At 34.1% G+C, this 137,868-nt stretch overlaps 19 protein-coding genes, 1 long non-coding RNA gene, 2 other non-coding genes and 6 pseudogenes across 29 annotated transcripts in view; 20 read left to right on the top strand and 8 right to left on the bottom strand.

Moving 5' to 3' along the window:
* Positions 1-838: 838 nt before the first annotated feature.
* LOC123200855 (putative E3 ubiquitin-protein ligase LIN-1) lies at positions 839-8,183 on the top strand. Of its 2 annotated transcripts, XM_044616245.1 has the most exons (15): positions 839-1,512; positions 2,330-2,524; positions 2,617-2,702; positions 2,788-3,921; positions 4,031-4,175; positions 4,308-4,565; positions 4,693-4,999; positions 5,434-5,558; positions 5,646-5,762; positions 5,931-6,059; positions 6,137-6,259; positions 6,908-7,018; positions 7,128-7,274; positions 7,527-7,772; positions 7,958-8,183. In XM_044616245.1, the coding sequence occupies exons 2-15, from the start codon at positions 2,483-2,485 to the stop codon at positions 7,973-7,975; spliced, it is 2,988 nt and encodes a 995-aa protein (XP_044472180.1). In that variant the 5' UTR covers positions 839-1,512; positions 2,330-2,482; the 3' UTR covers positions 7,976-8,183. The 2 variants fall into 2 exon arrangements, with proteins under 2 accessions (XP_044472180.1, XP_044472181.1); XM_044616246.1 differs by lacking the exon at positions 2,617-2,702 and having other exon boundaries at positions 841-1,512.
* Positions 8,184-8,283: 100 nt separating this feature from the next.
* LOC123200857 (protein NRT1/ PTR FAMILY 1.1-like) lies at positions 8,284-10,920 on the top strand. The gene is made up of 4 exons (XM_044616247.1): positions 8,284-8,718; positions 8,789-9,006; positions 9,321-9,868; positions 9,952-10,920. The coding sequence occupies exons 1-4, from the start codon at positions 8,490-8,492 to the stop codon at positions 10,838-10,840; spliced, it is 1,884 nt and encodes a 627-aa protein (XP_044472182.1). The 5' UTR covers positions 8,284-8,489; the 3' UTR covers positions 10,841-10,920.
* A 1,300-nt stretch (positions 10,921-12,220) lies between these two features.
* On the top strand, positions 12,221-14,871 carry LOC123200410 (protein NRT1/ PTR FAMILY 1.1-like). Its single transcript, XM_044615573.1, has 4 exons — positions 12,221-12,403; positions 12,507-12,724; positions 12,806-13,356; positions 13,844-14,871. The coding sequence occupies exons 1-4, from the start codon at positions 12,316-12,318 to the stop codon at positions 14,766-14,768; spliced, it is 1,782 nt and encodes a 593-aa protein (XP_044471508.1). The 5' UTR covers positions 12,221-12,315; the 3' UTR covers positions 14,769-14,871.
* Positions 14,872-15,893: 1,022 nt separating this feature from the next.
* On the top strand, positions 15,894-16,968 carry LOC123200998 (peroxiredoxin-2-like). Its single transcript, XM_044616438.1, has 3 exons — positions 15,894-16,267; positions 16,357-16,436; positions 16,527-16,968. Exons 1-3 carry the CDS (start codon positions 16,113-16,115, stop codon positions 16,778-16,780), a joined length of 489 nt encoding a protein of 162 aa, XP_044472373.1. The 5' UTR covers positions 15,894-16,112; the 3' UTR covers positions 16,781-16,968.
* Positions 16,969-21,044: 4,076 nt separating this feature from the next.
* On the top strand, positions 21,045-23,523 carry LOC123200193 (rac-like GTP-binding protein ARAC7). 2 transcript variants are annotated; one of them, XM_044615339.1, is made up of 8 exons: positions 21,045-21,376; positions 21,577-21,664; positions 21,771-21,880; positions 22,197-22,260; positions 22,375-22,439; positions 22,519-22,584; positions 22,683-22,789; positions 23,227-23,523. In XM_044615339.1, exons 1-8 carry the CDS (start codon positions 21,278-21,280, stop codon positions 23,258-23,260), a joined length of 633 nt encoding a protein of 210 aa, XP_044471274.1. In that variant the 5' UTR covers positions 21,045-21,277; the 3' UTR covers positions 23,261-23,523. The 2 variants fall into 2 exon arrangements, with proteins under 2 accessions (XP_044471274.1, XP_044471273.1); XM_044615338.1 differs by having other exon boundaries at positions 21,054-21,376; positions 23,224-23,523.
* Positions 23,524-26,906: 3,383 nt separating this feature from the next.
* Positions 26,907-31,521, top strand: LOC123200618 (histone-lysine N-methyltransferase SETD1A). The gene is made up of 3 exons (XM_044615898.1): positions 26,907-27,213; positions 29,855-30,158; positions 30,678-31,521. The coding sequence occupies exons 1-3, from the start codon at positions 27,018-27,020 to the stop codon at positions 31,276-31,278; spliced, it is 1,101 nt and encodes a 366-aa protein (XP_044471833.1). The 5' UTR covers positions 26,907-27,017; the 3' UTR covers positions 31,279-31,521.
* A 1,978-nt stretch (positions 31,522-33,499) lies between these two features.
* Positions 33,500-39,358, top strand: LOC123200343 (protein tesmin/TSO1-like CXC 5). The gene is made up of 8 exons (XM_044615506.1): positions 33,500-34,165; positions 34,628-34,735; positions 35,720-35,897; positions 36,404-36,763; positions 36,992-37,092; positions 37,171-37,265; positions 37,826-38,245; positions 38,711-39,358. Exons 1-8 carry the CDS (start codon positions 33,918-33,920, stop codon positions 38,968-38,970), a joined length of 1,770 nt encoding a protein of 589 aa, XP_044471441.1. The 5' UTR covers positions 33,500-33,917; the 3' UTR covers positions 38,971-39,358.
* Positions 39,359-39,601: 243 nt separating this feature from the next.
* On the bottom strand, positions 39,602-47,324 carry LOC123200342 (peroxisomal fatty acid beta-oxidation multifunctional protein AIM1). The gene is made up of 18 exons (XM_044615505.1): positions 47,127-47,324; positions 46,947-47,018; positions 46,217-46,279; positions 46,031-46,087; positions 45,802-45,869; positions 45,614-45,695; positions 45,430-45,485; positions 44,521-44,823; positions 44,144-44,230; positions 43,254-43,428; positions 42,559-42,680; positions 42,138-42,301; positions 41,317-41,571; positions 40,816-40,937; positions 40,568-40,689; positions 40,245-40,393; positions 40,017-40,155; positions 39,602-39,807 (listed from the first exon to the last, which is right to left on the bottom strand). The coding sequence occupies exons 1-18, from the start codon at positions 47,218-47,220 to the stop codon at positions 39,763-39,765; spliced, it is 2,175 nt and encodes a 724-aa protein (XP_044471440.1). The 5' UTR covers positions 47,221-47,324; the 3' UTR covers positions 39,602-39,762.
* Positions 47,325-47,563: 239 nt separating this feature from the next.
* Positions 47,564-52,384, top strand: LOC123200864 (annotated as a pseudogene).
* Positions 52,385-52,890: 506 nt separating this feature from the next.
* LOC123200204 (rho guanine nucleotide exchange factor 8-like) lies at positions 52,891-55,496 on the bottom strand. Of its 2 annotated transcripts, none has more exons than XM_044615355.1 (7): positions 55,147-55,496; positions 54,941-55,057; positions 54,711-54,865; positions 54,547-54,621; positions 54,191-54,454; positions 53,792-54,112; positions 52,891-53,710 (listed from the first exon to the last, which is right to left on the bottom strand). In XM_044615355.1, the coding sequence occupies exons 1-7, from the start codon at positions 55,331-55,333 to the stop codon at positions 53,246-53,248; spliced, it is 1,584 nt and encodes a 527-aa protein (XP_044471290.1). In that variant the 5' UTR covers positions 55,334-55,496; the 3' UTR covers positions 52,891-53,245. The 2 variants fall into 2 exon arrangements, with proteins under 2 accessions (XP_044471290.1, XP_044471291.1); XM_044615356.1 differs by having other exon boundaries at positions 54,191-54,451.
* A 3,029-nt stretch (positions 55,497-58,525) lies between these two features.
* Positions 58,526-62,070, bottom strand: LOC123200205 (annotated as a pseudogene).
* A 5,994-nt stretch (positions 62,071-68,064) lies between these two features.
* On the top strand, positions 68,065-72,743 carry LOC123200863. Its single transcript, XM_044616251.1, has 5 exons — positions 68,065-68,377; positions 69,334-71,073; positions 71,249-71,392; positions 71,903-71,906; positions 71,960-72,743. Exons 2-5 carry the CDS (start codon positions 69,337-69,339, stop codon positions 72,604-72,606), a joined length of 2,532 nt encoding a protein of 843 aa, XP_044472186.1. The 5' UTR covers positions 68,065-68,377; positions 69,334-69,336; the 3' UTR covers positions 72,607-72,743.
* Positions 72,744-75,550: 2,807 nt separating this feature from the next.
* Positions 75,551-76,220, bottom strand: LOC123200213 (dynein light chain 1, cytoplasmic-like). The gene is made up of 2 exons (XM_044615366.1): positions 75,912-76,220; positions 75,551-75,835 (listed from the first exon to the last, which is right to left on the bottom strand). The coding sequence occupies exons 1-2, from the start codon at positions 76,047-76,049 to the stop codon at positions 75,692-75,694; spliced, it is 282 nt and encodes a 93-aa protein (XP_044471301.1). The 5' UTR covers positions 76,050-76,220; the 3' UTR covers positions 75,551-75,691.
* Positions 76,221-77,575: 1,355 nt separating this feature from the next.
* On the top strand, positions 77,576-84,882 carry LOC123200770 (protein LIKE COV 1-like). Of its 2 annotated transcripts, XM_044616140.1 has the most exons (8): positions 77,576-77,973; positions 78,595-78,647; positions 80,767-80,876; positions 81,311-81,478; positions 81,570-81,667; positions 82,223-82,349; positions 82,703-82,811; positions 84,052-84,882. In XM_044616140.1, the coding sequence occupies exons 1-7, from the start codon at positions 77,824-77,826 to the stop codon at positions 82,798-82,800; spliced, it is 804 nt and encodes a 267-aa protein (XP_044472075.1). In that variant the 5' UTR covers positions 77,576-77,823; the 3' UTR covers positions 82,801-82,811; positions 84,052-84,882. The 2 variants fall into 2 exon arrangements, with proteins under 2 accessions (XP_044472075.1, XP_044472074.1); XM_044616139.1 differs by lacking the exon at positions 84,052-84,882 and having other exon boundaries at positions 77,577-77,973; positions 82,703-83,080.
* LOC123201227 lies at positions 84,400-84,501 on the top strand. The gene has a single exon (XR_006498787.1). It is a non-coding gene; the product is annotated as a small nucleolar RNA Z43 (small nucleolar RNA).
* LOC123201226 lies at positions 84,799-84,887 on the top strand. The gene has a single exon (XR_006498786.1). It is a non-coding gene; the product is annotated as a small nucleolar RNA snR60/Z15/Z230/Z193/J17 (small nucleolar RNA).
* A 2,381-nt stretch (positions 84,888-87,268) lies between these two features.
* LOC123199964 lies at positions 87,269-88,914 on the top strand. The gene is made up of 3 exons (XM_044615024.1): positions 87,269-88,020; positions 88,109-88,294; positions 88,467-88,914. The coding sequence occupies exons 1-3, from the start codon at positions 87,568-87,570 to the stop codon at positions 88,743-88,745; spliced, it is 918 nt and encodes a 305-aa protein (XP_044470959.1). The 5' UTR covers positions 87,269-87,567; the 3' UTR covers positions 88,746-88,914.
* Positions 88,915-89,382: 468 nt separating this feature from the next.
* Positions 89,383-93,915, bottom strand: LOC123199962 (annotated as a pseudogene).
* On the bottom strand, positions 91,869-93,096 carry LOC123199963 (annotated as a pseudogene).
* Positions 93,916-94,595: 680 nt separating the features above from the next.
* Positions 94,596-101,970, top strand: LOC123199887 (protein Mpv17-like). 4 transcript variants are annotated; one of them, XM_044614914.1, is made up of 5 exons: positions 94,596-94,852; positions 100,622-100,713; positions 101,339-101,389; positions 101,468-101,576; positions 101,648-101,970. In XM_044614914.1, the coding sequence occupies exons 1-5, from the start codon at positions 94,703-94,705 to the stop codon at positions 101,735-101,737; spliced, it is 492 nt and encodes a 163-aa protein (XP_044470849.1). In that variant the 5' UTR covers positions 94,596-94,702; the 3' UTR covers positions 101,738-101,970. The 4 variants fall into 4 exon arrangements, with proteins under 4 accessions (XP_044470849.1, XP_044470847.1, XP_044470848.1 ...); XM_044614912.1 differs by having other exon boundaries at positions 94,600-94,852; positions 101,468-101,970; XM_044614913.1 differs by having other exon boundaries at positions 94,601-94,852; positions 101,339-101,576.
* An 890-nt stretch (positions 101,971-102,860) lies between these two features.
* On the top strand, positions 102,861-104,003 carry LOC123199888. The gene is made up of 2 exons (XR_006498458.1): positions 102,861-103,635; positions 103,730-104,003. It is a non-coding gene; the product is annotated as an uncharacterized LOC123199888 (long non-coding RNA).
* A 502-nt stretch (positions 104,004-104,505) lies between these two features.
* On the bottom strand, positions 104,506-107,392 carry LOC123200511 (ras-related protein Rab7). The gene is made up of 7 exons (XM_044615695.1): positions 107,207-107,392; positions 106,782-106,808; positions 106,498-106,597; positions 105,767-105,913; positions 105,600-105,680; positions 105,267-105,412; positions 104,506-104,807 (listed from the first exon to the last, which is right to left on the bottom strand). Exons 1-7 carry the CDS (start codon positions 107,260-107,262, stop codon positions 104,738-104,740), a joined length of 627 nt encoding a protein of 208 aa, XP_044471630.1. The 5' UTR covers positions 107,263-107,392; the 3' UTR covers positions 104,506-104,737.
* Positions 107,393-109,170: 1,778 nt separating this feature from the next.
* On the bottom strand, positions 109,171-113,800 carry LOC123200510 (proline-rich receptor-like protein kinase PERK1). Its single transcript, XM_044615694.1, has 8 exons — positions 113,142-113,800; positions 111,560-112,123; positions 111,191-111,277; positions 111,020-111,090; positions 110,764-110,840; positions 110,287-110,434; positions 109,961-110,122; positions 109,171-109,664 (listed from the first exon to the last, which is right to left on the bottom strand). Exons 1-8 carry the CDS (start codon positions 113,695-113,697, stop codon positions 109,362-109,364), a joined length of 1,968 nt encoding a protein of 655 aa, XP_044471629.1. The 5' UTR covers positions 113,698-113,800; the 3' UTR covers positions 109,171-109,361.
* A 3,187-nt stretch (positions 113,801-116,987) lies between these two features.
* LOC123200419 lies at positions 116,988-120,598 on the top strand (annotated as a pseudogene).
* Positions 120,599-120,950: 352 nt separating this feature from the next.
* Positions 120,951-124,139, top strand: LOC123200009 (annotated as a pseudogene).
* An 875-nt stretch (positions 124,140-125,014) lies between these two features.
* On the top strand, positions 125,015-127,166 carry LOC123200369 (polyol transporter 5-like). Its single transcript, XM_044615538.1, has 2 exons — positions 125,015-125,449; positions 125,543-127,166. The coding sequence occupies exons 1-2, from the start codon at positions 125,233-125,235 to the stop codon at positions 126,868-126,870; spliced, it is 1,545 nt and encodes a 514-aa protein (XP_044471473.1). The 5' UTR covers positions 125,015-125,232; the 3' UTR covers positions 126,871-127,166.
* A 538-nt stretch (positions 127,167-127,704) lies between these two features.
* LOC123200200 (polyol transporter 5-like) lies at positions 127,705-129,606 on the top strand. The gene is made up of 2 exons (XM_044615352.1): positions 127,705-128,038; positions 128,151-129,606. The coding sequence occupies exons 1-2, from the start codon at positions 127,921-127,923 to the stop codon at positions 129,476-129,478; spliced, it is 1,446 nt and encodes a 481-aa protein (XP_044471287.1). The 5' UTR covers positions 127,705-127,920; the 3' UTR covers positions 129,479-129,606.
* Positions 129,607-137,364: 7,758 nt separating this feature from the next.
* Positions 137,365-137,868, top strand: part of LOC123201099 (polyol transporter 5-like) — a 1,326-nt gene continuing 822 nt past the window's right edge. Inside the window, exon 1 of the mRNA XM_044616555.1 lies at positions 137,365-137,868. This exon is cut by the window's right edge and continues 822 nt beyond it. The gene's annotated coding sequence lies outside the window, so the exon portion shown is untranslated.

The raw sequence follows: 137,868 nt of genomic DNA, 5'->3' as shown, positions 1-137,868 counted from the left end.
TTTTTTATTTTATATAATTTTAATATTATAGTGCTCAATTAAAAATATAAAAAATATTCTTTTACTTTAAAAAATTTATAAAAAATTAAAAAAACTTAAAAAAAATACTTTAAATATGAAAAATATATATTTTATATGTTTTAAATTTAAAAACTTGAAATACTATATTTAAAATATGAATTAAATGAAGACACAAATCAAATCGCATTTTTATTAACTACGCTTTATAATTATTCTAGTTACGGGAATTTATGGAAAGAGCATGGCCTACCCAGATTTGACGGGGAACTCCGAGACAAATGCATCTGCTAAAAAGCGGGCCGAGGCTGCCGCCGGGCCATACATCTTTCCCCCGGCCCTGATGGATTCACATAACACCGAAAACAAAAAACAAACGGAGTGTAATTACCTTTTAAACCTACGCAGAAAAAAGAATTTTATCTGAAAAAATAAATTTAATTAGATGAGCAATACTATGTGTACCCAATTTTGGTACATAATTCATGTACATAATGATGTGTCATCATGTAATTAGGTGATTTTAAAACATGTGTCACCATATGATAAAAAAATATTCAATCATATGATGACATCTCATCTGTGTATACAAATTGTGTATTAAAATTGGGTACACATAATTTTATTGTAATTAAATTTCGCTTTTATGATTCCACCTGAAATTTTTTTAATTAAATTTAATAAAAATTATAAGTGAAGACTGAAGAATCAACTCGATAGGCTTAGCCTTATGAAAACGAATTTCTGTCTAACTACTTAAAAAAGCACCCAAACCGGAAGCTGAGGTCATTCTAGTAATTTCAAAGCCGTCGCGCTCGATTAACAGAAATCTGCACCGAACCACCACCGTCATCTCCAGATCCTAGCCCAACCTGACCTCCGCCACAACCTTTTTTAAACTCTACGCAGCAAAACCCCACCTAATTCTAACCAAAGCAAACTCAAACCTCTACACCTTGCCACTGAAACTCTTGAAAATGCCATCTCCACTATTAAGACCTTCTCTCTCCTTCTCGCCAAAAGCCTCCTCCTCTCTCATCCTGAAAGCCCCTTCTCCTCCTTTCTCTGGTCACTTATTTATCATCTCTGTGATTAATCCCACGGCGCATTCCTCAGTCTTCTCCAAAAGTTCAGGCTGAACGAGCAAAACTAATGTTTGGAGTTAGCACCTTTACTTTTCAAGGAGTTGTTTCTTGTCCATTTTCTTCCTTTTCTTCAATGCTTCAACGACCAAAGATCGAGTATTTTGTTATCTTTATCATTTCCGGAAGGTTATGATAGCGAGGATTATTCTGGAGGTAAAGATGTATTGGTGGTTTTTCCGTTAACTAAATTGTTGTCGAAAATGAATGGAGATTAAACTTCAGAGGTGAAAGAGCTAGAGAGAATTTATGAAGAGGTTTATGATATAGTCGTTTTGACAAATCTGAGAGCAATGAAGATGACATCGTCAAACTGAAGAAGGAACTCGGATGGACTAAGGGGCGCTATAATGTAATGCTTCAATCTGTAATTTTTTCTCCTCATTATATGCATTTTGTTTTCTGTTTTGAAAAAAAAAACCATAATTTTGAGCATGTCCTTTCAAATGAGGCCTTAGAATGAATTTTAAAATTTAAATAGTTGTTATCTGTCGTAAATGAAACTCCCCATTTACGGTAATTCTGATGTTTTTTCAGAATAGGGGCTAACTGTTTAAGGGTTCAACAAGACACTGCCCATTTGTATCTGTCTCTCCCTGATCTCCACAATATTCATTTTTCCCTCTTCACTGCATTAATTTGATGTTGTTTGAACCGTTCAAGCTTCTATTTTTATGATCGAAAACAATTATTTGAGCTAGTCTGCCTAACACTTTCTGAACTTTCTAACCTGCAGATCCCTTGACTTGGATTTTAGATCCAAAATATAGAAAAAAAGTACTAACAATAATGCAATAAAGAAAATTTATTTTAATTTATAAAACCAAAAATTGTTTGATTAGATTCTTACTGTAGTATGTTAGTGGGAAGGTCAAACTTTTGCTTTAATTACTCGTCAAACCAGGCGAACTTATAAATAATAATCAATTCCTTATGTGTGGATTTATATTATTCCAATTATTCAGGCTCCACTATGTTTCATAATTTTTTCATTTAATTGTTTTATCTCTAAAAGTCTTCATTCTTGAAATTTTGGAAACTTGTGATTATATTATATCATTATTATATTGTTATTTTATAATAGATCCATGACTTTTCTTGTCCAAGTTGTAGTTTCTGTATATTCGGTTTGACAATTCTAAGCTTAATGTATTTGTATCATCATCCAGCTACTATGGGCTGAAGAAGGAGAAAAGTCAGTTGAATTGTATACAGGCAGCAGCATATCCAAGTCTTCATCAATTTGCCCACAAAGCTCCCTCTAAGCATCCCAGAAGACCAGAATTTCAGAAAGTTGACAATTCTAAGCTCAATGTATTTCAATGGACAATCATTATTCTTCAGACTCTGAAACTGAAAATGAGGTAAGCGGTGGTAACTAGAAAACTATCTCCTCCAAGGGTTGATTTTTCTATGTAGTTAAATTCATTTGTAATGTCGTCTCTGTGTCATGTAGCACAAAAATATAAAAATGTCACCGTCTGAACCTAGAAATATCAGAACCAAGAAACAGAAGGAGCCCATTTTGGCTGATTCCAGTCAGTATGTCATCAATTTTGAAGATTGGCCAACATTGCTAAATTGGCTGCTTTATTATTTTTAACATTCGTATTCCTCTTGCTTTTAGTTCTCCAGATCATCCAATGGAAGATACTGATCACCCACCTGGCGATGGAAAACATACAGCTCCAAAGGACTTTGTTTGTCCCATAACCGGCCAAGTATTTGATGACCCAGTGACTCTGGAGACAGGCCAGACTTATGAACGCAAAGCAATCCAAGAGTGGATCAAGAGGGGGAACTCAACATGCCCCATAACACGCCAGAAGCTGCATAGTACTCAGCTCCCCAAAACAAACTATGTGCTCAAAAGGCTTATTGCAAGTTGGAAAGAAAACAACCTTGGTTCACACTTGAGTCAGTCTGAGAGCCCTCTCCTAGAATCTGAGCCAATGTCCAAGTCAATTCTGCCTTCAACTTCTCCAAACAGTGTCATCAGCCAAGCCACCATTGATGGGACAATTACTGCAATAAGACATGCAATTAACAACCTTTGTATGTCAGAAATTCTCAAAGAATCTGAAACGGCTGTCCTCCGAATCGAGCGGTTCTGGCAGGAAGCAGATATGGATCTGGATATTCAAACTATGCTTTCAAAACCTCCAGTTATCAATGGATTTGTGGAGATTCTTTTCAATTCTGTTAATCCTCGAGTACTCAAAGCAACTGTTTTTCTGTTATCTGAACTAGGTTCAAGAGATAAATCTGTGATCCAGATACTTACTAGAGTTGAATCTGATGTTGAGTGTATTGTGGCTCTTTTCAAGAAAGGTTTACTTGAGGCGGTCGTGCTGGTATATCTATTAAGACCTTCCACCATGACCTTGATTAAGATGGATATGATGGAAGCTCTCCTCAACGTGATTAAGAAGAAAGATGTGAAGCAAAAATCAGCTTCAGTGCTTTTGTTGGGACAGATTATTGGGAACAGTGAAGAGAGCATTGTATCTTCAATTGCCAATACAATTGTTTCTTCAAAGGTGTTCGAAAGCATTATTGGTAGCCTGGAAGCTGAGTGCGCCAAGGAGAGAATTGCAGCAGTTCGTATCTTATTGAGATGCATGCAGGAGGATGGGAACTGCAGAAACACCATTGCTGATAAAGCTGAGTTGGTTCCTGTTTTGGATAGCTTCATGGCTGGAAGTGATGTAGAAAGGTTCGAGATAGTTTCTTTTCTCTCTGAGTTAGTCAAGTTGAACAGGTATACTATCATTTCTGAATCTCTATATGCCCTGTAAGCTGCCAATTTTATGATTAGCATGTTGGCATTATGCCTGTCTGGGTTGATTTCAATGTTTGGTTTTCTCCAGGAGAACATTCAATGAGCAAATTCTCCACATTATTAAGGATAAAGGTACATTCAGTATGATGCACACCCTCCTCGTTTATTTACAGAGAGCCAAGGAAGACCAATGCCCTGTTGTTGCGGGTCTCCTTCTCCAACTAGATGTGCTGGTTCGGATTTCAATCTCTCTGTCTTGCTATTTGGATATTTATGACCCTACGACAAATAAGTAATTTTTGTGATTGTTATGGCTAATTCCTGGAAATGGCTTGCATGGTCAAATTCATGGTCTTGATCTGTAGGCTGAACCGAGAAAGATGAGTATATACCGTGAAGAGGCAATGGATACCCTCATTTCTTGCCTCAGAAATTACGACTGTCCTGCTGCTCAGGTAGCAGCTGCTGAGACAATCATGTTACTACCTGGGAGGTTCACTGGCTCTGGGAAGCCTCTTACACGGGCTATTCTTCTAATGCGTGCTGGGCTTGGGAGAAGTTACAGAAGTCTAATAAGAACAGCGCAGCTTGGCAGCTTTTCAAAAGAGATTGAAGTTTCTTTGGTATGTTTCTTTCAAAATGTTGAAAATTATTTTTGAATCATTACTATTATTTTTTTACTGCTGGTGTATGATTTTATAGATTTTCCATCCATTTATTATTTGTCACTGATATTTTCTCTCTTTGCAGGAAGAAGAGAAAGCTGCTGATGATTGGGAAAGAAAAATGGCTTTTGTTCTTGTAAGCCATGAGTTTGGTCTGGTGTTTGAGTCTTTAGCAGAAGGCTTAAAGAGCAATTTTGCAAAGTTAAGTTCAGCATGTTTTGAGTCAGCAACATGGCTCCTATACATGCTGAAACTTATGCCAGACACAGGGATCCAAGGAGCAGCCAGGGTCTGCTTACTCCAGCGCTTTGTATCAATATTCAAGTCTGCAAACGACACTGATGACAAAGCCCTTTCATTACTTGCTCTAAACAGCTTCATACATGACCCAGGTTGGTAGCCATCTTTGAAATAATTATAATTTTATATGTATCACTCACTGTGAAAAAAGAAAACATTAGAAAAATTCCTCAAGTCTTTTTAAGGGCAACATTTAATGTTAAGTTTTGCAATCATACTGTGGGTTGAATTTGGTGTCATTTGGATCTAATAATTTGATTTTCTAGTTGGCATTTGAAACATAAAGACAAATTGTGGGAGAGATATTGGATCTTACAGGAGAAAACAAAATAAGGACTTACCATCTTCATTTTTATTTACTGTGCAAATGCCATTCATAGTAGCATCTCCATGCTAGAGAATTATTTTTCCTGTTTTCTGTAGGGATACAGCATGCATATGGTCTGTAGACTACCTGCAATTGGTTTCTGTGTCTTCTTTCAGAATTAGTTGTTAGTATACTGAAACTTGATGTCGTAAATTTCAGAGGGGATGGTTCATCTGTCTCCCAATATGAAGGACATTATGAAAGGCCTGAGAGAGTTTCGGAAATGCTGTCCCTTGGCCTTAGAAATGATAGAACTTTTCTCCGAAGGGCATGAATCAAGTTCTGTAAGTTCAGTACAATGCTGTATATTATATATATCCCTATAAGATGAAGTATCTTAAATGCAGTTTTTTATCCTTCTTTGGTGGCAGGACTTCTGGAATCATAAAGAATTAGCTCAAGTAGATTCCAGTGAAAATGGAGAAGTGGTTTCCATAGTTTGCTTCAGAGACAAGATATTTTCTGGCCATTCAGATGGAACTATAAAGGTGGCTGTATCCATATCGAATTACAGAAGTCTTCAATATTTATTTAGTTTAATTGAAGCAATCTGAATTACAGAATTCTTCAAATTTTATTTAGTTTTATTGAAGCATTTAAGCATTAACAGACTAAACTTAAACTTGAGTCAAACATTTTATTCTCAAATTCTGTAGGTCTGGACAGGGAGAGGTAGCATTCTTCATCTCATCCAAGAAATCCGAGAACATACTAAGGCAGCTAGCTTAGCCGTTTTACAATCTGGGGAAAAACTATATAGTGGTTCACTTGATAAAACTGCACGGGTATGTTAAGATAATTCTTCCAATTATATCTACTAACTTTGCAGACTGAAGTAATTCTTACTTATTATGATGAGTAGGTTTGGTCCACTGGCAATGAAGAGATCCGTTGTGTACAAGTACAAGACACAAAGGATCAGGTTCAAAATCTAGTTGTTGCCAGTAGCATCTTTTGTTTCATTCCACAAGGAGCTGGTGTCAAGGTATGATCTAACACGATTTTGTAAGATTTATTTTGTATAAACTAAATAAAATAAATCAATCTTAATTCTTCAGGATCTACGTACATGTTATAAAATATTGAATTATACTTTAGGGTTATAAGAATACTTGAAACGTTATACAATTCAAATCCATAGAACCTTTGAGAATCACCTTATGATTAGTCTTTTACTTCAAAAACCTTCCTTATGACGACTTTCAAGGGATAAAGTTGTAGCGATTAGGTTTTGAAGCGGAGACCTAACCAATTTGTAAAAAAGATTCCTTGGGCCTTATCAAAGATCCAATAACTTAAAGGTCCATACTAAACTGTCCATCCAAATCATAACCTTTAAATTTATTAGACTTATCTTTATTGATTACTCAAACTTATTTGTAAATTGACATTAAACTATTCAATTATAAGGTTTTATTAAACCAAAATAATAATTAATGTCAGCCTACATCAAGAAATTTTTAACATTATTTTACAAGTTTTGGATAAAATTGACTTTATCTATCACGATTCATCTTTTCTATTATCTATAATATTTTCCCCACATCACATGCTCTCACCCTTTGAATTTTATAAGATCGATGAAGTTGGGTTTTTGTTTAACTGAAAACCACTCTTTTCGATTTTCTCTTAGGTTCACTCTTGGACTGGAGGATCCAAACTGTTGAATTCCAGAAAAAATGTCAAGTGTTTGACTCTTGTACAAGGAAAATTGTACTGTGGATGCCATGATAGTAGTATTCAGGTATGGGAATGAGGTTCTCTTCATTGTTATAGTATCACTGCATTCAACTTCTCGAAACTAACCCTTTCTCCAACTATTTAGATTCTAATGACCCTCTTTTGGTTTTCAGGAAATCGATTTGGCAACAGGAACAGTAGGTACCATTCAAATTGGTTTGAGAAAATTACTTGGAAAGGCAAATCCAATTCATGCATTGCAAGTTCACAATGGACTGATTTATGCGGCAAGCTCCGGCTTAGATGGGGCAGTTGTGAAGGTATAAATTTACCACCAAAAATGCTCTACCATTACCAATTTTTTCCCATTTTTTATATCATTATATAATTATGATTTAAATTCAACAAAAAATTTAGATATGCTGATGTAACTTTATGTTATTTATAACTAAAAAATTAACAGGTTCTATCAAACTAATTAAGACTGTCTTCAACTCATTTACTTCAAGTCATATATCCTGTTAGGAAATTTGATGAACTTACTAAAAGGGCTGAACTTTGGTTTTGCAAAGATTTGGAATGCTTCAAATTATGCCCTGGTTGGGTCACTGCCAACTACATGTGAAGTACGGGCAATGGCCGTAACCTCAGAACTAGTTTATTTGGGATGCAAAGGAGGAGCTGTAGAAATTTGGGATAGTAAGAAACAAACTAAAATAGAAACACTTCAAACTTCCACAAATAGCAGGGTTCAATGCATGGCTCTTGATGACAATGAAGAAGTTTTGGTGATTGGAACTTCGGATGGAAGGATTCAGGTAATTGATTTCTTTATCTCACCCTTCAACAAGGGACAAACTTTTTTATATATTTATTTTCCCTGATTCAACTATAAAAGAGTTGTGTTTATCTACATTATTGAAATTTTATTAAGGCCCTCCAGTTAACTTCCACAGCTTTTGTTTTAAAATTTAAAGATTAAGACCTGTCTTCTGGTTTGCAGGCATGGGGGCTGAGCTAGAAAACAAGGATGCTGTGAAATTTTTGATAAGAAGAACAGCTTTAAGTGGATTAAAGTGAACAGAATTCTTCGTATTGTGCAGATGATATTTTTTATTGTCAATTATTCTTTACAACATTTTATTAAAAAAGCTTCTTCAAGCATGCGCAGAAATGTAAATAGCAGATAAATATTTATCACATGCCAATTTGTCAAATCACATTTTGCACCCCATATTTTCACAAAACTATTAAATCACAGAAATCCAGTTAATGTTTTAGAAAGGCCCCGAAACTGGTACGGCACGTTTCAAAGGCCTTACAAAGTTTTTGAAAGGTCTCAAAATATGTTTCCAGGGAATATTTTGTGTTCGTTCGCGCTTTTGATGATCAACAATATATCTTTTCTACTTCTTGTTTGGACTATTGAAAGAGACAATTTAACTATGTATATTGTCCAAGAGGCATTTATATATTCAACAACAAATTAGAATGCTGCCACTTGATGGCTTAAACGCCAAAGGTGCCCACTTGGGATGACTTTTCTAGTCAAAATATCACTGCCGTGTAGTTGTTGTTCCCCAAAGTCTGAATTCAGAGGGAAGACTCAAAAGACATTGTACTTCTCTTCTCTCCATAAATATGTTGAAGATGTCAAGCTGATAGTTGCAGAAGTGAAAATGGAATCTTCACTAAAGGAAAACATGATTCAACAATCATCAAGGCCCAAAAAGGGTGGTTTTAGAACCATGCCCTTCATCATAGGTAAACATTTAAGTAATTTACTATACAATAACTTTGATTTCATTAATTTCCTTTGTTTTTGTTCAAACAGTGAACGAATCATTTGAGAAGGTTGCTGGTTACGGATTGATGCCAAATATGATCTTGTACTTGATGAGTGGTTATCATATAGCGACTGCAAATGGAGCTGCCATGCTGGCCATGTGGTCTGCTGCATCTAACGCCATGGCTATTGTGGGCGCTTTTCTTTCTGATTCATATATTGGCAGATTTTGGGCCATTCTTCTGGGTTCCTTCTCCAGTCTTCTTGTAAGTTCATAATAACATCCTTTCCTTTGATCAACATTTAGGACAAAACATTGGCTAAAACTGATGGATATACAATTATTTTTGAGTAATTAAAGGGATTGTATTCATTCTTGAAACACAACTTAGGATGCAGAGGAATATATAATGTATACATCTGGTCACTGAAATATATAAACTCTAAACCCTATCTAAACCATAAACCCTAGAGTATCAGAATATTAGTTGATAATTGGTGTCATCAACTTGAAAAGAGAAAACAGTGACTATTCCTTGTATGTACTTTTTAATGTTATTGCATTCATACTGTGTCACAGGGCATTGCTCTTCTATGGTTAACAGCCATGATCCCACAGTTGAAGCCTCCTCCCTGTACCCAGTTTAGCAGCAACTGTGAATCAGCAACGCCAGTGCAACTCTTGGTCTTACTAACCTCTTTTGGGCTCATATCGATTGGTGCTGGCTGCATCAGACCATGTTCCATGGCCTTTGGTGCTGATCAATTGGACAAGAAAGACCGTCCCAATAATGAGAGGCTAATACAGAGCTTCTTCAACTGGTACTATGCATCAATAGGTGTTTCAACAATTATGGCATTGACATTAATAATTTATATTCAAGATCAATTGGGTTGGAAAGTGGGTTTTGGTATTCCTGCACTTCTAATGGTGTTTTCAACTGTCATATTCTTGATGGGTTCTAATCTTTATATTAAAGTGAAGGTTGAGAAGAGCTTGTTTACTGGCTTTATTCAAGTGATTGTGGCTGCTTTTAGAAAAAGAAACCTTGATGTATCAGACAATAATCTAGAGTACTACCAGGGCCAAGGTACAAATATCTACATTACTCCAACCGAGAAATTAAGGTACCAAATACTTTAATTACTTTAATTATTTAAAAAAAATGAGAGAAGAAACAACTTTTTAGCTTGCTTTATTGCAAATGCAGGTGTCTTAACAAAGCTTGCCTGATGGAAAATTCTGAGGACTTAAAACCAGATAGAACAGCTTCAAATCCATGGAAACTCTGCAGCATAGACCAAGTAGAATCACTTAAAGCACTTCTAAGAATTATCCCTATGTGGTCCACTAGCATCATTGTTCTAGTTACTTTGAACCAAAATTCATTTGCTGCACTCCAAGCCAAGACTATGGATCGCCATGTCACTTCAAACTTCCAAATTCCAGCTGGATCATTCACAGTGTTTGCCGTAGTCACACTAACAATATGGGTTGCCACATATGACAGAGTAATTGTTCCAATTCTACAAAAATTCACAGGAAATCCATGCGGGTTCAGTCCAAAAATTCGAATGGGAAGTGGGTTGATACTTTCTGCAGTGGCTATGACAGTATCAGCAATGGTGGAGAGCATGAGGAGGAAAACTGCCATATATGAAGGGTTGGTTGATAAGCCTAACATTGTGATGCACATGTCTGCTGTGTGGCTAATACCACAATTTTGCTTGCTTGGGTTGGCTGAGGCTCTGAATGCAATTGGGCAGATAGAGTTTTATTACTCACAGCTTCCTAAGGCCATGTCTAGCATAGCCATAGCTCTTTATACACTCGGAATTGCTTTTGCCGATTTGTTTAATGGTGTTTTAGTGAAAATTGTTGATGGAGTTACAAAGCAAGATGGGAAAGAGAGCTGGCTGTCAAATAACCTGAATAAGGGTCACTTGGATTATTACTATTGGGTTATTACCATGCTATGTGTGGTTAATTTTGGCCTTTTTCTAGTCTGTTGTGGGGCATTTGGACCTTCCAGCGATTGGAAGAAAGTGCCCTCCAAAATAAGACTAGAAAGAAAAGAAGATACATCACCACTAATTTGATATGCTTGTACGTATTTTTTTTTTATAATTGTACTTAAGATACTTGAGATTGATTAATTTAACCTACAATTTTAATGTCCTTTTCATGCATTATACAATGTATTCAAGATCCCAACTTCATGTCTGTTTTATACTCATCCCCAATCTTAAGAACAGTAACATAAACAGTACTTGTAAACAATACTATGCCCATTTATGAATAGTATCATGCATATCTATGAATAATGTCTATAAACAGTACCCTCTAAGTTTGTATATGTGGACAATATTTATAAACAGGACAACGGCTATGTCCACCCACATCTATCAAGCAACTTTGTGAATAGTATCCATAAACAGTCTAATAAACAATCTTATAAACATTATCAAGTCTACCCTTCTATCCCACACATATCAGTTAACCCTAAAAAGTACTTATGTCAACAGTGTTGCTAAACAATATTCGTAAATCATGCTTATGAACAATACCTTAGTATAAAAGTGGATTAAAATTGTATAGCATGATTAAAAAAGTAAATTAATTAGAGCAATACTATGAATATTCATTTTGATTACACAAATAGGTATACGTTATAAATGTTATCACGTAATTAGGTGTTATAGTATCCTTAATTCAAAATCATTCAATCACTTGATGACACACATAAATGTATAATTATTTATGTACTCAAAGTGAGTATAAATAGTTTTAATGAATTAATTAATATCTTAAAAAAATTTTATTTTTACTTCTCATTCGCTGTTATAATGTAATTCTTCTTGTCATAGTAACCGAATTAATGCAATTAAATGTGCTTTCAAAGCTTACCCATATAAATGTGCTTCTAATTTATGCATGCCAACTCCAAATATGGACTACAAAATTCAAATAAGGAAAATAATCTAGCCTACTTGAGTATGTGATGTGTCTCAGCTGTGCTTCCATTTGTAGCCCAAAGACTTTATCTTTATAAATAGTAACAGATTTAATAGTAAATCATCCCCACCACTTACAAAAACTTTTACTTTGACAGTGGTTGCCAGCAGAAGAAATGAAGGATTTGTTACTGGTGGCCCTTTGAATGATACTGATAGAAGACTTTAAATCAGTAACCACAGAGAAATCAAATTGTACCTGCTTAGTCCACAAAAGGTATGCCTGTTGTTTCTTTTAGTGAAAACAGCAGTAATAAGCAAAGCAAATATACCAGTGTTGGCTGTTTATGGTAATCTCCAAAAACAACCCAACAAGAGAAGACCAATTCCATCTGAACTTTGCTTTTATGAGCTCAGAATTTACCCTTTATAAATATATATTCTAATTAGATGGACTTTTTTCTTGTTTAAAACGCCACTCTTTTTGTTTTAGCATGATAAAAGGCCGTCCCAACTGATAGGGGCTGAGGACAAAAACTTTATGTATGTATATTCTTATTCAAAAGGAGAGTCTCTCTATGTAAATACTTCTCCATCTCTAACTTGTTTATGCAGAAAACATGGAGATCTCCTATGATGAGAAACAGAATAAGAAAATTGCCAGTCAAAGCAGAAAGGGCGGCGCCAGGACGATGCCCTTTATAATAGGTGAGCTTTGGTGAATGATATTAACAGTAAGTTCATAAGGGAATATAATGATTTATGAGATGACAGATTTTAATTTATCTGTGTTAAAACATTAATATTGCAGCAAATGAAACGTTTGAGAAGGTAGCAAGTGTGGGGCTTCAAGCCAATATGATATTGTACTTGAAAACCAAATATCACATGTCAAGTGCAGCCGGAGCCACTGTAATATTCCTGTGGTCAGCCATATCAAATTTTATGCCCAGCATTGGAGCTTTCGTTTCTGATTCTTACTTGGGTCGATTTCGGATCATTGCATTGGGAACTCTCATCAGCCTTCTTGTAAGACTCTGATGAATCTGAAATAATGTTAAGTTATATGCTTGATTTATAAACAGTGTAAATTTTTTTTTTTCATTCCAGGGATTGATTGTCCTGTGGATAACAGCCATTGTTCCGGAGGCCACACCGCCTTTTTGCGACTCAACAGTAGAACAGTGTATATCTGCAACGCCGGCCCAGCTGATGCTTCTTTATTCTTCATTTGTTCTGATGGCCATCGGAGCTGGTGGCATTAGGCCATGCTCCTTGGCCTTTGGTGCTGACCAATTACACAATCCTAATAACCCCAACAATGAGAGGCTATTGCAGAGCTTTTTCAATTGGTATTATGCTTCAGTTGGGATCTCAATCATAATTTCAGTGACAATCATAGTTTATATTCAAGATAAAGCTGGCTGGATTGTGGGTTTTGGAGTTCCTGTTGGACTCATGTTCTTGTCCACTGTTCTCTTCTTATTGGGTTCTCCATTATATGTCAAAATTAAGGCGAACAAGAGCTTGTTCACCGGCTTTGTGCAAGTTATATCCGCAGCATGGAAGAACAGACACCTAGCGTTACCACCAAGGGATTCTGATGGATGGTACCACTACCAGAAAGGTTCAGCGTTTACTGTGCCTACAGAAAAATTAAGGTATAGTTCATCTATCACATCAAATTGAATGCATTAATTAAGCTTTGTTGTTACCCCCAATCTGTAGGCTACGATGCATGGAAACGCGCCCCATGGTGTGTTTTTGCGTATCTAAAACATCTTTGTTCACGAAATATTTTGAAACTGGTACAAAACATTTTAACAACTTTTCATAAATATAAAAAAATCAAACGCATTTCTTTTTCATAATTTTTAATCAATTAAAAATCGATTTTATATCCGCTCTTTCATAATTTTAAATCTTAACTCATTTATCTCCTCTCCTTTATGGAATCTAAAACTCTTTTCCTCTCTAACATGTTAAAACTTATCTATTTTTCACCTCCGGCTTCTTTAACTGTTAGCGAACATTTAAAAAATTGGTTTCATCAAATTTGATATAAATTGTTTATTTAATCATTGGTTGTGTTTCCGTGCTACATAATCTATAGGTATGGAATCTGCTTAATTTTATTTTATTTTTCAGGTTTCTAAACAAGGCTTGCATAATCAGAAACCCAGTGAAAGATATGGAGTACTCAAATCAAATTTCATGGAATGTTTGCACAGTGAAGCAAGTAGAGGAGCTGAAAGCAGTGATTAAAGTTTTGCCCATCTGGTCGACCGGCATTATAATCGGAGTGACCATCAGCCAGCAGTCGTTCCCAGTGCTCCAAGCTCTCACCATGGACAAGCACGTGTTCACTGAAAACATAGAATTCCCAGCAGGCTCATTCGGCGTTTTCGGAATCCTCACTTTAACATTATGGGTCGCCATCTACGACCGAATCTTAGTCCCTCTTCTAGCAAAGTTTACAAACCGAACAAAAGGACTTAGCAACAAAGAACGCATTGGCATCGGCCTAGCAATCTCCTGTTTAGCCATGGCAACCTCAGCCCTGGTGGAGAAGAAGCGGCGAGACACAGCAGTCAGAGAGGGCTTGGCGCATAAATTTGGCACAGTGAGCATGTCTGCATTCTGGCTAGTGCCACAGCACTGCCTGGTAGGCTTAGGAGAAGCTTTAAACGCAATTGGGCAAATAGAATTCTACTATTCTCAGTTTCCCAAGAGCATGTCGAGCATCGGAGTGGCTCTTTTGGCCCTCGGAATGGCAGTGGGAAATTTGGTTGGCACACTGATTATATCAGTCTTGGATAATGTGACAAAAAGAGGGGGAAATTTGAGCTGGGTTGCCACTAATCTCAACATGGCTCACTACGATTATTACTACTGGATTCTGTGTTTTTTGAGTGTGATTAATTTGATCTACTATTTAGTGTGTAGTTGGGCATATGGGTCTTGTGATGATATTCAGGATTGGGATGAAGATCAAGGGATGAAAGGAGAAGAATTATCCAGGCTTGATCTTAAGAGTTCTCCTCTTGTTTTCTATTCTGCTTCCAGTGTTTGATTATTTTAATCTTCAACTACTTGTTCTTGCTACAATAATCTACTTAATATCAGTGGATATTAAGTTTCCAATAAAATCTTCTGCCTTTGTTTCTACAGCATAATTAATTCCAGTTTTTGGAATAGATAATAATAAATAATGTTATAATATCCACGTTGTAATTAGGATTGAATTTAAATTGAACTGAGTTTAAGTTTGCTTAAGTTTAAACTCGGTTTGATCTATATAGAATCAAACTCTAACTCGAGTTTATCACATTTTAAGGGAGCCAAACTAGAGATTCAACCTCAAATAGAGTTATAAGTTTGATTTAATACTAAAACGACAATATTTTTATATATATTGGTCAAAACAATTTCGTTTTATATCAAAATTTTCATGTTTACGAGCTTAACTAGCAGAATGCCTCTAAAACTCAAGCTCAAACTAACTCAACTCAAATTCATTCCTAACTACAATAAACAATAATAATAATAATATAACATTAATTTGTATAATAATATAGATAATTAATTAGATTAACTAATTTAGAACAACTTAATCAGATTTTAACTGACACTCCATAGGAGTTTGGTTCGGAAATCCTAAATTGAATTTCTTAAAATTAATAAATTAATAATATATTTGAACTCGAATTCACGCTTTAAACATGTTTGGATTGTCAAGTTCATGAACCTAAAAAATTAGATATGAATTGACTAAACCAATACACATTAAAACAACGTTGTTTTAATATCAAACCGAGCTTAAAGTTTAATTCGAGCTCAAACATTTTTGAGATAAGTCACTCTCAAGCTTGGCTCAACTCCACTTAATTCGAATATAACCCTATTAACAAATAATATCATAAGAATCCGAAAGATATTATTAAAAAAATATAAAAGTTATATAGTTTTGTGGATCGGGTTAACCTGGGGGGTTTTCGGCTGTGCCATGAGTCTTACAATTTTGGCAAGCCGGCCAAACCCGCAAAACCTACATTGTAGCTGATCTTGGCCTAATACAACCCACAAACACAACGGGCCGAATGGAGGCCGACACTGCCGATTGCCGCCTCTAATCCAAACCTTTTGAACATGTTTTATTTCTATTCAATTGTATTTATTTTACATAAATAATCACTCACGGATGAAAGGCAACCAATTTGTTATGCCGGTCATGAACGTTTTTCTGTTGTTTCTCACCAACCATGTTATTATTTCAACTCAACCGGCGGTCAATTTAAAATTATCCAAAATTCGGCAGAACTCAGCTCCTCTGCTTTAAATATCCTCAACACTCTTCAACGTCTTCCACATCTCTCCGTTACCCAGCCTACCGACTCACACCTAGCCTTGATAGGAAATGGCTCCCATTGACGTTGGTGATACCTTACCGGACGGTACTCTGGCCTACTTCGACGACCAAAATGAGTTGCAACAAGTCTCCGTACACTCCCTCGCTGCCGGTAAAAAGGTGGTCCTTTTTGGTGTTCCTGGTGCTTTCACCCCTACTTGCAGGTAAAAGTTTTCCTCTGTCATCGGTTAAGTGGCCCATTTGTTGCCCGATTGAGATCCTCGTAGAAATATTTCATTTGTTTGTTTTGTAGCTTGAAGCATGTTCCTGGCTTCATTGAAAAAGCAGACGAGTTGAAATCCAAGGGCGTCGACGAAATTCTCTGCTTAAGTGGTACATTTTTTAACTGCAAATTTTAAGGCTGCAGATTTTACAAGTATGTCTTCATCATAAAGCTCTGTTTTTTTCTTTAAACTTTTGCAGTTAATGATCCATTTGTGATGAAGGCATGGGCGAAGACATATCCTGAGAACAAGGCGGTTAAGTTCCTTGCCGATGGATCGGCAAATTACACCCACGCTTTGGGTCTTGAGCTTGACCTTAGCGAGAAAGGACTGGGAACTCGTTCCAGGAGATTCGCACTTTTGGTGGATGACTTGAAGGTGAAGGCTGCAAATGTGGAATCTGGTGGAGAATTTACTGTCTCCAGTGCTGACGATATCATCAAGGCTCTTTAAAATTCTAATTATGTGTAAGAGTTACTGTACACAAGTAGCTTTTGAAGATGTCTGTCTGGAAAATCCGTTGCTTGAAATCTGTCATGCTTGTTGAACTAATGGATATGTTTCTCTTTTTTTCGCTTGAAGATGTGTGTCTGGAAAATCCATTGCTTGAGTTGAAACCCTAAATCCATTGTTTCTCTCTACTTACTGTGTCATTTTGTTGAACGATGAGAAACGTTTTTTTTTTTTTTTGTTATACCCAAACATCTATCTGTATTGGTTAAATAAGTAAATTCGATTTACACTGATCAGATCTATAATTACTGTATTAAATAAATAAAAATTTTATACGCAATCTTTTTTTTTTTGAGGTTTTAATTATTATAATAAATTTTTTGTTCGATTGAATTGTCAATTATATTGTAGAGGTGTAAATATTATTTCTTTTAAAATTTACTAAAAGTAAGTGAATATTTTTCCCCGATCTTGTTTCGAACATTATCATATTCATGTTTATATATTTGAAAATATATTAACCCCAATAATTTTTAATGTAGTATTTATATTCTTAATTTATTGTATTATATTCTGATTTTAAGAATGTAACTATTATTTTTTAAATAATTGATAGATATACAAAAATTTCAAAAATAATTTAAATTTTTTAAATTAAAAAACCTTTAAAAATTCATTGACACTTTAGATATTTTCAAAAAATATAATTTGCCCAAAATTTATGATTATACGTCGTTAACATATTAGTAAAATTTTTTATTACATTAAATTGAAATTAAAATAATTAGGTAGCAAAAAATTTAATAAAATTTTGGACATATAATATTTTTTAGTATAAGGATTTTTTTTATTTAAGTAATTTTATAAAAAAAATTAATAGATAAGACTTCTACTATTTCCCCGCTAAATTTATCGTTTTATATCAAATAATATAACATATACTTTTCTAAACTACTTTTTCGTTCACCATGAACCAATTTTAACTTTTAAAAAACACAATATTAATAATAAAAAAACTTAAATCGCAATTAAAAATGGAAAACACAAACTCTTCATTGTAAACCCCATAACAATTAAAAAAAAAAAAAGAGCTCTAAAATAAAAGAATTAATCACTTTATACTAACTTTAGAACTCATTTTCAATGAAATTTGATTAACAATTGAGTGATTTTGGTCGAAAATTCTTTAAGTTCATCGGGTGCTAAGTTTGAATATGGATAGCTTCTAACAAAACATCTTTTATATATAAAAGTTAATTTGTCTAACCTCATTTTACTAGTTATATCATATAATCCTTAAAATATTGATTAATATCATAAACAACCCCATAAATATGATTACTTAATTATTTACTCTAATATTTATGTTGTATGCCAAGCAGAAAACTTGCACGTTCTTCCTTTTGGGAAAGGAGGATTAGAAAAATCTCATTGGTTGCAGCTTTCTCTAGACCTCCTTGGAAAATGTTAAAAAAAAAAAGGCTTGAATGACAAGATCCCTCCATCACCCTAGAATAAAATGAAAGAGGCAATCTCATAATTCTTAGTCTATGAAGGTACGATGTTAAGTGTTCCATTTTTTTTTTACTGTGGCCAAACCTAAACCTGTGCCCTGGTCGGACCACCTGAATCCCTGGAGTGGATATGTTTAATTGAGCAAGTTTGTAGTCTTTGGCTATCATAGGGAAATGGTATTTTAAGGCAGATCAACCAATGTACCACATGAAAATATTTAAAATGAAATATTGCCGTCACATAATTTGAGAGCTTGGCCATGAAATCTTCCTAATCAACACTTGCGTTGATCCCTTTGCCGGCTACTGGCTGCAACAACATACGCTGCTTCATTAACGACAAATCAGAGATTTCTTCATCTTCGGACTCATATGCAGAGCAATTATTTTTTATCGTTATTATTAAGGTCATAATCAAGTTTGGGTTAAGACTAGGTCATACTTTATGGTGGAGGGTCGGCTGTGTTTGCATAAATTTAAGTACCTTAATGATTCATTTATTGTCATTTCTTAAAAGGCCAAAAGGCTTATCCCCACCCAAGATTTAGTGTATTATTAAGGTCAAATTTTTATCTATTAAATTTTAAAAATTTAAAATTTTATTTGTTTATTAAAATTTATTATTATTATTAGAGATAAAAAAATTATTTAATTATTTTGTTTAAAGAAAAAAATTGTTTCTTTTTTATCTTACTTCATAAAATTAATAATTTTTCTCTCAACTTAATTTTAAAAAATTAATTTTTCTCTCTCATCATTTAAGGTTTTCATATTTTATATTATCAGTCGTTCCCTTAAAATTTAAAAATATTATATTTATACTTAAAAAATATTTTTTCTTTTTGATCATCATTTTTTTTTCAACGTGTCATCAATCCTAACACTAACACTTTCTCTCATCTTTTAATGGTTTTTCCGTCTAAAAGTTATCCAAAATTTAGTCAAAATAGTTAGATTTATTACACAAAATCGATGCAATTTGTTACCTCCAACCCTAAGTGTGCGGAACATAGATATTCATTTTATTATTTAAATATTAGATAGCATAGTATAGCATATTTTGAATTTACTGTGGAGATGAAAAGTTTAAGCATGGTGGAGATGGTCCGCTGCACAGAGACGTGGGCAAGGATGGTGTCGAGAGATACTGAAAATCACGTGCATGAATAGAATGAAGACAACTGTTGAGAGTAATATATATATTTATTTATTGCTCTATTTAATATATGTAACGGTCATATTTAATGTATTCAAATTTAAAAAGCATTAATTAATTTGACCAAGTAACTTTCACACCATTTCTTCTTCTGCCTCTGCCTATGTCTATGTATATTTGGTTATTGCCTGTCTGTCTTGCTTTTGCTCCTTCTGCCCAAGCATTAAAAGAAGAGATAAATGTGATGGTAACCCTCTGTATCAATAAAACAAATTCAATCCAATTTACGAAAGGCTAAAAAGACTATTTTTCACTTAAGTTTTACTCTAATCTTAAAAATATGTTTATGATAGATAAAAAATTTAAATACATATTTATCATTAAATTACCATTAAATATAAAGATAAAACTTTTATTTAATAATAATATTAAAAAATATATAATTTTATCTCATTTTTCTTCTTAAATTTTAAAAATTGACATTTTATCTCATTCCCGAACTTTAAAAAGTGACTCTCCCCTCCAAATTCCTAAATTTTTTCTTTACCCTTTCCTTCGGACACCAACCACTGACGTGTTGCGTTGCTGGATGATGGAGTGTCATCCATTCTCTGGACAATGCTCTATAGTCCAAAGATCGCCCTCTGAACGACTTTGTCTTGTTCGTTTGTTGTTGGGTCGTTGTTCATCGGAAAAAAATTGTTAGATTTCCGGTTTGGTATTTTAGGGGGGAAAAGTAAATTTTTCAAAGCTTAATATAGATAAAATTATTAGTTTTTCAAATCAAAGGAAAAATAAGTTATAATTTTAATTATTTTAATATTACTAGTAAAATGATGATTTTACCTCTTAACCCTAATAAAAAATTTGCAAGTAAGAAAACCTAAGTTTTGAATTACATGTTATGATATAAAACTCTCTGTTGTTTGTCTCAGTGCCCTAAAACTAATGGATATTATGTAAAAATAACATTTTGACTACAATAATATGATAAAAATGTTTTATTTATGTATTATTTTTGTCTTATTTATATTTATATTGATTTTATGTCAAACAAATAATTTTGCGGTGGCTATCATATGCTAAGTTTAAAATCAAACATATGCAAGTTACATGTGCAAAAAGACATGATTCTAAAGTGATAGTCAAAATTTATAGTAGGCAAAACATATGAAGTTTGTTAAGTAGAGATCAAATATTTTTGTTTTTGTGTAAAAGAAATTGAATAATCCTAGGAGTAAGTAAAAAATGCAATGGTGCATAGGAGTAAAAACTGGAAGGTAGAAAATTTAAAGAGGAACATGGTGGCAGTTGAAAGAATGTTAAGTTAGGTTGAAGAAATCAACCATGACAATAAATAATGTCAATCAGAAAGCTGGAAATCAGGGAATGAAGGGGCCACAGCTCATAGACACCGTTTGTTAGAGGGCCCCAATTCCTGCATTTCAAAAAATATATATTTTTCTCTATATTTGAATCTTATTGAGAGGGATGGGAAAGTGTAGTGACGCCCTTTGACTGCAGACAAAGCCTCTCTCCTTTCTCTCTCTATTAATTGTTAATTTTCTTTTATTTTCATGTTTTATTGAAATTACAACAGGGAGGTTAATTTATTCATTTTTATATACCATCTTCCCTTCAACTTATTGTTGACACAGACATACAGACACTACTCTCTTTCTATCTTTCTTTCTTGCTCTTATTTTAGAAACATCTTTGTTCTCTTTAACACATCTTTTTGAGTTCTTTAAGATACTATTAGAGTGCTGGAGCTATAAAGCTACTACTGTTTTTAAGAAGTTGTTGTTGTTGTTGTTGTTTAAGAGGATGAGTGCATCGAAGTTCATTAAATGTGTTACAGTTGGAGATGGAGCTGTTGGCAAGACCTGTATGCTCATTTGTTACACCAGCAACAAATTCCCTACCGTATGTCTTTCATGACCCATCTGTCAAAACCCTTTTTTTAAATTAATGTTCATTTAGTAGTTCCATTCATGAAGAGATACTGTAAATGCTCATTCTGCTATTGGTTTAGAGTTGGTGAGCTTCTGACTTAGCTTTTTATTAGCACTAAACTGGGAGTCTTTCTCTCTCTGTCTCATGTATTTGTGCTTTGTTTCTTCCAGGATTATATTCCCACAGTGTTTGATAATTTCAGCGCCAATGTGGCTGTTGATGGGAGCATTGTTAATCTGGGGCTGTGGGATACTGCAGGTATCTGGGTTTATTGGAAGAATAATATGCTTCAAAATTTATTGTTTAAATTAGGGGTAGATAGTGCTTCTAGTCTGACTATTATCCTTTTTTTAATTAATTATAGGCCAGGAAGATTATAGCAGATTGAGGCCACTGAGTTACAGAGGTGCTGACATATTTGTGCTTGCTTTCTCATTAATTAGTAGGGCAAGCTATGAAAATGTTCTTAAGAAGGTAATAGTTCCAATTTTGAAGTCTTTTTTCCCTTTACATTTTTTGTTCTGCCTATTATGTTTCTCTTTTGTTAATGTTTTTATTTTATTTTTTCTGTAAATCATGTTTGAAAAAAGTTGGACATATTTATCTTAATTAAACCCTATATGTTTGTTTGCTTACACTTTTCTCTTGTACTTGCATGAATTTGTAGTTTCTATGGTTGAAGTTTGGTAATTTGAGTCAATTTCATTAAGAAGAAAGCTATTTTCAGAAGTGGCCTTTATAAAATTTCATTTATCTATTCCTGATACTATCCCTTTGATGTTTTTTCCAGTGGATGCCTGAACTTCGCCGATTTGCACCCAATGTTCCAATTGTTCTTGTTGGAACGAAGTTAGGTATGTAAAAGAACTTGTCAAATTAGCTCGAAATATGATGATGCTCATAGAAATAGGATTCCCCTGTAGAGAGTTTATGCTTACATCAAGCGCATTTGTTTTTGGCTGCAACAGATCTTCGCGAGGACAGAGGATATCTATCAGATCATATGGGATCTAACTTCATAACATCTTCTCAGGTATTTATTGTTTACTTTTTTATTATATAATTGTTTATATTGCAAGAAAGTAGCTCAATGAGCTTGTTCTTATAAATAGGGAGAGGAGCTTAGGAAACAAATTGGTGCTGCGGCATATATTGAGTGCAGCTCTAAGACACAGCAGGTAAGCAGAATGCTTTAGTGTCTTCTTAGAAGGATCTATTTCATGTTTCTTTTATTTGATTCACACAGCTTATGTGTTTTCATTTTGCTAATTTTCAGAATGTCAAAGCTATTTTTGACACTGCAATCAAGGTTGTTATTCAACCTCCAAGGAGGAAGGAGATGGCGAGAAAGAAAAGGCATAGACGGTCTGGCTGCTCAATTGTGTAAGTACTTCACCTTTTTCTCCTTAGTGTTCTTTCGTTTTCAAAATGTACTGCCACATAAGAAGGAGAATGAAGTGATAAACAGATGCAAGAAAAAAGTAAGTTGGGCTCCGAAAGGAGTTAAGGATCCCCCACATATGGCAGTAAGGCACCTAGAAAAGACCTTGATTAAAGTTTTTTCCACTAAATCATTGCAGACTGATGGTTAACTGTGATATCTAACATTATCCTTATCAGTAATCGCATGTGAGAATGAATTAGATCAGCTGCTTGAATTTAACACGTATTTGCATAGGCTTTGCTATATGCAAACCAGAATCTGAAGGTTATGTTTGTGGGCTTTTTCTCTTCATGAATTTTCTATATTGTGAAGAAAGTTCCTCTAAGGATTCCTTATTAATTTGTACACCGATGTTGATGCTTTTTGTTGACAGCAGGAGTATTGTCTGTGGAGGTTGTGCTGCTGCTTAAACAATGGTGATAGCGGGCTGCATAGTAATAAAGAACTTTCGACAAGGATGGGTGTTTCGCAGATTAAATATCTACTTTTGTGTGAAGTGTAGCAGCAGTGATATAGTAGTTTGAACTGATAAATAGTTTCTTTTTAAACCTTATAAACTGACATGGAGAAGAGTGGAGGGACTTGTTCATTCTCTCTCTGTTACCAAGTAATTGATCTTGTGGGTTTGGGGTTTCAGCTGATGTCTCCTTTCAAATAAATTTTCTTTAGCTAAGAGGAAAGGATCGTTGTATATGTATATTATCCTCCAATATGTCCACACAAGAGCTAGCTACATATTCATATTTCTCTTCTAGTTGGTGAGAATCCCACATTATTTTGGAGATAAGTTGGGTGCGGTTACGTAAATGTAAGGAAAAACTTCACCTCTTGAACTAGCTTATGGGGTAAGAGAGATCCAATAACACTCGTGAAGACCCAACTATTGGATTTTGGAGAAGAACAAGATACTCACCAAAGACTTATTCAAATGTCCAGAATTTACCATAAGCCCTTGGTTGTATCTTGGTCAATAACGGTAGTCAAAATAGAGTCTTCCAAATCCATCCTGTTCTATTTTACAATTGTTGCGATCAGCGTAGGCATGTCTACTAGAAGAAATATTATTTCAATATCGCGTTACATCTCTCGTTATAATTAAAAGTGGATTTAAATTGAGTTCGAAATCAGTTCAAGCGAACTTGAGTTTGAACTTGATAGTTCAATGTTTTCGAACTTAGACTTTAGAAATGTTCAGCTTATCAAGCCTATAAGGGTAGACAATTCAACACAAAACGACATTATTTTACTCAATATACAATAAAATAATGTCGTTTCAGTATTGAATCAAACTCAAAACTTGATTTGAGTTTGGTTTCTTTGAACTGAGTTGAGTTTGAATACCTTTAAAATGAGTTTAAGTTTGAAATCAAACTTTGTTTCCTACAAATTGAGCTAAGAATGAGTTCAGTTTGATTTAAATCTAATCCTAATTATAATAAATATATTTATTAATAAATTATTATCTTTGTTACATGCTCATATAAAACAATAATGTATTTTATATTGCGATCATTGTCTTTAAACCAATCTTTATTAGGTTGTTATTATTAAATCAAGTTCTACTAAAACTATATTTCTCACGGAAATTCTAAAATGACTCTTCATGGAACAAACCCAAGCCACTAATTAGTAATAACAACTACTTGGTGTCTAACGATCACGGTTAGCACGTTACACCCTTAATTGCTACTAACAAGCTCAAGATGTTGCCTTCTTCAGTCCCACCCGCTCAGCACGGAGTGGGCGCTGCCATAGATTGGACAGCGGAACACAGAGTTAGCCCACAAAATGCATAAAATTTTCATTTTTCTCAGGAAGTTGCTTACAGATAAGCCGTGCATGCATGTAAAGAAAACAAACTTAAGTCAGGGAAGTAATTTTGCCAAAGTTATTTGGTGACTGGCGCCGCAGAAATACTTTTCAAGTACAATTGTGAGATGGTGAATTGTTTTCACCATCATGCAGGTACAAGAATGTGCAATCTTTGCTGTCTGAAATCCCAAATCTACTCTTGAGAATCGACAAGTTTTGTACCTTGCACAAAAAGTAGATCCAATTTCAGCAGTAGCAGACAATGAGTCCTTGATGAAAGGGAAAACTGAAGTTGGATACGAATCTTCAATGTACCCCAGCTTTTCAGCTTTGTATGCAGTGTCAGGTCATCTTGGTAACCTGTACATTCAAATGGAGCCAATGTTTCTTTCACCGAATATTTGAAAATTTAGTTATACATGACCAAAATTTCAGTCAATTTACCGAGTACAACCACCGCCACCGCCAGTTGTTTCTGTCTCTCTCAAGATCCCTCGCAACCCCTTTTGTTCCTCCGCCAGCCATTGCACCATCAACAATGCAAATATTGTCGTTTTTCCACTCCATGTCTGCGTCAAACCCACAAAGTTTAATTCCTCTCGATGGTTCAGTGCTGAGTTGACAAGAAAAAATAATAATAATCAAAAACATTTCATGGGTTCAGAATCTCTAAGAAATTTAATCTACACATTCCAATTCCAGCTAGTCATGTTGGCTACTCTCAAGTTAAAGGTTAAGGATGGAAGGGCATTCCTATGTATCAAATTGCACATTTTTAAGGTACAACCTGATTAGATATAAATAGGACCGCACATTACTGATGCTATTATGGCGGTTGGATCCAACCAAATTACCCATAAAACTTGATAAGGGTAATACAATAAATAGTGTTGGGAGAATGTGCTAATTTAGCTTGATCTTTTTTCAATGAACAAAATTTGAGTGAGAATTTGGAGTTTAATAATTCAGTGTACGAAAACTTTATGTTTTTGCAAAAAAAATTAATTTACTAGAGAGCAAGAAAAACTGATTGGGTTAAATTTGAGAACTCAAACTCGGTTTGATTTATATAGATTTGAGCTCAAGTTGGAGTTTGAACTCACTTCAAAAGAGCTCAACTTGTTTCAAAAAAGTCAAATTTGAATTCAATTTGAGTTCAAGCTCATTGCAAACTTTGAGTTCAACTTATTATTAAAACAACGCTGTTTTAATGTATATTGATTAAAATGACATCGTTTTGTATCAAATTTTTATGTTCACTAGTTTGATGAGTTGAATACTCTTAAAACTCAAACATAGCTCAAAAATATTAAACTTTTAAGTTTAGACTCACTTAACTGAGTTCATTTTGAACTCGTTCTAGTTTAAACTAGAACTAAAATAAACTCAATTTGAATTTAACCCTGAAAACAGTCGTAATAAAACTAATAATTGGAGTAAATGCTTTTTAAAATAGGTCAAATGACTATTTATCACCCGAGGTTTGGTGCAAACTCAACTTTCTACCCGTTAATTATCAAAAATTTAAATACTTTACTTATCTATTAAATTTTACTATAACAGTTAGGGATAAAATTATTATTTAATAAATATATTTAAAAAAATAAAAAAATTATCACATTTCAACCCTCAGGTCTTTTGAAAAACATACATTTTCCCCTAGAAGATTTTTAGCACTCTGCAGACAACATTTTCCCTCTTTCCCGATGTCTCTCTTAGTTGCGCTTCATTTTCGACCATTATCGACCGATAAAATGAATTGCATCTTCATTTGGAGATGAACGATTCATCTTTATCAGTCGATGATAATCATAAATGAAATGCAATCGAAAAAGAGGCTCGAAGGGAGAGAGAACGTTGTCATCGTTATTTCAACTATCGACAATGATGGTTGAAAAAATCTTAAGGAGAAATGTTGATTTTTTAAACTTTAAGTATGAGAAAATTTATTAATTTTTAAACTTAAATAGGAGATATATAATAATTTTTTTTAAATATTTTAATAAATAACAATTTTATTTTTGATACTCATAGTAAAATTTATCATATAAATAAATATTTAAATTTTTGATAATTACAGATGAGCCATGGGTTAGCCTGAACCTTGGGTGGGAAATACTCATTTGCCCTTAAAATTTTTTTTTTCCTGAGGAACGGGTACGAGTTTGTCCATTTTACCGACATGTTGGACCTCACTTGAGAATCAGGAAATAAGTTGCCCTGTCCTAATTTGACACGTAAAAATGGTACATTGCTTTAGGGTTTTTGTTATCTGGCCGAGTCATTGCAATTGAAATCCCGTGTCGGCAACAGACACGCGTTCATCGGATTCACAGACAAAACAAAATCCAATAGATGGGTTCTAGAGACAAGGACCAAACAACGCCGTATCATCAACCGCTACTCAGTAGCCTAGTTGTACGTCCCTCCGTCAGCGACGGGGGCGGTGACGGTGGCGGTGGCCGCGGTGGTGGCAGCGATTACGAGCCTGGTGAAGTTCGCCGTGACCCGCCTCCAACTTATCGCTCCGATCGCTACCCTGATGAGCCTGGTTCGTTGCTCCTTAATTTTTTAAGTTTCGTTTGTTTTTCTTTTATTGGATTGGTTGAATCTCTTTCTCTTTTGAGGATCCAATTTCGCTATGGTGAATTTTCTGTTTCATTTCAAAATTCGATTTGAAAGCCTAGATCTGGTTCGCGTGTGTATGTTACTATGCTTCTTTTAAATTATAGATTTATACGGTTTTTTAGTCCTTTATCACATGCATCTAGCTTGGGAATGATCGGCAGACTTTGTCCTACTACTTGATGCATGGTTTTTGATAGTTATTATGTTGTTCAAGTTAGGATTTTAAAACAACAATAATTTGGTGAGTTCAGGTGCGTGCGTTTTGTATAATGAGAGAATGGCCTTCATAAAACTCAGGTTACAGCTTATTATAATTTTCTGGAGGAGTATGCCTTCTCCCCTTATTTACGTTTTGTTTAAACTGAACTTCTCTTTCATAGAATGATAAAAGGTGTCTGGTAGCGAGCACACCTGTTAGGCGGCATTTGGATGTTCTACAGATGCAGTTTTAGGTGCCCCCCTTAGTACGTATTATAGTAAGATTGAATAGTTTCTGTTATCACAAATCATGCTGGAATTTTGAAATGGTAGCATTTATGTGCTCTATTATATATTTGATCAGACACATTTCTGATTACTATTCTTCCCCCCAGCATGATATTTTCTATCGTTTCTAGAATATTGCGAGTAAGTTTGAAAGCATGACTTAGAATTGTATTTTCTTAATTTTTTGTGCTAGTGACCTACTTTTCCATGCCATGTGTTGCATATCGAGCATGTCGATCTACCACCAGTTATGGAGTGTCAAACTGTGAATAAATTTGGCTATTATGTGTTACAGCTTTGAATGTTGCCTGCAAGAACTTGGGTCTTGAGGAAGGCATCATGGTGTGAGTGCAGTCTTGGATCATGACCTGGGTGAAATTGATTTTTTTATTTTGGGTAATTTATTTTGGGCATTCCACCAATGGATTTTGTGCATTCTGTATGAATCTTGGATGCTGCAACACAAAAAATAAGTGCTTGTTCAGTTCATGACAAAGCTGTTATAATGTGGATTGGTTATGAATCCTGTGGGAATAATGACTATAACGTTGGTTTCAATTGATATGGAGTTTCCAATTTGGAAAGATGTAAATCACACTTTGGGAGTGATTTTCCCTTAAGGTGTACAATTGAGATGAGATTGTTGTATGGCGTGGTTCATTGAAGTGTCAGATTACCAATATTAGTGTGTTGGGGCATTAGTGTATTGGGGCCCACAAATATGATGGAAAATGCTCTGGGTTGCTGCTGGTTATGCTGTGAAGCCGACATTTCATCATGATTCGATGCTTTCTGCTGGTCTTCACATGTCATCAGTTCTTTAGTTTATGGAAACATGTAAGACTTCCTGGTGGTAATTTAAAATTTTTAGCTGTCCTCATGCAGATTTGTGGTTTGGGATTGTCCTTATGATAATTAATGGTTTAATTGGGCCAGTTACATTTTCTTTCCTTGTATCCATTAATGGTTAAAATAGGGTTGAGTTGGATTGCTCCATGGTAAGTATAATCAAACATGTTATTATGCCTTAAGTTGTTTTAAGTGTTTTCTGTATCTCAGCTGGTGAATTGATACAGAGAATTCCTGATGGTCTCTTAAACTATTGGTTGACCCTTTTTTTTGGGTAATCAGTTCTTTCAAGTTTTCAGTTATGTTGTAGAAGTGATTGTTAGTTCTCCTACAATAATGACAAATCAGTAGTCCTCTGGCTTCTTACAGTGCATGTTTTGAGCGATTGTACCCTTGGTTTTGATTGGAATTGTTTAAATTGTGTTGCTTCTGAGTTGTATTTTTTGGGTATTTGGTTTTAACAATGTGCTGGGGTGTTTCTGAGAACAAGTGAATGATTTGGTAGCTGGTTGTTTTTTGATATAATGCTGTTTTTGGTGGTTGCTTACCTGTATGGCTCATCCTGTTGGTTTTGCTGCTCATTGAAGGTTCGGTTTCAGTTGAAGGTTTTGGAATAAATTTGCACTGGGGTTTTGGTTTCGCTGTTGGTTGTTATTTTTAGGCTTATATCTGTCTTTTTATCCACTGTCATCGGTTGTGGACAAAGTTATCTTCATAATTACTAGCTCGTTTTGTGCTAAATATGGTTCCTCCACATTCTGGATTTGGGGTTATAAATCTGATACGTTTAGGTTAGACATGTTATATTAAGCTGATAACGGTTTACAAGATAGATGGATTTGGCTCTTTAATGTTGAAATGCTGGGCCTGTTTTGTTTTATGAGGACTGGGTGGTTATCATATGTGGTAAGTACAAGTAATCATCATTTGACTTGCCTATCCAGCAGTTATTTACTGGTACTGTGCACTATTTGTTAAAAGTAACAAAAGGCTCTAACGAAGTGATATTTTCACTCTTTTCCATGGGCATAATATCTTTTTTGTACTGTTATTAGAGAAGATGGTCTGAGTGGTGGTAACTGCAATTGCAAACTTTGTTGATTGGGTCATTTGACAGTTATCATGGATAGGTGATCTTCAGGCATCATAAATACAAATTTGCATCCATTATTTTTCTCTGCTCGGTTTGGGTTTGCTTATCTGTAGACTTTACCGCGGTTTTTTTCCAGGATATAGAACTCGTGCAGGTTCTGTTTCTCCTGTACGGCGTCGGGATGCAGATCATCGATATGGCTCTAATTTTGATCATTCTGGGGGTATGCTGCGCAGCCGCGAATTTGGCAGTGGAAAGGATCATGGTAGATATCGAGACCCTTCACCACCTTATTCTCGAGGAAGGGGTGCTGGCAGACCTTTTGGCAGAGGTTTTGATGGACCTGCACCTGGTCCTGGGCCTTTGAGAGGTGAAGGCATGAATCGAAATAATCCAAATGTGCGACCACGGGAAGGAGACTGGATTTGCCCTGATCCTGCGTAAGTCTGTGTTTACTTTTGGCCCTGGATTTCTTTTCAATTGACTAGTTTTTTTCTTCCCTTAATTTCTATGTACTCCTTTAGATTCCATAATTTCTTGTAATCTTGTCCCAAGCTCTGTTTGGTCTTTATTTGTTGTGTTTTATGAGAGAGGATGGTGTTATTTATGATTTATTTTAATTGGAGGGTTACATTGATTTTCACCTTGCTGGATCCTAGGTTTAAAGCTCCTCTTACTAATTGTTGGTACTTTCTGAGCCCTTTTACATTATTTGGAGAGAGTTTCTTCAATCATTATGATTGGAACAGAGTTAGAAATCTTTACCTTTTTGAGAACTTCGTGAGTTAAAGTTACATTGCTCTTTTTTACCCTTTTTTTCTCCCAACAGGAAATTTGACCTAATGCTGATATGGTATTTGGTTTCATCAAACCCCATTGGTAAATACTGTGACTGATGAGTTGCAAGCATCAAATCTTACATTCTTCTTCATTTTCTCATTATGTTTTCCATGTTGCAGATGCGGCAACCTGAACTTTGCCAGGCGAGAGTATTGTAACAATTGCAAGAGATTCCGCTATGCACCTGGTGGAAGTCCTAGAAGGGGTTATCCTGGCCCTCCACCACCACCTCCACCTCCTCCTAGGCGATTTCTTGCTCCACCTGTGGATATTTCCCCTGGCAATGGCTATAGGTCGCCTCCTCGTGGTTGGGGCAGGGATGGCCATGGTCCTAGAGAGTTTGGAGCTGGTGGACCACCACCTTCTCGGCATGAAGGCAGGTTTTCTGATCACATGCGGAGGGATCAACTTGATTTCCCAGATGATGGTTACCGAGGGAGGAACAAGCCAATGCTACCTATGGATTGGGGCCATAGAGACCGTGGAAGGGACAACTTCAACGAAAGGAAAAGGTACGATAGACGGGTACCCTCTCCCCCTCCAGTTGCACCAGTTCCTCCTCACCGTGGGCGATGGGGACGAGATGTGCGAGAGAGGAGCAGATCTCCAATTAGAGGTGCACCTCCACCAAAAGACTATCGTAGAGATATGTACATGGAACGAGGTCGAGATGATCATCGAAGAGGCGGAGGGCGTGACCGAATTGGAGATGCATATTAGCATGGATGTGAAAAAAAATTAGAGGCTAGAGGACAACTTAGGACTGAAGTGCTTTGTTTTTCATTACAAGTTTCCATGATAATATTGCGAGGCTTTAACAATTCAATACGATCAAAATTTCTTTCCATTATTGGACAAAATGTTGGCAGTTTTAGCATAAGGATAAAACCGCTTACACTGTAGATGCTGCGGCTTCACTCATTCCAGTTTTCAGTCTCAATCAAAATTGCATGTTCCTTATCATATTGCATAGAAACCATAATGTTGCACATACTAACCTTTTGTCGACTCAAGCTCTTTGTCAGACTTTTGCACAAATATAGGGAAAACGATTATGAAATTGTTCATCTTCATCTTCTATTATTTAAGATGTAGAGATTTACTTAAGTTTCAACGTAAACGAAGTTGTCATAGATGTAATATTTTAAACCTTTCAGTTTATATTTTTTTGGGTTAAGTTTTGTGAACATTTTTGCTGGTTAGAATCAATTAATGGTTAAATTGGACATGAAAATCAGATTTTCACCATGTGTGATTTGCTTCCACCGTCACATATGGTGGAAGCAGGTGAGAGTGGAGGGTTAAGGGAAATTTGCCATAGACATGAGTAATGGGTGGTGGGGTAAATTGATACGTTTAATGGCACCGGAAAGGGCCCGACGCCGTAAAATATTACACCCCCCTGACCCCCAACATAGCAATCATGCATAGTATAAAAATAGTATTATATATATAATTTGTATGTATAAATAATTATATATTATTATATGATTAAACAATTAAAAATTAAATATAAAATATTATTTAATTATATGATAATATGTTATTATTTATGTATAAAATTATACACATATTTTTATTATAGTGTAATATTAATAAGCCTTCCTATACGTTTTGCATAGTAAAAAATCACTAAGGTTCCATGCAATAAAATAGTGAAACCCCACGAACTGTGTATTGTAAAATGTCAATAAGACCCCACATGTCACACATATTCCTCCAATCACACGTGTTTAAGAAATGCAATTCTAATTTAGAAAATCAATTATCATTATATAAATAAAACTAAAAATTAATCATTTGTATAAATAGTTAGATGTAACAAACTTTCTTTCTTTATTTTATATTACAATGTTCAAATGTGAGTGAGAAAAGGAGAAAATGAGATTTTTAAAAGTTATATGAACCAATTCGGTTTTTGTTTTGTGACCAACATAGGGCTTTTAAAAGGTTGGCCTGAGGGATTTTTGTAATTAAATTTGAAATTTGGTCATATATATGTGTGTGTGTTTTATTGTGATTAAAAACAAAGCCAAAAGACTTATTCCCACCCAAGGTTTAGTGTATTTCCAAATGTATATTGGTAGGTTTAAAAAATCTAAACACCCCCCTATTGGTTGTTAAATTTAATCAAAACCATTAGTTATATAGTGCAAAATCATTATTTTATCACTAAACTCTAAAATCTTATAAGTTTATATCATTTTTCTTTCTTAGTTTAAAAAACTAACAACTTTTCCCCCATCCAAAAGTTTGAAAATTTTACTTTTCTCCTTAAAGTTTTTTCTTCTTTCTCTTGTGATCAAAGTCTATTTCTACCATCAGTTGACTTACCTTCTCACCATCTTCTTCTCTCGTAGATAACCTTTCACAATAATAGTTTTATTGGATGAAAATTAACTATTTTTGTCCGATAAAGAGATAGATGATTCATTGTCTTTGTTTTTTCAATTGAATGAAGAGAATTCATCTTTATTCGATCGATAGATCGACATCAAAAAATTTGTTCGATATCAATTTATCAATCAAATGAAGATAAATTTTTTTCGTCTCTTTATCGCATAATTTTATTCTTTATAACTAACTATTTTTGTTAAATTTAATAATTTATAAATAAGTATTGAAATTTTTGAAACTCTATGGGTTTAAAAGTTGTTAACCCTTGGGTGGGAATTATCTTTTGACCTAAAATCAAGGTCTCCCGTCCCAACACATTATCGATAAACTCTACTAGATTTCCCACTTTCTGTACACTTGAGACACTGTAGATTTCCCCTGTTAACGCGAATAACTTCGGTAAATCATTCATGTATTTCGACGGTCAGCAACTCACCACAGCACATTCCTATGAATTTCCACCGTATGATATTTTCTTTCAAAGATACACCGTCCGATTAAAAAAAGAAGCGAATCTCACCCTTCAATATACACAAAAATTGAAATTTCAAAACATCTCAGAAGAGAGGGAGGGGAGACAGAACAACAACTAATACCTTTAGCTCTTCTTGGTTCCTTCCTTTTCCTTTTTTCACAGCAATCACTGTACCGAATTCCATCTCTCTACAGTTTTTCCTCTACGGTGTCTCTCTTTCACTCCGTTTACGCGCATCGAGTTGCTCCCGATTTCATATATTTTTTGTTTTAAAGGAAATCATCGGTGGCAATACCGAGCTGAGCAGTTACATATTCTGTTTGTAATCTGATATCGAACAGGTGTCGAATTGGTTTTTGGATCTGAAATTTCGTTAATAAGTGTTGATTTTGTGAAATTTGTGGGTTGATTGGAGTGTGATTGTTGGATTGAGCTTCAAAAGATTGGTTCTTTTTAATAAATAAAAAGTGATTTTTTTGAAAATTTAATGGGGGAGGGTGAGGGAGGCGAATTCCCTCCAAAAAAAGTGCAATCGGATACGCAAGGCGGCGCCGGTGATTTTCCGACAAAGAAGCTCGCTAGACAGCTCGATTTCACCGCCGGTTTTGGAACTGTGGTTTTGCCTGAGCATCCACAGCCGCAAGCCGTGACGCCGATTACTCAACCGCAGCCGGAAACTGTTGCGCCACCTGTGCCACCTTCCACGCTTACCACTCAGCCAGCAGTGAGGGTTGTGTAAGTTTTGAAAATCTTTTATCAAAATTGGTTATTTGGAGTATGAGCTTTCTGATTATTTGTACTATCTGCTTCTTCTCAGTGTTATGTTGTGAGAGGTTAGGTTTGACTGCTCTCTTTCAGTTGTTACTTAGTTCATTCTACACTTTACAAATTTCTTCATTTATCCTCTCAATTTTTTGAGTTTCTTCTTTTTGGGTTATATTGAAATTGAATGGTAGATTTGAGTGAGGTTTGTACTGTTGAATTTACTTGTTGAATCTCAACTGATTTCCTCTATGGTTGGCGCTAGTTAATTTTAAAGAAGTTATCATTGCTTTTAATTTGTTAGCGAATATATATCACGAACCTAAAATTTCCAACGCAAAATTACTGTACAAATATGGAATTGTGGCAAAACTTTATATGGAAGTTTGAAGTACATGCATCAATTTTGTTTAACAGTACTTTTTCTTTCTCCAGAAGACCCGAATCCCCAAAATCAAGACCAAGACCCAATGTTGATGTCAAAGAGAGTACTCCAAAGAAGCAAAAGCAGTGTAACTGTAAACATTCACGTTGCTTGAAGTTGTGAGTATCTCACCTCTCAGTGCATTTTGTATATGAAGGAGCATCATTGATGGGTGTATATATATTTTATGGAAACTGCTTTTAAATTGCTACTCTTCCCCGTTTGATTTGGAGCTGTGGTCCAATTTTGCTTTTTGAGTCATTGGTTGACGTTGCTGTTTTGTCATGAATTTTTGGTGATCAAAGCAGGGTATTTGTTTGTCCCTTTTTTCTCCTCCTGTTCAAGACGTTAGATGTTTATGTGAAACTTTAGAGGTCCTTAAATGGAATAAATTAACTTATTAGGTAATGATTTATTTCCATGAAAACAAAAGTATAGTTTCTTACAGATTTACTGTTGAGGTACTAAAATGCACTTCTATTTTTCCCATCCTTCCCCATTTACCTGTCTGTGTGGTCTTGCGTATATGTGTTATTCAATATCCATTCATTTTGTCTCAAGTTATGGGTTTATTGAATCATATCAGATGATCAGGTGAGCATGAAATGTTCAGTTGGGGTGGAATGACTGTAAGTTTAGGAATCTTTTTGTGCTATTTCTTTTTAAACTCATTTCATAATATAGTTCTTTGAACCATTTTTTATGAAATGAAATATTAACGCCTTTTGAAAACATTTGAAGTATAATAATTCTTCTGAGGCTTGAGTTAGTTATTGGTTAGAGTTAGATCAGGAGAAATTGAGACCATTTTTGCTATTCAGCTCGAGGATTATATGTGTTTCTTGTATATTTCATTGACTTGTGTCCCTTGTTATATTTTCCATGTACTAGGTTTGTCCCATCAGTTTTGTTCTTTTCATGTGCAAGAATATTATTACTTACCAGAGGAAAAAAGATTATCTCATTGCTAACTTGTCTGTGTATTTGGTGTTTGTGTCTCCCTGCCAATGTCAATTGTCTAAGAACTGTCTGCAGAGAAATGGTTGCTTCCTATTTGATGCAATTTTGTTTACTGATATTTAGATAATATTTCTATGTAACAGGTACTGTGAGTGCTTTGCCTCTGGAATTTATTGTGATGGATGCAATTGTGTAAATTGTCATAATAATGTTGGAAATGAAGCTGCTAGGCGAGAAGCTGTTGATGCCACTTTAGAGCGTAATCCAAATGCATTCAGGCCAAAAATAGCTAGCAGCCCACATGGAACACAGGATAGTAGGGTATGTGAGCCAACTTTATGTACTAATTTTCTGTGAAATACTGTCTATTAATCTCATTTATGAAATGCTGAGATCACCTTGTAGTTTGTGTAATGTTGATTAAGCTTTAATTGCTTATTGTCTAAATTAGTTTAATCCAATGAAGTTGTCAAATTTTTTAGGCCTTTGTTTAACATGTTTAGGCATGATTGCTTTTTTTTTTTTTGTGGCACAGCCTAGCAGCTATACATAACACCCCTGAACTCTGTATCATTTGTACTTTAGTTCAAACTCAGAAAATCTTCATTGAAATAGTTTTGCTTAGTGAAAGGAGAAAAGGTGTATTATTATGTTCAAAAGTTATATTATTCTATTGAAGCAAATGTTTGCAAGTGCATTATTATTCTATATATAGATGGTTTGTATTTGTTTGGCTTGCGTTCAGCTTCATGCACCATTGCTATTAGCATGTGCACTATTTTCTTGCTGTTGTTGATAAATATAAGGACCTATTCAAATCATTATAGGAGGAAACAGGGGAAGTTTTAATGCTGGGAAAGCACAACAAGGGATGCCACTGCAAGAAATCAGGGTGTCTTAAAAAGTACTGTGAATGCTTTCAAGCTAACATTCTCTGCTCTGAAAACTGTAAATGTATGGACTGCAAGAACTTTGAAGGAAGTGAAGAGAGACAAGCTCTCTTTCATGGAGATCATTCCAACAACATGGTGTACATTCAGCAGGCAGCAAATGCTGCCATAACTGGGGCTATTGGTTCGTCTGGCTATGCATCTCCACCTGTAGCTAAAAAGAGAAAAGGCCAGGATCTCTTCTTTGAGTCAACAGCCAAGGATCTATCAATGCACAGGCTTGGACATTTTCAACAGGTAGCTTTTATATTGGCATATATTACTTAGTTTACTTGGACTGTTTTTGTAGAAAATTATCGAATGTTCCTATTGCTAAAATGTTGTGTACGGATCTCAAGTCTGTTAATGTCATTTTGTGCTGATTTGTGTTGCTTAAGATAGAATACTCATGGGTTTTTTTTCAGGCAGTGATTTCTAAGCTAATAATGGTAATATAAGCTGCATTTTCTCTTTTTTTACTTTTAGGCAAACCATATTCGAGCATCTGTGTCCTCAACCTTATCTTCTATTCCTGTCACCCGTGCTGGTAACACTGCAGCAATAGGCCCATCGAAAATTACATATAGGTATATCTATGTTTCTTTGGAACAAAGATATCTTTAACATGCTTGTTATCAAAGCTTATATGTATGTTATGGTTCAAGGTCTCTCTTAGCAGACATTATCCAACCACAGGATTTGAAGGAACTTTGCTCAGTTTTGGTGGTTGTATCAGAAGAAGGTGCAAAGGCACTTGAAGGTAATCTGTGCAAAACTCTTAAAAGTTATCATCTCACAGTTGTATTAAACTAATACATAATTAGATCTTTAATGCAACAAGGACAGTGCAATCTTATATTTGACCTGTTTTAAAATCTTTTGAATTTTAGACCTGTTTTGAAGGCATTTCTTTCCCTTGTCTGCACATAAAGCACATAAAAGAATTGTTCAGTTGATTTTTTTATTTGAACTCATTTTTCTTTGAGTAGCAGGTTGTTTGTTTCGTTTTTTTTTTTTTTTTCGGTGGCTATGTATATGATTTCTTGCTACGTGCTTGGAGGATTTAACCGGAGATGTAAAGGATTTTTGCTCCATTCTCATTGAGTCTGGGTATTGTAATTCAGTTTAGCAGGTTCTCTTGTCCCAGATCTGGCATGTTTTGGTCTATTGAAGGAATTAATGTTTTCCAATATCTACTCACATCTAAAATGTTGAACCGTTGACTCAGGATAATAGTCCTGCATGTGCATAAGTTTCTGTAGATACCTTTTGAATATATTTGTTAATAGACTTTTTTTTGTCAACTTTGAATTCTTCTAGACCAAAGAGATGCAACAGAAAAGCAGGCTGAAGATCAAACATCAACTCGCTTCGCTGCATCAACTCAAGACAGGATAAAAACCGAGAAAGATTCAGATGTTGGGAGAACTGTGACTGATGATTGTTCAAGTGCAAACCAGGCTGATAAAGTTGGCCCAGAAGATTCCAATTCAGATAGTGCTGATATGCTGAAGGGAAGGCCAATGTCTCCAGGAACTCTGGCATTAATGTGTGATGAACAAGATACAACATTCATGGGAGCCTCTTCTCCTAGTCGGCTAGCTGGACATGGCTGCAACTCATCTACACAGTTGTGTTATGGACAAGGCATAACTGAGGTTTATGCAGAGCAGGAAAGGATTGTTTTAATGAAGTTTCGTGATTGTCTTAATAGGCTTATCACCTTTGGCGAAATAAAAGGCAAGTTTCTCATTCTCCTTTCTCTCTTTTTTTTTTTTTCGTAAAAAAAATTATTCTCTCTTTTTTTTTTTCAAATTTTTGTGATTGCAAGGGCTGGCTGAAATTACACAATTGGTTTAAAAAAATCGCCCAGCACATTTTTTCTCTCCTGGTCAATTGTATGGTCTGGAACTTCTTGATTGTGGAGGTAGTGGAGTTGGTTAATTATAACTAGCATCGGAGTTTAGCATGGTCTAAATATTGTAAGTAGTACTTTGCACACAAATAATATGTACAAACTTGAGAACAAAGGATAACTTTTCATTATATGATTAGGTATTAATTTATTTTTAATTTAAAATCTCTTAATCACATAGTAATATTTTATCATTTTTGCCCAAGTTTAGGTACATTGTTTGTGCTTTCATGTTTTCTGACACTTTACTTGCAGGGAATTAACCGATGCCTTTCCATTATTCTTTACAGAAACAAAGTACTCATTAGCCAGAACTGATTTAGGGAATCAAAAAGATGCTCCGAGCAATGGCATACCAAATGGAAGAACAGAAACGGGGAATCATCAGGCATCTGTCAACAATGGTGTTCCAAAATCATTTGGTCCACCTACAGCCAAAACATCTCAGATGGTTACTACCAAAGTTGCCACCTCAAATCACGATTTACCGAGGATTGCAGTTCTTCCTGGAGATAATGATACTAAAACTAAGACAGAAAACAAGATGTAAAAAGGATACTAACACTGCAGATCGGCCAGAGGTATACACTCCATGTCTGTTATACTAAACCATTGTTCAATCCGGCCTCCTCAATGCAGTCCCCGAGAAAGCATCGGGCCTCATCGGGCCTCATTGTTGGAAGTTACCGTGATCTGATTTATTTCTTAAGTTATTAATATTATTTTCAAAATCAAAATTTTATCTTCCACCATTATTGGAATCTAACATGCAGATGAATGATATTTACAATATTACATACCGATGGCCATTATAGATTGTACTTGTAGATGCTAGGAAGTTACTTGATCCTCCATTTACCCTATTAAGGGGAACAAAGAGAAAGAACAATTTCCATAATTTTTCTTGGAATACGTAACTTAATTCCAGTCTGTTGCAATATTTTTGTTTTTATTTTTGGTAATTGGGGATCCACCCATATTGTTTGAAGTGTAAATTTAGAATACAATAATCAAATGTACTGAGTGGCAAGATTTGAACTCAAATTTTCTTTTTGAAAATTTTATTATTTCATTTATTTTTGTTAAGTTACGGGGTCTTTTTTTATTTTTCATGTTTATTGTCCAATTTTTTTACAAGGAGACGGATATCTTTAACAAGATAGTTGCTACAAAGATAAGGATGCCAAACAAACTACTCAAACTGATTCAACGATGCCACAATTCTACAGTACGAAAAATAGAATGACACACTTTTATTTCTACCTGGGCATTCTGAGCACAGGAAACCCACTTATTTTTCCTCCATCACAATTCCTGAACAACCATAAATTAAATTTATTGCCTAGAGACGAGACTTTGATGTAGGAGAGGATGACACTGGTGCACTCTGCATGGTAAGAAATAAAAAAACAGTTAGTTTATCTATTTACTTTTTATTTTTTATTTTTTGCCAAGTGTGATGCCTTGGGGAAGGTTGCAAATAATTTAAAAGGCAAAAAAAAAAAAAAAAAAAAAAAAAAGAAAGAAGAAAGGGAAGGTCTGTGAATTAAAGGTCAACTTAGGAGGAGAAAGAGTGAGATGGAACAGAGGTCTCACCAATGGAATGCCTTTGATTGCTCTTTCTTCCAAGAACCTTGATGGTTTATAAAAGTTCCCATACATTTCCGACCATTTCTTTAGACTTGTATATATATGTTTTGCTCCAACTGTATCAGCCCAGAAAACAATACCACCTCTGGCAGACAAGAAATAGTAATTGAGTCCCACCAAATTTATGGTTACAACAAACATTTGATCTGTCCAAATTAAAAGGTAGATGCTCACCGGTAAGATGGGAAACTCATTCCAAGAACTGATGCAATGTCAAGATCAGATGCTCGAACTAGTATTCCTTCTTCAAGAACACGACATGCCTCATTCACCACTGGAAAAAATATCATCTCCACAATTTCTTTGTCAGTAACTGATATAGGCTGCCAGATCAAAACCAACAACAATGAATCAGCTATTCTTCAACTCAAAATACACTTGTTACTTGTCTAATAAGTGCAAGTTACAAGGTCTGCTAGTTGGATCATAACATCAACTCGATCAATTAATACAGTTAGCTGCCACTAGCTTGTTAATTTTCATATGAAGTGACTTACCTTTCCCCCAGGCATAATATTGGTTAGTTTTCTACTCTCATTAATAATTGGTAGAACGGAAGGATCTGGTCTAGGCTTGCTTCCCTTTTCATAAATGTAGTATCCCTTTCCATTGTTTTTACCTAAACAAACCAACCAAAGTGCAGATAGCTCCCAAATTACAAACTTGACACAGCATCAGCAACAGCTAAAAAAAAATAATAAGAAGAAGAAGATACAAAATGGATATATATAAAATCCCACAGTACCATTTCGTCCATTTTTCACCAAAAGGTCAACCAAAGGACTTTTAAATGTGCGATCAGGGAAGGCTTCGACAAATATTTTCCCAACTGCAGCACCTACTCCATATCCTGCTACATCCTGAAGCCTGAAAAGTATACCCAGGGAAAGCATAATTCAAAAACATCAATACAATACCCTTTTAAATGTGTGAACCTACATACATGGCATAATAACATCTCCATCTTCATACAGACACAGGGAAGAATACGATTAAAGAAACAATTTGAATCCTGAACACTCATCAAAGCTCTTAGAAGATTTTTTTCAGCCTTGTTTTGAGGCTTATTACATCATCATTATTCTACTAGTAACATGTAAGTCACAAGATAATTCCATGCCATTTGAAATGCTCTTGTACCATATTATTTTTCTTCAGCAAAAACTTTAAAAGTGGAAAACACAGGCTTTAGAGCATGCAAGATACTAATAAGCAATAACTCAAATGCTAAGTGAAGAAGATTTACATGAAAGGGCCAATAGGGAGGCCAAAACTGCTGATTGCCTTGTCAATTCTGAACACATCCACGCCTAAACTGACCAGAATATATGCGCCTTGTGTATACGGAAAAAATGTTCGGTTGACTGCAAAGCCAGTGCAGTTGCCCACCACAACAGGAACTTTCTTTATGCTCTTTCCAAGAGCCATGAGATCAAGAATTGCTTGCGCAGATGTTTTCTCTGTTCGTACAATTTCCAGAAGAGGCATCACATGGGCAGGACTGTTCATATAGGAGCCAGTCAGATTCCAGCTTCTAGAGTAAAATAAAACATGGGATAACTCATAACAACAAAATTAAATTTTCTTCACTGACAAACAACTGTAAGCATTATATGCTGAATGATATGTCTTAAAAAATCGTCTTAAATTTATCCAAGCTCTTTCTGGCCTGTGCATATTCCCTTTGTTAATATCAGCATGTTATAAGTCTGCCAAAAAAGGGTTTCCCATAAAAAACGGAGACATATTATTTACTAGTTTCCCAAGAGAAAAAAGAAATAAAGAGAGAATTGAACAATTAAAAAACATTTATATTCAAAATACATTCTTGGTAATAAATCAAAAGGGAGAAAGAAAATTTTGCAAAAACCAAATTCTAAATGATAACTGAGTCATGTGGGTAAACCATCATGGAAGCAAGAAAGTGTGAATCAATCAGGCTACCACTATAAATGACGATAGCAGAAAAAATATGGAGATGTCAAATAATCATTCAAAAGAATATAAGCAGTTATAATAGCAAAATATTTGAAGATTATCAGAGAGAATAGAAAAATTAAAAATAACCTGAAAAAGTGTGCCCCTATAATACGATCCTGAGAACTGGTCTTCTCTCCGACGATGTTCAGGCTAATAGAAGAAGTATTTGTTGCCAAAATACAGTGAGGAGGGCAGGCTTTCTCAATTTCACTAAATATTTTTTGTTTCAGAGGAATACTTTCTATGACTGCCTGCAAATGGAAACGACCACGTGATATATAACAGTTAGATTCACTTATATAAGCATAATTTATTTATAATATCCTTCAATATCTACAAGTTAAATGCGGTGGAAAAGAAAACATGAGCATACATGATAAACAAAATTAATATCATGACAAGCATATCAATCTGTCCAACCCCATATATTGGACAAAACTGTAGCAATCAACAGTTTGGCAAACTGAATTTCCAAATTTCACATGATTAGAAAATTAAGTCAGCACACCTCTATGACCATATCGACATCTTTAAATTCTGAGTAATCCAATACACCTTTAAGCTTTGAAAGGGCTTTGTTTGCTTTATCCTCTGTCAACTTCCCCCTTGTTACCAAGGCTCGAACATTTGCTGACACAATAAAAAAAAAAAAAGAATTTTTCTAATGTGAAAAAGATGGATTGTCGACATATTGGAAATGAATATGGATAGACAATTATATGAATAACTAAACAGAACCCTCATTCTGCTGTCATAAACCAAGACTTAACTATCATCACCTTCCATTCTCTTTAGTAAACGAGTGATGCAAAAGACAGGCCACAGAACTTGGTTTTGTGTTATCATACCATGTTAATAATAGTACAGCGATTAGCAAACTACCATAAATTGCCAAGTTGTTTTAATGGCAGAGAATACTTGACCTTGTTATTTACAGCCAATACCCACGTGTAGGTTATGTGGCAGGTCACACTGATTCTAAATCATTAGAACTGGAAAATCAAATACCAATCTACAGCCACCAAGGATTATAGTGACTCAACCTTGAGGCTTTAACTTTATTAACTTCTGTAATCAATATAAGGCAACAGTTAACTTATTAAATTCTCATATGAATATTCCTTTTCCAAATAAAGGTTTGATGTGATTATAAGAGAAATTCCATGTCAATCTCAACTATCTTGTAAAGGAAATAAAACCCACCTTCTATTCTTTTTATCCCCTGCAGAAGATATTCAGAGTTAACTTCCTTGAGAACAACATGCATGTTGCTCAGGATAATAGCAGTAGCTATGCCAGAACCCATAAGACCTCCACCAATAACAGCAACTTTCTTCACAACCCTTGGTTTGAGTCCAACATCTGAAACGTTAGGCACCTGTAGAAGTCAAAAGTTAAGGAGCATACTAATGAAGAGGTTGAAGCATACTCTTTCTTAAACTGTAAATAAGAAGTCCAATCAGCCCTCTCCAAATAAATGCCTTTCAAAACTAGAACTGTATTGATTAATTTAGTGTCCAAACTATTCAAGATAAGAACAAGAAAGAATGAGATATTTTACTTTCAAAAGTTCGATGTTACCATATGAAACGATCATAATGACAGGTAATATACACAATAACATAAAAATTCAGCTCCATAGAAAAGCATTAAAGGTTACTTGAAGTAATAGCTCCTTCAACAGATGCTGAAACATAGATCTTGGGTGAGAAGGGACCAAATAGAAGGCATTGATTGAACAGCCAAAATTAAATAAGTGCTCTAAAAACAAATTGTGATAAAATACGTATTTAGGCAACACCACTGAAACCAAAAACCTCCTTGCATCCTACCTTCACACAACTGCAATATAACAGCTAAATTTTCCAAGTCATTTTAAACTTAAAACTAAAATTCCATATCCAAATGAAAGTGAAATACAACATAGCATAGAAAGCAAACCAGTCATAGGCAGAAAATAAATAATTATCAGGCAATACTAACCATGCAAACACATATGTTCACCATCCATATAAATCAATCACCCATGTGGAGAAAAGAAACAAAACAGAAAAAGGCTTGAGTGTTTGAAGTACTCCAAATATAAATTCTACCTTTGAGGTTGCCCGTTGTGCAAAAAAGACATGTACAAGACCTTTTGAAGTGTCTGACAAGACTAAATCCTTGAAAACTCTGGCCTCCTGAAACAACAGATTCATATTTGCATATGTGAATAAATTGCAATCCATCTCTTATAAATCAATCAGAAAGAAATTTGTATGAAAACAAACATGATCATGAATGCAAATAGGTCAAGTTCAATAACTCAAACTTCTTATAAAATCAGTGAATGCATAAAACCTGATAGGCAATAAAAAATCATTGCAGAGAAAAAGAACAGTAAATGGGCAACATTATAGACACCTAAAATTTACATAGGGCAGGCATAATCTTATGCATAAAATCAGTAATTTCTGTAATAAAAAGATACCTTTAGAACCCCACTGTACCCTCCATGAATGACACCCTCCTCCATCACATCAAGACAAACATGGTGCTGAGGCATATTTGGGGCAGTCTTCTTGGCTTGTTGTCTTGCAGTTTTCAGCACCTCTCTTGCTTCAGCAAGAGAACCAATCTTGTCTGTCCTGTGAAGGGTACGTATCCATGGTTTGCGCCTTGCTGCGATGTCTAAAGCCCATAAACGAGATACTTTCAGCAATTCTTCAGAAGCCACAATAGCATCGATCAGACCAAGCTTCTTGCCCTCTTCAGACATGATTGATTTGGATAACTTCAAAGCATTATAGTTATATAATAATTAGCATTAAGAAAAATTTATATTACACCATATGTCAAATAATTAACGAAGTAACTTCTAGAAAAAGGGGTCACGTGGAAGAGAATATGGTCATTCTGCTCTTCTTACCACACATACACAAAAGGAACTTACAATTATTGTGAAACATTTATCATCCCTTTTAAACATTCAAAGCATAATTCTATCTTAAGTGGAAGTCAATTTACCAAAGTTCTTCAATCCAAACATCAATTCCATGCTTTCTATCCCAATCAAGCCAACTATAATGAGGAACACTTGAACAAAGTGTTTTTCTTTCTCTATAGCCTAACAATATAAGCTTTTCTTCTTCTTTTTATATACTATACGCCTAAATTATTTATGGGCTAATTGGTCAAAATGTAAAGGCTCTATCACATCAAAGCAAGTCATCAACTCCCTCCCTCTCTCTCAGCACACTTTTAAACTGTGTGGATAGAAAGGTAAACTGACAGCAGAAGTAGGACTTTAGATAAACTTTAGTGGATAAAACAAAAGTACAGTCATATTACTTATACTGAGATTAAAATTTATGCAAGCTTTATGTATGGGAAGGCTTACCAGCATCATTTCAACCGCCTTTGGAAGCCCTACCAGTCTTGGCAGGCGTTGTGTGCCTACAAAGCAACCAGTAATAAAAATCCAGTCCATTCTTGAGCAGTACATAACATTTTTGTTGAAATGAAAAAAGTGTATCTTTGCATGTTTGTGCATGTGCACATATGTTACAAAAATGCAGCTGTACCTCCAAAACCAGGAATCACTCCCAGAGTTAATTCAGGCAAACCAAGTTGAACTTTTGGAACAGCAATACGTGCATGACATCCCTGCATGAAACTAACTTAGATGAGACAGCTGTGAAACAATCTGACAATTATTTTGGCAAGCAACATAAAAGTTTTAAAACACTTGCTGCGTAGAAGAAACACAGACCATTGCCAATTCTAAGCCACCTCCAAGAGCTAATCCTTCCATGGCTGCAACAACAGGTTTCCTACAATCTATGGTAAAATAACAAGATCAAAATTAGAAACGAACAAGAAATGAAACAATATTAAACAAGAATTTCTCTGACAAATCATCAAGCTCAGAAAAAAAATTAATTCTCATAATTAGCTTCCAAAATTGTAATAACTCCAGTTGCTGAACAGTGAGAGAAGACCTTCAATCGTGTTAACAACAAGATCAACTGATACATCAGGCAAATGTGAAACATCCCCTGCCAACCATACAATAAAGTAATTAGAAAACATTAAAAAAAGAATAATAAAAAATAAAATGAAATAAATAAATAAACCTTTTGAATGAGCATATACGCTACAACAAAGTATAACTTAATAACTCATACCAGTCTTGTGAACTTTCTCAAAAACATTGATATCAAAACCACCAGAAAACCTTCCACCTTTGCCTTCAATGACCAAGAAAACAAACACAGTCAGATACACTACCAGATACTCATTTCCAAGACGAAAACACAGGTGCATATCACAATTTCCAGTTATCATGCTGAATATGTCCTATTCATACCATTTTACATTAGGATTATGCTTCCAGCGAATTCATTTTCATACTCTAAGATCAGAAATAACCAGTGTTTTTAAAACCAGATTGAATCGCTCAATTAAACCGATTAAACCATGAATCAGTTTATAATCCAGTCCGGTCTTACATCTGATTAGGTCTTACGTCCGATCCGGTCTATATATAAATATTGACTTATCTGAAACTCAGCCAAGCTTGGTAAATCCGTTGCACAAAATAACTATTTAAAACCAATAATTTGTAATTGGTTTTTTCTTTATTTATATAATAAAGTGTCTATTATTTAATTAACATTTTTGAAATTATATTTTATGTTTTATGTTTAAAAAATATGGTAAATGTTTGATACCATTCAAAAACACATAATAATTTGATAATAAATTGATTTTTGGTTGAATTAGTTAAATTGTAAACCAGTAAGATGTCATTCCGGTTTTAAAAACACGGGAAATAGCTGCCTCTTCAATTTTGGTTTTTAAGTAGTACAATTCATGAATCCAAAAAATGTACTTTTCCAAAGCATACAAACTCACCGGTCAAAACAATAGCCTTAACATCTTCCCTCCTTGTGGCCTCATCAAACTTTTCCTTCAATCCGATAATAACTGTAAATAAATAAATAAACGTCATTAGCAAAAGTCGTTAAAACTAAAGAAATCTACATATGCAATGATTTAACCAAAATGAACTTATAGTGAAGTAATTTAGCTCACTTGGAATGGCTACGGCGTTGACAGGAGGATTACTGATGGTGATGACGGCGACGCCGTCGTTCCCAACGTCAATAGTTACCCGAGGCTGCGCCATGTCCTAGGCTAATTCCGAAGATCTGTTGCGATAATGAAGAAGAAGAAGAAGAAGATATGGAAGGATATTTATTGTGATTAAAGCCCGCTTATTCATTTTTCTATAACAAGTGCCCACTTTATAGCCCGCCTTTACTGTCGAACGTCAATGCCAAGTTGACTGACTGGTCCGTTAATGCTATGTGACACGTGAAGTGACTACTTGGTTTTTAAAAGAGGAGGAATCGAGTGCTGCTGAGGTTTACGGCCTCTGCATGATTATTGTTTAATGTAGATTGAAAACCAATGAAATTACGACAACTGTGCTTCTTCAAATGATTGCCGGCTTACAATTGACAAACGCAATGACGCAATTATACGAAATTATTTCTCAGCACCGTGAGAGTGCTCACCAACCCTCCTACCGTCGTTTTTCAATACTTTCTCGGCCAAACCTTCTTTTTTACCCTCATCACATGAATCATAATATATTCCATTTAAAATTTTCACTTACATAATATTTCATTCAAATTTTAACTTCGTTAATGAAAAGTTTACAATAAAAAAATCATCGTTTTTTATTTTCTAACATATAATAAACTTTTGAAAAATATACAACTCCTTCTCCATCATACATCTTTATCAGGATGTACACAATTTGGTTCCATATGATTTGAGAGCTTAATCTGATTGAAATTTTTAAAATATGATTTAAAATTTTTTTAAATCAAATCAAACTGAAAAAAAATAATTTAATCTAATTTAAGTTACAGTTTGAATTTATTATATTTATTTATTTATAAATTATATAAAATAATAAAATAAATTTAAAAAAATACAAGTTGTGAATTTCTATCCAATATAGTTATATATATTTAAAAAAATGGTTGCTCAAATTGTAATGCAAACTTAAAACTGTTTTTCAAAATTTTATCAATTCAAGTTAAACTATTTTATAAACTAAATAATAGTTTTTAAAAGATTCTATTTAATTTTATGATTTGAATCAAATTATAAACATCCGTAACAATTATTATTACTATAACTACCACTACATTTACACCCATATCCTCATCTTTCTCACCACCCCCGCCACATCTTTGTTATTGCCCCCACCACCATTAACCCCATTGCCAAAGGACTTATTCCCACCCAAAGTATGTTATATTTTTAGGTTTCTATCTTTTAATTTCGAAAATCTCATTTACCCATTTATGAATAGTTATAGTTAACAAAATTCTGACCCTTTAAAAATTTATCTTATTTTCCTCTTCTAAATTTTAAAAACTAACAATTTTTTCCCCTAAGTCAAGTTTTAAAAAGTCACATTCCCCCCTATGGTTTCGTTTCAATATCTGCCACTATCTCCGACCTTCTATTTCTCTTGACGATTCCCCTTCCTTCGACAGTTTACCCCAACGAAACCTCAACCCCTCTAACATCATGCGACATCGTTTGAGAAAACGAATCGTCTTGTCTTCGCAGACAACAAATATGAGATTGACTGTTGATATATAAATGACATATATTGACGGCTATATTTTATGTTTACTATACATGTTTAAGAATATTAAGATTACAAACATAAAACATGTATAGTCATGTTCTTATGTCTTGTTTTTTTGGAGTTTTCATGTCTCACTTTGGTTAACAGGATTGCTGGAGGATCTTGGTGCTGCACCATCAGGAGCTATAGTGCTTCTTCATGCATGTGCTCATAGCCCAACTGGTGTTGACCCAACACTTGAGCAGTGGGAGCAGATTAGGTAGTTGATAAGATCAAAAGGGCTGTTACCTTTCTTTGACAGTGCTTATCAGGTAGTGGCACTTGTCATATGGTGGATAACTTGAGACCAAACTGTAAACATTTGGGATTGTGAATATAGGATTTATGATTGATTTGATCAATCTTGACTCCTTAAGTAACAATTTACTCTGGATGACCAACATATGAGTTTTGCTATCCCAGAGTTTTGCAAGTGTTAGTCTAGATGCAGATGCACAATCTGTCCGCATGTTTGTTGCAGATGGTGGGGAATGCCTTCAGCTCAAAGTTATGCAAAAAATATGGCATTATATGGAGAACGTGTTGGCGCCCTCAGCATTGTATGAGGCTAAACTCTTAACTTTAAGAATGTACCTTTTTATCATTAACAAGTAACTTTTTTGCATAACTTTGATGCCAAAATACTGCTACATCTTGTTTGGAATTTGCTGCCTGCAACTTGTATTGAAGTAGAAACTTTACTTTCGGACATAATGTTTCATATTAACCGTTTGGTTCCAGTTTTAAAGATTATCTTGATAATCTATCTTTTATTCCTTTGTTTCATTTGTCAGTAATAAAATATTACAATAATCTTCTATTACCAATGCTGACGTGACAGGTAATATAGGTGGTAATCTGATTACCGCTTTCACTTTAGGTATTTAAAGATTACCAAGGTAATCTTGATTTTATTATAATTATATTATTATTTATTAATTTTTTGAGACAAAAATAAATTTATTTTTAATTAATATGACAAATAATATAAAAATATTTTAAAATAATTATATTCAAGGACATTTAAGTAAAATAATTTACTAGTAATCTTTTATTACTTTTAACTAAACACAATAATTATTTATACCTACCAAATTTTATAAAACATAGTAATCATTTATACCCAGTAATTTTTTAAGTAATTTATCTTTAAAGTAATCTTTTTATTTTGATAATAAAACATTACCCAAACCAAACGTCTTGTACTTTTTTTTCCTTTTCCTTTGATTAAATATTCCATCTCACAACCTTAAGGAAGAGTGATGCTGGTATCACAGCATCAAAGAGGGTGATTATTAATATTGCAAGATATAGCTAAGAGGTTGTTGTATTGTCAGGAGATGCCAATCAGAGAAAAAATAAATCGACATGTTTATTGCTTAAATTTTTTGTCCTGTTTTTATGTGACCTGGCTGTTGGTATGGAGCATTTTTCCCTGAGTGAAGCTTATCAACAAATTTATTCTACAGGTCAGCAAGAAAGCAGATGTGGCTAGTCAAGGTTGAAGCCAGTTGAAACTTGTAATTAGGCCCATTTACTCTAATCCCCCTATTCATGGTGCATCCATTGTGGCTACAATTCTTAAGGACAGGTAATTACTTTGGGCAGTTTGACTTATCCAACTTATATTTAATTACTGAAGTACTATAGAAATTTATGAAAATGGACAAATAGAAGGATTTATCTTGATGTAAACAGTTGAAGAATGTTGGAGACTCAAATAAAGAAGAGTTTCACATCTAATAAACTTAAGTAAAATGAGTGATATATAAGTGTTGTGGATTAGACTTTAACACAAGCCAATTGGTTTTGTGTAACATGAGTTTCAATCTTTACACTTATAAGCCTAATATATATTTCCGATATAGTATCAGAGCACGAGCCAAACAACGGGTTTAACAGCGTAAGTATTCTTAGATACAAGTGATAACGCACCCAGTCAAAAACAGATAGAGCCAAACGCCCTAGGTGCTTGCACTTAAGCGGGGGTGTTGGAGACTCAAATAAAGAAGAGTCTCACATCTAATAAACTTAAGTAAAATGAGTGGTATATAAGTGTTGTGGATTAGACCTTAACACAAGTCAATTGGTTTTGTGTAACATGGGTTTCAATCTTCACACTTGTAACTCTAATATATATTTTCGACAAAGAACAGTGAAAGGTGAGTAACTAATAAAAGAGATCTTTTTCTTTTTTTGGACAACTTGTGTCCAAGAAAAGTTAATTTACTATGTGTTTGTGAAAAAATTGATGCATGTTGTAAGTTTACCTGTAGGAGGTTTTCATTTTAACTTTAGGAGTAGTTCATTTATCACATTCAATTTTTGACTTTAGGAGTAATACATTGATCATTTTCAGTTGAAGTTGATTGTTTTTGAGCCGCAATCTTTAATTGAAATATCCTTTCTTGCAGCAAGATGTATGCTGAGTGGACTGTTGAATTAAAAGCAATGGCTGATCGGATTATTAGCATGTGCAAGCAGCTGTTTGATGCTTTATCAGCTAGAGGTTTTCTATTGATCCCCCATTTGTTTTTTTTTTTTTTCTTGTGGGGAGCGTAGTCCTGGTTTTAGCATGCAAAATCAAACTTGTAATTTTAGTTAAGCCAATGACTCAATTGAATAAAGTCTTAATTTCCAGCAATTTGGGGTCTGGTGACCTCTTGTTTGGTTTGTCAATAATAAAATATTACAGTAATATTCTATTACCAATGCTGACGTGGCAGGTAATATAGGTGGTAATCTGATTACCATCTTTACCTTAGGTATTTAAATATTACTGAGGTAATCTTGAGTTTATTATAATTATATTATTATTTATTAATTTTTTTAGATAAAAATAAATTTATTTTTAATTAATATGACAAATAATATAAAAAATATATAAAAATAATTATATTTAAGGGCATTTAAGTAAAATAATTTATTAGTAATATTTTATTACCTTCAATCAAACACAATAATTATTTATACCTATCAAATTTTATCAAACATAATAATCAATTATACCCAGTAATCTTTTAAGTAATCTATCTTCAAGGTAATCTTTCTATTTTGATAATAAAACATTACCCAAACCAAACGTTTCCTTACTGTCATGTTTTAATTCCTCTTCCTCTGCTTTTATGTGCATGCATGTGTGCGCCTGAAGATATTATATATGCTCCTTTCCTTTAATGTTTGTCTAAACAAATGTCAATTTCCTATTTGACAGGCACTCCAGGTGACTGGAGTCACATTATCAAGCAAATTGGAATGTTTACTTTCACAGGGCTGAACAGTGAACAAGTGGCCTTCTTGACCAAGGAATATCACATCTATATGACATCTGATGGGTAACAAGATCATTTCCTAATGATTATTTCTAAATAAGGCTTCTGTTTACTAAAAAAAGGCGGAGGGGTGTAGATGGTTCAATTTATCAATGTATGAAATGCAGAACTCATTTATGGTTGGCAAAATGTAAACACCTTGTATCTTGCCTGTTAAGGATGGTTGTAGTTTTTTAACTAATACTACTTAACTAGGCTAAAGGCTTCACTTTCTTGTTTGCAGGAGGATTAGCATGGCAGGTCTTAGTTCAAAGACAGTTCCTCATCTTGTGGATGCTATACATGCTGCTGTAACCCGAAAGGGCTAGACCAATTGGACACAAGATTTTGGCAGGTGGGTAATTTTTGGCTTGCAAATATTCGGGTGTAGGAACATGTGAATAAAAATCTTAAATGGGACCTAGTTTTAAATTTAAATATATTTTAGTGTTGCAACCTGGACCTTTCCCTCAAACTCAATATGTTTATGTAAGTTGAATAGAATTGGAAGACACAAATCATTTTCACATTTATTACTGATAGCTGCATTTTACATTCTATGACTGGCTTCCCAAAATGAGGAAAAGGAAGACATGATATGACTTGATTAATTTGCTTTTCATTATTTGTTGGCTGTGAGTTTAGTTTGGTTACCAGTCACTGAGAAAATGAGACTGGGGGAAATATTTTTCTTGGATTTCTTTCATCAACCCATTACTTTTGTTGCGCATATGCTCTGCACTACGTTGAAATATAATTATCATCTCAACATTTTTTGCATCTGCCGATAATGTTCATCATTTCTCCAGTATCATCCGGTTGTAGGACAGAACTTCGGAACAAATTAAAATGTGAACGGTTTATTTATTTATTTGATTTGAATCGCATTACAACATGATTCTTGACTAGGAAAAGGAGACCTGAAGACTAAGAGTTCCCTAGTGGCTATACTACAAATCATATTTGCATGTCTTGGGATAGGAGACACAGCTTAACTTGTGGACAGCTTAGAGAATTTGGCATTCAAAAATTTTGGTATCCAATAGCGTTATTATACGCATAGTAAAAGACTTGCCTGTCCTGAAGTGAATCCCAGTAGGGTTAACATCTATAATCAGCAATAAGTTCCCTAACCATTGGTGCTTCTTTCCTTCTTGCAAGTCTCCTTTGTTCTACACTTTCTGTTTATGTCAATAGCGAGCTGTTGGACTTCTGGGACCTGTTAAGTTCTCAAGCCTCTCTAAGTAGGAAGATTTCTTCGGGGTCACAACAGGGGGTGGAGGTTTTGACATCACCATCTCGTTATCAACTGCATAATAGCCTTGTTTATTCCCTCTTGCTATTATCCTTCTCAAGTATGCCCCTGCCACTGTCCCTGTCCCTGTCCATGACTTTCTCCCTGTCCCTGTCTCTGTCTCTACCTCTGTTGTTTGCTCCTCCTCCCAATCCATAAAGTCTGAGAGTGTCCTTATTGTCTCCTCTTCACCTGGCTTGTTTATTGATGATCCCGGAGACTCCATTATAGAAACCTCATTGGATTCTGATCCTGATGCCTTTAAATCAGCATAAAGTACGTCTTCAATCCTAGACATCACTGTGAAGGCCAAACTTTCTATTACCCTTGAATAACTCTCCAAGATTGCCTGTCCTACATCCTGTAATAAAATATATTCAAGTTTCTTTATACTTTTATTATCGTTTGAAAAAAAAGAATGAACATGATTAGTTTCGAGTACCCTGTTATATTGGATTTTACTTATGTCGAGCGCAGATTGTGGACTGCCTGGGAACCGATGTTTGAGTAAAAGTAAAATAGTTTCTGCTCTCTCCTCCAAGAGCTCTCTCTTCTCCAAACTCACACCTGAACTCCAGGACGACTTTCCGTCCTTATGGTTCATTTTTCTCTTCCAGATCACAACCGAGGCTTCAATCTTGTTCTTGAGATCAAGCACCGAATGTTCTGTCGACAAGTCCATGGTCGACAGGAACTGATCTGGGTCAAAAGCTTCTACAGTTATGCTTTTGTAAATTGAATCCCCAAGGCTTGATCTTCCATTCTGACAAAACATAACATACAAGATCATTTGCAAATATACAAAACATACAAAGGAGAATCTTCAAAACTAGTTTTAAACCTTGGGAAGTGATTCAATGTAGCTTTCAGGGATCTCCATTTCTGATAGTACTTGAGCATTTATGGCCATGGCTGCCTTGTGAACTTGGTTCACAGACTCCTTCTGAGATTGTATCCATTTTCGTGCCGAATCTGACAGCCCATTCGGAGGCACCTTAACAGTCGGAATCCACCATTTGTCATTATCTCTCCCTGCCTCCTTTTCTTTTTTAGATGCATACCAGAATTCATTATCGTTGTTTCCAAAGCTATCGAGGCAGTCCTGCTTATGTTGTTTCAATAGTCAGCATTCAAATTGTAAACCACCCACGTAGAACAGAAATTTAATATCTCTGTTGCACATTCTCAGATACTCACAATAAGCATGGCATCGAGCTTTCGTAGGGCAGGAATGTCCATGCGCAGATCTTTTCTTTGTACTGTCATCATTACCTATCAAATCAGAAATCAGAATCAGATCTTAAAGTTACCGCAACATAATATGTGCTGGAGAGAAATGAAAAGAAAGAAAATCTTATCACCTCCATATTTGTTCCATCCTTGGATTTCTGTTGTGAAGCAACAAATTCAACAATGTGATCTGTTACAGATAAAAGCCAATTTATTTCCTTTTTCCACCTTGCTTTTATCTCCGGAGCCATAGGCTCTAATTTCCTTTGTTCTCCGAAAGTTGAGGCTGCATTAACATGAAAAACAATTTCTTGATTCTTAAGCCAAAAGGGAAAACAAAACTAAATTATCCATGAAATACCAGCAAGGTTTGTAATGGCATTTGACAAAGCCAAAGCTGAAGAGACCCCCTTTCCACCACCTGACATGTCTTCACCCAAAAGCAGCTTGGCAAATTTTTCCTTCATCAGTTCCATATCTGAACCAAATAAAAATCACAAATCAAATCCCATTTCAAGATAAGAATAACAAATTTGGGATTGTGATTAAATAATGAAATAAAAAAACCAGAGGGTTGCAGCTGCGGTTGCTTTTCCGGAGGAGCAGCTGCCGGACCAGCGAACTTATCAAAATTTCCCCCACTATCACTTCCATTATCAGAAACCATGCTTTGTGATTGTTTACCAGAAGAATCAAACAATTTTTTTGATATAGATTTATGAATGTTGTTCCCAAGTTCTAGTGCTTTAACCATTGTAACTTTTCAGTTATGTTTGTTTCTCTAAAAATTTCTGCTTTGCTTAAAGAATAAACAAGGAAAAAATAGAAGCCTATAAAAAGCAGAAGAGACCCTTTTCTCTGTTTTCCCTTTGCTCGGTTACAACAGACAAAGAGAAGACAGAGGAGGATCCCTCCTTCTTAAAAAGAAAAGAAAAGAAATGGGGGGTTTCAGAATAATAAAGTTTAAGCGGTTAGATGAGGTTCCATTTTTAGGTGAAGGAGAACGTGGGGGCCATGTTTAATAACTTGTTTAGTTTGTAAAAAGTTTAATTAAGGGATAATTAATTAAAGTGTAATTAGTTAGTTCGTTTTAAAGAATGGATGGAGGTGTGAGGTGAAAGTAGCAAAAACCCCGGGAAAGACACACATCCATACCGAACTTAACTAACTTTTTTTCACATCCTATCAACCTCACAGTATTTTGTAAGTAAGATTAAATTTATTATCAATAAAACTTCGTGTATTTATTTTAAATACACAAATAGATATATATTTAATATATATCATTATATAATTTGATAATTTTAAATTAAAAAAAATAACACTCAATCACGTGATGATATATTTAAATATATACTTAAAATATGTACGTATAATATTATTTATTTATTATATGAGTAATATTATACGTATCTATCTTGAATACAAAAAGGTATATACATTTATATGTGTCATTATGTGGTTAGATGTTATTTTATCTTAAATTCAAAATTATCTAATCATGTGGTGATACACATAAATATATATATATTTGTATACCTAAAATGGGTATACATAGTTTTATTGTTATTATATATGTATATGTGGCTTCATCATAAGGGTAGATTCGAACCGAATTGAATTCGAATTTAAACTTACTCGAGCTTGACGAGTTTTAACAAAATTGAGATCAAATTTGAATTTGAACTAGTTAAAATTTTAAAACCATGGTTCAAACTCAATCTCAAACTTGAGTCATAACTACTCAATTTGGGTTTATTCAAATTGAGCTAGAAATCGAACTTATATCAATTCAGTTCCAATATAGACATATCTAATGAGGTGTACTTGTGTGTTGTGGTCAATCAGACTAATAAGATAAGGTCTTTTTGTAAGACAATAAAGATGGCAACATGTCACCCCATTTCCATTTATCAATGTTGAACTTTAACAAGTTTACCCTTAGAAAAATTCCCACTATTCTTGTTTTGTATTGAGTTTGAATAAACTAATCATACTAAATATGTAAAATCTCAGAGTTAATAACTATTTTATAATCACTTTACTAGGTAATTCAAGAGTTTAATTTTAATATACCGTCAACGAATTTTAAACTCAAACCTCATCATTTGAAAATTTTATGATGTTTATCATTCAAGTTACCTTTGAAAGCACAAAACCCTAATCTTGGCTGTGGTTATTTATACCTAAAGACTCACATTATTTATGTTAATGCATATTAAAACAATTAAAGACCAAATCCACAAGCAGCTGGCCTTTCTAGTTATTTGTTGGGAAACATCAAGTGACTGATTCAGATGGGAATTAAGGTATTGCATCTTTCAGTTTAACCCCCCCACGGCATGAAATGACTTCCAATTTAACCACATGACCCAGCCAGTAGTTGCCACAACGCTACTATCTTCTCAAATTTAAAGGCTCAACGCCTTATTTTCTTTTCCAAACCAAGACTCCAAAAGTAAAAAAGGCAGCTTTCCTCGGTATCAGCAAAATTATATGATTTGAGTCATTTTCAGAAACATCTTTTTTATGGGCACATGACCCACCCATTAGTTGCCACGGCACAACTATCTTCTCAAATTTAAAGGCTCAACGCCTTGCTTTCTCTTCCAAACCAATACTCCGAATGTGAAAAAGGCGGCTCTCCTCGGCATCAGCAAAATTATATGATTTGAGTCATTTTCACAAACATCTTTTTATGGGTAACATTAGTTGTAATTAATGTATAAATAAATTTTACCGATATATTTATATAATATGATATAATAATATATAATTAAATAATTTTAAATTAAAAAATATTTTTTTTGTAATAAAAAAAATTATATTTGAACCTCTTCAAGACTTGTTTTTTTGTTTGAAATTTCTCTTTTTTGTCACACAAATTATCATTTAAGGAAAATTCACGTTACCTTTGAAGTCAAGTTTCATTTATAGAGTCATATTTTAAATCAAATTATTATGAATCCATAAAGGATTAGATTCGAACCGAATCTATTAACGAGTCAGTCTTATACGAGTTAATTTAACTTCGAGTTCAAACTATTCACCAAAATTTTCAATTAAAAACTTTGATCAAAACGACATCATTTTGATCAATATGTATTAAAACGATGTCGTTTTAATAATGAAAAATAAATCGAATCGAATTCTAACCAAGTTTGAGCTTGACTTTTACGAGTTTGAGCTTGACTTTTACGAGTTCGAGCTCAGTTATATGTAAATTAAGTCAAGCTTAAAGTTTGGCGCGGTTTGAATCCAACCCTAAATCTATGTGATTAAATTTTTAAAAAATTTAATATTAAACTTAAACAAAGTAAAGAAGAAGAATATAACACCAAGAATTGTTCAAAAAACTAATTTCAAACCTTTTGATTTTATATCATAAGACCTCTCTTCTGATAGAGTGTTTCAAACATGTTAGTCAACTTGTATATCTTATCATATATCAGGAATTTAATTTTCTATATTGTGTATCGAATATTATATTGTATTGTATAATACAGTTTTTTAAAAATAAAATAATTAAAAAATCTAATTAATACATCATTATTTTAGAAAATATCATAAACACCTTTTAAAAATTTAGATTTCTTATATATATTCTTATTATATCATCATTTTCTTTAAAAAGTGTATTGATCTGTATTAATAATATGTATCATATCATATAATAAATGCACTGTATCGTATTAATTCGATACACGTATCATTTTTTATTTGTGTTATATAATAAAATACTGATAATTATAATTTCAGAACGTTCAAACTTCATACGTGATGGTGACACCAATGAAAATCACCTTAATAGTTTAACTTATTATTAATTTTATTGATTTAGAAAATATATTAATATAAACAACAATCCAGATTATGGCTCATATATCCATTTTCGTGAAGAGAGAAGAACAAGAATATCACAAATAATGAATGGATTGATGAATGTACTTACAGATTCAAATTAAACATGTTCCCACCTAAAGAGGCCCTCAATTTACACAAACCCATGTTTTCTCAGTCATGGAAGAGTAACAAAACTACTAACAAAACCATCTACTTCGGTGGATTCATAAAAACACCAAATCCATTGATGGAGGACCAAGGCATTTTAATCGTCCTTGTGAACAAAATCACAAACTCTAACTATGTTTATCCTGCATTAGACACCCCAAAAAAGAACCTATAAATATACACCATCGAAACCTAGTTATCTCCAAACCTATTCATTCAATCACCAAGTAAGAGCCAGAAGTGTATTCAATATACACCTGAAAAAGTGAGACACTCCTACTACACCATATCGCAAAAAATTATCAACCCAACTTCATCGCAAATTTCAGGTACATTCTTGAGGTTCTAGAAACAGTTCCTATGACATTAACCGCTTATCCTTGACTTGGAAGAAGGACGTGGAGCAACAGTCCGAGCTTGAATTAAGGAATAGGCAAACTACAGCGCAGTCATCAACCTTTGATGTGGGGTAATTGTATCGCCAAGATTGTACAGCTAAGTCCACCAGAATTCGAGCTGCAGCTGACTGTGGGGCTGATGCTACTATGTCTACTACTTCTTTGTTTGAGAGAAAATCCCAGACCTGCCAATTTAGAAAAGAAAAAAGACAATTGTGATTTGTATCTTCTATTAATACGTAATATGCTTTATTATTTCTATTGTGGCATAACCTATGTATAGAGCTTTTGTATTGTATTTGAAAGTCAACAGGAAAGTTAAAATGAAAAGTAGACTGTGTGATGAAAGCAGAGCAATGTAAGACTAAGATTAAGAAGAAATCAATGTTAGAGAACTGTGTAACAGCAAAGAGAAACTAAAATCTGTAAAGACTGAATATATTGCCACTGTTAAAACTGGAAAAAGAATATAATAAAGGGTCATTTTTCTACTCACTTTCTCTGAATAACTAGAAATTCTGCATCTGACTCAGAACAAAAGAAAAAAAAAAATGTAAACGTAGGTCTCTCTAACACCCACATTCTCTTCAATTCCATTTAGCCAAAAAAAAAAAAAAAAAGGTTGGTGAATGTATATATATCAGGATTTGTAATTGATATCATACCCCGTCTGTAGCCAATACTATAAACTCATCCTCCTCAGTGAGGTGAAGACACGAAGTCTCAGGGACAGAAATCAGACCAAAATCTTTGAGGCAGAAATCTCCAAATGCTCGAGCCATGGCAAGACCAGGAGAGTCACTGTTTGGCAGCCAAATTCGAGAAACCTCAGGTTCATTCTGGAGAGCAAAAACTCGTCCTTTGCATGACATGATTCCCTCAGCTTCCTCTGTATGGACAAGGAAAGAGAGAAAAAAGGTAAATTTAACTATTAAAATTTATGTCATTTCAACTTTGGAAAACACAAATCAAAATCATTTTACTTAAAAAGATTATTATTCACAGTATACATGTATGTTCATGAGTCATGACTGTAAATGTAGCAAGTACAAACGAAGAGTATTTCAAGAAATAAATTTATCAGCTTTTCTAACAGTGGATGAACTATAGCTTTCAAAATTTTACGCAAATATTTTTATTAAAAAAATTTCCTTTTCAATATATTGAGGAATAATAGAACCTTAATCAATCAAAGTAAATGTTGTTGGGAAATGAATCAAGCAAAAAGAAACTGAACATCAAAATCAATCACATTAAACAAGACAAATTTACATGGTTTGGTTAATCATGTCTATATTCATGACTGCAATAAGTTTTTTAATGTAATTATAGAATGCTATGAATATATCCTTTAGATATGATCAGACTCCACAATCTAACATCAATTCAAGCTGAAAAGGCGTTTATAGTGTTTACTATCAAACATCATGTTCTATATATAAAAGGCATATTTATTTAATAGATATGACTGAGATGAAAAGTTCCCATGCACAAAATTATGGCAAGGACCCAAGACAGAGATACATACTAGGAAGATTTGGTTTCTGGTCAACAGTCAATTGAACAGCAATGCGAGAGTTATCTTTATCTCGTGTACTCAGCACAGCTAACCTGCAGGACTAAGGTTACTGCTGTTGTCCCACTGCAAAAGCAATCAAGATACCGATTATGCCTAAGTTCCTTGTCCATAACTTTAAAAGCCTTCAAAAATGATTCCTTCAGTGTAACGCAAATATCAGTCTGATTTTGATTATGCTTATTATCTATAGATGTCCTAGGTTTCTTGACTGACAAGAATGAGTCTTCTGAGTTTATACTTCCTACGCCACTGCTGCTGTTATCACTAATCATATTTGTGCCGCTATCATTTAATTGCCACTGGGCACTTAATTTTAGTGGAAGAGAATCCCTCACTTTCTTTGCAACCATATGGCCATAAGGACCATGGCAGTCAAAAACACCAGAAAAGATTGTGTCTGCCATTGGACCAAAATTCTGGAAAAACAAACAAAATGCCTATCTCAGATATAATAATGAAATTTAAGTAACAAATGAAGAAAACAGTAATAATCACATTCAAATTAATGAACAGAAGTATTCTGTAGAAGAAAATGGTAAATTATGCAGGAAAAAGTTGATTTCTATTTCACTAATAGATAGTTTCTCAGTTATTTGAAAGGCATAAACTAAACAAACTTTATTCACATCATTTGCATCCTTTGATTAAGCAATCAGCTGGCTCTGGAAGAGGTCCTGCAATTCTGTTGATTATAGATTAGAATTGAGAAGAAAGTTGGCTTTCAGATGCTATAGCATATACGGGTATGATTATGGAATGATGAAGATCATTCTCATTCATCCTGTGCAAGGATTTATAAGGACTACATATGAATGCAGACAAATTTTCAAAGAAAAGTAACATAGAAAGTTGCCAGCATAAATTTTTACATACAGTAAAATCAAATGAACAGCAAAGACCACAAACAAAAAAACTGTCCACCAACAAAATCATAATAGATTGTTGCTTTGACACAAGGTGCTTCTCAAGTGCACTTAAAAAAAAAAAAAGGCAGTCCCAAACGGTCCCTTGATGACTCAGTCTGAGTGAAAATTTTCATGAAGCGTGTGTATATCGAATTCATTAAGAAGCAAAGGGATAAAGAATTTAATAATGTTGTCTACAAAGAATAAATAGAAGAAAAGAAAAATATTAACCCCCCCAAAAAATCATAGCATCCTGGTTTATCCCTTTCCTGCCTTGCGTTGTGAACAAAGAAGCATTATCTGTGAGGCCATTCAAGAAAATCCAACCGGGAATTCTATGCAGCCACAACTCCAATGAAGAGTTTCTCTTCATCTTCCTCGAGTTGTTTCTCTTCAGAGAAGAAGAAGAAGAAGAAGAAGACGGGGAAACCGGCGCTGACAAGCATGATCCCATCCCCAGGGCCCTCCCTCACTATGTTCAGTAAGCACTCCAGACTCACCAAACACTCGGGCCCCCTTAATTCCAGTCTTTGGATAGCCTTATCAAAATTATCAAAAAAGGAAAATAAAATTACCAGCATAAAAAACTGGTTGAGCAACCTCGGAATCCGGTAAATCAAATCAATGAAAAGTCCAAACAAAAATGCCAGTTATGTCTGATTGAATCGCCAGCTCAACAATCCAATATAATCCAAATTACTCTCTCTTGATTCTGTAATGCGATGGATTGATGGCGATGGCTATCCAATTTAATTTATTTATGTGTTTGTGAAAAGAAAAATCCTCACAGCTGGGAACGAAACTCTGGAGCGTAGCTTAGTCAGTTGTGTGACGACAAGCACGTGCAACTTGCTGTCACGCTAGCGAAATTGGTTATTATACCATGAGAAATATTAAGGAATCCAAATGATAGAGATATTAAATTGAGCATGTGGTGAACAGTGCATCACAAAATCACTGTTCATTTGAAGTGAGCGATAACTTTTCACGATGTACAGTTCACAACAAGCAAACAGAGTCACGAGATCATGTAAAAGGGGTATTTCGGTCCTTTTACATGATTAGGATATTTTTGCTTTATATAACAAATTTTGGACATTTTTATCTAGTTTTGAGTATATCAGAAAATTTAATTTAATAATCGCCAATTTTATTACAAATAATAATAATAATTTATTATTTTATTATTAAGTTAAAATCATTAATTATATAATATAATTTTATTATTTAAAGGATAATTTTAACAATTAAGGAAGATTTTATTAATTTACAAAATCCATAAATATTATATCATTAATATCACTTAAACCCATAAAAAGCAAATAATTTTTTTATCAATTTAGATATTTATTACTTTAAATCTCTCTAACCATAACTCTGATCACACTTATTACAAATGAAAATTGCAATTAGAATCTCACTAGCTTGATCTAATTTAATATGAATTGCATCGATCATCATCATAAGTGACATTCAACATCGGCAACAAGTTTAATTTTTTAAATTTTTTTTGTAATTATTTATCCTAAAATTAGTATAAATTAACCGTGAAATTGTTTTTAACGAAAATTTGAAGTTAAAGTTGAAATGTATTTAAATGATTTTGAATTAAATAAAAAATAATATATTATTTATTTCAATTTTGGATAATTACAATTACATTGATAGATATCTAAATTCCATGATATTAGGGTTATAAATTTTTGCCAAATTGAAGTGTATTCTAGATTATTTGGCAGTAGATTCTTCATTGAGGTAAGCGAATTCTCCCCTATTTCTGTAGAGTTACAAGGAATTATGATTTAACAAGAAACTAGAAGCTTTACATGATGTTGATTAAAGGAGAATTTGTGTAATTCCAGATGTTAAGTGTGCATGGAGATAAGTATCCTTCATTACATATGCCTAGGGTTTGACTCGAATCGAGCCCATTCAAATTGGAGTTTAAGTTTGGTTCGAACAAGTCCGAAACAAGCTAGTCCTATACCAGCTCAATCGAGCTCGAACTCGAGCTACTTACTAAATTTTCTAATTAAAAATTTTAATACAAAATGATGTCGTTTTGATCAATATATATTAAAACGATGTTGTTTTAATAATAAAAAATAAGCCAAGCTGAATTCAAGCCGAGTTCGAGCTTAGCTTTCATGAGTTCGACGAGTTCGAGCTTAGTTATATATAAACCGAGTCGAGCTCGAGCTTAAACTTGACTCGACTTGAATCTAACCATACACATGCCTGAACGTTTTAAAAACAGGGAAATTAAATTAAACATCCAAAAGTTAAAGGCCTAAAGAAAAAATATTCAATTTTATCAACATTAAGTAAATATACCCAATATCAGTGTAAAGATGAAAATACCCCTTCAGTAAAATAAACTAAAAGTTGAAAACTTACCCAGATTCACATAAACTCGGCCACACAAAAACAAAAACTCACGGAAAATTTAGCTTGCGGCGACTTTCTCTAACGATTTTCACTCGTTTTCTAGCCACCAAAATAGATGAAAAAGTAAATCAAATCTTTGTCATGTTTTATATATTTTAGTATAACGATTTAGATGATTAAAGGTGATTTTTGAATGTTTTTGGCTTAGGGTTTCAAATTAAAACATTTGATGAAATGACTTGATTCGTTGATGTTTTGGATAATTTTCTTAGAGTTTTTACATTAGAATAGGTATAAAGTTAATTGTTGATGAAATCAAATTTGAAAAACGAAGTTTAAGAAGTGAAATCTCACCTTGCAAATTCGACCTTCGCCATGCAGATTTGCGAGGCCAATTGGAGACAGAGAGCTAATGTAAATTTTTAAACTTTCAAACCTAATGAATTTGTGTGGCTGGGAGCATATTGTGTTTTTCAAAATTTCCCACCTTCAAATTTGTATGTTGGAGATTAGGGGAAGAGAATGTTTGCCATTTTGGGGGTGTTAAATTAGGAATGGATTCGAGCCAAGCTAAGCTCGAGCTCAGCTAAGACCGACTCGTTTCGGGCTCGAATTCGGTTTGGCTCGGCTTAGCTTGTTTTTCGTTATCAAAATAACAACGTTTTTAATATATATTGGTCAAAACGACGTCGTTTTGTATCAAAAATTTGACAAATAGTTTGAGCTCGATTGAGCTCGGCTAAGGCTGACTCGTTTCGGGCTCGAGCTGGCTCGGTCGAGCCCGAAACGAGCTCGGAACTCGAACTGGCTCAGTTTGAATCCACTCCTATGTTAAATATTTTCTGATTACAAGGGAAAATTGAATTTTTTTTCTATTTTTTGACAAATAGATTTTAAATTTTTGATCTTTTTTTTTTTTGAATAATGCACTTGTTTTGAAAATTGATTTCATTTTTGTTATTTTGGATAATTTTCATTCAATTTAATGAGTTTATTGGCTTGTAATTTCTAAATTTATTGTATGTTTTTATGAATAAATCATTTAAATTTAAAATTAAAGCATTATATAAAGTTTTTTGAAACTTTTAATTTGAAGATATTTCAATATTTTTGTATTATGCGAGTAAATTGGTGATTTTTCATTTTAAAGTTTTTTTATATATAGATTCAAATTTTTTATCCATATTTCTAAAGAAAATGTTTATTAAGTAAGTGAGGTAATTAAAATTTTTTTCTTAAAGAGACTAATATAAAATTCAATTTAGCCCCACTTTATAACCTGGGCAAATATCAGTTCAACCCCCTAAATTAAAAGAAATTTCATGTAGACCATATATGTTGACAAATTTCATTTAACCTCTCATTATAACTTATCCGTCCACCATACATGGTATAATATCCAAGAACACCCATATACAAAATCTAGTATTGAAATGTCCCTTTTATTTTTCTAATATTCATTTTATGACACAATTATATATAAGTATTTAAAGCACACAAACTTAAATTAATAAATAATTTAAGTTTTGAGTTCAGACTTGTATAAATATTTCAATATCACGAATCAATTTTTTTCAAATTGAACTAAAAAACATAAACTTTTTTCCTTCCGATTAAATCCACAATGTTGAAGATTGAGTAAAACTGAAAATCTGAATGATACGAAGAAGACATGAAAAGATATTTTTTGTATTTTTTAAGAATAGTTGGACATTTTTACTTGAATAGTTTAACTTTTGGGTATTTTTGTTTTAATCCTTCAAAGTATGATAATTTTCTTTAGGCATTTAAATTTGGATAACTAATTTAATTTCCCTTTAAAAAATAATATAAGTCAATTAGTTTATATTGTTAAAGTTTATATAACAAACTGTTAATAGATTTATTATTTTAATAATATTTAATAGAGTTAATATTGGATATTTTAATATATTGGTATATTTTTAAAAACTTATATATTGGTATTTCTTTTGAGTTTTCATAATTGATTTTTTTTAAATATATATATTTTTTATAATTAAGATGTATCCAGCATTACTAAATACAAAAAATAGAGTGAAATAATGAATTAAATTGAGAGAGAAATATACAATAATAATTTATTAAAATTTAGTTTATAATTTTAAAGGAAATAATACATATTTTGAACTTAGTTTAGAAATCTAAGTATACTAGTGTACTGATAAATAGAGCTAAAATATTAGACATATCAGACATTTGACACAAATAATCAAGGGAAAAGACTTATTCCCACGGAAGGTTTACTGAAATGATAAAGTTCCATCCGATAAATTTAAAAAATTTAAAAACTTATTTTTATGTTAAAATTCATTGTTAGGGTAAAAAATAAAAATATTTTTTAGCTAAAAATGTTTAAAAAGGCTAAAAATTATCACATCCTCCCTTCAGTTTAAAAACTAATTTTTTTTAAACTCAAAATTTGAAAAATGATAATTTTTCTCATAAAGCTTTTTTCTCCTTCTCCTTAATGACCTTCGACAAAGACGACAGGAGAGGGTGACAAGAGAGACCGCAAGAGAGAGAGAATACTAATGGCTGGAAAGGAGATGCTCATGGGAAAGTGAACCCTAAGGGGGAATTATCAATTTTTAAACTTTAGGTTAAAAAAATTGTTATATTTTTAAGTGAATGACATTTTTACCATTAATCCAAACAATGAATTTTAAAAGAATGATGAGATTTTGAATTTTTAAACTTAACAGATGAATTTTGTCATTTCAGCAAACCTTATATTAGAATAAGTCTTTTGACCAATAATCAACCTAATAGATTATTTGCAAAACAATAATAATTGGGTTATTAGATTATTCATAATCTAATAATCCTAACTTCAAAGATTTGTAATTGTATATAATCATTAATTAATAATAAATTAGTACAATCTCATTGTTAAATTTAAAATGAATTACTCCATAAAATACAATTTTATCACCTGCTAAGAAAGTTCCATCTCCTTTCCAATTTGATGCATCCTGTAAACATAAATAATAAAATTATGCATTCACACTTGAAGCATATAACTATACATTTGATATGTATTATTATATAATTAAATTATTTTAAATTAAAGATAAAATAATATCTAATTATATAATAATATAGATAAATATATATTTATTTATATATTTAAAATAAATACGTATAATATTTTACAAACATTAATGATGGGTTGAATTCCAGTTTGTTGGTGCATTTATTAGCTTAGCCTTACCACTTGAACTAGTACAAATTTTGAAATTCAAATAAATGGTGAGAAATAAATTAATTACATTTATGATAGGCACAGAAAGCAGTAATTTACAGAGACAGTATCGCAAGAATCCTGTGACTGCATTTGAGCATGTAGGTTGCTTTTCCTTTCTGTACTTGGAAAAATTTTCTTTTATGATGTGACAGCGAGAAACGAAAACAGGATATGCTGAAACATTTAGATTTAGTCAACATAAATGCCCTATTAATGCTAATGCTTTCACAAGGATTAAGTAAGGTGTAAATTGACTCTCTATTTTTCCCATCACAAGTTACCATTATTACTGTTGTTACACCTGAATTAAATGGTAATTTCCCATATCTCAGAATCCAAACTAAAGATGGCAATTCAGACATCTAAATCGGTCCCTAACCCATCCCTTTTTGAATAAAGAAAGATCTTTCGATATAAATGAGAATAAAAATAAACAAAAACAAGAATGAAGAATAGGGATGGATGAAATTTCAATAATCGAGGACATAATAGAGATGGATAAATATATTTCCAATCTATTTCTTCCCCGATCCGTCTTCTTCTTTATATATTCTCTTAACACTTAAATATTGAATTATTTTTAAAAGTTTTATATTATAATAAATATATGATAACATTTAATAAATACTATATTATTTTTCCAACGTGAATGGAAAGGAAATGGAGAGAAAATTTTTATGTGAAAAAAAGATGTGAATTCCCTATTATCCTCGTATCGAAGATGGGGCAAAGATGGAAATGAAAAAAGATTTTTTCTATGAAATGGGAATTAGGGTATTTGTTCCTTGTCGACAGGTTGTCATCCCTAATCCAAAGTCAGCCTAAGGGACTAGAAGTAATACAATTAGAATTGAAACCCAAAAGGTCAAGGGGGCCTGCCATTGTCGTTAAAAAATAATAAAAGAAATGACTTTTAAACTACCGTGACTGGTGGTAGTTATTTTCTTAGGTGCAGTTCAAGTGTGAATGTGATCACATCGCACCTTCCCTCGTCGTGCCTTTGAATTCAACTGATTCTCAGAACACTCTCTGAGCACGACGCGTTTAACACTAAAAATTGTACCCACGAAACCATACAGCCAATAATCTGTCAACGATCTTCTTGTCTCTCAAACAAGCCAATCTTGATTTGCTTTAAAACCAAACTAAATCTTCTTCACTACTATTCACCATACCTCAGAGTCAATGCCACCGACTGGTTCTTTGTTTTGCTTGGATCTGTCTCTGGGCTCTTGAGCTATCTAATCTCTAGGTGAGAAGATGGTCATTCATCATATTCATGCTCGTTGCTTGATGCTTGTTTTACTTGCATTTCTGATCTGGGTACTTTGGCTTATATCATTTTTTTTCTTGTTAGTTTCTGCCTGTGGTGAAGGCAGTATTGCCTAGGACAATCTATGGATGATATCGTTGCAAATAGTTCTTGCAAATTGAGTGTCATTAGCTAAAAGTAGTCATAAATTGATCATATTCAGATATGAACCTTGGAGATCCATATCAAAAGATCATATTTTTTGATGTGGGATCCGAGTACCATGACTTACACTTGCGTTCCTAACATTCCAATATGTTGTGCAGCCCTGTCTTCATACAAGCTAATTGTGCGCTAGCTCTCTACTAACCTTTAATAAATACTATAATGTCAGGGTCATCACTCATGCTGCACAATTACAACTAAGAATGTGGTGGTGATTCTGATACTAAATAATATGAACTTTGAAAAAACTATATTTCAAAAGCTAAGTATAATTCTCTCAAGATTCATATTATATTTATGATATTACTGTTATAATTACGTGTGTTTTGGCTTTCAAGTAGAAACTTTAGTCTTTCTGCCCAAATCCTGCTCAACAGAGCATGGAGAGAGCAGTGCATGATTGACCAGTGGTTTTGAGGATCAGTTGAAAGGAGAAATTTCTGATAACTTAGACTCACCCTTTTGAAACTACATGGTGGCTTAGATTTGAAAAATTCACTTGGGAATTATCTTTTTCCAATTTTTTAATAGAAATTACTTTGTTTATTAAAGCGGCAACTGAATCATTTTTCTTCACACAGAGCCGGACAAGCATTGTTTTTTGTCAGCCAAAGACAAAATTTCATTAAGTTTGTTGGGATATCTTAGTCTTTGTTGTTACAAGTGGCTTTGATGCAAAGGTTATTAGTACATCTGACTTTGTCAAATGTGATTTATTTTTACTTTAACAGAATATGAATCAAGACAGTCTGAGATCAGTTGTCTATAGACCATTTGTCACTTGTGATGGTCCAAAAGGAGTAGTTGAGTGTGGGATATTCAGAAAATCCAAAAGTAGTGCCCAGAAGAGGGAGCATAAGATCAATAGCCAAGAAGCAAAGAAGGAGGAGATGCTGAATAATGAGACATCAGAAGGATTTCATAATCCATCTTCTTTACAGTTATTGGAGGTCTCAAGAGGAGCTCAGAAGTTAAACCAGATGATTGATTCATGGTCTAAGGGGGGAAATAATGATAGGCAATCTAAAGAGGTTGCCAAAGATTTGTTGAAAGGAGCACTTGACTTGCAAGACTCCCTAAAGATGCTTGGAAAATTGCAAGAAGCTTCAAAGCATATGACTTGGTTGAAGCCTAAAGGAGAAAGGAAGGAAGAAGCAGGAGGGATTGAGCGGTCGAGGTCATATCAGTTTGGAGATCGAAATTATCAAACCGGGTTTCAGAAGCCACGGCATTCAGTTGATGGATCTTCAAGGGATTGCTACGAGGAACTAAGGGAAGCAATCAGAGAGGGCCTTAGTAGGCAAAATCTATTGGCCAACAGTGAAGAAAATAAGGGATTTGTTCGAAGAAACTCAGACTCAGCTTCAGAAATGCCCTCCACAAGCTCAAGTCAGTCTTCTATAACTCATACAAACAATTATAGTTTCACAGACTCCCCCTTTTCATCAAAAGCTCCAGAAAAGAAGACAAATGGCCCAAATTTGATTGCCAAGCTCATGGGGCTAGAAGAGATTCCCTCAAATCCATTGAAGACAACTCTCCAGAAACAGTTGAAGAATGAGAAGATTTCAAGTCATCAGAGACCTATATTTGAAATTGATATCCCAATGGTAAGGAGGCCTCCATCAGGTGATCTGAGAAAAGCTCCAGAGCGAAAGACACTGAAGGAGATTCTTGAAACCCAGCATTTTACAGGACTTCTGGAAAAAGACTCTATCAAAGAGCCTCAGTCATACCGCCATCATACCAGTGATTCCCATTCCAACCAGAGGTTCACCGACTACACTCCGCCAATTGTGCTTATTAGACCTCTCCGTAGTCCATTCCTGGAACCAAAAGAGCCTTTTGCACCAATGTTTCGGGAACACGGAGTTCAAGACTCAAAAATGATGCCGAGAAAACTGAAAGTAAGAGAGGAGCTTCCTTCCAAGACGATTGAAAGGAAGGAGGGGCCTTTGAAGCCTGGCAAAACAAGCGAAGAGAGTCAAAAGACAAATGAAAAGGAGAACCCAGTCAAGATGCTTATCAAGGAAGAAGCAGCTAAGGGAAAAAAGAAGGTTGCTGAGAAACCTGAAGAAAAAGAAGCAAAGATTAAGCAAAAGGCTCCTACCAAGGCGAATTCTGCTGATCTTGTAGCTCAGCAGCCTAAGAAAAAGGAGGCAATAAATAAGGAAGTTGATAAGAATAATAGTGCTGTGGTAAGTGGCAGGAAAATAGTAGAGAAGGAAATTGTGAAACCTAAAAATGTGCCAATATCTAAAGATCAATCCAAGGCGACAGCCATGAAGGTCAAAATGCCCAAAAATGGATCAAATGTTTGTAACAATCAAACTCCCCAGCAGCGAACAAGTACAAAAAAGGACATCCCAACTCGCACAAAACAAGCTGTAATCCATACTTCCAATGATCGGAAAAGAAGTCTAATTAAGAAGGGAAAGCCAGTCAGTGAGCCTACAGCAGCTAAAACAACAGTGAGTTTTCTTTCTAACTTGTTTAAATGATGGCTGTTCTCTTCTAAATCTTATAGGGGATATAGAAGCATGACCAGCTAGATGTACATCAACTAGGCTTCTTCACATAATTTAGTTTTGAAAGAAAAGTAAGTTTATTTTTGAAGAAATTTAACTTTGTCAACAATTTATGCAGAAAGGAAGTGAAGGAAGCAAAGAAGATGATAACAGGATTGATTTTACAAGCGAAAAAGACCCCATTTTAATTGGAAGCAATAATACAAGTGTAGATCAATTCCCAGCAGAGGAGGTAGGGATGCCTATGTGCATCAGATTGAAGGTAACCACTTTACTGATTATCATAAACTTAAAGTTGGGTGGCCAAAGTCTATCAAATTAACACAATAATGCTGATGATGTCTTTGTCCATGTTATCTTATAATTATAGGCATGTAAACATTCATGGGTTGATACTACATCAGTTACATATTATCTACTTTAAGAGAGTCCCAATCATTTCATTTTGTGGTTATTAATACAACTTTTAAGTTCAAACTATCCGACTTGGATGAAAAGTACCAATACTATGAGAATAATAGTTGAGTTAATGCAGTGGGAACTGTGGTCCATATCTTAATGTTCTGAATAGAACCATAGCATTATTATTTGGAACAAGAAGCATTCAAGAGACTGAAATTGCTGTGGGGAAAATTCCAAAACAGTTCTCTTTACTTCTGTCAACAATTCTTGAGGGGAACAGAGCATTCATTCCAATTGTTGTAAAAGTAGCATCATATTTATATGATAACTGCCATTCATGTGCTAATGTTATCCTATTATGTCTCTATAGTCAAGTAGACAAAGTTTGACAGGTTTATCTGACTAGGAATTTGTTTTTATATTGCAGAAAATTGCAACAGCAGTCAGGGTTCTCTTTCTTTTACTGATGATATCCCGATGGCCTTGGAATATCAGGTTCTAGGAGAACCTAAATCTACTGAAGAAGTTAATGATGACAGCAGCTGTGACGCAACGGAGAGTAAGAGCTTCAAGACTGGAGCCAATCTGGAATTATTGCTTTCAAGCAGTCCAGCATTAGTGAGTCATGCACAAGAGCTTTTTGATCTTAATCTTAGTAGGCCTACAACTTTACTAACATCGGCGATCACTGATTTTTTTGTTACTAATGAGAGACTCTCCATGGATTGTGCAAAAGAACTTATTGAACGTAGAAGCCTTTCAGATGTAAAAATGGTCCATCCACTCTTACTAAAGTGGTTGAAGAATTCAAGAATCTGTATCTGTTTAAGCCAGTTGTTGCAGGAGGTTTATGATGGGATTGAGACTCTAAAAAGCTACAGGAAACTTGCTGGAGAGGACCTTCTTACTGATAGTATACATGCAATCCTGGAGAACGACTTAAAGTGCAGAGTAGAGAGTGGTATATGGGATTTTGACTGGAAGAATGAACTTTCCTCAGATGACATAGAGCAAGTTGTGAATGACATAGAGAAGCTACTTTTGAGTGGGTTAATTGGAGAAATTTTTACATAAATTCTACCTTAACAATTTGTAAATGTTTGTTTAGATGTACAGACTGTACAGACAGTCTTACAATCTTCCGTAAATAATTTTCCGGGTTAAGAAAGAAGAATTGAAATCGTTCATTAATTAGGACCTTGATGTTATCAGAACCGGTACATTAATCCAAGATGCAACAGACTAAACTAGGAGTCAAATGTAGAATCCTATGTTAGGTAAGAGTCAAATTTGAACAATAATCTTGGTTGCTTTTATGGATTAAGCCTTGCTGTTACATTGGAAATGTTGAACAGGTTTACAGCTTGTACATGGTTGAATTCTTCTCGTGGATCAAGTACAATTACGCATCTACAAATACAAAATTTGAGACTTCGGTTTTGAGCCTCCTAATATTATTCAACTTTTAGTGTGATTTTGTCAATTTAGGAAAACTAAAATAACCTAAAAATGAAAGGACTAGAACAAGACTTTATAAAAATTAGATAAATGAGATATAAAAAGTCAGATGAATATGTTTCAAGGCGAATGGTGTAACTTTATCCATGATCTTATCATATATCTCAAGGATCAATTATGAATTTGATATAAATTAGATAAGAATTTACTTAAATGGTCAAGCATGATTAAGTAATAGTAATTTGGATGATGCGTCATATACTTATATCAATTGTATCACACACGTAATGAGCGTTCATTTTCTTGGAATGCTTGTTCATGAGTTCATATATAAACAAATTGTATTGGGAACTATTAAGACCTATATCATTCCCATACACTCTCAAATACATTTTCACTTATAAGGGGTTCTAACAGACTTATAGTGCTCCTTCATCATCTCTTCCAATTTGTGTGCCTTGTGTGGCCTACCTCGACCTCATCCTATGTTGGATTGAGGAACAAAATGCATACCGATCCATCATTAAAAGGTGGAGAAGCTACAAAAATGAGTAAGTTTTTTAAATGCCCTATGATTGTTTTGTGTCCTAACAAACCCATAAAGCCCCTTCATCATTTCTTCTTGTTCATGTGTCTCGTGTGGATCACCTTGGTGTCATCCTGTGTTAGATTGGGGAGCCAAATGCACATTAATTCATCGTTAAAAAACGAATAAGCCTCTAAATGTGAGTAAGTTTTAAAATACTATATAATTATTTTGTGTTCTAGTAGACTCCTTGTGCTCCCCATAGCCTTTTGAAGTCATGTGTTTCGTATGGATCACCTCGGTGTCATCCTACTTTAGATTGAAGAGCGATTTTCTTATCGAATATGCATTCATGTTTGAAGGATTCTCCAAATGCAAATATGTTCTCACAAATAACCTATACACGTTTTATATTATATATATGTATGGTCATATGTTGATCCTATTTGTTTATGAACGAGTATCATGATGAAAAAATTTTAAATTTTATATTTTCGCAACTATATATGATATTTTTGAGTCTATAATTTTCCTAACAAAGCATCACATTCCGTTCAATTCTTGAGAAGGATAATAAGTTGGATGGAGGCAACTTCTTTGAGATATAGAAATATACGGATTATACTATGTCACAAGAAGACGTTGTATATACACCTAGTCTTGACGCCACCTAGGAGCAAAAGGATATTTACAACAAATATTTTGATAACTTTAATAGAGGTCCAATGACTTACACTGGCCTCTATGACACTTGAGCTGCAAAAGTAACATAGAGAAATGGATGTGCCATTTATTTTTACTCACCTATGTGATTTGTATGATACTCATACAAGGGTCAAACACTATAAGTTATCAAGTGCATTGTTCGGGTGCAAAACTCATTAAGGGAGGCCAAATTGACCCTCATATCATCAAGATGATGCTTAGGCAACTAAACCATTTATAAAATTCATTCTCCTACTACTGTTATTGTTTTTACTCATCACACACGAACAGTCTCCATTGCACACTTTTATCACAATATTCATATATTATCTTCAGATAATTATATCTTCAGCTTGGCGCAATAAGAGACTTACCTATTCAACAGTAAAAAGAAATCAGAAGAGAATTTATGTTATCATCCGAACATCGTTGCATCAGATGGATTTGAAAGCAAAGAATTTGTCAGTGGAACAGTGGGAGATGTCGCTTCAGGATACGCAAGGTGTGAGATGGGAGAAGATGGATTTGATGGTTGCTTCAATAAAATGAGAGGTCGAAGACGTTGGGTTTTTGTGTTCATTTTGTCCACGTTGGTGATCAAGATAAAGGACTAAACTTTTCACATTATTGAAGACTCTAAAGGCTACCAGACTGGCAGTTTCCATTGGCCAACTTGTAAGAACGTCTATCAGTAATGACTGTTGAAAGCAACATAAGTTCAATTATATGTATATAGGACAAAAGTACAAAAGACGAGGCAAGATCCTTATCCCTAATGAGACTGACAACCGGCACAAAAAGAAATGACGGCTTCTTGAATCTTGATGATCATGAGTGCTGCTTACCATGATTTGATTTGAAAATAAACTAGAGTAATAATCCTTTTCCGCCTTTGAACAAAGATGACAATTTGATCTACAAAATCAAGACAGTTCGATCTGTAAGATTGAATTTTTCAGTCTATTTCTTTTCATTTAGAGAGGAAATTTTTCGATATGGACAAAATTTCTGCAATTAGAAAGAGAGACACGTATCTTCGATCCGTGTTTTCTCTGATTTATCTCTTATTTTTACATATTTCTTAAACTTTTATCTGTTGAATTCCTTTTACAAGTGTTTGAATTATTTTTTTTAAATAATGAGAAGGAAATAACTGCGGGAAATTATCCCCGTAAAGATGGAAAGAGTGTCGTCCTCTCATCAGAGAGGAGGTGGGGATAGAGAAATGATTCCCCTACCATGCAGGAAGGGAATTCGTCTCTACCCATCCAATTGCTATGTCTACCTTGGAAGAACATGGAAATATATTTAGAGTTCAGTTAAGGGGTGTTGATAGAGAACTGAACAGTGCAATTCAATTACTTGTCTGCCATTTTTACAAAACTCCAAGAGAAAATCTATCTTACATACCCAGAAGATCAACAACCCTACTTCATCAGCACTCTCTTTAACGAGAACAGTGTCTACTAATTAAGAAGAAGCTGCCTTGAAGATAAGGAAATTAAGTGTCTCCAAAGCAAAATAGATGAAACTCCCTTGTGAGTGAGTGAAAAAGCAACCAAAGTTGGAACCCACCACACATTGCCATCCTCCCCCATATCTCTTATCAAACTCCTGCAAATGCAAACCAAAAATACTTCACACAACTGCAACAAAACTTCAATAAACTGAGAAAAAAAAAAAAAAAAACCTTTTTGATATGGGCAGCAATTGATATGCAATCAAAAACATCATAGAGATCAAGTGCTTGAGAAGCAAAAGCCATGGCCTGGATCTGCATCTTCACTGGCATATCAGTTTCCTTAATCATACCTTTACCTTCCAACATCTTTCTCCCTGAAAGGGTTAAACTTTCTTTGTAGGTTTGAGTGGTAAATTATTGAAACAATTATATCAAAGCTTTGAGAGGTCGAGAAGTTTCCCTCTTTCTGGATTTACAACCAACAAGCAAGAAATGACTGGTTTATTTAGTGCTTGTGGCACAATTTTATAGAATAATACATCTTCAAATCTAGGCACTTTTTTGTCTGTATTAATGAGTTTCCTATATTATATTAGGTCCCATATGGTTATGCATTGCTTGGATAGTTGATGCCACGTCAGTATAAATGTTTACCCATAGCACTAATCATATAATATTATATTATCTATATACTTAAATTATATATAAAATATTTATACATATTTTTTTATTGTTATCAATATTTAAGTCTTAGACTCTCACTATATCATTATAGAATCTTGTACAATATAATAAAAATAGAAAATAACATATATTATAATCGATATTTGTAATAGAATAATATTATGTGCAAGGAAAAAAGGACAATTTTCTATCTAAATTTTAATCTAATCTCAAAATTATATCTATGACAGATGAAAAATCCGAATACTAACCCATAAACTATTTGTCGTCCAAATTTTTAGTTAGAAGTAAGAGAAAAATCGTTATTTTAATCATAAACCCTAAAACTTACAAAATTTGTATAATTTCTATACTTAGTTTAGAAAACTCATATTTACCCCCATGATTAAACTTTGAAAAATTTACTTTTCCCCTTTTCAGATTTTATCTTCGGTGGCTTAGGAAACAGATCGACAATTGAGAAGAAATGAAGCATCATCCATATCGAATTATGAGATTCTCAAGCTGGGAGAAAATGTAATAAAACTTTAGATTTTTAAATTTTTTTATTAAATATCTATTTTATACCTAATCATAACTGTGATTTTTAATGAATGAGTGAGATTTTAAGTTTTTCCAATCTTATTAATGTGACTTGAGATAATACTTAAACTTGAGGGTAAAATAATCTTTTGACCCTATATATTAAATATCTATCTATTTATGTATTAACCGTGGGTGTTACCCATATTTTATAAACTTAATGGAGAAAAAAAATATTGGTTGTCTCCTCCAACTTGTTAGTCACATCTCGGTTTTATAAACTAGCACTTCCAAATCTTTACTTCTCGCAAAACACTTATTTGTTTCACCCACATGATGAATGATTATTTGTTCTTTGATCATCAGAGGATTAACTTAAGGTGTGATAAAAATTTATTTCATCAAAGTTTTAAAAAAAAAAAGTCATTCGGCTTTTCATTTATTATAATTGAATTAAAAATAAATAATAAAATTATATATATTTATTTTAAATATATAAATAAATATATATTTTATATATGTCCATCATATGGTTAAGGAATAAATTCAAATTATCTAATCGCCCAATGTTTAATAAGCCAGTATTTTTCCAGATATGCCCTTTGTGTAGGCAGACAATCTTTAGATACAGCGCATTAATGAATAAATCCTAATAAAAGCAGCCAAAAATTAAACATCCCCCAAATCCAATAGCGTAAATAGACATTATTATCTCTTGGACTCCTCACATGCCAAGTTAACGCCTTATTCTCATTATCTAATTGCCTTCTCTCTTAATAATCAACACCAAACCCCACACTGTTGTTTTTTAAATTCTAAATTCACATTGGGGAAGCAGATTTCAGAATCAAAAGTCGCCAGTCGGTCACTCATCTGTCTCTATTGTTTTGCTTTAGGGTTTCAATCCTCAAAGAAAAGGTCTCTTTTGTTGCTGATGGGCGATGAGAAATCGACGATCGTGATGGCCAGTAGAGACCGGGAGAGAGAACGGGATCTAGAGTTACTAATTCCGGTGGCTGAATCCGGAGTTGATGACGGATCGTCTAAACCTTCCTCATCTTCTTCGCATCACACTGGTCGCGAGGTCAACTCTTCTATTTTTGTCTTCCTAATTTGTTTTTTTATAATAGTTTAATTATTAATTTATTTTTCTTTACTTTGGCTACTAATTTTGTTATCAATAGCTATAAATTGTTGAGATATTGTAGATGATTTGATTGTTTTAGAGCTCAGACTTTTTCGAATTTAGGTTGCTGCTTTTTTTTTTTTTTTTGGTTAATCTAGTTTTTATTTTTTAAAGATAGATATAGTTTGCTGTTGATAGTCAACGGATGGGTAGTTCTATTGTGTTTTTCAGCAAAGTTTTTATTGGCCCCTCAACGACCACATTTTGTGGTGGGAAAATTATTATATAGGTATGTTGTATCATGTTAGTTATATTGTTTACACTCATTAATGCATCATACATATAGCTAACACATATCGGTTGTTCTTCCAGTTGACATGGATGTAATATTGGATGAAATAGATATGCTTAGTGGTATTAATCAATTTTCCCATCTAGGGCATAATTTGGATGATTGGGTTTTACTTTCAAATGCTGTATAGAGCACATCAAAGCTGTTCTTATAATTTGTTTTTATCTGCCCCTTTTTTTAAAATTGTTGTCTGACGAGTTGTTATATGTTTTGCTGTTACTGTGTAGACTTTTTACAAAGTTCTTAGAAGCTGGGCTTCAAAGAAGTTCATGACAGGATGGTGCGTGATTTTTTCCTTTTTATCTCCTTTTTTTTTTTTTTATATAAGTAAATGAATATGCGATATCTTTGACTGGTATGTGGATATAGTTAAGATATCAATTGCTTCAAAGAATTTGAACATTGCATTATTGTTGTTTAAACTGGTCAATGTTCATAGTATTGAAAATTTCTCCACTGTTGGGTTCCCATTGAATGTTATTTTATGAGTAAAAAAGAACTTGTAACATTAACCAATCTATATTGTTGAAATTTCCGGTGACTAGATTTGATATGGCTATTAGTTATTTCTACATCGTTGGCTTAAGAAGTTTCCTAGGGCATTTAATAATGTATGGCACAGAAATGATTGGTTGGAAATTGGGGCTGTATTGATCTGGAGGAGCCTGTTGTGAGTATCAATGAGTTTCCTTCTTAATCATTCAATTTTATTTCTGAATGTTCCCTCCAATAAAATTTGATCTTTGAAGAAATCCTTATCAATTGAATATGAGTGGGCCTTATTTTTTAGACTTACAGAGAGTATAAAAACAAATTCTTGTACACTCCTATTTACTAAGGCAACATCATCCTTTTTCCTTTCACATGTCATGAATTTCTGTTTCCATCAATAAATGGTGCTTCTACTCTAAATGATGGATTTAGAAACTTCAAACTTCCTATTATTTGTGTCGATAAGTAGTGTTCAGGTGCCATACCTTGTAGACTTTTTTTTGGAAGAAATTAATTATTTTATAAATAAAAAATAGTACAAAAATACAAAGGACATGCCCCAAGCAAATGTTATAAAGGACTCAAAAAAAAAAAAAAAAAGGAGCACGCAATTCCATAAAAAACTAACTGTTAGATAGTTCAGAACTGAGGTGAGATCTCATGCCTTAGTTCTAAGTCTGCAATCCTAGCTCAAATCACATCACAAATGTCTGAAACAATCTCATGACGATTTCTGCAATGCTGGTGGATTACTCAACTAGTCCTCTTATAACATAGACAAAAGATTGTGGCAGATAGGAATAATTGAGAAAAAAACATGTCTAAAGTCTCTTTTATGTTGGTGGTGCAAAGAAGCCTTGTGAATAAGAGAGAACCAAGAGAAGCTCGGCCATGCCATAAGAGTCCTAACTTTGACTTTCCCCCAAACAGAAGCAGAGAAATCACAGTTGAAGAAGAGATGCTCATGAGTTTCCATAGCTAAGCCACACAAAACGCAATTGGTGGAATCAAGAACACCGTGACCTTGAAGACAATCCATGGTGTGCAAACAACTCAAAGAGGCAAGCTAGAGGATAAAGGAGTGTTGTGGAACATGTCCCATGTACCAAAGTAGATGGTGTACTGCAGTGACATCTCTTCGGGCCCGTAACATATTTCATGCAGAGTCAACCAAAAACTTGCCAGAAGAGTGACTCTTCCAGACAAGGTGATTGAGAACTCCAACTCATGGAAAGGTTTTGACTGAGTCCCAGATATGTTGAAGATCCAAGCTACTCAATAGAAAAACTCACAAACCATCTTGAATGATATCACTTACCTTGGCATCCCAAGATAACCCTGTAGAAGATAACACCCTAAAAGAGAATAACCTTGTAGTCCTTAATGCCTTAATTCTTTTCAGTTTATCCTAGTCACTGTCCTACCACAATGCGTCTTCCTAAGAAGAATGCCCATATTTTGGTAGATTGTTTGCAAGAGGTAGATCTGTTACTCTTACAACATTCCTTGTACTATACTTAAGTATCTAGATCAAGCAGCAGGATTTGTTTTATGAGCCCCAACTATGGATTTAATCAGTTTTTGTTAATGACTCTGCCAGTCAAATTGAAAATTTTAAACCGAGTCCTTTCAAATTGAGCAACTATGGTAAGAAGACCATGTGCATGTAATGAAACACCATTCAAATTTATGAGATGCCAAGTTCATAAAAAATGTATTTTGATAATAGTTTGTATGCATGAAGTTGTCCTGGTGATCAAGTGTAATTCCTTTGTTGGCTCTACAGATATGTTGCTATATGAGTTTGAACTTTTGTAAGTGTAGCTGTTGGCTGTTTATAGTTCAAAGAATCATGATTCTTGTGCTGAATGCAATTGTTGCTCAATTTTTGTAGTTGCTTTTTGCAGTGTCATCCTATTTCCAATAGCAGTTACTTTCTATATAACCTGGTGGTTCATTCACTTCGTGGATGGCTTTTTCTCTCCAGTCTATACCCAACTAGGAATTGATATATTTGGTAAGTAATGTCTTTTTATCACTAGTTCATATGTTGGCTGATGCAAAAAAATCCCTGTCCTATCATTAAACATGTTGGATAACTTGTGCACATCATAGATTGCCTTGACAGCTTTGTTTCTCTTTGCAGTAGCATGAAATTTGATTACTTAAGTTATGAAATGCTCAATTTTTCAGTAATTTCAACACTTGTTACACAATAGCTTTTTGTCCCTTTTAATGGGGCTAAACATGTTGCCAGAAGAAAGTGAAAAAAAGTTTCATTTTGTATAACTTTGTCTAGTTCAGATATACCAGGAAATTAGGTCTTTCCTTTTTCACCAAGTCTGTTTCATTTGATAGATTTTTGGTTAACTATTCTATCTGTATTCTGATTCAAGTTCTGAATAAATTCATCCTCTACATGTTTTAAATCTTGACTTGTTTTTCTGTTAGGTCTTGGCTTTATAACTTCTGTGACATTTATTTTCTTGGTTGGGGTGTTCATGTCATCATGGTTGGGAGCATCTGTCTTGAGTCTTGGTGAGTGGTTTATCAAAAGGATGCCATTTGTTCGTCATATCTACAATGCTTCGAAGCAAATTAGTGCAGCCATATCACCAGGTGTGCATTCAATTAATAATCTTCCCTATGTTGGATTGGAATGATTTTTGGCATAAGGAATTTACAGCCCATATGACTCTTATTATTACAGATCAAAACACGCAGGCTTTCAAGGAAGTGGCAATCATAAGGCATCCTCGTATTGGTGAATATGCATTTGGGTTCATCACTTCATCTGTTGTTCTCCAGGTATGCAAAATGACTTGTCAATGTGAAACTATCATTTGGCATTGAATTAATTAGATATATATGTTATTTGCAATTCTGTAAACTCATTCTTCAAAATTTTATGGGCTTAGTTGTGTTGGTATTCATGTTGTTTGTTGAATCTTTGGGGCTGTGCTTGTTGCTGAATCACTGCTGGTTTCCAAACTTCAGCTTATCTCCATAGTATTTGAAGCTCACTGGCTTAATACTGACATTGTCAAACATATAGCTCAAGGACAAGCATCCTTTTATATACTGACTGACGAAGATTGATTGAACCTTCTGTAAATTTTAATTTGCATGTGAAGGCATTTTTCCTCTTTTGCTTTCATAGAGCAGTCTTTCTAGTACACTCAGTAATGCATGCCTATGCACATATTTTTATCTTTTTAAACCTTGACACTTGTCTGCTATTAAATAATTTACTGGTTATTGGCTGTTATTTGGTTACTGTTTCCAAGACAAGCCCAGTTTTTTGAATTCAGATTTGTTGTGAAAAATGCACTATTAACTTCCTTTTCTCCCCCTTGAATGCAGAATTATTCTGGAGAGGAGGAGCTATGTTGTGTCTATGTTCCCACAAACCATCTTTACATTGGTGATATATTCCTCATCAATACCAAGGACGTGATCAGACCAAATCTATCAGTTAGGGAAGGAATTGGTAAGGACCCAACTTTATCTTAGCTACTTGAGTTAGGAATGATAAGCTGGGAAGAAAGGAAGATTCCTTTTTCACTCAGCAAAATGTCATTCTTTCCTGTTGGTGGCTCTTTTAGAATCTTGGCCTTTTTTGATATTATGGGCATCAGAAAGGCCATGGCTCTAAGTGTGGTGCAGAACAGAATATATTTGTAATTGGTCACTTCTTAAGTTGAGGGTTACTCAAGCTTGAAGATTGAGTAACCTGTGTTGAACATTTTTATGGTATATTTGCTGAAATTTGAAGAAAGAAAATAAGAACATCGCTTTACTGTTATATTTAATTTGCTAAGATGTCTTGTTTGCCAATTGCAGAAATTGTTGTTTCTGGTGGCATGTCGATGCCCCAGATCTTGTCGACTTTGGAAATTCATATGCCACTTGATAGAAGTAGATCATCTGTCAGAAGCTGATAGTTGTAGAGGTATTTATCATTTATTTTTATTTTTTTTTCACTTTCTTTGGTTTTAATCTTGTCATTAGAATTCAGAATGGCCAGTCTGTCAAATATGTTGTTAATGAAGGATCTGGGGTTAGCTTATTCTTATCACTTTTTTTTGGTACATTTCGGGAGGATGCATTGAGATTGTGATAGCATTTGTAACATTAATTTCTTTGTAGAATTTAGATTTAGTCCAGGACTCTCATGAGCCTTGGATCTTAATCTTTTCAAAATTATAGTTGTTTTCAAGATGTGTACTGAACTGTTCTAGTGTCACGTTTGTTTTTTTTATACTGAAAAATCGCCCAATCATATATTCAGATGGGGCTACGTCATTAGTATTGATAAATTATTAAGAAATGTCTATGTATAACACTAACTTCTTTTAAAATGAGGAAAAGAAATAATGCAACCAAAACTGTATTGTAAATTTTATAACCTGGTATGCTTTTAATATAAAGCTATTGTATACAATTTGGTTCAGTTCAATAATCTTAATTTTCTAATATTATGTCTCACATCATTATTGGTAATAAAAAATTATTGAAATATTTTGTTATTGATAAATTAAGTAAGATAATATTAACAATAAAAGATAGATTATTAAAATAATTTTTTTATTCTTATCTCTCTTGTAACCCCTTGTTTCTCTTGTAACCCCTTGTTTCACTTTAAAATAGTCTATTAAATCATTTAATAATAAACCTAAAAACCTATTTTAAGGTTAAATCATTTGAGATTAATCTTAGAATTTAAGTTAAGCTTGATTTTGAGAAGTTTAATGAATTTTAGTTGAGAATCAACAAGTTGCAGTTCAATCGTGGGTTGGTGAATTCTGTGTAGGGATTTTTTATTAAGGTCAATCATGGTTGGCCAAAAATTATATATATTTAATAAAGTTATATGTATTTATTTTAGTATATAAAAATATATTTAATATATATTATTATATAATTAGATAAGTTTAAATTAAAATTAAAATAATATTTAATAATATAATAATATATTTATATACGTATATTTGTGTTTTCAAAGTATATATATCTAATATTACTAGTATATATTTTTTGCCATATTATAAATAATAGTTAAAATTGTACAACTCTACTGTAGTTTAACTAATTTAATTAATTACTCATAATAATTCGGTTATTAATTATTATTATTATTATTTTTGTTTCGTATTCTAAACTATGTATCTAATATCTGATGCACTGTCTAGGGGTACACTCCCTTTCGATGTGATCCGTCTACTCCACAGCACATCAGAGATCGGACGGCACAAGACAGGTCTCTCAAAAGCGTCTGCATTATCAAAATCATGCACCTACCCACACAATAGAAATAAGAATAAAACCCTCCGAAGTAATACTTTCACAAACCCTAGCCCATTCGCTTATCTATATAACTACCAGTGAGCCGTCATCTCACCCAGGTGCTGCGACGGTCTTCGCTCTTAACCCTGGACTCTCAACTTGTTCTTGTTCTCGTCTTCTATCGATCTATTTAGGTTCCTTCTATCATTCTCTGGTTTTAAATTTGTTTTGTCTCGAAAATCTAGTTAATTTAGGGACGGTGACGATGATATCGTGAAAGGTCTCGTTCGTCGTAATCGGCTAACTCATTAGCCTTGCCGACCATCCTGATATATCACCACCCATATTCTGAGTCCCTTTTCTTTATGCCAGTTTTTCAAAATTAGGGTCTGCATTTTCGTTGTCGGTTTGAAGTTGAGTTGGTTTTCCGGCCGATGATTATAAAGTTCTTTAGACAAGCATATGTCTGAATCATCTCATGTTGACAGCCTAATCTTCTCTATGAGGCCGGTGAATCGTATATCATTTTTTACTGTTCTGTTTGGTTGCCCCCAAAACTGGGGAAAATTACTTATGGATTTGTTATCAAGGTATGATGTAAATATTTTTATCTTTATTATTTATTTTTCAGTTCTTTTTCAAAATTTTTTATGAAGGGTCAGTGATGATTGCAAAAGCATAGTTCAGATGATAATCTGTGATTATTAAATTTTTAGTCTTTCGCTTCTATCTGATGACCCATTTATCTACTAGAATTTATCAAGTTGTCTTGTGTTTCTTCTGTTGTATAATTTTATCTGGTGTCTTTGTGAGGCCTAGACTTGGCAGCGCTGTGTCGGGCTGTCTCTGGTGTGGTCAGAGGTAGTAGAGGGCTACAATAGGCGGCGTCATGTTAGGTCTTCATTGGTCGGCTCTTATTAATCAGTCTCATATATATAAAATTGTTTTTTATTATGTATTTTAGATTTTCTATATAATTATAAATAAATTTAGATTCGTCATATTATTTTTAAAATTTTCTACAGCATTAATAATAATTTATTGTTATTTTTTTATAAAATTAAAGAATAATTCTTTGGATTTTTTATATAATGGTAAATTATTAGTAAATTTTAAAAAAATTGTGATGAGTTGAGTTGCGTTGAGTCGGCCCGGCCCATCGATTGAACTTCACAGCCTAGCGCATGACCTATTATAATAACGCACTATGCCCTTACGAGGTTGGCCTAAAGAGGGTTGATACTGTACAAATTTTTTTTAAAAATTTAGACATTTTATTAGTTATTTAAAAAAAATTATTACATATGGAACTCAAATAATTTACATGGGATTGAAAGAGAACGCGGAGATTTTAAACTTATTAATTATTTATCATTATTGTTGTAAAAAAACTAAAAAATTAGTGTGAAAAATTTAGAAAAATATAACAAAAAAAAATAAAAAATATATAATTAACAGGTTGACTTGTTAAGTAAGGTTAGATTCGAGTCAAATCGAGCTTGAGTTTGATTCGGTTCACATATAGTTGAGTTTGAGTTCGTGAAAGTCAAGTTTGAGCTCGGTTTGATCATTTTGTGTTACTAAAACGACGTTATTTTAATTAATATCAATTAAAACGACATTATTTTGAATTAAAATTTTTAATTGAAAAATTAAACGAGTAATTCGAGTTTGAACTCAATTAGGATTGGCTTATTTCGGGTTTGTTCAAGTTGAGTTCGAGTTTGAGCTGCCTTAGTTTGAGTTTAGCCTTACCGATAAGTAAAATTTTATGAGGAAAGGTGTGTTTGGAAAGATTATGGTATAAATAAGAAATACAAATATGATATAATTAGTTAATTTTAAATTAAAGGTTTAATAAAATATAATTATATAATAATTTATTATTTATGTATAAATATATATTTATTATTTGTGTATAAAGTTGTATTTACTATATTTATTGTAACTATTTTGTAAGATTTAAATTTTGGGCCTTTCAAATTAATGAACCCTTAAAAGGCATTTACACATAATGGTTGGATTTTAAAATATTATATAATAATATATAAGATTGAATCGAACAATTTTATGGGGAATAAGTGTTTTTTTTTAATTAATAAAGAATAAATGTATATTTTTGTCTTAAAATTTGTTATATTCACTTATATATTATAAATATGTTTTGAAATTTAAAAATTTTAAAACACTAACTTTTTCAAATTTTTAGATCATCTAAAATATTTTATTAACTGTTATAATATTTTTTAATATATTTGTATTAATAATTTTTATTATATTTAATAAAAATCAATATAATAAAAAAGGGATATTAATTTTACGTCTAAACTTTTTTAAGAAAACTTTTATTGAATTTATTTTTTTAAACAAATTCAATATTTATTTTAATAATACTCTTTTCTGATAATTACTTTTTTTCAATTATGTTTTTTCTTCAGCAGTGTTTCTGTTGATAACATATTTTGGTATTATTACATTTTTTATAAGTTTGATAACTTATAAATAAAAATATTCATAAATTTGTGTTTAGATCAGAACGAAAAACAGTGTAAGAAATGTGAAAAGTGCAAATGTCCTTGTACCTATATTTTAATATAAATATTATATTATAATATATAATATAATAAATATATAATTTAATATTTAAATATTTTATTATATAAAATATTATATTATATATATAATATTTATATTAAAACATGAGTGCAAGAAATGTGTTAGTATTTTTCTCATTTCTTGCATTGCTTTTCGTTTCAATTTGGATATATCAACAATTAAATCAAAAATTGATCTGTCTTTGAATAAATTTATAAATATTTTGATTTATGAGTTATCAAACTTATAATAAATATGATGATGTTAAAATATACTACGAAAAAAAAAACACGGTTGAAGAAAGATAATTATTAGATAATTATTAGGAAAAGTATTATTGAAAAAAATATTGAGTTTGTTTAAAAAAATAAATTCAATAAAAGTTTACTTGAAAAGATTTAACACAAAATTTTGCACATATTTTATTTAATATCTTTAATAAAAAATATAAAATTTATCTAAGTTTTTTTGTTTTTTAAAAAAATTTTATAATAAAAATAACAGATCCGTGATTTGGTGAATTATCATTTCATCAAACTCGGTGGGAAATAGCTCCTCGCCCAAACAAGAAATAAAACGACAGCGTAAAACGACAGCCTAGTATCACCCGTGCTTTTGGTTGGAAAATGACAGTAAGGCATGAGCTGGGCTGAGCTGAGCTGAACTGCCGACACTTGGTTTGTTTTCCGAACCAAACAACAAGCACGTCATAAACCCAAATTACTCACCCTAACCAACACTTGTACCACTCCATCACTACTGCAAAACTTTACTGCCCCCACTGTCTCCACTTCATCTTCTCTCTTCTCAGATCTCAAGAATCAAAGATGCTGCACGCTAAGTCCGATTCCGACGTCACCAGCCTCGCCCCCTCCTCCCCCAGATCTCCAAAACGCGCCGTGTACTACGTCCAGAGTCCTTCACGTGACTCCCACGATGGCGACAAATCATCCACCATGCAAAACACGCCCGCCTACAATACTCCCACCGACTCCCCCTCCCATCCCTCCTACGGACGCCACTCCAGGGAGTCATCCGCCAGCCGATTCTCCGGCACCTTCCGGTTCTCCAGGGGCCGAAAGAGAAACGAGAAGGGATGGCCTGAATGTAAAGTCATCGAAGAAGAAGGAGATTATAATGACTATTATTCCCCTGATAAAGGCTACTACCGGAGGTGTCAGATTTTGATTGGTGTCGCTGCTTTTCTCTTGGTGTTTTCTGTTTTTTGTTTAATCATTTGGGGCGCTAGTCGCCCTTTTAAAGCCCAGATTACCGTCAAGGTTTGCCAATTTTTTAAATTTAAAAAAAATTATTGTTTTATTCCTTCAAGGCTGCAACATGTGACCTTGTTTTCATTTTGGGTAACAGAGTTTGAGCATACATAATTTTTATCTGGGAGTGGGAACAGACATGACTGGGGTGCCAACGAAGATGCTGACTTTGAATTCTTCTATGAAGATGAGTGTGTATAACCCTGCTACATTTTTTGGTATTCATCTCAGCGCTACACCTGTCAAGCTTATGTTCTCCGAGATTGCTGTTGCCACTGGTGAGGTAAGCTAAAAATGGATCTTTACCTAATTTAGGTATGTTAGCAAGTGATTGGTTTTATGTTTAATTCAAAATAGTTCTCAAAACGAGTTCGAATGGTATTGCTCAATGAATCCTAATGCCCTGGTTGTTTCTGTAATCTGGATTGAAAATTGGTGTTTATGATTTATTGCAGTTGAAGAAATACTATCAACCAAGAAAGAGCCACAGGGTTGTTAATGTCAACCTGGAAGGAAACAAAATTCCTCTGTATGGAGCCGGGTCGAGCTTGTTAGTGTCGGATAACAGTGGCGGAATTCCGGTGGTTCTGGTGTTTGAAGTGAGGCAAAGAGGGAATGTGGTGGGGAAGCTGGTAAGGTCGACGCATCGAAAACGTGTATCATGCTCCCTAGTCATAGACTCGCGAAGCAACAAACCCATCAAACTTACAAAGGAGTCCTGTACATACACATAATTCCCCGTCTTCTGCAGTATATAGCTATTAAAATATTATATGTAAGAGCTATGTCTTTCTTAACTCATCCCACTCTGATTCTTTTCCCTACACTTACCTGGTTTTAACATTATTTGTTGGTCATTTCGACTAAGTTGATGCTAATATTGTATTAACCTGTTTCGCCGTTTCTTGGTTTTTGATTTAAGTTTTCTATTTGGGCTGATACATTCCATGTATTACATGCATAGAGCCCTATGGGGTAGTGGGATTCTAAGAATAAGAACAAAGGTTCAAAGTTGGCTTATCAATAGCACAACCATAAGTTTTCCTTTGCGAACCTGCAATAAAAAAGTTTCCATTGTTGACCTCAATGAGTGTACTCCAAGAAATGGCTGGATGGCAAGCCTTGTGTAATGCAACTCACCTCTACAGTATCACGTTCCTTGGCGACAATCTATATATCCTACTTCCTGAAGAACTGGTGGACCCTTGAAATCACTATATCATTTGGAGATAGCTTTCTGAGATGGTAAGAAACCAGGCATACAGTATATAAAAATTAAAATACTCAGCCAATTGCTAATTCAAACATGAAGCACAATAAAGAGCTATAATGCTTCGAAGGATAAGACCATAAATAGAACATCAAATCCTATGCACACCCAGCAAAGTTCAGTAAGCAGGGCAAAATGGTACTGATTAATGAGTAAGAAACATAGAAAATACAACATTTTAGGTTTATGATGGTATAAACCTATCAACAGCATTTGCTGTATGCAAACAATAAAACTTAGCTCCATATGCTTATTGGTGCAATAGCAAGTTCTAGCCTTTGCCTTCCACTATTTATACCTGCAAGTGAATCCTAAAGTAGTCCTTTTATGGTTTGGCCTCAAGGTAGCTTTGGAATATGCCCTGCCCTTCTCAACCGATGTTTCTCTTATATCATTCCAGGGAAAATGAATCAACTATCATCTGCTGATCATTAGTAGATTCAATCATTCTGGCAATGGTACACCCCTCTTCCCCATCTTCCCCATCATCGTTGCGGGCACCACCACCAGGGCCAACCGCTGTCTTGGGTGTTTTCCCCAGAGCTTTTCAATTGATTATAGTAAAGCCTAGAAAGTAGGTTTCTGGGGTGCAGGATTAATTGCATTGGGGGACTTAAAGTTGCGGTTTTTGAAGACACAAGGAAAAAGCGGTGATTTTGATAATGGGTGGAGATTGAGGATTCTGAAATTAAGGTTTTTGAGGGGTTTGGAGAGGTGGGTAGAATTGAGATTAGGGTTTTGGAGGGCAGGGGATTTAGAGAGATCATCATGTCGACACAGAGCTAAAGCTAGTTTCCATCTCCAGTCTTTTGCAGTTTGAAGTTAAAATCAGTGTTTTAATCTACACTTTTGACTTCGCTTCTACCCTGTGCACTGCGTCCCCCATTTGTGTGCCAGTTTCCGTTTTCAGATAATTTATTTGATCTTAATGCTCATTACACGGCCGTCACTTACAATCAGCCCGGTAGAAATAGAGGTATATTTAATGTAAATATTTTCAATATCTACAACCCTTTATAGAAAATAATCATCAGAGCCAATAAATCTACCGTTATCTTCCAGTTTGTAAAAGCATGTCAGTTGAAAGATGATCACAACAATCATAAGCATATAAACACCAATCTATAAGCATTTGCAAACTGCCCAAACATCCCCATCTGACTATGAGATTGCTTCCGCATATAACCAGCCGCTGCACCCTGAATGGAAATGTTTGATTGAACAAGGATTTAGTGGCAGTCCATACAGTCTCTGATGAAAATCCAGGTTTCTGCAGAACTATTTGGCTGCTAATTTTAGCAGCTGGAGACCCATTTTGGTCACTTGCCACTACTCCAGGCATCTGCAAACCAATAGAACTAGAAGCAATAACATTTTGCTTCGTATAAACTCTCTCCAAGCTCTCCACTGGTTTTTCATCATTTTTTTTTTTTTTCATTTGGGAGCCGTTCTTCTTGTGTTCACTTAAAACTCTCTTAGCTTCACACTGCAAGCCAATGGCATGCCATGCATCAGCAACAAGTTGCGTAGTGCTCTTCTTAGGACATACTCCCTCCTCTTCCATTGTTTACAGCGGTGCTTCTGCTTTCCAAGGTTGTTTTGCTTCCCCATATCCCCGTATCAGGGTTCATAAGTCTTCAAATTGGGAAAAATGTCAAGTTCATGCATTTCTCATATATACTCATTGCATGCTCCTTTTTTCCTGCACTGCACCATCCACTGATGACAGTAGTGAAGATAACAACATTGGGGGTGCACACCTGATCTGCCCATTGAAGTCAGGACTGACTCAGCCTTGTGTGGGTTTATGGCTTGCACATAGCCTTTCGAAAAGGATGCTAAATTTATGGATGTCAGGTTCTATACCGGCCTCCACCATATCATTGAAGATCTCCTGGCGTTTTTCCATAAGCCCAGCAGAGCTCCAAGCGTCCATGATTGTGCTCAATGTTATGACATCTGGTTTGACTCCAAATTCTTCCATCAATGTGAGTGCCTGTCCAATTAAGTAGTATTCCCTTTAATATTGAATGCCTTCAAATGCTTCAGAAGTCATTTAGTTTCAGAGGATTATGCTTGAATGATTGGCTATGCAACAGGACAAACAAATTTTCTACTTCAAATCTATATAATATGTTCCATTAATGATTCCAGGGTGAAAGTTGAATGTGAAAGCCAAATGTCAGACAAAAAACTTAAGAGTAACAACAGAAGATGTTGCCAGATTCGTTTTTTGAACTCTAGGACCTAAAAACAGTAACAGAAGACAAGCCATGCATATCTGGTGACAAACTGCACACCTATTATTCCACCAGCAGTGGTGAAAGCTGAAAACCTTAATATTTATGCCTAGATAATTTGAAATCACTTATCAGCTTTGAAGGAAAAAGTAGTCCAGCACTCAGTGTATTAAAAGAAAAAACCATCATTACAATATAAAATCTTTTGTAAATGAAAATAAGAGATTAACAAAACTGGTGAAGTATTATAATTTTTAGGTAATTGACTTAGGTTTGAATCATTATCATATAAAATCTTGAAAAAAATACTTACAAAAAAAACACTTTTGTAAATGGATAGCTTTTGATGTGAACTAAGAGAGAGAATGATAGAAAAGAAGAATATTGAAAAGATAAATATTAATGTTTGATGTGGGAACTAATCTCATTAACTCCATCAGTATCAGTAGTGTCAAGAAATCCACTGATAAGAGAATTGAAAACGACAAGATTTGGATGCACTCCAAGCTCCTTCATTTTATACACAAAGCTCATTGCATCTGCCATATTGCCTTCTTTACAGTACCCACTCCCAATGATACCACAAGTTCGTTCATTTGGCTGCAGTTGATTGTTATTCATCTTAAAAATAATTTGTTCTGGGTGACATGTCTCCCCATTCTGAGCATAAGCCCTAGCTAACGTATTGTGAGTGACAACATCAGGTTGTCTACCAGATGCCACCATCTTGTTCACCAAATTCCATGCTTCTTCTATGTTCTTGTTATACCAGGCTCTAACAAGAATATTGTAAGTCCTGTCATTTGGTTTTAGATTTTCATTCTATGACATTAGCTCTAGTAATTTCAAAGATTTGTCAGGCTTACCAACATTCCATATCCTTTAATAAGGGTGTTAAAGGTACTGGTTGAGGGCTTAAATCCACTATCCTTCATTTTCTGGAAAACTTCCATGGCTCGATCTACATTTCTGGATTCAAGAAGGCATTGATCATGGCATTGAAGAGTATTGAATCTGGCTTCATACCATTTTTTCCACTTTGGAGAGCGGTGGGAGAATGGGCTTAAATCTTTTCTAGCAGGTCAAGGCAGCTACAAGAGCTGTGTAAGTAATAAGATTTGGCTTGTGTCCCTCTTCTATTTAACTTTTGAAAATGTGATGTGCTTCATGGCTTCCCCTTTTCAACCAAACTATTCATCAGCTTGGTTCTAGAACAAACTACCCTGCAACCGTTGTTGCCCAAACAGACAAGGCAGCAAGATTGAGTTTGCGAGTCCACAGAAGTAGGAACTGGCATTATTGGTCCTCCTGTAGACGTGACTCTTGTGGGGTACAGAATGATCATAAGTAGATCACTACTATATATGCTATGAACATATATACACATGAAATAATTTAAGTTAGGAAAGATTCATTTTTTTTTTTGAATACCCAGAAAAGTTGTATTTCACATGACAACCATATAGATGACACTAGAACAACATAATTGTTTCTCAAAAGCACACCTCATGAGAAAGCATTGCACCGAGTGGCAGAAAGATGAAAATGAAAACTTCATCAGATAAAATAAAGGAGATGTAAATAGTACCACTCTTGGTGATGCTTCAACCAGCTTCTTGCTTATGCTTGTTCCCTCTTGCTGCTTACCCATGAAAATATGACCCCTCTCTTAGCCAAAATCGCCAATTTTTTCTCCCTGTTTCTCACTTTCTTAGGCCACCGCACCAGACACACAGAGTCTGTTGATTTCTCTAGCGGTTCAAATTCGTGCCTAGAATAGAAACAATCAAAGAACCGACATCTAGATAAAAACTATGCAGGATCAAAAACATTAAAAAGCGTTGGATTAACCAATAATGAGTCCAGTAAATACAACATTTCAGCATAAAATAACTCAGTGCATGGCACCAAAAGAAGCTAAAAACATCCACCAGAAGAAATTTTGAAGTTTCATTTGAAACAATCAATGTGGATGGCATATGAATGTCCCAACTAAACTTTTACCTCAGATCATTCAGAAAACATCCATATTATGGTACATTTCTCAGAATTTACCTGTTCTTGCCTGAAACAAGCATTTTAGATTTGTTATTCAACAATCAAGCAATATAATAGATATTTATTAGAACTACATATTATGCAGTCGAATTGATAGAAAAAGGCTTTCTTAAAAAGAATCAAAGAGTTCCATTTTCATGGAGCTTGAAAATGAGTTGATGTTAGGAAGTAAAACATTGCAAGTCATTTAAAAGCCCAATTGCATCTAAATAGCAATGCAACCACCCACCAATTCAATACAGAATGGAACACCAAAGAAACAGCAATCCAAACCGATTCAACGCTGCCTACCAAAAATAAAAAGCCAAGAAACAGATACATGGAATTCAATGTCATTGTTGATCAAAATGAAAGGTTGAGGAGTTTGGGCAATGGAAACAAGTTTTAAACACCAACTCACTAAAATCCAGTAAAATTAACAGTTTGCCAGTTGGAGAAAGCAGTGAGTTTGGAGGGTACCTCCTGAGTCGGGTAATTGAGACACGTTAAAGGAGAAGATGAGCTGCATGGTTTGGCTTCAGAGCTGAACTTGCACGTGATGAAGTAGCAGCAGTTGTGTCGTAGTGTCGTAGTCGTGTGTGTATAAATATACTATATTTTGCGAAACATTATCGATGCATTAACAATAATATAATAATATATGTATTTATTTTAAATATATTAATAAATATATATTTTATATATTATTATATAATTAGATATTATTTTATTTTTAATTTAAAATTATTTAATCATATAATAATATACATAAAATATAAATTTATTTATTGAGATGAAGACAGCTAAAGATTGAAAAGAGAGTGATCGAGAGAGAACGAATAAATAAATTACTAGAGTTAACATCCGAAGGTAACGAATAATTACTAGAGTTAAAGGAAAAAAAAAAAAAACCTTAAAAAGGGAAAAATAGTCGCTTATTAAATTTTTGCTTCGTTGGGCTTCCTATTAATTTTTGTTTTTACTAAAATACGAATACCGAAGAGGGGGTGGCAACTACCTAAAAATTGGTTATCAATAGGACATGGGTTCGGGTTCGGGTTCGGGTTTCTAAAATTTCTAACCTCTCTTTCTCCCTCGCTCTCTTCTATCTTAGCTTTTCTTCTCCCTCAATTTCTCTAATAAAATGCTGAGGCTTTGGAAATGGTACCAGAACTGTTTATCTGTGAATCCCGTCAAAACACAAGTCATTAGCTCAGGATTTCTTTGGGGTATTGGTGACATTGCTGCTCAATACATCACCCACGCCACTGCCAAAAATCGCCTTCAGATATCTGTGAGTTTCTCTTTATATCCTTCTTGTTAATCCCGTATCTTTGTTATACATATATATATATATATGCATCTCATATGTAATGGGATTTTTTTGGATTTTCTCATTGGATTATAATCAGTTTATGTTGGGAATTGGATATCTGCAAATATCGGCTATAGGTATCGTTTGTTGAGGGGTTTTTGCTGAGTGAGGTTTTTAATCAACCTTATCGTTTTTCCTTTTCTTCCTTGGTTATTTCATTGAGTGCTTTTAGTTATAGTAACGCTAGTAGCATTTTGTTCAGTCTTTCAAGTTTCTTAATGAAATTGCCTTAATTGCTTTTGAAGTATTGTATTTTTTTGAAGGCATATAATTGGGACATTTGTGTTGCGTAAAACACCGTTATGATCTTACCGAAGGATTTCTAATCTTAATCAAACAACCATAAAACAATGAAAATCAAATTACCACAAAAAGAAACATGGATTTATGTGGAAAAACCTACTCGATGCAAGGAGATGGAAAAAACTGTAGGAGAACAAATTTCTAGTATATTAATAAAAGTTTACTATCAAATGCTTTCTCTAACAAGTTAGAGTCTTCGAATGCCACTATAAAATAACAAAATATAAATACAACAAAAACACAAGGGAATAAATTTTAGCATTTATTCCGGCTCAAAATCTATATCTTTGTCGTTATCACTCACTCAAAGATTGTTCTTGCTTCCAAGTGAAAACCTTCGATGTGAAAATAACCATGCAACCACTACCAAGGTTGTAAATGAGAGACACAAGTGAATGTCCAAATACACACAAATAATAGAAGTATATAAAAAAACTCACTGCTGTCGTGGCCCAAAAACCTTTGTTGATTGAACCCTTTTTTCTTTCTCTTCTCTTTTGGCCAAAAACCTTCACTCTTTTCTCTTCTTTTTTCCCCTCATAGTTTTGTCTTTCCATTCTTTTCTTTTTATAATTTTTTTTGGTTGTTGTTTGTTATTTGTTGTCTTGACTTATAGTCACACTCATGCCTTTTTGGTCGCTTTCCCGTCCACTTATAAAACTTCTGCAAGAAGCCTTTTAACCAAAGAAACCTGCTTCTCGCCTTTCCTTTTTTTCTTTCTTTTATTTGATGTGGATCCTGCCAGTCGGGCAGGACCACTCAACCAATGGCGAAGCTTGTGTTTGTACAAGAGTCACTAGTATGATCTATCCCCCTAAGTAGTTTTCATTATTTTGTGGTAGTTTGATTGAGATTAAAAATCTTGCTGTAAAATCTGTATGGGTGCTTTCTGCAACAAACTGGTATTAGAGCATGATTTGAGATTTTTCTCTACCTTATGTGTTTAATATGGAAGCTAATACAAGTACGTTGATAAATCTTAATGTTTCAAATGATCACATATGGAAAGGGAAGATGGAAGATCTACTCTATGTGAAGGATTATTGTTTGCCAGTGTTTAATATTGAGAAACTGAATGCAAAAACTGATGTAGAACAGACTTTGTTTCATAGACAAGTTTACTATATCAAACAATGGGTAGATGATAATGTTTGTGATTGGAGAGACTAATGCTTGTACATTATGGAACAAACTAGAAGAGTTCTATGCTAGGAAAACGGGGAACAGTAAGTTGTTTTTTATCGAACAGACGATAGTCTTAAGATATCAAGATGGAGCCACCATGACGAATCACTTGAACACATGCCAAAGGATTATCAATCAGTTGGCTGGAATGAAAATTACATTTGAAGATTAAGTGCAAGGGTTACGGTTACTTGGTACATTGCTAGACTCATAGGAGACCTTTGGAACCTCTTTGTCTAACTCAACTCTAGATGGTAAGATCACATTCATAAACACTTATGACAGAAAGGTGGGGAAGCAGCAAGACTAGAAATCCTTAAAATGCATACAAACTTGATAAGTTCAATGATTGTTCTAAGTCGAGGAAGAGACTGAATTGCTATCATTATGGCAAGTCAGGCACTTTCAGAGAAATTGCTAGAAGTTGAAAAGGAAAAGGCCAAGGAGAAAGAAGAAAGCAAAGAGGAGAAAAAGATAAACTTCTATTGCCATTGACAGTGATGTAGTTATCTCACGAGGTGGTAATGAGTTGAATCTTACCCACTTGGACTCCACATGTATTGTAAATTCTAGAGCTTTGTACCATGTGACTTTTCATTGTGAGTATTTCTCATCATTCATTGGTGGTGACTAGGGTCATGTTCGGATGGGAAATGATGCACTTGCAAAGGTTACGAGTGTAGGTAAAATATGTTTGCATATCACTGGTGGTTGCACGTTGTGGCTCATCAATGTGAGATATGCCTTGATATGTGACTCAACTTGGTTTCCACAGCCACACTTGATGAAGAGGGTTATAATATTCATTTAGCAATGGAGTTTAGAAGCGCACAAGAGGTAATTTGGTGTTTTCCAAAGAAGTGAAGCAAAATATTGTCTATGCTACTCGTGTTAAGTTGTGTGTTGGAAAAGTAAATTTGGTTCATGATTCATCTGTTGTGTTATGACATAGGCGACTTGGACACTTGAGTGAGAAAGACCTTAATATTCACACTGAAATAAAATTGATGTCTTTGACAGTAAACACTTAAAATCTTGTACTGTTTATCTTGCTAGTAAACAACATAGAGTTTCTTTACATAAATTAGTTATCCATATTGATGTTTGATCTATGAGTAAATAGACTCTTGGTGGTTGTTTATATTTTTTAACTTTCATTGATGATTACTCTAGAAAAGTATGGGCTTTTGCTGTGAAAGCTAAAGACCATGTCCTTGATGTATTTAAGCATCTCCGTGTGAGTCTTGAAAAGGAGAAAAGAATACAATTGAAATGTGTTCGGACAAATAATGGTGGCAAGGGCAGAGGTTATTTTTAAAAGAATTGCAAAGATCATGACATTAGGTTGGAGAAGGCTATTCCCAAGACTCCTCAGTAGAATGGTGCTGTTGAGAGGCTGAACTATTTATTGTGGAAAGAATTCGGAGTATGCTCTCTCATGCCGAACTTCCTACAGCCTTTTAGGGTGAAGCTATAAGGACTATAGTTGACTTGATCAATTTGTCTCCCTTAGTTTCTCTTGATAGAGACGTACTTGAGAAGGTGTGGAGAGGGAGAGATGTCTCATGATCACTTGTGCTTGTTTGGTTGCAGGACGTTTGTCCACATTCCAAGGGACGAGAGATCCAAGCTAGATGCCAAGACTAAGCTATGCATTTTTGTGAGACATACTCATGAAACATATGGTTATAGATTCTGGGATCCAGTTGAGAAGAAGATTGACAAAAACAGAGATGTCGTGTTCTTGGAGGATAAAACTATTGAAGATCTTTGAACGAGGGAAGAGACACAATCTAATAGAGAAGAGCCTCATGACTTGAGTCCAATGCCTCTCTTAGCACGTGTTCAATGGGCAGATGCACAATAAGAGAATGGTAAATTAGATGATGATAATGAGGTTGAAGAACAAGATGAGCAACACCCCTTAGACCCACATATTAAGCCTCAATTGAGAAGATCTACTATGGGAGGAAGACATTTCCAAAGATATCTCCCTAATGAGTATGTAATGATGATTGATGGGGGAGAGTTAGAGAGGATGAGGCAATGTCAAATGAGCACAAGGAAAAATGGTTTGAAGCTACGCAAGAAGAGATGAAGTTTTGGCATGAGAACTATACTTACAAGCCTGTGAAGCTATCAAAGTGAAGAAAAACAGTGAAAAATAAATCAGTTTACAGGTTGAAGATTGAAGAAAATAGTTCACAATCAATGTACAAGGAAAAATTGATAGTAAAGGGCTTTAGTAGGAAACAAGGGGTTGACTTCGAAGAGAAATTTTCGTTTGTGGTCAAGATTTCTTCTATAATTGTTCTTAGTTTGGCAGCCAATTTGAATTTAAAGATTGAACAACTAGATGTGAAGGTTGTATTTTTTTATGGTGATATAGAATAAAAAATTTATATGGAGCAGCCTGAAAGGTGCAGTGTGAAAGATAAAGAGCACTTAGTATTTAAGTTGAAGAAGAGCTTATGGGTTCAAGCAAGCACCAAAACAATGGTACAAAAACTGGTTGAGCATGGATTTGAGAAAACCACATTAGACTATTGTGTGTTCTTGAAGAAATTTTCTGAAGATAATTTTATTCTTCTTCTACTTAATGCAAATGATATGTTGATTGTTGGTTGTGATGCTGAAAAGATTAAACGTCTCAAAGGTGAACTTAGTAAGTCCTTTTCCACAAAGGAGTTAGGACCAGTAAAGCAAATTCTTAGGATAAAGATTTCTTATGATAGGAAAAACAAGAAGCTATGGCTATCCCAAGAAAGATACATAGAAAAGGATCTTGACAGATTCAACATGAGTAAATCAAAACAAATGTGTTTTCCACATCTAGGCCATTTCAAATTGAGTTCCAAGTGAAAATGACAAAGAAGAAATGAAGAAAGTGCCTTATGCCTATGTAGTCGGTAGTTTTATCTATATCATGGTGTGCATAAGGTCGAAAATTGTTCATGTGGTTGGTCTGGTGAGTTGGTTTCTCTCAAATACGGGAAAAGGACATTGGGTTGCAATAAAGTAGATCATTAGATATCTTAAACACACTCTAGGATATGTTTGTGTTTTGGCAATGGTAAAATTGTATTTAGGGCTAAACTCGAGTATTGTTGTCTCGAGCTTAATTGAGCATGAAACGAGCAGTCATGACTCAAGCTTGAGCTCAAGCTATGGTTTTAAGAATTTTGTTGGCTCAAGCTCAACAAAAAAAATTATTCTCAAAAAATTATTTTACAGTATTTTGTTTTCTAATAGATGAAAACACAAATAAAATTTAATTGTGATGAAAAAGGATATGAGAAAACTTATTTATAATGGGTGAGATGAGTTGTCAAAATTCTTCTTACCAGATATGGGATTCTTGGAGTTGGGTCGAGAGCATATTTATAGTGGGTGAAGTGGGTTGTTGAAGTGTATTATTCTAACGTAAGACTTTTGCCATTAAGTTGGTCAATGTTTGTATTGTAGTCACAAAGATAAATTCGTTTGTGTGTAGCAAATAAAAACTTGAATTTCAGTTGTATGTTTATTATGATTTTTGACGCTGTGAAGTCTGGTACAAATGACTATGCCCTGTTATATTGCCTGCCCAGATGTGCATCTCCTCCCTGGCTATCCCATTTAAATGGAGTGCATGCCTCAAACTTTGGCCAAAATAACTAACAATAGCTTGAATCTGTCAGATTGTCTTGTCTTGTTCCTGTTGTCACTACTTCATAATTTATTAGATTTTTATTGTGTTTCTGGTCATTCTTTAATGGCCAAATGCATGAATACTGCCTCAACTCCAATAAAATAAGCTCCATGAAGGTGGTGTGTGTTATATATTGTCTATATGTCTTCGTATCATTGTAGAAGTTTGTCCTCAATCCTATATACCAAATGATTCTGAAAAGTATTTCAGAAAAAGTCTTTTATGTTGCACATTTATGAAATTGCAGTTACCATTTCTTTTAGTCCCACTTGAGTATTTGCTTCACAAAGAAAACATAGAAAAGAATTTTGTTTTAATGAATGCAATTTTTCATTTTAAACTTCTAGAAGTTTATCTGTTTTTCATTCCATCTTTATTGTTATTGCCTTCTGGTAGATGTGACTAGAGCAATGATAGTTTACATTTTTTAAGGCAAAAGACAGTTCTTTTTTGAGTATCAACATGTTTCATTGCTTTACTAAGTCTTCAGTATGTGTTTGATGTGGCAGAATGCAGATGAAAAATTCAAAGTAAACTGGAAACGTGTGGCTACCACAAGTATGTTTGGATTTGGCTTTGTTGGACCCATTGGCCATTTCTGGTGTGTTTTCCCTATCCAGTGTTTCTTGCTTGCATATTTAGCCTGATCTTTCCTTAGTAAATGTGCCTCAAGGTGATGTCTGCTTATTATAATGCTCACCATAGCATATAGAGTGTTAGTCGTTAAGTTTTGTGGATGCCTTTAAAAGTAATATTTAAAAACAATGCTTAGGCAATGTGTACAGTTATAGAATGAAATCCTGGGGTTGAGTGCCACATACATATGTTATACTCTGCAGCATCCCCGGAATATACATTCTAAAAGGTTTATATTATAAAATAATCTAAGGAAATGTAATTTTCAAATTTCTTCATAATAATTTGTCAAATTGCATCTATGTTTGCTGTAGTAAATGGACTCTTTCGAAGTCTTGCAAGGTTTGCCTATGTTAATCAAATCAGAAATAATTTGCTGCCTGAAATATCAATCATTTTAGGAAACACAATCTTATTTAAACTAAAATGTTCAATAAATCTGAGAACCAACAAACAAGAATTTGAGTAAATATCTCCTGTTCATTGTTAACTAATATGGGAACTGAAGTTCTTGATCTGAGAATTTGGATGCTCATTGTTATGAACTTTGTACACGAGCAATTGTCCCATAATAACTTTTTCTGTGATAGGTATGAAGGATTGGACAGATTTATAAGGCTGAGGCTTCAACTGCCACCAAAGTCAGTGCGGTTTGTTGCTACTAAAGTTGCAATGGATAGCATCATCTTTGGCCCCTTTGATTTGTTTGTATTTTTTAGTTACATGGGATTTGCCACCGGGAAGAATGGTGCTCAAGTGAAAGAAGATTTGAAGAGGGATTTCATCCCATCCCTGATTTTGGAGGGCGGTGTATGGCCAATCGTTCAGGTAGCAAATTTCCGTTATGTTCCTGTAAGATACCAACTCCTCTATGTCAACATCTTCTGCTTGTTAGACAGTGCTTTTCTGTCATGGGTCGAGCAACAAAAGGATGCCCCTTGGAAGCAGTGGTTCACTTCGTTTCATTCTTTGGAGAAAAAAGGTGGTAAGGGTGACTTATAATATTTTCTCGGTGTATGATACTTTCTTCCCATTCTTGTATTTTTCGCTCCTTGCCTATTAGAATTGCAATCACAGAGAGTTCTACAGAATTTTCATGTAACTTACAAAGAATAACCCCAAAATGCGAACTACAATTTGAAATTTGGGATGTCTCAAGTGTTTTGAGCTTTCAGTGCTCAGACAGTCAATTACATATACAACCAAAGCTATAATTTCTGCATCACAGCCTTTTAGATCATTGAACGGTGTTTCATTTCTTTTTTAATGGATAAAACCTACTGCAGAGCCAATATGAATTCTTGATCATTTGTCAAAAATCAAATTGTTCTGTGTCACTGCTCCAGTCAGCACAATTTTCCGGTAAGTGACTAATAAAAAAAACCATTACATCTTCCCCACATCTCAAATCTTTTAGTATTAGCACCAGCATCATCAATTCTCCGTGGTGACATAAATTCAATCTGTTCCAGTTTCTGAAATCAATCACGGCTTTGTCTTCTCCAAGAAACGTTCTGTTTTTCTATCTAAGAGAATCATTTCCTGTTGAAAATTCTCCAAACTTGCACACTTTGACAACTTCGAAAGACACAACCAGTCCACCATTTCATCACCGACCATACAAACTGGAATGCCCCTTCTGGCTTTCCCCTTCAAAACCCTAGTCACAAGTAAATTTCTCAGGAAATGCGCAGTTAGAAGTTTCCTTTCTCAGTTTCCATGTGACAGCGAACCTGCTCATGAAATAATAGGCTTGCCCAGGCTGAAGAGGTTTCCTTGTAGAGTGCTTCTTATGCATCTGGGACCAAATGATTAGAATATGAATTGGCATGCACAATACTCTAAATTTGGAATAGAAAGCTCTGTTCTTTTGTAGAGTGTGTCTGAAACACTTCCTTTTTCAATGGCAGAGGACAATCAACAGAACAGCAAACCAGAACTTTGCCTTGGGACCTGGAAGCTGGACAGAGTTAACAGCCTGCCGTAGTAAGGGAGGCATATCCTCAATCAGGAATCCTATACTTACCACATACAGATAAATACATATTTATATAACATTAGATTAAAATTATTTATTCATATGATGACACGTATTAAATGTGTTTAAAAACAAGTAGATATCAATCAAAATTCACTTAAGTTAAATATTAATGACAATTGTATAATTTAATAAGAATAGTAGATTGAAATACAAATATTTTGAAACTTAAGAATTAGAAATATTGTCTCATCAAATTTTGGGTGGTAAATGGGATTAAATTTAAATCAAACCGATCTAAGCTGGATTTGAATAAAATTAAACTCAAATATGGCTCCTTTGAGAGGGGTCAAATTTGAGTAGTTCAATAGTTCAAACATCATAGATTCGGTACTTTTTTTTGGACTCCAGGAAGCAACATATGCCCTTTGACTGAAGCTGACAATCGGTTACCATCTCGTAGAACTGATGTAAATTTCTCTACAAATTCTTCTGTCCTGGGGAAGGATTTGATTTGTTGGAGTGACTCAACATTTGAGGTTTGGGGAACAAAAGGATACAATTTACACTTAAGGGGGAGGAATAGAGTTTTGCCGGGCTATCCTCTTATCTTATCGATTTGGGGAGAGGTATGAATTCAACTATGGACACTCCAAAATCAAGGCGTCCTCGGTACACAGATTAGTAAGGGTGATTACTTGGGCAGTAGATACTTGGGTATATTCTACAAAGGCGAGGTAAGAAACATTAATTCGGTTAGGCACATTCTTTTCTTTTCCCCATAAAAGTGAAGGTTCTCTAAAGGACAATGAGCTGATAGCTGCCTTTTCTGAACTGTGAATATGCCGCTTGATATGTCTGTACTTGTCCCTAGTCATCGACTCGTACCTCTACTAGTGGCAATTACTGGTTAGTGAACATTTTTAAGTTTCTGATATAGTTTCTCTCCTGTGACATCTGCATTGTGTTGATCGTTTGAATTTACAAATATGTTGGCTGGCAGGCCTTTTGGTGTTTTTGAGCTTCTGGAGAATCCGACAAAGGCAATGGAGGAGGAAAGGATCTGTCTCCAGTCGTTTGGTTAATCCATAGCCAAGATGGTTTTTTTTTTTTCAATAGAGCCACTTCCCGACGTTACATGTCTTTCTGAATTTTGTCTTTGGCATTATTACAAGGAAGTTTTGTATTCATACTATAGGTTTGTTGTATTCATTTTGGTTAGGATGTTTGTCATAGCACAAATTTTACAGATTAATGATAGGATTTTTGAGATTTCATACCAGGCTTGTTCCAGTTCGGAGTAAAAGCTAAGACTGGATTCGAATTGAGTTTGTTCAAATTCAAAAATAAACTTGATTCGAACAAACCTAAAACAAGTTTAATTCAAATATACTCAAGTTTGACCTCGAGTCTAAGTTAAAAATTATTCAAAATCAAACTCGAGTTTTAGTGGTATTTAGCTCGTCAAAACTTAAATAAGTTCAATTTAAGTGTACATATCAAAACAACATTATTTTTGTTATTTTTTTCTTGACTATAATATTAAACTGAGTTTAAACTCAAACCAAATTCAAACTGAACTCCACTGAAGCAAACCAAGCTTAAACAGTTTTAAAATGAGCTTGGTGAATTTGAACTCAATCCTCTTTAATCAAAACCTAACAAAAGCATACACGCAACACTATCCCTGTGTTTAAGTTGCATGGTAATATTTACTAGCATTTTCAACATTTTCTATAGTTTCTTATCTTATGTGACACATCCAAAACCAGATCAGAATTGGTTAAAATCCAACATTCACAAGTGAACAATTAGATTCCCGAGAATAAAAAGTTGAAAGCAAGGGCAAGGAAATGAAAATAGAACATTATCAATATCTCTCTGACTAAGCACTTGTATTGATACATAGGACTTGAGTAACATTCTCTCCAGACTTATTAGGGCATGACGAATCGATCAGAAATGTCCAATGTTGAGTTCCCCAATTTGAAGAAACCATCCATTAGTCCATCTAACATTCACATCCTGAAGATCTCTGTTGCTGTCCACCCCCGACAACATCAATGGTGTCCGGAAGATAACTTCATCATTTGAAACACAGGACAATTAATCAGTATTATCCCAAAATCAAATGCAAAACTTTAATTTTGAGGAGGATTTAAGTCAGGTAAATATTTTTTGAATATTCCCATGTAGTCCCAATGCTATTTCTTTTAGTTCAGAACACCATCTCTATGATCTAGAAAATCTCAGTTCAGTTTAGAAAATCTGAAAAAGATGTAGATTCACTTTGATACATTCAAAAACTTAATGGATCATGCAATTTGATTCAATATTAACATTAAGATGTGGAACCTGTAGACCAACTCAACTCAATCAAGACTTATCCCACTAACAGCAAGATGGCAAAGCAGATTATTAGAAGAGGAACAAAAATTACGGCATTCAAGATAGAAGAGCCTGGTGCAGACAGCAAGATCCATCAGCTATGAACTTATAGCAAATGAACAGATTTAAACTGAGCTTTCAAGGATACTTACATGTCTTCTTCAGGTTCATTTTTGAGAGCATTTTTTGCTATACACTGGAAAGCTGCTTCAACATTGAAACCTTCTTTGGCAGAAGTTTCAAAATAAGGAATATTTCCCTTGGAAGCACACCATGCCTTTGCCTTCTTCTCAGATACCTGAATTTGCCCATGATATATTTACCAGTTTACATTATTAAATTTTTACATTACAGAAATGAAGAAAACCAATCCTTAATGAGAAATATGTACTAAATCCGTTTTCCATTCTAATGGTGTAGAAAGCAGTGATTTGGGATGCTATATATTTCTGCACAGGAGTTTGAAGGAAGAGAATTCATCTTACCACTCGACTATTCCCACCATCAATATCTATCTTGTTCCCCAATACAACAAATGGAAAGTTCTCGGGATCAGAAGGGCTAGCCTGTATATGAAATTGAATATAGGAAAACATTCGGTAATCAAGCAATGGAACTTGGAAACTCCTCAAATGTTAAGACTGATGATTACCTGAATCAGAAACTCCTCACGCCAATTGTTGAGATTATCAAATGATTTCATGACATTTACATCATACACAAGAACACAACAGTCTGCACCACGGTAGAAAGCCACTCCAAGACTTTGAAATCTTTCCTGTCCAGCTGTATCCCAAATCTGAGAGTATGCAGTCACACACTGTCAGTCTAAAGCAGTGGATGATTCAAGATATGCTGTTCCTCAATAATTTATCAAAGAGTAAAGAAATAATAACCTTATTGACTTCCATTGAACCTTTTACTGAAAATAAAGGACAGAATTACCAATGCACAGAGGGACTCTACTTAATAAAACTTCCAAATGGTTTACGCACAAAATTTTTCCCTGTTTTGACATATTTGGTGGTTGTAGCCAGGTCATCAAAATGATATATTTAAAAATGTATAGTAATTAGACATTTAACTACAAAATAGTGTTATGCCAACCATAATGTTAATAATACAAAATTAAATCTAATTGGTTAGACCAGGATTCTCATAACAAGGTTCCCTATGTTTTATTAAATTTGCAGAATTATCACAAATAACATAGAATAGAAATAGAAATAGAAATCTAAAATAGAGTAAACTCAGGAAGAAACAACCAAGAAAGGCATGAGAAAAACTAAACAAACAAAATTATTAATGTAATTCTGTCTATGACCCCAGCCGCAGGATTATTGTTTTTTGGCACTTTAGAAGGACATTCTTAGAGAAGCTAACCTGCAAGGTGAAATGCCTATCCTCGAATTGGACTTCTTTTGTCAAGAAATCTGCCCCAATAGTTGCTTTGTACTGATTACTGAACTTGCGGTTCACATATCTAAGTGTTTAGTATTAAGGGTAATCACATTTCTAATTTACCATAATGTTAAAAACGAAACACATACATGAACATCACCTAAACTATATTAAAAAATATAATTTTTTTTTTTTTTTTTTTGCTAACCTGAAAAAATAATCATATTATATATAGAGAGAGAGAGAAATTGCAAGTTTTAGGATACTGATTCATCAAAGATGTCTTTCCAACCCTGTGAAAATCATCACAATAAAAAATTACCGATCAAAAATAAAAGTGAAAAACAACAGGAAATTCGATTAACAAATAATTTAGGAAGGAAAATCCCTTTACTTTAGACCAAAACAACAAAGAAAACCTATTCTCATTCTTTTTCTTCCTTTTTCCCTCCAGCCAAACACAAATGCAGCTAAACTAACTCCAAAACAAATTAGCTTGTACTATGACCGACGGATAAATAAAGCATCCAAATCAATTCATTGAAAACAAATAAAATAATAAATTTCATTTTTTACTCCTAGATTCTACTCGGACAGAACATGACGAAATGAGTTCATCTAATTTAGGTGAATTTAGAATTCTCTGAAACCTGCAAACAATTTTCCATTTTCTCGCAACCAAAAAACTAACCCGCTGTCACCAAGGATTATAACTTTGAGAAGCATGCGTCTACCACGAGAAGCCATTCGGATTCACAGGCGAACAAATTATCTAGAACAATTAGGTTTTGGAATTTGTAGGAGATGACGAAACAAAATTGTCCAGAGATATTTTTGGAAAAATTCAATATGCCTGACGTGTAAATGATTCTCTTTTTTATTATTATATAATGGTGATTAGAATTTAAACAAAAAAAGCAAAAAAAAATAAAACACAAGTAGATAATCATGAAAATAATAACTACCGGTCTTGTAACGGCCAGGAGAGACTAGAGAGAGAGGCAAGGAGAGAATCTTTGAACGGCCCTAATTCTATGAAGTCTGAATAACTAATTCCCACCAAAGGTTTGATGAAATGACTGATTACTATAGTTAAGTTTAAAAAAAAAATTAATTTTTCACTGATTTGCTAAATTTTTTAACAAGTTAAAATTACTAAAAAAATAAAAAAAATTATCAATCTAAATAACAGTTTACTTTCAAATTTTTGCTAAATAAATTTATACCTTAATTAATATTAATTTCAATTAAAAATAATAAAAGAAATTATTGATATAAATATAGATAAACGTATTAATGATGTATAATCATATGTTTGAAGATAAATTATATATTTTTTAAAATATTAAAGGTGTTAATAAAATTTAAAAAAAGTTTAAAGATGTTTTTTGAAATTTTTAAAAGTTAATATGCCCTTCAATATTTTCAAAATTGATAGTTACATCCCATAAATATACAATAAATAAAAGATATAAATATTATAGTATTGATATTATATTATATTTTTCAAAATATAAGAGAATATATAATAAATTTTTAAACAAAATAAAGAAAAAATTTATTTATCCTTAGTAAATTTTTAAAACCCTATAATATATCTTTATTATAATATTTTAAGAAAATTACATAAATATTTTATTACTGTTAAAATTAACAATTTGATAGATAGATAGAAAATCAAAATTTCCAAAGTCAACCAGTGAAAATTGTCATTTATCGGACGTTGGGTGGGACATAGTGATTTGGCCATTATATTAATTCCTTCGAAGATCCATAATTGCCACAAAGTTTAGGTGATAATAACAACAATACCTTTGATGGCTATAATTGCCACAAGTGACGGTCAATTTTGAAACCCACGGCCGCTTCACTTTGAATAAGTCAGACCATAAGGCGGGACAGGACCGGCGTTCCAATTAGAACGAACGTGAGTGACTGGGCAGCTACACAGCCATGCCACCGTCTAGACCTAATCCACATTCAACCCAAACACCGTGTACGAGACAACACAATCGTGCAATCAAATCCAACTTCATTTAGTGCATGACCGGGACCACCACACGCCCTAACCATCATGAATCAAACGCCGAAATCAATCCAAAGTGGACTACCAACTAGTGCTAGACCCGAACTCATCTAGACAAACTTAGAAATCGATTTCATTCTATTTAATTTAACTTAAATTTATTTAATTTAAATTTAGATTAAATTTAAATTAAAAAATTCACTTTTTCTTTAAACTTGGATGAAATTCGAGCTAAAAAAAATTTCACTCTACTTGAGTTGTAAATTAGATAAATAACTCAATTCGATTTAAACTTAATTTGTAATTTGATTTAAATTATACTAAGTAATTATTAAACGACATCGCTTTACTAACGAATCACAAATTTAAATCATAAATCTAAGGTAAATATTTAAGTCAAGAATTTAAACTATAAATTCGAATCAAACTCGAATTAAATTAAACTCAAATCGAATTATTTTTATTTGAACTAAAATTAAACTACTTTTAATTTTGACTCAACGAATGCGAACCAAACTTGAGTAGAGTTATTTTTTATTTAAACTAAATTTGAGTCAATAAATACTCAAATTTGGCTCAATTTGTATCTAACCCGAAGACAATCATGCTCCCAAATTGATTTAAACAAATTGAAGAATCAAAAAGATCTGTCCCTTGTCTTCTTTTATATAATAAACCACCAATAAATACAGGTAAGTAAAAGAAACAAATCAAAATTATACTCAAGAGAAAAAAGAATATTCTGTATGCAAAACAGCATTCTTGCAATTAAAAAGAAGGCGGCCTGACTTTACAGAAAAGAAAAATGGGACATGGGTTGCTAAGAGCTTCCACTGTAACCTTGATTGTTTTTCTTCATCTTTCCCATCTCCATTTCGCGGGTGTTTTCACCGCTTGAGCCAGAAGGGTATAATCCGTATTCGCTTGTAGGTGCACTGTACTCGCTACTGGCACCATACTCCTGGCTAGTCAATGCCATCTTCTTGAATCTTTTCAAGTCTTCATTGTATTGCGCCGTGTCATAGTCCGAACTTCCATAAGAACTGTAAATATTGCCATGTCCAGGTCTAATTCCCTCGTTCAGATCAGATAGAGACATGTCCCCTTCCAAAGCACGGACTATCTGCTAGGTTATAATTAACTATAATTAGAATTACGTTCACAAATAGTAACTATAATTACCAACTTTAGAGTGTAAGCATCTTGCTTATTTTCACATCAAAAAGGTACTTGAGCTCATTAATTGAGAAACTCTCATAAAAAACTTCCCAGTCACAACCATCTGATTATACTACTTTTTCAAGCCTTATGAAACTAGTAGGCAGGGTGCTATGAATTGGATTTCAAAATGAATGAGGGCTCAGGCATATGAATTGATCATTTAAACTGGCAGCTGATAAATAAAATTATCTCCATTACCTGGCTTGTTCTAGGCCGGCGACGTGCAGAATGACGCACACAAGCAGCAGCACAAGCAACCATCCGAGCCATCTCATTGTGGTCATAATTGTTCTGCAGCCTTGGATCAGCCAGACTGTCAAAGTTTCCATCTTCCAGAGCTCGATTAAGCAGAGGCCTTGCCTGCGATCCCAACAAAGATTTAGTTCCATGTGACATCCCAGAGTTCAAACCCATAACTTCAAGTCCATCACCAAAAAGAGGGAATATTCAACAAAGCAAAATTAAATAGTAAAATCCTGATGAATATAAATCCATCAGCATGGATGGGAAAAGTTAATACTCACCCAGTCAACCAAACTATCCTCCACGTAAGAAGGGCTTGAGTCAACAGGTCGGCGTCCGGTGATCAATTCCAAAAGCATGACACCGAAGGAAAAAATATCTGATTTCTCAGTGAGTTTTCCACTTGAAGCATATTCTGGAGCCAAGTAACTGTAGGCAGAAAACATATAAACACAAACAAATTACTAATACAAGTCCCTATTCCTGAATAAGCATATGAAACTCACAGACAGAGACTAACTGACACCTTTACTGAAAAGTAAACCAAAACTGTAGATCTAACCATTAGCAAAAGAATTGACTGACAAGGTAAATTTAAATCATGAGACCATGGGATTTAAAATGACAACATTGTAGTAGACCAACTACACTAAGACATCACCATGAACTGATGGAGCTAACTTTCCATGTCAATGTAAATTTTGCATCCAAACAAAGTACAAATACAAGGGTTAAGTGCACTGAGTTAAAGAACTTACCCAAATGTACCCATTACTCGTGTGGAGACATGAGTATTGACATCAGAAAAAAATTTTGCCAGTCCAAAATCAGCTACCTGAGAAGAAGGTTTCAGTCAGAGATGAAAGACCCACACAATAGGATATTTATAAAAAAAAAAGCACTTACAAAAATCCCAGAGTTTCTAGTAGCATGTAAATTAAGGTTGGACTTGTCTCTATGCTCATTCAGATTTTGTAATTTCAAAAAAAAAAAAACTGTTGTGCGATCAGATACCTTTGCCTCAAACTTGAAATCCAGAAGTATGTTAGCTGCCTTGATATCACGATGAATAATTTTAGGATGACCTGCAAATATGGGTAGAAATTATTAGAGGTGTAAATCTAAAATCAAATCAATCATCAAAGTATCACTTAATGAAGAGTACAGAGATTAGAGAGTTCTTACAATCTTCATGAAGATATGCCAATCCTTTGGCAGAACCTAAAGCAATTTTCAGTCTGGTAGACCAATCCATGGTAGGTCGCCCCTTTCCTGCAATTATTTTCTATCAGATCCTTGTTACCAAAAACACATACATTTGGTAACAGTATATATTTAAAGAAGCATCCAGAAACCATTAACTATATGCATTTGGTGCCCTGAGTACTTGGCATGAAAAAGACCAAACTGGTTATCACAATATAATGGAAAATGATACAATTTAAAAGCAGCAAAAAATAGTCAGAACTAATAACTAAATTAGTAACAAATTATTTACTACACAATAGAAAAACTTGAAACAGTAGTTAATACAAAAGGTTAATTCAAACTTACCATGTAAGTGAAACTCCAAAGTGTTGTTTGGAACAAACTCATAAACAAGCATTCTTTGTGATCCAGCAATACAGTATCCAACCAAGGAAACAAGATGTTTGTGGTGTACTCGGCTGATTATTTCAACTTCTGCCTGAAATTCACGTTCTCCCTGACCACTTCCAGCTTTCAGTTGCTTGATTGCCACTTCTTTTCCATTAGGTAAGACACCTCTGTGTACATACCCAAAACCACCTTGTCCAAGGAGGTTGGCATCTGAGAAGCCATCAGTTGCCCTTGACAATTCCTCATACGTAAATGTGCTCTTTGAAAAACCTAAAGAAATGCCTGGTGAAGGTGGTGGGATTGAGTTGTCAGGCCCTGAGTAATTGGAGCCAGAGCCTCCACTACTGCTCATGAAAGGTGGTGGCGGCGGCTGAGAAGAAGGAGAATGAACGGGTGAGTATGGTGGACGTGATGCAACTGGAGGTGGAGGAGAGGGTTTTGGCATCGGTGGGACAACAAGAGCAGCAGCTGGTGGGACATTATGCTGAAACTGATGCTGCCGGTCACCATAAGGGTCAACTGGCAATTATCAAAAAGAAAAAACATTAAAAAAATGATTTATACCACTCACAGAAGATAATTTCAGTAAGGAACTCTGAAAATTTTCAGTCAGGAAGTCAAATAGACAGAATCTCAAGATTTCTTCGAAGTTAAATTCATTAAAGAAAGAGGACAAATGATTTATAACCGGTCCATAATGTACTAACATTAGAGGAACTGACTTTGACAGTGTTTAGTTTTGTACATAGTTACACACAAAAGATATTAAATCGAAATCAATCAGTTATCAATTTAAAGTGATGTTATGAAAAACAATAACCAAAAGAATTTACAGCATGGTTGACTCATAATATAATATATACCAATAGTGCACACAGTTTGAGTACACAATTAGCTAGATGTGTCATCGTATTTTCGATCAATCACTCAATGATATATCATTTGTGTATTCAATTATATAGTAAAACAATGTATGCACGTAGCATTGCTCATAATATATATCACTAAAACTATGTACACATAGTTTTGACCACACAATGCATCAGAGAATTGATGGTTTGCCGCTACTTTAAATTTTATATTTTTCCACTAAGTAGATAAAGATTGTAGGTTTTTCAATAAAAATCACGGGTTGTTTTAGAAGAAATACAAGATCATCCATATGCTCTCATCTCTAAATGTCACACTTCGTAACCCCACAAAGAGCAGGATTCCGTCCATTATAGAGACCACACATGCAGCTTTTATCACCTATTTCTATAAAACTAAGCTTAAATGAAACAAATAAAAGTCAAATATATGACCGTTTCAGAGATCCATGCATCGAGACAATCGAAAGCGATTTTTTTATTCTTAACCAGAAATCAAAATACGCCAATGACAGCTCAAAACACTAAAAATCTTAACCAGAAATGAACATCACGGTAAACAAATGCTTTAAATCAATTAAAACTCGAAGCCATTTGAAGGAATTAATGAAACATTGAAACAGAAAATATCAAATTGAAATAAAAGGAACCAAAGCACAAGTACGAACCTTTAGGGGCAGGAGGTGGTGGAGGCATATAGTAACCAGCCTCATCACGTCTCCTCCTCTTCTTCTTACAGCAACAAAGAAACAACAAGCTGACCACCACAAGAATAGCCAGTCCTCCTATAGCTAACCCCACCACTAACCCCATACTTATTCCATCACCAGAAGAAGACGACGAACTAGGTGGAGGCGGTGGACTCCGAGCAGTCGGCGGTGGCGGCGTCCCCGAACTTTTCGGCGGCGGGGGTGAATTGCTACCCGAAGGACTGGACGGAGGCGGAGGCGGAGGCGATGCAGGAGTAGAGGGCGGAGTCGAGGGGGTAGAGGAGGGCGCTGGAGGTGGGGAAGCAGCGGGTGATGGTGGAGATGCGGGAGTAGCTGGCGGAGGTGCCGATGGAGTGGGAGGTGGTGGCGCAGGTGGAGTGGGAGGAGGTGCAGATGGACTAGAAGGTGTTGGCGCAGCCGGAGTGGCTGGTGGAGGTGATGTATTGGTGGTTGGGGGCGGAGAGGTCGGCGCCGGAGCTCCCGGGGTGGACCCCGGAGACGGTGAGGAGGACATTCGGCTTGTGCGTGTAAATGAAAAAAAGGAAAGGGTCTGGTTAGCTGAATTGAAAGGATTTGTGTTTGGTGTTAGTTTTGGACAAATGAATGCTATTTTCACATGGGAAAGAGAAAATTAAATTCAAAAAAAAAAAATCAAAGAAGAGGAATGATCGTCTGCTCTGCTTGTGCTGCTAGGTGGAATGTTCTGTTGAGCGGACAAAGTTTTCCAGTAGGGCCCACGATTGGCCCGCGTTTTTCGGAATTTGATTACAATACATATTTACTGCAAGTATAAAATATTATTTTAATTTAAATTATGGATTAATGTTGAGTCAAATCCTCTAAAGATGGAGGGTATGTGACGGTTTTTCAAAATTCTTTGGTCAAGTTGAGGAAAGAAGATCCATCAATATCAATCAGACATCATTCTTTACCAATTATACCCTTCTCGACTATGTTTTTCCAATCAAAACATAGATTTAGGTGCACCCTGAATATGATCTAAACTGACTTATTCTTGAAAACCCTTTTTATTTAATTTAGTTTAGTTTAAATTTATTTCATTTAAATTCAAATTAAACTCGATTTAAAAAATTTGACTCATTTTTTAAATTGACCCGAACTCAATCTAAGGGGTGTTTACTTTTGTTCAGTTAAAATTCATAATTCAAATCAATAATTTAAATTTATGACTCATTTAGACTCGAATCAATTCGAATTTAATAGTTTAAATTGGTAATTCGAATTTGTGACTCAGTTCGGTTTGAATCAAAAATTTTGAATATTATTTAGATAAAATGATATCATTTTATCAATAAACTATGAACTTAAGTCACAAATCTGAACCATACATTCAAATCATTAATTCGAGACAAACTGAACTACGAATTTGAACCATTAATTTGAACTACAAAATTAAATTAAACTCAAATCGAATCGAATTGAGTAAATTTTTATCTTTAACTGAACGATAAATTCAAATCAAATTTGAGTCAAAGTAATTTTTATTCAAACTAAGTGATATTTAAACTTAATCCAATCTGAATCTAACCCTATTTAAGTGAAGGGTATGTGTAGTTTGTAAGTTCAACTCTAAGTAAAAGGGTAAGCACAGTGGAATTTGACGTCTTTCCTAATTAATTTTAAATGCCAACTTGAATTAAAATTAGTAGACTAATGTTATGGTGACTAAATTTGAATGATTTATTAATAATATATGATTCCTCTTCTTTTAAAAAGTAACTGTTAATAAAAATATTAATTTAGAAGTGGGCCGCGCTTATTCTTGTTCTTACTCATTTTGAGTCCCCGCAAAACGGCAATAGCCATAGCTGGCGTGGCGTGTTTGTTTCCACTAAAACATTTTAAAATGCAATATCAAACTTTTCATGAGGCTTGGCTTCCTCATAACTCTTTTCTTTTCTTTTTTTTTTTTGATAAGAAAAAACCAACAATAACTCCATCTTTTTTCGACAATTTCCCACCCTAGATTTAGTGAGATGGTAAATTTTTTCCCGTCAATTTTATAAAATATAAATATTTATCTATTATTTAATTTTAAAAATATGTTTTATTAATTTAAAATTAAATTACTTATTTAATTTTTTATGACAAAAAAACCATGTGAAGTAATTTAACTAGACAAAAGCAAACGTAAAATCCCTCGTTAATTTCAACAAACATGTTATATTTATAGAGATATACAATTCTAACGATACAACTTTTTATCGATAAGCAATACATTTTTTTTAAGATTTGTGTGTATTCGAGAGTTACTCATTCACCTGAGATTGTATTATTGGAGCTATTTATTTTTATGAGCAAAAGGTATTTGTTGAAATTATTTAGAGATCTATGTATTTGGGTTTTTTGGTTTATTTTACAGGGTCTTTTTGTTATAAAAAAGGATAAAAAAATAATTTAATTTTAAGCTAATAAAATTAGGTGACAGGAGAATATTTATATATTTTTAAAGATAATAGATGGGTATTTGTCATCTCACTAAACCCCGGGTGGGACATAGTCTTTTGGCCTCAAAATAACATTAAGCTGAAAAATTTATATACATAAGAACTGTTTGACTATTTTACTGTCGTGTAATCCATAAGTTGTGCCACGTAAACTCAAGAAGAAAATAAATTGAGAATTGACTGCAAATTTAGAAATTAATAATGTGAATGTGGGTAACTTTGCGTCATTCCTAATTTTAGAGAGGGAGCGGCAATGGGGCCCATGACAAAAAATGTTCACACCACATGTCATGCCCCTTTCTTTTGATATTTTAATATGCTTTCTCATAATTAGTGGCATGACATACGCCCCTCAAATATTATCCTCCGAATCTCAATCAAACCTCCCCAATTTGTGTACTATTTAACTATATACTAATATTTTAGATATATATTAGTATGTAATTAAATAATTTTAAATTAAAAATAAAATAATATATAATTATATAATGATATATTATTTATAAATATAAATTATATACTAAAAATAGTTTTATTATTATTCTACAAACTAATAAATAAGAAAGACCTTATAATTAGCTTGTTACATTAAAGAAAACATTCGTCTAAGCCGTCCAATTACGACTAATAGTCTTATTACAAAAGAGCCATAAGCTCCTCACTCATAATATTAAAATTTGAACTTGTCTTGATGCGGTCAAATATTTAACAACTTCACGTTGTTACGTGAGATTCCAATCCGAAGTAACAATGGTCTCGCCGTGTGGAGTTAAGACACTTGACTGACTCACTGTTCTCCGGTCAGGCTCAACCTTTGCACTCAATACGGCGTGGTCAAGTGGTTAAGGTGCCAAAACAATTCTGACAATGACACCCACTTTTTGATTGGGCATGGGCCTTTGATCCATGATGATATTGGATTGGGCCTTTCAAGGCCTTATAAGGATTGCTAGTTACAGTAAAGTTTGTCCAAACGTGGGCCAGGTGAGCCACGCCAGGATCAGCCTGGCATGGCCCGACCGACCCTATGCCACCTCAAGCTGCAGGTGGAAAACCATGAACGCCAGCTGCTTCATTAGTACTTTTCTTTTTAAGAGTATGCATTGGTTTGATGTAGCTTTGATTTCTTGGGTGAGACTCAGGTGCCTGGGAATGTGCTGCTAGTGCTTGAGAGAATTATGAAGGCACACGCAAGAGAAAGAGAGAACACTGATAGCCCAGCGGCTTCTCTGTACATTTCCATTGCATCTGTGAATGAAAATTGAGTTCCATTCCCAGCCCAGTTCCTATGTCCATCAGCTTCAGCAGCATAGAATGCTCTTCCCTGCAAAAAAAAAAAAAAAAAAAAAAAAAAATCCCACAATTTCGCTATTTAGAAAATCTTCTAATTACCAGAATTATAAGGAATTTCAATATTTCTTTTTTAACTTGATTTCCCCCATGTAGCCTAAGCTGTCATTGTCAATTCCTATCCGAAAAGGAAGCAATTCCAAAGAGAAAAAGAAGTAGCAGTTAAAGCAAGTCAACTTGCCAGCAAAGAATGACATAAACAAGTTCATGAGGCTGAGATTCCAGCAAGAAACCCCTTCGACAATGCCAGATAGATTATCAGTGTAATAATTTGTTTTGGTCCTATAGCATTATGATGTGTACCCAAGAAAAGAATATTACCTGGTAATCTAACCATCGACCTCACCTCAATAATCGCTCATACTCCTTCAAAAGTGATGCTTGAAGCTAAATGTGTGATCGAGTAGATTTTGGTAGGAATTTGAGAAAAAGCAGATTAAAGATTTTGGCCTATTCCTGCAATAGTAAACTCTAGAATTAAAAAATTAACATTACTTACACGGCTGTGAGAGGGGTACTCGATCCCCCAGAACCTGCGCCATCCATGGCTTCTCGATTGCAGAGGATAGATCCAACTAGGTTTGTTGAGACAGTCTACAATAATCTAATCAGGTGTGAGCTAAAATGATAATAAGCTTAGATCTAACGTGAACTCAGTTTGGATGTTGTTGGTTTTAGTTTATACTATTTATTCCATTGCTCTTTGTTAGGTTATAACCAGTAGAAGCTTCTGTCACAAATTTAGTTAATGAGACTGTGGATGAGTTAGATACTATTGGAATCTTGGTTTTGTTTTGCCTTAGCTTTCATGCAAAAAGCAGAATGGCCTAAATGATTTGGGCTAAGGATTCCTTATCTCCTTTTTTCTAGTCCATATGGTCAATATGTTTTTCATGAGTTTAGATGACTAACTTCTAGTAACTGTGTCTCTTGATGATGTGTGATAATTCCGTTTTGATTAGCTATCTGCTTTTATATAATGTTATTGCCCATCCATTTATTGTAATATTTTCATGTCCTTCAGTTTCTTGGAAAATATTGAACGAATAAAACTATGTGTACAAGCAAATTATACAAACTAATCTGTGTAAATTGATATGACAACATGTGATTGAGTAATATAATTGTTTACTTTTTTTCTCACTTTAAAATCATTTTATCTGATGCCACTATGTCAGACTATATGAATAAATTCATATAATTTGTTTGTACATTTACTCATATAGGACATATTAGTTGTAGGTATATTATTTTCCAATTTATGTATTCTCTTCATTTTTCTTCAAGTGCAGATGTCGCAGACACCCCTTCATGTTTCTGCTGGTTACAACAAGGCTGAAATAGTTAAGTTTCTGGTTGAATGGCAAGGAAATGATAAGGTTGAGTTGGAGGCAAAGAATATGGTAAGTAAATTTTTTTTCTATTTTATTTTTCATAGTAGAATCAATGTTCTATATGTGACTTAAAGAATATCCCTTTTGAATTAATTGAGTGTTTATTACATTGGGTTATATATTTTTGGAACTAATTTATTAAGTTTTGCAGTATGGAGAAACTCCTCTGCATATGGCTGCCAAGAATGGGTGCAACGAGGCTGCACGCTTACTTCTTGCTCATGGTGCTTTTATTGAAGCCAAAGCTAATGTAATTCCTCGAGCACCTTAGGCCCTCTTTTTGGAGAATATTTAATCTATTCTGGAATATGGTTGAATTCGTTATCTTTTACATGCAGAATGGAATGACACCGCTACACCTTTCTGTTTGGTACTGAATCCGAGCTGAAGACTGCTCAACTGTCAAGACATTGCTTGAGAATAATGCTGATTGCAGCGCTGTGGACAACGTAATATGGATTACAATTGTGCTGTGCATTTGAAGTTTTTAGAATATTCTGTCTTGCTAAATAGTTGTACTGGTGTAACCTTTGAATTGTAGGAGGGCATGACTCCTCTTGATCATCTGTTGAAAGGCCCAGGAAGTGGAATGTTGCGTGAACTGTTACTCTGGCATCATGAAGAGCAGCAAAAGAGTAGGGCACTTGAAGCTTGCAGCCAGACAAAAGCCAAGATGGATGAGCTTGAAAATGAACTATCAAAAATTGTTGGGTTGCATGAGCTTAAGATACAACTTCTGAAATGGGCAAAGGGTATGCTTTTGGATGAGAGGCGCAGGGCCCTTGGACTGAAAGTAGGCACTAGAAGACCTCCTCATATGGCATTCCTGGGCAATCCAGGAACAGGTAATTGTTTTTTAATTTCTTTTTGAGTGAATGAATGCTGATATGTTTGTATTTTTGTGTCATTCTGCTTCCTTTCTTTGTTGTTAGAAATTATGATGTATTTGTTGTTGCGATTTTACCTATGCTTTCTTGTTTTGTCCTCCCCCTATTTTTCTCTTTATTTCTCTCTGATTTGATTCCACTGGTGCATTAAAAATCCTTAAGAAAGTATATGTAACTCACTAACTGCTCCTCTTTTAGACCTTCCTATCTTAGTACGAATCTTTTCTGTTTGTGGTGAAGTTCAATCCTTCATGTTCTTATGGTAATATAACTTCTAGGAGTGTGCCAATTATGATCTTGATTAGTATTTGATGCTTCTTTTCTTTCTTATGATGCCTTTAACAATATCTTTTAAGACTCCGGTTTTGGTTTGAGAAGCAGGAGGAATGACGAATAAAGATTTAGTGGTTGATTTGTTCATGTAATTTTCATGAAATAAACGTTATATAATGTAGATCACATGTTATATCTTGTTCGGTTAAATGATCAGATGATTTTTTTATATCAAACAGGTAAGATGATGATAGCTCGAATTCTTGGAAGATTACTTTATATGGTGGGGATTCTACCAACTGACAAGGTAACAGAAGTACAGCGGACAGATTTGGTTGGAGAATTTGTTGGTCATACTGGACCAAAAACTAGAAGAAAGGTCCTCCACTTAACTTTCTTAAATCACGTTTTAAACTTTTATTGTTACAGCAAACTTTTTTTAACGCTCTAATATACAATGTATCATGCACAGATCAAAGAAGCAGAGGGAGGAATTCTGTTTGTGGACGAAGCGTATCGCCTCATACCCGTGCAGAAATCGGATGATAAGGACTATGGGTTGGAAGCCTTAGAAGAGATCATGTCTGTAATGGACAGTGGAAAAGTTGTTGTCATATTTGCCGGCTATAGTGAACCAATGAAACGTGTAATTGCTTCCAACGAAGGCTTCTGCCGAAGGGTCACCAAGTTTTTTCATTTTAATGATTTCAGTTCTGAAGAACTAGCTAGTATCCTCCATATCAAGATGAACAATCAAGGAGAGGATAGCTTGCTGTATGGTTTTAAATTGCATTCTTCCTGTAGCATAGAGGCCATTGCTGGTCTTATAGAGAGAGTGACAACAGAAAAACAGAGGAAGGAGATGAATGGAGGTTTAGTGGATCCGTTGTTAGTCAATGCTAGGGAGAATTTGGATCTTAGGCTCAGTTTTGACTGTATAGACACTGATGAATTGAGAACTATCACCTTAGAGGATTTAGAAGCAGGGTTACAGCTTTTGTTAAGATAAATTACTCATAATTTTTCATCCATTTGTAACATTAATTGCCATGGCTAACAAGCAAGTGCTTGGTGTATTTGGAGCATGATGAATGCATTTACAGTTTTACAGGAATCAAGATTAATCTTTTTATTTATTTAATATAATAATTATGGAATCGATCACTTAATAATGTAATCGATCGAGTAAAAAAAAAAGATAGAAATAATTATAACAAAAATCTTGAATAGTCTAATCTAATAATTATAAAATTAATTATTAAATTTAGAGTTTTACTTATTAGATATAGTTAAGTTAGTCTCGATTAATCATAGCTCAATCAGTTTCTCATTACCTAAAAATAATAATAACAAAAATAAATAAATATATAAAACCAAATAAGCCAAAACCCCAGAAGTCTGGTAAAAAACAGAAACAGGAGCGAATCCATTTGTTTGTGAAGAGCGAGACAGAAGTGATGGTCTCCATACTACCCTTTCTTTTCACGGACTCATGTTCCACCTCTTCTCCTTGCAGGCTCAGATTCAGTTTTACTTTATGTAACTTCAGGCCCTTCAACCCTATTCCTTCAAGACTCTCGAAACAAAAACCTCTGAGATTTCCTTCTTTGAAAATAGTTGCTTCATCTTCGTTGATTGAAGATGGCTCTGCGGAGCAGTTTTCGGAGAATTATTCAATTGCCGATTTTATGAGATTCAAAAGAGGTAGCTGGAAAGGCACCGCTTAGTTGCAGACTGCTGTTGTTTCTTACAAAAAGAAGCTTCCTTGGTCTCTTCTTCCCCCTTTTCTTCAGGCACATACACATACAATCACTTTATTTATTTTACCTTTATCTCTTATCTTTCTTTTCTTTTCTTATATGGTTTTTAAATTTGGGGTTTTTCAGGTTGATTTAGTCTCAACAATTCACATCGCTGATAAAGAGTACGTATTATTTTAGTTATTTTCAATTGCGATTTGTCCCGGTTCTCTTTCTGGTTTTTTTTTTTTTTTTTTAACTTTGATAAATTGATGTAAAATTTCCTATGTAAGATATTTTGAAACTCTCCAGAAGGAACTTGAGAACTATGATTGTATCCTTTATGAGATGGTGGCTAGTAGGAAAAGTTTAGAAAACAGAAGAAATCCTGCTGCTACAAAGAAACTCAAAGGTTCACGCTCACGGGGTTTCAACATTGTAGAATGGTTTCAAAGGCAGATGGCTCGAATTCTTATGCTTGATTTTCAATTAGACTGCCTTGATTACAAAGCTGAGAATTGGTATAATGCAGATCTTGATTACGAGACTTTCAAGTTACTTCTGGTAATTCATCTTTGCTTTTGCTAATTTCTCTGTCTCTTTATATAAGCTTTTGGGAGTTACTTCAGCTTACATTAAATTGATTAGGAAGGAAGTCAAAAATACTTGCCATTCTGCTTTCTTTTAACATATTTGTTTTAGTGTTCTGGGTTTTTAGAAAGGAAATTTTCAGCCATTAATGATTATATACATTCCTCAAGTGTCGATTAATTTCTGTATCCGTGCTCTATATGTCAGGTCAGCTGACTCCCACATTTTTATACTGCTTTATTGTTCTTTCAGCTTAAAAAAGGTGAAAGCTTCTTCAAATCTGCAGGGAATATGACCCTCAAACCAACTAAAGCTATGGTGCAGCCTTCAATTCCAGAAGACCTTGGTACTTGGAGATCCAAGCTTCTAAAAGCTTCACGTGTGCTTCCTATGCCACTTGTTTTTCTTGTCATTATTGGAAGTATCTGCTCGGATGTGGGAAGTCAGCCATCAGAATATCCAGAGCTAGAAGCATTATCTAGGCTTGACTTTTGTGCAGCTATTAAGGTTTTCCTGGCAAAGCAATTTACGTCTGAGTAAGTATCGATCAGTTAATTTGTTTTACTGACATAGATGTGATAGTTGCTTCAAGATGTGATTATCGGTGTCTCGTGTTATATCATGTACCAATTTTGCTGGTTTTGGAATGACATACTGCTATCAAGTTGTTCTCTTCACACAATATAACTTGGCCTTTGTAGTGACTGACGTAGAACTACTGCTTGCTAATGCTGAAAAAACAATTCTAGAATGTTCAAATTTGTAATCAGCTATCTGAAAGGAAATTTTTTTATGGTGATATTCTGATCTTACTAAGAGCATTGTTTCTTCATTTATCTCTAGTTTTGTGTTAGGTGGGATCCAACTTTTGATCATTTCCACCAAATAAAAGGGTCATGAATTTCGAATAAAACTATGTATATAAACAAATCTTACTAATTTATCTGTACAAACTAAAGTGACAACGTGTGATTTAGTGATGTGATTATTTATTTTTTCTCTCACCTCAAAGTTACCTAACCATAATCCACCACATCAGATTGTAGGAATAAGTTAGTAAGATTTGTTTATATATGTAGTATTACTTCATGAATTTCAGATGCTAAACCATTTGATGTCTCCCTTGTGCCACCTTTAAGGTTTTAGTATGTTTCCATTCTCTGGTTTACATGCTGCATCTAATTTTGATTGAGGATCGCTAATTTACATCAGTAGCTAGAAAAAGGATGGGGACTGAAATTGATTCTAATAGTGTGTGTTAGGATTTTGTTATTTTTGGTGAATCTTTTCCGATTAGAGAATTGAGCTGAAAGTATTTATAATACAGGTCCAGTCAAATGAAAGTAGATGTAGAGGAGAGTTCTGTTATCGTTTGTGAGAGAAACGGGGCTGCCATTGAAGCACTTGGAAGAGCAATTGATGAGGGGCACAGTAAGATTGCCATTCTGTATGGTAGTGGCCACATGCTGGACTTGTCAAGGCGGCTAAGGGAGGAGTTGGACCTGTTTCCTTCCCAGGTTCAATGGATAACAGCTTGGTCCATTAGAAATCAAGAGTTGAATATCAATTCCCTCCCATTTCTGAAGACAATGGCCGAAGCTTTAGGTTGGCCTTTGAATCGCTACCAAACTCTAGCTCTGCTCATTCTTTCATTGGTCCTTGCATTGGATCTCTGGTTCTGGACTTTTATTTTTGGCACTACAGTTCACTGGATCTCCCAAATTGCATCGATAGTTTATCAATATGTTCGTAATGCGGTAGTGATGTGAAAGCTTTCATCCACTTATCGATCTTCGAATTCAGGGTGGACATTACATTCTCCCCCATTTAATTGAGTCACACCCTTGTTACATTCACAAAGTTGTCTTGGTTTTTAAGTGTTTGCAAATATAGACCTACATCATTGCTTCCCCTCTGCTCTCTCTGTCGACCTTTAGTTGTACAGTCTTGTCTCCATGTAGACTTTGTGATATCATCTAGTGGCTTGTTTTTCCTTGTGTAGTCTGTGCTTGCTTCCAAATCTTCATTCCTCATTAGTTGCATTGAACTTAGATGAATTACATGGGATTTTGATTTAGCTATTGGAGGAATGATACATGGACCTTCATGCTTGGAATGTACTGTCTTTAGCCTAATTTTTGGCCTTCCCTGTTTAAACTTTTTGAGCAATTGTATTTCCTTGTCTTTTGTTGTATTAGTCCTATAGGGTTTTTATCCGGATTCAATAAACGAGACTGAATGATCTTGCAAAGCATTCACAGAAAGTTTTCGATTCACAGAGAATATTCTTTTTGATACTTGCGTTCATATTAGATGATTTTGACAGATTGAGACATTAACAATAATAATAATCTCAATATAACTTATGAACAGGCATAATTGTTATACCAGAAGAGTCTACCTTTTACCTCCCTGAAAATGAGGGGCCAGTGAGAGACAGAAGCAGCTTGGACCTAATGTTTAAGAAATATTAGTGGGATCAGACCAAAGCAGGCTTAAAAGAAAGTTTGCCGAAATAGAGATGTCAATTAGATTAGACCAATCCGAAGTCTGGAAAACAAGTTTAGGATAGGAAAGTTCAGCCTATTATTGTAGTGGTCAGGTTTCGGCCGTAAGCTTAGACAAAAAATCTGTAGGTCAGGTTGATACGACTTATTATCGATAATGATTTAGAAAAGAATGATTTAAAATTTTTTTTAATCAAAATATATTTTTAATAAAAAATTAACCAATGAACCCATGGATTTAACCTATTAAATTTGACCCGATTTAATTTATTATTATTTCTAACGGTAAAAAATAATATTAATGATAAAAAAGTTCAAACATAAAAGTAATTATTCTAATTTTATAAAATATTAAATTTATAATTTTATTCATTTAATGTGATTAATTGTGAAAAGAAAAATATCCTAATCAAATAAGATTTTGTAGCTTGAAAAAATTGCCACTTGCCTTCCCTCCAGATGGCAATATAATTAATGTGGTAAAAGCCAAATTAAAACCCACCTGGGTCTCATGATTTAGTGGGTAAGTTTTGTCGTGTATAGATGGTTAAATAAATAAGAAAATAGGTATACATGTTTATTTAGGAAAAATGAACTCATGCTGTGCTGGTATGTCCATTTATATCCTTCTGCATTTAGCAGGCCCTGCCTGGTTTTCTCACTTTTTCAGAAAGATGCTTTAATCAAGAAAATAAGACTTTGCCATTCTTCTGGACGACTATAAAGCCCTTACCCTCAATAATTTCGTGTCCACCACACGCCTCAACATTTTCTGTTTTCTTTATTCTGAATTCGATGTTTTTACGTAGCCTTTTGGTGTAAATTTTAATCTTTCCTATCATGCAATTCAATTCTGCTGGAGATCCAGAAAAGCGCTGCTACTACCGGCTACTTCCTGATTCAGAGACAGGAAATGAAGAAACACCGCCCACGGAGGCTTCACCCCTTGTGCCTCGAAACGAGAAGCGGAGAAAGTGTGGTAGAAAGGCTCGTTTCAATAAATATGCGCTTGCAGCTGCCATTTTGGCCTCCACAAACTCTATTCTGTTGGGTTATGGTGAGTTTTATTTGCTTTTTTATCTTCTATTTGCAGCATTCCTTTGAATTTTCCTGTCAGATTTGATATAATTTTTAAAGATTCAATCTGCAGATATTGGGGTAATGAGTGGCGCAGTGCTTTACATCAGGGACAATTTGAAGATCACATCAACCCAAGTTGAGATCTTGGTGGGTTCCCTAAATTTATGTTCATTGGTGGGTTCACTTGCCGCCGGCAAGACTTCTGATTGTATAGGGAGGCGATACACCGTTGTTCTAGCAGCAACAGCATTCCTGATAGGTGCATTGCTGATGGGATTTGCACCATCTTTCTCCTTCCTTATGGCTGGAAGATTAGTGGCCGGCATCGGAGTTGGCTACTCTCTCATGATTGCTCCAGTTTATACGGCGGAGATATCTCCCTCCTCAACAAGAGGTTTCCTCTCTTCCCTCCCGGAGGTCTTCATCACCATCGGAATTCTACTAGGTTACATCTCCAACTATGCTTTATCAAGCCTTCCGGAAAATATAAACTGGAGACTCATGCTCGGGCTGGCGGCATTGCCTTCAATTGTTGTTGCTTTGGGTGTGATGGCGATGCCAGAGTCCCCTCCATGGCTCATCATGAAAGGCCGGTTTGGGGAAGCAAAACAGGTCCTGATGAAAACTTCAAACTCGGAAGAGGAAGCTGAATTCAGACTAAGTGAAATGATGAAAACTGTTGAACCTGCATCTTCTTCAAAGAATTGGCAAGGTCAAGAAGTTTGGAAAGAGTTATTGCTAAGGCCTTCTAGACCCCTTCGGAGGATTCTCATCGCCGCCATCGGAGTTAACTTCTTCATGCAAGCTTCCGGGAACGACGCTGTCGTTTATTACAGCCCGGAAGTCTTCAGGGATGCCGGAATTAACAGCAGAAAGCAGCTTGTAGCTGTTACAGTGATCATGGGAATTGCCAAGGCTTCCTTTGTTCTTGTATCGGCATTTTACTCTGACAAATTCGGCAGGCGGCCTTTATTACTCTTGGGCTCTGGTGGGATGGCCATTTCTTCAGCCTTACTGGGCTTTGGCACAAAGTATCTTGGGAGGTCAAATGGTACTCCAGAATGGGCTATTGCTTTGTGTGTGGTAGCTGTTTGCGCTGATGTTTCGTTCTTTTCGATCGGGCTTGGGCCCATTACATGGGTCTACTCATCAGAGATTTTTCCGACGAGGTTTCGGGCCCAAGGTTCAAGCCTAGTGATTTCGGTCAACCGGTTGGTGAGTGGGATAGTGGCTATGACATTTCTAAGCATATCAAGGGAGATAACATTTGGAGGAATGTTCTTTGTACTTTCAGGAATTTTGGTAGTGGGTACAATTTTCTTCTATTTCTTTCTACCTGAAACAAAAGGCAAAAGCTTGGAAGAGATTCAGTTACTCTTTGAAGACAACATCGATTGAAATCAGAGAGGAAATTGCTAGTAAAGAGATGGATTTATTAGGAAAGGTTCTTATTTTTAAGTTAGGGATACAAGAAAATAAAATTTACTCTTTGAATTGGAATGTTGTTGTTCTGCATATATTAATACATTTGCATGACATGCCTGGAAAGATGTTCAAATTTAAATGATTTTATATTTTCATGTATTATGACAGACCATTCGGACTTCGATAGGGATGTCACTAATGTCCATCAACTACAGTCAAATGAGAGATTTCCGATGGTAATAAACAAGGCCATTACAGAACGTTTGTGAGAATGGTATTGTTGAGTCGAGCCAATCACCTGTGTAGATCAAAGTTTGTGGAGTTAGATGGGGGTGAAATTGTCATCAATCTTTCAAGATTTGAGAGTGATAAAGATAATGGAGTCGTAATCTATTAAAACCTAAAAACCAGTGGCAAAATATTTTAACCTTAAACGCATCTCCAAGGAATATGTCCTTGTAATTCTTGAAAATCAAACAGCATAAGGACCACAGTATACGATATGACATGCTTTATATGGCAAAAATTAAGATAAGCCACTTGTGTATGGAAAGCTAGATAAGAAAGTAATTTGGATGTGGCTGAAAAAGCAACATGATCAATGTAATGTATAAAAAATATCATAAAATTATATTTATATATTTTTAAGTATATAATTTAACCATATAAAATATATGTTATGAATTATATGTTATAAATAGATTATTTTAAATTAAAAATAAAATATTATTTAATCATATAATATATTACCAATATCCCTAAATTATATGGAAAAAATTATGGTAACATAATATTGCGGAAAAAATAAAACTTTAGAAGGCAGCCGCTTCATTACTTTGCAATAAAACTGCGTACTTGAAACAAGTTCTATGTGATTGGGTGGGAAGATAGTCATGCTGTTAGAATGAACGTGTTCTTCATCCCTTATATCAAGCCACCCATCTGCAATTGATACTAATCCAATCCACCACTCTCTCTCAAATCCCACTTTCCTTCTTCAAAGTAATTCGTCTCCAACGTGAAATGGAGGTGGAGTCCATTGAACTCGATTCTCAAAAGCCCCCTCGAAAATCTGGTTTCAACAAGTACGTCCTCCTCTGCTCTCTTTTGGCCTCTACAAATTCTGTCCTTTTAGGCTACGGTAAGTTTTGTTGTTCTATCAATTCAACACCCCGGATAACTCTATTAACATTTTTTTAATCGTCTTATGAATATGTGAATTTTGATTGATTGATCAAGTGGTGTATTTGCAGATATTGGAGTGATGAGTGGGGCGGCTCTTTATATAAAAGATGCCATGAAAATCAATTCGGTGAAGGTAGAAATTTTAGTGGGTAGTTTGAATGTATGTTCACTTATAGGATCATTGCTTTCTGGGAAAACCTCAGATTTGATAGGTAGACGATACACTATTGTTCTTGCAGCAATGACGTTTTTAGTGGGTGCAATTGTAATGGGACTAGCACCAAATTATGGGCTTCTTTTAGCCGGCCGTCTTCTTGCTGGCATTGCTGTTGGCTATGCCCTAATGATTGCCCCCGTTTATACATCTGAAATTGCCCCCCCTTCTAAACGGGGTTTCCTTGCTTCTCTTCCTGAGTTCTTCATTGTGATGGGCATTCTCCTTGGTTACATCTCCAACTATATCTTTTCGGGTCTCTCTCCAAACATCAACTGGAGATTAATGCTCGGAATCGCCGCTGTGCCTTCTGTTATCATCGCCGCCGGGGTTATCATCATGCCGGAATCCCCCCGTTGGCTTGTGAGTAAAGATAGAATCGAGGAGGCGAAGGCGGTTTTGATTAAAACTTCTCAAAGTTCTCATGAATCTGAGCTGAGACTTGCAGAAATTGTAAAAGCCCATGAAGAATCTAAAAACAACAATACAAAAGGGGTCTGGATGGAGATTCTCAGACCAACCCCCGCCGTTCGCCGGATGCTTGTGGCGGCGATTGGTATAAATTTTTTTATGCAAGCATCAGGCAATGATGCTGTAATCTACTACACTCCTCAGGTGTTCAAAGGTGCAGGGATTCATAGCAAGAAAACTCTGTTTGGTGTAAACGTGATTATGGGATTATCCAAGACTGTGTTTGTATTAATTTCAGCTATATTTTTGGACCGTTTTGGACGGCGGCCGCTTTTGTTCATCGGCACCACCGGAATGGCTGTGTCATTGGCCGTATTGGGCGGAGCCTCGAAGGTCATTGAAAGCTCTAACCATAAGCCCATGTGGGCTATTGTAGTTTCCATAATTGCTGTTTGTGCAGATGTTTCTTTCTTTTCCATAGGACTTGGGCCTATAACTTGGGTTTACTCTTCAGAGATATTTCCATCGAGGATACGAGCACAGGCTTCGGCCTTGGCAATATCGGTGAACCGGTTGGTGAGCGGGGCGGTGGCGATGTCTTTTCTGTCCATTTCAGAGGCTATCAGTTTCGGGGGGATGTTTTTGGTGCTTTCGGGAATCATGGTGGTAGCTGATGTATATTTTTATTTCTTTTTGCCTGAGACCAAAGGAAGGACTTTGGAAGAGATGGTGAAAGTGTTTGAGAAGAATGATCCAGGCCAAGAAACATAATTCCTGCCTTGGATCCATTCTTCTAAAACACTTTTAGGTGAGCATTTCAAAGTTAAAAGTGAAGCAATACATTTAAGTAACGCTATCGTCTTTTACATATGAATAAGATTCCTTTGATATAATGCCCATTTTACCCTTTTTTTTTCTTCCTAGTATATATATCCTAATTAATTTACTGGGTTCGAAAGTAATCGTGTAGGCATGATGGAAAATCAGATTTGCTTTTTTTTTTTTTTATAAATATAGTGAAAATTTTGTGTTTATCTCTTGTGTTTTAGATTCATTGATACCCATATCCAATACTATTTTAAGCAAAAATTAGCAAATAATTCATATATTCAAAGTTTTTATTTATAATCTAAACGTTAACCGATGAAAAAGTTGATGAAACTCAGTTGATTTTCAGATTATTTAACTAGTGATCGAGCCGATTAATTGTCTAAAAAATATATTACACAGTTTGTTTGTTATAGGTATTTAGAGATCATTTTGTTGTTTTCATTTTTCGTAACGATCAAAGAAAAACCAAGTTAATAAATTCTACAGGTCTCTCTACTATAAATCGAAAGTGCCAACCATAAACAATTACTTCCAAAGTTTTCTTCTGGTAAAAAAGGGCATAAATGTCTTTTTGATTAATCATATTAAACTCATTTTAAATATATTTAATATTTAAAAATAAAAATGTGTTATGAAATTAATTTAACTAATATAAAAGATAAAGAAATGAGGGAGGAATTGAAATAAAGAAGATGAATGAGAATGAAAGTGAGAAGAAATTGAGAAAGCAATTTTCTATACAATCGGATGAGGGGAAGAAGAATGTATGTATAAAATGAAGTGAAAATGAAGTGAGGAGGTGGGGCTATTTATACAAATCTTGGTCGTCCCTCCAGACAAGCATATAGCATTTTCAAACCAAAATTTCCAAAGGTCATTAATGCATTCCCATTATGAAATGGCTAAAGTCAAAACATGTGGTGGAAAAATCCACCATGTATAATAAAATGATCCTTTTAGTGCAACTCTTTTAGAGTTTCTTTTTTTCTTTTTATAAAGTCATCCCTTTATCTTTATCTTGTTGTCACCTTTTAGTTTGGTCCTGGCTGTGCAAAAGATATTCTGCTCTTGCTTATTTTTGTAACACTGTCAATCTCATTTTTCGTGAGGATCAAAGAACATGTCCCCTGATTGTATAAAAACTAAGTTAATAAATTCTAATGATCTCTCAATTGAATTACTATTTAATGCGAATCCAATAGTCACCAAATCTCAATGGGAGAGATCGACTGGCTGGTTGGATCTAGTTTTCTCAACCAAGAAGATGAATCAATTTCATTAATTGGTCAAAGTTGGGTGGGCTAACTATGCACTAGGAAAGAATATTCTTATTCAAGACTATGTGATCAAGAAAGAACTATAGTTTTACTTCCCACTTTCACCCATTGGCCTTCCGACTGTGAAATTGTTTACTGCAGAAAAGCTGCAGACATATGTGAATTCGATTACTATTTTCTAACAGAATGATGATCCATCTGCCCCATTTTGCATACATGTTAAAAAATTCATCAGAGAAATCGCATTAGCAAAAGGTAATGACCATTAAAAATAAAAAAAGTTGTCCCTGATAACTAGTTATTATGGAAGAAATACAGTTTTATCATAAAATGATACTCATTTTGTGAAGAATTTTTTTTCTATAAACAAATTACTATCCGTCCCAAATAATCTTGTTTTGTCCAGAAAAGAACATATTAATCAACTATGGAACCACTTTTTAGGATTAAAATTTTTGTCATTTTATATTTGATGAATTGGAGATAAATAATTTCATCACTAGGGAAAAAAAATTTGTCCTCTATTGCGTGACGAATTGGGGAAAAAATTTTTTGTTGTTAATTGTATGGTAAATAAGTAACTCACCCAGAATCTCCACAAAGTGTAACCACGAAAATTCTTTGTTATCATAATTATCAAGATTAAATATCACTCTATTGTGTGATGAATTGAACATACAATGCTATAAATATAATGTATGGATATCGTCATCACGATATTTGGTAACCTACCCAGAATCTCCACGTATATGCCTATATAAAGGATAACGAGTTTTTGTAATACCACTCGCACTCTACAAATTGGGGGGATTTGTTACAAGGTAAAGTTTTTACTTATCTAAGTGTACACCTATGCATGACTTTTAGTGAGTTATGATCAACAACTAGTAATACAAACAATGACTAAATAAGTCTCATATTCACCAATCATTCAAAGGCACGATTATGCTTCTTGTTCATAACAGCAAGACGAATCCCACAAGGCAATGCATCTAATCTACATCCATGAGATTCTTTTCCTTTTTTTTTTTTTTTGTGCCAGCAAGGAAAAATTATCCTATCTTACCAAATCAGGGTCATGCCATTATTATAAGTATTCTTTTTAGTTCAATTAGATTAGTAAATTTTGAGAATCATGTGTGAACTAAGGATACTTATATTTGCTTGTTTAAATGTAATTTTTTGTCTCAGAGCTATAAAAGTGAAGAACCAATATAAAAGAAAGAACAAGTCACAAGAGACAAATTCTAAGAACATAAATTATAAGAACTAACACAAACGTCGAAAGTTATATTCTTTTGATACACAACCTTTATAAAAATTTATCTACTTTCGTAAGATCTTTATCCAAAATTGAATCTTTCACATGATGCATATCTTTGTATCAAAAACAATTAATAATATATTATAGACCTTCTAATCATCGGAGCGAACTATGTTAAAAAGTCTTTATGTTAAGTTTTTTCATAGTTTTTTCAATTCCTGATCATAGTGAATATATGAATTGATTAATTGATTTTTTTTATCGCTATCATAATATATCTTACATAAAACTATAAATTGGGTATATCAGTTAGTGACTAAACATGTCATCAACGCTTTCATTTTTTATGTCATCATCTTGACAATCAAAACACAAGAGCCCATCGTTCCTGTATTTATTTTGAAATTCTCTTCTATAACTAAACCCTCAATCTTATTTTATTAGTCTTCAAATCAAGATGCATGCATTCACAAGGAAACTGCTCACTAGTGTCTTACATTACAAGCTTTGCCTCTGTTAAAATTTGCCCTAATACCTTTGTCTCGTCCCTCAAAGTATGTACTCGTGTAATAAGGTGTGAAATTTTCAGAGCCTTGAGAGGAAATCAAATCAATATCAAGAGGCGATTGTTTTTTCTTGTTAGTAAACCAACTTCAATCTTGAAAGCTGAATCCAACAACTCAAAACTGTCTTTTAGCTCTTGGAGGGGCATGCTTGTCAAGTAAATAAGAACGAGCTTCACTCTATCACATGCTGATTTTGTATTGTTGGAATCTTCTGATTGCTTTGAGATGCTCTTGGGGAAGTAGCAAACCCAAAGCAGCTTCCTTGACAATTTAACATTGTTAAATCATTTTTTAGGGTTTAATTTACTCTTACCTCTTTGTTTATGGGGCCTTGTATATATTTGATAACACAAGGTTATACTATTTTTTAGATCCTGCAATAGCAGCAGCCAGTTAGTTCGGGGAATAAAATATTGTTCTCCCCTCCAATATTGTGAGAACTATGTGTTATCAAATATATATAATATGCTTTTTTTTTTCTTTTTACTAGGGGAAAACGATGTTTTGATTGATCAATTACGATTGTCTTTCAGCTAATATTCAACAATTAAAGGAAAGATTTAATTATCTGCATTCTTCTTAGCATCTAATACAGGAGTCTGGCTGGAGAAATTCTTCAGTTCAAGAGGGCCAAGCTTGGGGTGCCTGATTCCAATTTTAGCAGTGTCTCCAAGCAGGAGCCACGACATTAGAAGTAAAAAATCGATCCACAAGGCTTTGGGAAAACCGCTTGAGCAAGAACATAGATATCCCAAAAATCTATTTGAGGCAAAACGTGCACCTGCAACATAAAGAAAAAAGTTGCTTTAATCAGAAGCTTGAATAAAATAAATGGCAATGAGATAAACCCAATATTTTAGCATATTCATTTTCCAGTTCAATCACCTGGAAGAATCTGAAACAGAGAAAATTTATGTAAAGAAGATTGACTGTAACATAAAAGGTAGATTTCGTGGTGATGGCCAATGTTGCGCATGCAAACAAATTCCAAGAAAGTGGGGAAAAAGTACAGAGAAATTGAAATTTTTATCTTTTTTTTTACCGTGTATACATATATGTCACTTATTCTAAAGCTTAAACAAATATACCACAATAGTAATTTACTTTTCCAAAATACCCCTCTTGAAATGACCCATGCAGAGATTTTTTTTTTCTCTGTAACTTTTTCTCTTTTCTTCCTCAACTGAAAAAGAAATTTCTGCAGCATGAAAAAGATAAAATAAAATATTCATGGAAGAAGACACGTGATTGAACAATAAAAGCCGTGAGAAAACCATTATAAAAAATTCAACTTGGATACAAGGGAGGGAAAAACTAAAATTGCTAAATTTATTAAGAGAATTAACATCTGCTGCAAAAATTTCATAGCAAAATCATCCACATTTAGGTCAGCCTTGACTTTAAGCCCGTATGTTATTTGTTTTCTTTATGAATAATTGAAAATGAAATAAGTATGGTAAATTCATGTTCATAACTTCATGTAAAATTTAATTTTATTGTGATTTTATATTATTAGATTGTTTAATGCTATTATTTCATATTGTTTCTATTGTTTAAAGTTGTTATAATATTGTTTAATGTTATTGTGATGGTTATAAAATACCAAAATACAGCCCAAAAAAAATTTCAGATGATGAACAAGTTGGTGTTAACGTTAATGCCAACCCCCCAGGCCCCAGTGAATTTTTTTTTTTTTGTTTTCTTCCATTGCACTCAATTCCTTTATTTTTTATGCTTGTTTATTCCAATTTGGAGCTCGTGTGTGTATTGTTTTCCTTGTCTTGGTAGAGAGTTACATAAAAAATTACAAAATTACCACTATCATTTTCTTCTGTTTTTTATTGTCTTACCTTGATCAATTTTTATGTCAATACATTATTTCATCTAGAAGTACTTTTTTAAAAAATTATTCATAACAACAAAATAAAAGGGTTGACGTCTTTTAAAAATTCATAGCAGTAAAATAGAAGGGTTGGCATAACACTAAGAATTGGTGTTTTTAATTTTAAAAAGGGTTGGCATTTGGCCAGCCCTTTTTGCAAGTAAGGGCAACCCTTTTATTTTATAAAAGGGTTAACCTACGCCAACCCTTTTTTAATTGAAGGGTTGGCGCCTTTTCTAACATTTTTTTAAATTTGTCTGTAACTATTTTTTTTTAATTAAATGTCAACTCTTAAATTTTTTTTAGTTAAATCTTATCAAATGATTTTTTTTTTTATCATCATAGTAGTTGGGGTCTAATATAAGATATGATGAATTGCTTTTTTTTGTTTTATATCCTTACTTCGAATAATTCTTAATCTGAAAAATCCGTTTCACTTTTAGTTTTTAATGGAAAATATTGACAGTGGTTGGAATGTAGGCCTTATTTAAATAAAATTGTAACTTTTCTAAAACTCTAATAACTTTGTAACTCTTTCTTCATCTGAATTCCTTTGTTTTTCTTACAAATTTTAAACATCAAGTTTTCCTGTTTATTGCGATGGTTGGTTTGAGATATATTCTTACAAAGGTGATGGGTCAGTATGTAAGAAAGAATACCATCAGGACTTGCTACTACTTGAATTGGAGTTTATTAACAGGATACGAACCAAGTTGGTTTGGTTTTAGAAGCTAGTTTAATTTAGTTTAATTTGGTTCAAATTTAAGCCAAATTAAAGTCGAAAAATTTAACTTGTTTTTTAAATGAAGTTAAACTCCAATTAGGAGGTCTTCGATTAAGTTTAATTCGAGTTTGACTTAAATTAGTGGTTTAGTTTGGTTCGATTCAAAATTGTGATTGAATTCATATTCGAATTTGTGGTTTGGTTTAACCTGAATTTATAGCTTGAATTGATCATTTTGTCTATTATTTGGTTAAAAACAAAGTTGTTTTGTTAATGAACCACAAACTTGAGCTATGAATTTAAACTATAAATTCAAGTTCAACTAAGTTATAAATTTAAACAATCGATTCGAGCTATAAATTAGAGCTAAATTCAAGTCAAACCAAATAGAATATTTTTTTCATTTAAATTGAACTCGAGTCATTTTTTATTTTGCTTTAACAAACTTGAACCGAACTTAAATTGAATTATTCTTTTTTGAACCGAACTCAAATTAAAGGGTATTTAGCCTCTGTTCGGTTTATATCCACCTCTTAGTTTTCTATCCATATGAATGTTTGTGTTGAGTTGTTTTATCACCCGTGTAGATCAAAGTGTTATCAATCTTTCAAGATTTGAGAGTGATGAAGAAGTCGTAATCTGTTAAAACAGAAAAAAACATGTGGCAATTTCTTTAATCTTAGACGACTCTCTAAGGTATTGTTTATGTCCTATTAATTCTTTAAAATCAGACGGCATAATGCCCATCTTGCAATATGGCAAGAATTGAAGGAAGGCAGTTGGTACAGAATACAACCAAAAAAGAATTTAATTTAAATTTGACTGAAAAAGCAATATAATAAATGTAAAAACAATAAAAAAATACTTTCACTCCTTTTTTTTTTTCCTCAATAACCCAGACTCATAAAATAAGTCAAATTTTATAAGTGTGATAGAAACTCGAATAAAAAACCTTTTTATGAAAATTTTAGTACTCCAACATTTTTATAAACTTTTGAGATTCTTACATACTTTTGATATATAATTTAAATAATATATCATCCAATCATAAAATAATATATCATTTATAACTAAATTACGTATAAAAAATATGCACACATAATATTGTTATGCCAAAAAGAAAACTTTAGAAAGTTGCGATCTTATTACTTTGCAATAAAACTCTCCTTGAAACTATAGTTTCAAGAACCAGACCGAATTGATCAATTCAACTGATCAAAACGTGAACGGACGCTTAAATCAGATACTATAGTGCAAGAACCTACTTTTAACTTATATTTGGACTGAACCGTAGCTGGACCCATGGTTCACCACCGGTTTGCGGTTTGCCGCAATTTAAAAGGATCTGGTTCATGGAATAATTATAAAGTGAAAAAAAAAAAAAAACAGAACACTGAAACAGTAAACCTTGGTAAAACGCATTCAACCTCTTTTTCCGGAGTTTTTGCGCCGTGTTTCAAGTCGTGTGTACTTAAACAAGTTTTATGTGATTGGGTGGGAAGACCATCATGCACTTGGAATGAACGTGTTGCTCATAAACAAGTTCTATGTGATTTGGTGGGAAGACAGTCATGCACTTGGAATGCACGTGTTGCTCAACGCTAGTATCTAGCCACCAATTTGCTATTTATACTAATCCAATTAATCCACCACTGTCCCACGCCCACCTCAAATCCCACCTCCCTTCTTCAATATGTTGGAGACTAAAACAAAAGAGCAGTTATTCATCTTCAACCTTATCGAAAATATATATTGGGTCTACAAATGTGAAGATTGAAATCTATATTAGATAAAATCAATTGGTTTGTATTAAGATACAATTCACACACTTATATACCACGTAGGACTCTCTTTCTTTATACCTAGGTTGTTAAACCTACCTTTCGGCTCAGCCGATTTTTTGCTGGGTGCATTATCACTTGTATCCAAGAATACTTAGATTGTTAACCCGTCGTTTAGCTTGTGCTCTAATACCATATCGGAAATATATATTAGACCTACAAGTGTGAAGATTGAAATCTATATTATACAAAACCAATTGGTTTGTATTAAAGTCTAATTTACACATTTATATACCACTCATTTTACTTAAGTTTATTAGATATGAGACTCTCTTTTTTTATTCTTTATTTGAGTCTCCAACAAACCTCTTCACCAGTGATTCATCTCCAAGCTGAAATGGAGGTGGAGTCCATCGCACTTGAATCCAAAAAACCCCCGGAAAATCTGGGTTCAACAAGTATGTCCTCCTCCGCTCTATTTTGGCCTCCGCAAATTCTGTCCTTTTAGGCTACGGTGACTTCTGTTATTCCATCAATTCCAACACCCCCAGATAAATCTATAACGTTTTTCGAGTCGTTAGTTATGGAAAAATATTGTTTTGTATTTCATTTTATACTAAAAGTTAGTACAGAAGGGTATTTATACGCAAGATATGAATGTTGATTGATTTCTGGAATCATACTCATTCATTGGTAGAATCATGCTGATTGTTTTTTTGAAATCATGCTTATTGATGTTATTATGCTAACAGTCTTGAGTACTTGTTTATCTGTGTAGAACTAGATCTCTGTGAATGTTAATTAATTGATTAAGTGGTGTGTTTGCAGATATTGGA

This window comes from Mangifera indica, chromosome 17, assembly GCF_011075055.1.
Source record: "Mangifera indica cultivar Alphonso chromosome 17, CATAS_Mindica_2.1, whole genome shotgun sequence".
NCBI lineage: Eukaryota > Viridiplantae > Streptophyta > Magnoliopsida > Sapindales > Anacardiaceae > Mangifera > Mangifera indica.
The sequence above is the reverse complement of the archived record's forward strand: the minus strand, read 5'-3'. Positions and strand labels throughout refer to the sequence as shown.

Coding starts and splice junctions, on each gene's coding strand:
- LOC123199964 (XM_044615024.1), top strand. CDS start 87,568: ATGCTGCACGCTAAGTCCGATTCCGACGTCACCAGCCTCGCCCCCTCC. Junction 88,021..88,108: donor AAGCCCAGATTACCGTCAAG/GTTTGCCAATTT, acceptor TTTGGGTAACAG/AGTTTGAGCATACATAATTT. Junction 88,295..88,466: donor TTGCTGTTGCCACTGGTGAG/GTAAGCTAAAAA, acceptor GATTTATTGCAG/TTGAAGAAATACTATCAACC.
- LOC123200863 (XM_044616251.1), top strand. CDS start 69,337: ATGAATCAAGACAGTCTGAGATCAGTTGTCTATAGACCATTTGTCACT. Junction 71,074..71,248: donor CTACAGCAGCTAAAACAACA/GTGAGTTTTCTT, acceptor CAATTTATGCAG/AAAGGAAGTGAAGGAAGCAA.
- LOC123200342 (XM_044615505.1), bottom strand. CDS start 47,220: ATGGCGCAGCCTCGGGTAACTATTGACGTTGGGAACGACGGCGTCGCC. Junction 40,156..40,244: donor ATGAGTTTCCCATCTTACCG/GTGAGCATCTAC, acceptor CTTGTCTGCCAG/AGGTGGTATTGTTTTCTGGG. Junction 39,808..40,016: donor CAATCAAAGGCATTCCATTG/GTGAGACCTCTG, acceptor CTTACCATGCAG/AGTGCACCAGTGTCATCCTC.
- LOC123200998 (XM_044616438.1), top strand. CDS start 16,113: ATGGCTCCCATTGACGTTGGTGATACCTTACCGGACGGTACTCTGGCC. Junction 16,268..16,356: donor GCTTTCACCCCTACTTGCAG/GTAAAAGTTTTC, acceptor TTTGTTTTGTAG/CTTGAAGCATGTTCCTGGCT. Junction 16,437..16,526: donor CGAAATTCTCTGCTTAAGTG/GTACATTTTTTA, acceptor AAACTTTTGCAG/TTAATGATCCATTTGTGATG.
- LOC123200618 (XM_044615898.1), top strand. CDS start 27,018: ATGGGTTCTAGAGACAAGGACCAAACAACGCCGTATCATCAACCGCTA. Junction 27,214..29,854: donor TCGCTACCCTGATGAGCCTG/GTTCGTTGCTCC, acceptor GTTTTTTTCCAG/GATATAGAACTCGTGCAGGT. Junction 30,159..30,677: donor TGGATTTGCCCTGATCCTGC/GTAAGTCTGTGT, acceptor TCCATGTTGCAG/ATGCGGCAACCTGAACTTTG.
- LOC123200213 (XM_044615366.1), bottom strand. CDS start 76,049: ATGTTGGAAGGTAAAGGTATGATTAAGGAAACTGATATGCCAGTGAAG. Junction 75,836..75,911: donor TTGCTGCCCATATCAAAAAG/GTTTTTTTTTTT, acceptor TTGCATTTGCAG/GAGTTTGATAAGAGATATGG.
- LOC123200200 (XM_044615352.1), top strand. CDS start 127,921: ATGGAGGTGGAGTCCATTGAACTCGATTCTCAAAAGCCCCCTCGAAAA. Junction 128,039..128,150: donor TTCTGTCCTTTTAGGCTACG/GTAAGTTTTGTT, acceptor GTGTATTTGCAG/ATATTGGAGTGATGAGTGGG.
- LOC123200343 (XM_044615506.1), top strand. CDS start 33,918: ATGGGGGAGGGTGAGGGAGGCGAATTCCCTCCAAAAAAAGTGCAATCG. Junction 36,764..36,991: donor GGCTTGGACATTTTCAACAG/GTAGCTTTTATA, acceptor TTTTACTTTTAG/GCAAACCATATTCGAGCATC. Junction 37,093..37,170: donor CCATCGAAAATTACATATAG/GTATATCTATGT, acceptor TTATGGTTCAAG/GTCTCTCTTAGCAGACATTA.
- LOC123200511 (XM_044615695.1), bottom strand. CDS start 107,262: ATGGCTTCTCGTGGTAGACGCATGCTTCTCAAAGTTATAATCCTTGGT. Junction 106,809..107,206: donor ATAATCCTTGGTGACAGCGG/GTTAGTTTTTTG, acceptor TGATTTTCACAG/GGTTGGAAAGACATCTTTGA. Junction 106,598..106,781: donor AAGACATCTTTGATGAATCA/GTATCCTAAAAC, acceptor CTAAACACTTAG/ATATGTGAACCGCAAGTTCA.
- LOC123200410 (XM_044615573.1), top strand. CDS start 12,316: ATGGAGATCTCCTATGATGAGAAACAGAATAAGAAAATTGCCAGTCAA. Junction 12,725..12,805: donor GAACTCTCATCAGCCTTCTT/GTAAGACTCTGA, acceptor TTTTCATTCCAG/GGATTGATTGTCCTGTGGAT. Junction 13,357..13,843: donor GTGCCTACAGAAAAATTAAG/GTATAGTTCATC, acceptor TTTATTTTTCAG/GTTTCTAAACAAGGCTTGCA.
- LOC123200510 (XM_044615694.1), bottom strand. CDS start 113,697: ATGTCCTCCTCACCGTCTCCGGGGTCCACCCCGGGAGCTCCGGCGCCG. Junction 111,278..111,559: donor TTTGGAGTTTCACTTACATG/GTAAGTTTGAAT, acceptor AAATAATTGCAG/GAAAGGGGCGACCTACCATG. Junction 109,665..109,960: donor GCCGGCCTAGAACAAGCCAG/GTAATGGAGATA, acceptor ATAACCTAGCAG/ATAGTCCGTGCTTTGGAAGG.
- LOC123200204 (XM_044615355.1), bottom strand. CDS start 55,333: ATGGTTAAAGCACTAGAACTTGGGAACAACATTCATAAATCTATATCA. Junction 55,058..55,146: donor ACCGCAGCTGCAACCCTCTG/GTTTTTTTATTT, acceptor TATTTGGTTCAG/ATATGGAACTGATGAAGGAA. Junction 53,711..53,791: donor GTAAAATCCAATATAACAGG/GTACTCGAAACT, acceptor ATTTTATTACAG/GATGTAGGACAGGCAATCTT.
- LOC123200193 (XM_044615338.1), top strand. CDS start 21,278: ATGAGTGCATCGAAGTTCATTAAATGTGTTACAGTTGGAGATGGAGCT. Junction 21,881..22,196: donor ATGAAAATGTTCTTAAGAAG/GTAATAGTTCCA, acceptor TGTTTTTTCCAG/TGGATGCCTGAACTTCGCCG. Junction 22,440..22,518: donor ACTTCATAACATCTTCTCAG/GTATTTATTGTT, acceptor TCTTATAAATAG/GGAGAGGAGCTTAGGAAACA.
- LOC123199887 (XM_044614911.1), top strand. CDS start 94,703: ATGCTGAGGCTTTGGAAATGGTACCAGAACTGTTTATCTGTGAATCCC. Junction 94,853..100,621: donor AAAATCGCCTTCAGATATCT/GTGAGTTTCTCT, acceptor TTGATGTGGCAG/AATGCAGATGAAAAATTCAA. Junction 100,714..101,338: donor GGACCCATTGGCCATTTCTG/GTGTGTTTTCCC, acceptor TTTCTGTGATAG/GTATGAAGGATTGGACAGAT.
- LOC123200857 (XM_044616247.1), top strand. CDS start 8,490: ATGACTTTTCTAGTCAAAATATCACTGCCGTGTAGTTGTTGTTCCCCA. Junction 8,719..8,788: donor AACCATGCCCTTCATCATAG/GTAAACATTTAA, acceptor TTGTTCAAACAG/TGAACGAATCATTTGAGAAG. Junction 9,007..9,320: donor GTTCCTTCTCCAGTCTTCTT/GTAAGTTCATAA, acceptor ACTGTGTCACAG/GGCATTGCTCTTCTATGGTT.
- LOC123200855 (XM_044616245.1), top strand. CDS start 2,483: ATGGACAATCATTATTCTTCAGACTCTGAAACTGAAAATGAG. Junction 2,525..2,616: donor ACTCTGAAACTGAAAATGAG/GTAAGCGGTGGT, acceptor TGTGTCATGTAG/CACAAAAATATAAAAATGTC. Junction 2,703..2,787: donor ATTTTGGCTGATTCCAGTCA/GTATGTCATCAA, acceptor TCTTGCTTTTAG/TTCTCCAGATCATCCAATGG.
- LOC123200369 (XM_044615538.1), top strand. CDS start 125,233: ATGCAATTCAATTCTGCTGGAGATCCAGAAAAGCGCTGCTACTACCGG. Junction 125,450..125,542: donor CTCTATTCTGTTGGGTTATG/GTGAGTTTTATT, acceptor TTCAATCTGCAG/ATATTGGGGTAATGAGTGGC.
- LOC123200770 (XM_044616140.1), top strand. CDS start 77,824: ATGGGCGATGAGAAATCGACGATCGTGATGGCCAGTAGAGACCGGGAG. Junction 81,479..81,569: donor TAGTGCAGCCATATCACCAG/GTGTGCATTCAA, acceptor TTATTATTACAG/ATCAAAACACGCAGGCTTTC. Junction 82,350..82,702: donor ATCAGTTAGGGAAGGAATTG/GTAAGGACCCAA, acceptor TGCCAATTGCAG/AAATTGTTGTTTCTGGTGGC.